At 38.1% G+C, this 115301-nt stretch overlaps 1 protein-coding gene and 1 pseudogene across 7 annotated transcripts; one reads left to right on the forward strand and one right to left on the reverse strand.

The window, feature by feature from the left end:
• Positions 1-5765: 5765 nt before the first annotated feature.
• On the reverse strand, positions 5766-93048 carry MIA2 (MIA SH3 domain ER export factor 2). Of its 7 annotated transcripts, XM_046653216.1 has the most exons (30): positions 92742-93047; positions 90674-90807; positions 88658-88744; positions 84584-85808; positions 78749-78967; positions 78542-78642; positions 64434-64565; positions 62160-62181; positions 61975-62063; positions 54686-54757; positions 53089-53115; positions 52413-52523; positions 51703-51774; positions 51428-51532; positions 47442-47564; positions 45865-45973; positions 44620-44666; positions 43770-43860; positions 41224-41362; positions 36717-36818; positions 35721-35781; positions 35101-35136; positions 31192-31259; positions 29880-29962; positions 27880-28008; positions 24208-24366; positions 12410-12532; positions 8012-8070; positions 7126-7360; positions 5766-6094 (listed from the first exon to the last, which is right to left on the reverse strand). In XM_046653216.1, the coding sequence occupies exons 1-30, from the start codon at positions 92881-92883 to the stop codon at positions 5928-5930; spliced, it is 4269 nt and encodes a 1422-aa protein (XP_046509172.1). In that variant the 5' UTR covers positions 92884-93047; the 3' UTR covers positions 5766-5927. The 7 variants fall into 7 exon arrangements, with proteins under 7 accessions (XP_046509172.1, XP_046509175.1, XP_046509174.1 ...); XM_046653219.1 differs by lacking the exon at positions 27880-28008 and having other exon boundaries at positions 92742-93048; XM_046653218.1 differs by lacking the exon at positions 53089-53115.
• Positions 93049-105501: 12453 nt separating this feature from the next.
• Positions 105502-109553, forward strand: LOC124232177 (transcription factor BTF3-like; annotated as a pseudogene).
• The last annotated feature ends 5748 nt before the right edge of the window (positions 109554-115301 follow it).

Raw genomic sequence — 115301 nt, forward strand, 5'->3', positions numbered from 1 at the left:
AGTTCTAAAAAAAATAAAGGGAAAACATCTTAAGTGTTCAGCAAGAAGAAAATAGTCAAGTAAACTATATTCACCAAAGGGGAAAGTTATACAACCATAAAAATGAAGTTTACAAAGACTACATAAAAATTACTTATATTAGAGGACTAAGTTTAAGAAAAGAATATAAAATTATAGACACCCATAATTACAACACGAAAGAAACTTGGAGGGTAAAAGGCCTGAAGGAAGCACAACACAACTGCAAAGAGTACTTGTTTTGGTGATGACCCTGGATGACTGTTTTGTCCTCTGCTTTGACCATTCTTTAACATTTTTTATAGGACTATGTATTACTTTTCTATTTAAAAAATTGTAAGATCAAACTAGAGGGAAAAGTTACTCAACCAGGACCAAGAAGTATTCTTCCTTGAAATGTTCAAGCCTACTGCATATCAGCCCAAAATAATGCTCAGTCCAACATCTTGAACTCTGACCTATCCCTTTAACCATCCCTTCCAATGGTGAAGACAACAGCAACAAGAGAAAACTTGAGCTTCGAGACAGCAGACTAAGTACTTGCATTTCCACCTGCCTCCTGAGGCTCCAGTGAAATAAACACAAAGAACAACCAAGAGAAATAAACCCCGTAACACTGAAAAGAACAAAAGAGGTTAACACCAAATGAGAGGTTTCAAAATTCTGGAGGACAGAAGGAACAGACGGGATTAGGTCGGAGGATAAATTAGGTAGAGAAAGCCACAGCTTAGACCCTGTCACCAGGGGCTGGGAGACGTCTGCCTGACAGCGCCTGAAGCTGGGCTCAGAGCCAGGTGGGAGGCCGTGCACCTGACTGAGGAATGAACGTGAAAATAGGGAGAGTGGGTGAAGATCTGTGCACAGAATAACTTAGAGTTGGTACCACCATTCCCCTGCCACAACCCCAAGCACAAGGCAGTGAGCCAGGATTCGCCTCCAGCTAAAATACTGTACAGATATTCCCTAAAGAAATTAAACTGTTTCCAACCAGCAGAAGCTCCTAGTGTGAAGTGAGGTGACCTAGAGGAACCCCCTCTCGTCCTGGTACCTGGAAGGCCCACCCAGTCAGCCAGCTCCCCATCTGCTCAGCCTAAGCCACAGCCTATTAGTCACTGATTCCCTGTCTCCACCCCACACCCCGCCGCAAAGAGCTCCCAGCCCGATTCCCCACTCAACAAAGAGATCTAACAGGCAATTCAGGCCTTCTTATCTAGAAAAAGGATACATCAGAATCAGCTAACTAGTTCATCTTCATTAAACAGGGACGACTTAAGGCTTACCGGGCACACGAGGAGAGGAAGCTCGAGATGAACAAACAGAGGAAACAGAGAGAATTCAAAAGAACACTTTCAGAAACCTCTGATTTAATATGGAGAAATTCAAGATACTAGATCTTTACAAAAAGGACAGGATCTATGAAAAAGGAACAAAGTATAATAAAGAATGATCTTAAAGATTAAACATATGCTTGCTGAGAATATAAAATTTAAGGATCGAAATATAAGGTTGAGAAAATTTTCCAGAAAATAAAGAGAGAAATAAAAAAATAAAAGAGAAAAAGTAGGAAAGGAATTTACCAAAGATAAAATACAATTTCCCAGAGTTGGAGGACACGAGTCTTCAGAGTTCAAGTGCCTAACAAACTAACAGCGAGGAGCGCCCTCTGGTCCTGCCTCCCTGAGAGAGAGACAGAGAGAGACAGAGATAAGAGAGACAGACAGAGAGACAGAGACTGCTGCAGGAGGAGGGTTGGCGGACAGCCTCTCGTTGCGGCACCTCCAGCATGCGCACCATGACCAGGTTGTCCCCGGGGGCTCCCAGCCAAGGACAGAACACGCAGGGGCCTAGAGCAGAGCCATTCCCACCCAAGGAGGGCCACCTCTCACAGGCCATCTCTGCCGGGGCGCTGCCATCGCCTCGGCTCAGGTTTTCTCAGAGCCGCACTATAATCTGAGGCTCTTCCCACCCCATCTTCCCTCCTTCCCTCTCTCCTTTCACAGATGCCAGCCCTGCACCACACTCGGCACTCTCTCCCCTAAATTCTTCCCAGGTGTTCTCCCTCAATAAATCAATGGCTAATTCCAGCTTGGAATCTGCTTCTCAGAGGACCTGAACTAACACAAAAATAAATGAAAAAAGTCTCACATGTAGACACATCAAAGTGATTTCTAGAACACCAAAGATAATGAAAAATCCTAAACGAACGAAAGATAACAAAAAAATCCTAAAAGTTTCTATAGGAAAAAATCAAGTTACCAAGAAGAGAACAGAATCAAATTCCCTTCAGACTTCTCACCAGCAACAACAGATATTAAAAGGCAATATACTGATATTAATTATGTTAAAAGAACAATATATCCAAAATTCTGACCAATAATTCGATATCCAGATAAACTAACACCAAAAAAGGGGGTAGAGGAATAAAATTTTCAGACATGCCAGGATCCACAAACTTTACATTCCCTGCATCCTCTCTTAGGAAATTACTGGAGAGTGAACTCCAGCAAAACAAAAGACTTAAATTAAATAAAACAAAAAACAGCAAGATAGAGGAGAAACAATGGAGCAATCCCAAGAAATCAGTCAAAACGCAGGCTCTGTTCACGGCCTCGAGCATCGAGCAGCCAGTCTGGTCTGCGGCGGGAAGTCACAGGCCTCCAAGATGGTCCTTAACAAACAAACACACATCCAACAGAAAAGACACGAAAGAGAATTTTTTTAAAAATCAGGACATGACAATGTCAAATAAAATGAGAGGAAAACAAAGCAAGCACGTGAGAAAAGTGGGAGGCGGGTTGTATACTCTGCCCAAGTGTAAAACTAACCAAAACATACCATTATTTTAGGCTACTATTGGTAAATGAATAGAGAGTGGAGCAAGAAAAAATTATTCATTTCACTCTGATGTTTAAGAACATTCTCTTCAGAGTGACCCAGAAACTATGGGTCTAGGATTCGTAGAAGAGGAAATATAAATTTAGTATATGATTTGGCTTGATTGTGAACAATACTGAAATGACAATAATGACATAAATGCTACTTATTGATTTTTGTATTTTAGATCAACTATGGACCAAGTATAAAAGCTGGGTTATGCTTGTAGGCATGATATAATTATTAGCAACCTTGAAAATATAAAGGTTTAGCTAAGAGAAAATAGGATTTGGGCCAGCATGGGGAAAGAGAGGAAGTGGAATAATGAGGAGTCCTAACAGAGCTTTAAATATATTAAAATTACAAAAGAAACAACAGAAAATTTTAATCTGGATAAATATCAGACATGAAGAGGAAAAAATGGGGATGGGAGTAGTGTGTGTTAAGTCCTGACTTTTCATCTCAAGGAATCAATACGCAAAGTGATAAACTTACTAAATCGAGTTAATAAATCAGAGATTAGAAATATAGTCACTCCAGTCAGAATGGCTGTAATTAACAAGACAGGAAACAAGCGTTGGAGAGGATGTGGAGAGAAGGGAACCCTTGTACACTGCTGGTAGGAGTGCAAATTAATGCAGCCACTACGGAAAGCAGTATGGAGATTCCTCAGAAAACTAAGGATAGATCTACCATATGATCCAGCTATCCCACTGCTGGGTATTTATCCAAAGAACTTGAAAACACAAATGCTCAGAGATACACGCACCCCTGTGTTCACCACAGCATTATACACAATAGCCAAGACTTGGAAGCAACCAAGGTGCCCATCAAGGGACGAACGGATAAAGAAGATGTGGTATATATATATACAATGGAATACTACTCAGCCATACGAAATGACGAAATCTGGCCATTTGTGACAACATGGATGGACCTTGAGGCTATTATGCTAAATGAAATGAGTCAGAGGGAGAAAGTCAAATATCGTATGATCTCACTCATAAGTAGAAGATAAAAACAATGACAAACAAACACATAGCAATGGAGATTGGATTGGTGGTTACCGGAGGGGAAGGGGGGAGGGCGAAAGGGATGATCAGGCGCATGTGTGGTGATGGATTGTAATCAGTCTTCGGGTGGTGAATATGATGTACTCTAACAGAATTCAGAATTATATTACGATATACACCTGAAAGTTATATAACATTATAATCCAATGTTACTGCAATAAAAAAATGTTAAAAAGTCAGGTTAAAATAAATAAGAGATTAGAGGTATAAACATTTCTTCTAAAACTCTAAAATCACCAGAATTAAATAGAGAAAAAGAGTTAAAAGAGAAACTAACTAGGAAGTATAACTGGGGATAAGGAGTAAATGGGGAAAAACTTGCTTTTCATCCTAAAATACTATTATTTGACTTATTCTCATTTGGTTATATTACTTTAATAAAAATGTATTTTAAAGCTAAACATGTTCACTTATTCTGGAACCCCACAGGACTTTAGACCACTCAGCCCACGTGAAGCCTCCCGTCCTCCACGTGCTCCTGTTGAGCGCTCTCCTTGCCCCCTCGACGATGTCTCCTCAGTCTGTGACCTCTCTGTTTACCCTGTCTGATGCGTCTGCTCCTCTGTCCTCTCCTCTGTACTAAGCCAGGACAGGTCTCCCCTGTCTGAAGGCAAACGACAAAATTTCACTTGACTGGAACGTTCTGCATCACACCTGTCCGACTGCTCTCTTTATTTTCACTTTCCAACTTAAAAAAGTCATCTTTATTTCCTCCTGAAATCTGGCTTTTAAACACCAAATGCAATGATGCTTTTACAGTCTTCCTTCTCTGTAATATTTTATCCAAGCATTTCACACAGAGCCTTTCTTCGCAGCCTTGTTTTCTCAGGCTGGTGAGAACGGAGAAGGAATGGCAATACCTCACCAGCACAGCGCTCCAAGGCCAGTCGGGCAAGGCTGGCAGGAAGAGTTCCAGTTACGAATGCATCATGGCTTTGTTCAGGAATATCTACTCTTCTCTCTTTTGGCACCGAAGAAAAACTCCAAGTAAACAACTAGAAACAACCATCTTGTCAACATAAGTACTGTAATATTTATTAGCTATACTTAGTCGGCTTTCCTTTCGTATTCATACTAACGTGCAAGAAGACTAATAAGAGAACACAAACCTAAGTTAGGGAAACATTCTGAGGATACTGAGCCCAAAGCTCAAAATGATGACACTGCCTCAGTACAGTTATCCTATAGTAAATCTCTACATTCCCCACTAAAAACAGTAAACATCTTACAAAGGAAGAGAAAAACAAGAAAGAAAGAAAATTGTACAGGAAACTAGTGAATGAAGAAAATTCCAATTCTGAAATTTACCATTAGACAATATCCTGGCTTTCTTTAAAATATAATCAATTTTCACTTTTAAAAGTGGATTAATTTGTTGCTTTTGGTCATTCCTGTCTATTTGCAAGAAAGAGGGCACATTTTTGGTAAGATAATCAAATGAGAAAGATCCATATAAAGCATTAATTTTGAGCCTCAAAACTACTGAGAGAAGTAAAAAGACTAACTAATAGAGCCATATTTATGAAAAAACTAGCTGATTTTATTATCAATGCCGAATAAGTCTTTAAATCAATTAAAATTTATTTACTTAGGCATAAAGTTACTTTCACATTTGTCTACAACCACAGTAAATACAGTTCTTGGCATAGACACAGCCTTTGGAGTTTAAAACATTCCCCACTGCAAGATTACATATATAAAACTCCCACTATTGTTTATGTGATAGTGGATTCATTAACCAAATTAAAATAATTATACTATCTAGAACAAAATAAAACGAAAATAATTTACTCGTAAGAGTCATATTTAAATCATCTTTATTTACAAAATACTATCCTGAGAATTATAATTCCAATAAGCTTCAATTTGAGCAAAAGTATAATCTCTTAAGTAACAGCAGTTACTTAAACTGAAAAGGAGAGAAAAGTCACAATCACTTTTGAAGAGAGACCAGAAACATTGTCAAGTTTCCTGCGCTGGTTCTGGATGTTCAGTAGTCGGCTCATTTGAAGGTGGAGTCAACCCTGATGGGAGTTCACTTCTACTTTCAGGCTGTGGGGGTGGGGGGAAAAATCCAGGTCTTGGGGCCAAGTACTGAGGAAAACCTCTGGGTGCATAGACATTTCTCACTGTTCAAAGAGATTGGGAAAAGACATTTTTTAACTTTAAGCACCCGTATTGCGGTAACTTCCACTACCTATCTTTACATTCAAAAACTGACATCGGCATAATTATTTGATTTAACAAATGAATTATTACAACATTAATACTCCCTTTACACACAAGGAAAGGGAATATTATTGATTTTAGACAATCTTTGTCCTACGGAAATCTAACATCTTGACACCTTTAAAAAAGGAGAATTACTTCAAAATATACAAAAAGTTTCATGTAATACAATTTCCACCAGACTTAGAATGTAGTTCAGTAATTCTCAATTCTAATTTGATATTATCCTAAAATATTTCCAGTTAATCAAAGGCCATCTTGAAATTCCCCAAACAAAATCATTTTAATTCACCTTAAGCTTTAAAAATAGAGGAGCAAAGAAGGAAGGAATGACTGCATCAGGTAAATAATAGACTTGTATCTAATGTTTGATAACCATGTATTTATTCTGTAGAAACCTACAGCTCTAAATGGCAATGATAGGTATAAAAGCAATAAATTACTCCTTTTTTCTTATGTGAGGCTACGAAAGAATTTCAAGAAACTCAACAATTAGTCTAAACATGATAAACATTTTAGTTTTTAAATAAGAGGGACTGCATGGGAACCACCTAAGAAAAAAATTTAAAGAAATACTTTAGTCAGTAATTTTAGCGTTAAAATAGAAAATAATTATTTTTACCAATTGACACAGTAACCAGTTTCTATCAAATAAGATACAAATAACATCAGTCTTAACTAATCCTGCAGAAAGCCAATGATGTTCTTGATCCGGAAATACAAAAACAATTGCACATTAAGACGAATCAAGGTAAAGTCCCACTACAGTCTGCTGATGGCTGGCCACCTGCCCAACTGGGAAATTAATGGTACACCCACAGCACGTGAGAAAAATGGTCTTCCACTGTTTCACTACGTGAACAGAAAGTAGAATAAATATCTCTGATTTACTCTATAAACACATATTAATTTAAAAAAACAAACAACATACTTGAGAAGGGCGGCGGCGGCGGGCCCGGGAAATCCCTGGGTGGAAAGCAGTCTCGGGGAGCCGCGTACACGTGTCCCGGGGGCGGTGGAGGAAGGGGCGGGCCGCGTCTCACCATCGGGCCCCGCGCATCCACTGCAAACAACGGGGCTCTGACCGGCGGGACTGGCGGCGGGACAAAGCCGGGACCCGCTGCTCCACTTTCGGCGGGGAGAGATGAATCAGGCACATTTAAATTCTGTAACAAATTGACACCCGGCAGTCACTAAAACAGCAAAACTTCCAGTCGTTTTCCTGAACATCCTGGGCTTAGAAGCAAGCACCTGGGCACCCAGGCAAAAGCAGGCCATGCTCGTCTCAAAGGGCGCCAGAGAAAGACTGTTTTCTACCTCAGATGGATTTTGGCTATCACAAATATTTTCATTCCACAGAAAAAAGTTTTACCCAACAAAGTAAGGTTCTAGCTAAAGAAATAAACCCAAGAATCATCCAAGAGTACCAAAAGAAACATTCTTTTATCAAGCATAGACTGAAAAAAAAGGAAAGATGCTTATGTTTATATTTTCAGGGTGACTAAACCCAGGATTGTAAACGTACTAAACAAAAACATACTTTCAAACATTCAAATAAAAATCTAAGGGGGAAAATCCAAATTCTTGCTTAACTATAGTAAACTCTCTAAAGCCTTTAGTCTAGAAGTTGTACTTTATCACCACAGAGCACAATCCAGAAAAGAAACAGCTATAATGCTGGGTAGGAAGTACATTTGTCAAAATAAGAGAAGCAGCTTTATATCAAAACTAGATTGCCGGTTAAATTTCTATTCTAGTAAATGTACAGACTAGAAGGCTCATGAACACATGGATAAAACTCCATCTTCAATACTTACACCAAGATCGTCTTTGCTATCATTTGTACTGGATTCCATTTCTGAAGACACCAGCCCATCTAAACATAAAAGTTAAACCATGAAAATGTATGATTTACCACTCCGTTCCTGGAATATCTCCAGATCACAAAGGACATCGATATCTTCCCACCCACCCTTGTTAGTGCCTAAACTAGCTTGATACCAGCATCCCAAGCTGGGGCCACAAGAACAGCTTGAGATCCTGGAGATGTCGGCAGACTCTGCAAGGGCACACGGCAGTGATGTCCTAGCTTGCTCCAGGCAGGCGGGCAGCAGCATCAGATTTCCAGGAGGCAGGAGCCCACCCCCTCCTTTCTTCCCTCCTTCCTTCCTTCCTTCTTGCACTTTTCTCCCATCTTTTTTCCATCCTTTCTTTTCTCCCTCCCTCCCTCCCTCCTTCCCTCTCTTCTTTCCTCCCTCTCATCCTTGCTTATTCCTCCATCAGGTAACATGGACTAGCATTTCAATTTAGCCACTGTTTCTAAATAAATGTTCCCAGACGTTGTTATCAAGAACTGCTCTCTCTGAGACCATAAATTCAAACCAGCCCTCTCTGACCACAAGCACCTATCCTGTCCCAGCTTTCACAATGACCACTCTCTCTATACCTGGACTTGCCAGTCACTGAAGCTTCCAGCGCTCTGATCTAACAGCCTCCTCCTCTCTCCATTTCCCTCCCTAAGTCACCAGACTTGAGCGTCCACCGCTTCGGCCAGTCATCACCGTCCTCGCTCTCCTGGCCATTTTTCACACGTGTGTGACACCATTCCAGCCCTAGATTAATCCAGCTCTCTGCTTCCACTTGGTCTCCACCTGAGCCACTAAGCACTTCTGGTGCTAAACAGCAAAATAAACCACAGAGCCATGTAGACCGGCAGCACTCCAGGCTAAGGGCTCTGCAGCCACCCCTCCAGCTGCCTGCTGCCCAGCCTGCCTTCCGTGTCTTCTAGGCCAGTTTTCTCCTCAGCAGTTTCAAACCTCCATTCTCCTCAAACCGACTATACCAGTCACTTAGAAAGCCGCTGAACTTTTTGTACTCAAACATATAAATGGATCAGCAACTATACTCCATGATCTTTCCTCCTATTATCATGGAAAAGGATCCTCCTAGACATCTATAACCCTGATTCTGAGCTCAGAATCCCTCGCCTCCAGCTTCCTCACGTATCATCTTGTTTCCCCCTCCTCGCTTTCTGCTGGATCATTCTATCAGCAAGTCTCTCCCAACTGCTATTTAAACAAGAGAGAGAGGGAAAGAGAATACCCCTAGGCTACCTCTCTCCTTCACAATCAAGGATTCTTCTACATAAAGAGTTCGGAATTCCTCCCATTTTGTTCTCATTTTACTGCAATCTATTTGCAATAACCACTGCTCTACTGAAATTACTTGCACCAAGATCAAAAATAGTCTCTTTTTTGCTAAATTAAAATTGACACTTTTAGTCCATAGTTATGTGGTTTCTCACCATTGTTGACTGCTCCACCCCCTCTTGAAAGCTGGGCTCCCAGCCTTCAGCTTCTGTGATGGTCCCTTCCTCCCTCTCTCCTTTCTAGCCGCTCCTTCTCAGTCTCTTTAGTGGGCTGCACTACGGCTGACCATCCTTAAATGGGGGTCCCCTCAGAGTTCCACCCTCAGCCCTATTCTCTTCTCATCTTCTCCTTGAGAAATCCCATCCACTCCCACAGCTTTAACTTGATGTCTAACACTAAGGACTTCCAGATGCGTCACTCAGCTCCAGATATTTCCCCCAGGACTTCAAAGCTTGAGCGGCCTGCTTGAATATTCATGCAGGTGGATCACAGGTGCTGCTAATTTTGTAAGTTGAAAATGTAACATAATCTTTCCTGCGAAACTTTCTGCTGCTCCTTGTTCCTAGTTTCAGACCAATGAATGGCCCCAGGTGCCACAGCCAGGAACCTGGACATCAGCCAAGACTCCTCCTCCCTCACTCCCACATGCCTTGAACCCTAAATTCTCCCAATTCTATTTTCTGTCTGTCCACATCTATCTATCCCCTCTGCTAAATCACCCACATCGCTCATGTAGATTTCTGGCACAGTCGCCTAAAAGGTTCCCCTCCTTCCAATCTTGACTGCTCCCTCCAATCTATTCACCATAATGCAACGAGAGTAATTTCGCTGAAATGCAGATCTGATTGTATTATTTCTCTGTTTAAAATCCTTTTTTAATGTGTTCGCATTATCCTGTGAATTGGGTCCAAATTTCTGAACAGGTTTGCAAGGCCTTGAAAACTGTATGCACTGCTTACCTCTTCACTGCTTGTTTCAGTACTCCCTGGCTCACGCTCCATGTAACCGCCATAATTTCCTAGGCACTCAACTCTAAAGCTTTAAAGATGCTATTCTCTCCTCCTGGAACATTATCACCATCATTTTCATCCAGCTAATTCTTCCTTTAATTACCAGCTTGTATGTCACTTCCTCCAAGAAGACTTTCTTGACCATCCCACACTCAAAACACCAACACCTCCTCCTGGGGAGTGCCCTAAAGCTCCCATAATCTTCTGTACTCATTACTTTTGTCACCACGTAGTGCTGTCGCCTCAGGCCTTTACTAGACCTCAAAGGATAAGGAATGCTCATCCTATTTGCCACTGAAACAGAGCCACTGCCATCAATGCCTGTCATTCAGTAAGCATTCTATAGACATTCAGTGCATCAGTGGCTGGTCCTCTCACTTCCATAAAGTACAGGGATCAAGACCATGGCTCTGGTGTCAGACAGACATGGCTTCAAATCCTGCCTCTGATACTTCCTACCTGAAATCTTGAGCACCTTTCTGAGCCTTGGTTTCTTCATCTATAAAACGAGGATAACAGTATCTACTTCATCGGTTCATTGTGAAGATCAAATGAGATAATTCACTTTTATTCCATAAATGTTTACTGAGCACTAAGTGCCAGTTGATGTGTTTCAACCATCTCTCTCACCATTCTCCTTCATGTAAATACCATATATGGACAAACCAGTACTAATCTATTACACATGTATAGAACTTTTCTGTTTACAAAACACTTTCAACACACATTAATTCATTTAGCCCTAAGATCTTATTAAGTGATTAATAACTCAGCTTTACAGCCATTATCCATCAATGACTCATGTTGTCTCTTTTCTTTGTTTTGCTTATGTTGCTCATTATTACTGGCACAGACCTCCACCTCTCAACTAATTTTTCAAATTCCCTCAAAAGCAGCTCAAATGCCACCTCCTTCATGGAGTTTTCCCTGATCCTTCAACTAGACGGGAGCTCTCGCTTTCCATGAACACAGTATATTCTTTCATGGGACTTACAGTATTAGTTAAATATTTAGGTTTTTGTCTTTTTCCCCTATTTAATTATTAGCTTCTTGCAGCCAAGCACTGTATCTCATTATAATTATATTATCTGCCATGTCAAGCAGGGTACCTTCTAAACAGAAGGCACTTAAAAATTACTTGCTAAATTGGATATTGTTCAATGCTTTAAAAAAAAAAAAGGACATGTAAAAAATTTTAAATGGCATTAGTTGAGAAACAGATGTTCAATCCACATATACTTTCATTCCATTAAGCTTGAATTAATAAGGGAAAACAACTTCAAAAGCCAAACAGTTAAAAAGAATTAACTTGATTATAACTAATAACAGAAATTCAGGCCACAGGTGTGCTTCTTTGCTTATTACTCAAAAAAGATTGATTTTCTAAAATAATAAGGATTATAACTGGTAATGCCCTCCCCCAATATATATCTTTTCCTGAGGAATTTTTTATCAATAAATTTATCTTAATTTTCTACTTATTTTTAATCTTTTTATGTTCTTAATGTTATGCACTCCTGACTGATACACTGGATGTATGCTTTTCCCAACGTCAGTGGGTTGGTGAGGTGGTTTAAGTAAAAGAGTGTCTGACAAATAGTAGGCTGCTCAGTAACTGTTAGTTAAATCTTAGTGTAAAATGTTTAAACAAGGTTAACTGACTAAACCATCAACAGAGCATGCACTCAAATTATTTTTCTGGTGGACGCTCACATCCATTCACACTAGCCTAACTTCCCTGATTACTAAACAGGATATATGTAAGTTGACTGGAAAAACTAGAATATAAATCATGGAACAGAGTAAAATTTACCATCAAAGGTACACACAGTCAACCCATTACCAGGTGCCCTAACCAGCCAACGAGGAACGGTGTAGATGCCATGGACGTGTACAATATAACAAGAAACACAAAACCAGGAAGTTTTCAGGAAAGAGATTTTGGCCTTAAGAGCTACCAGAGACGGCAATTATATTAGTCCTTTGTTCAGCTTCCTGCTCTTTAGAATGCCACCATTATCAAGAAACACATACGCACACACCAAGCATTTCTTACCTGCTTTACCCACAGATGGCATAGGGACACTCCTGAGTTCCGCTGGTCCAGACAGTCTACCAGAATTGGGATAAAATCTGTCATGCCTTGGCGGAGGGAGCGCTGGATCAGGATATGGCCGACCTAGAAAACGAGTTTTAAAAATATCTTCATTACTATAAAAGTAACTCGAGTTTCTTTAAGTTTAATATATTGAACACAGACATTTCTCCTGCTTCCTAAAACAAATCTTGGACTGCAAAAGTTTCCTGAGTAACTATTTAAGGATTTGTTCTATCACACAACAGTAACACCAGCATGGTTAAGAAGAGAATTACTAAGATGGATAAAGGATTCAAATGTTTTCAAGTTGAATACCGGTAACTAATCAAGTAAAAGCAGCATCGGCACTTAGAACACGAAGAAATAGTTTAATCTAATGATTGAGAAATTTAAATGGAATGGAAAGAAAAATTCCCAGAAAGTAGCTGATAAAAGCACTGATCTGTTCACATCATAGGTTACGACTCTGGGATAAAGATACCAATGGTATAGAAAGAATGTCTAAGAAACAGACCTAGGCAAACATGGACATCTGATTTAACATAAAAGTAATATTTCAAACTGATGAACGAATATATAGTATTAAAATAACGGCCTATCCAATGGGGAAAAAACTCCTCACACTAAACAGTAAAACAAAAATAAAATCCAGATTAAAGGCTTAAAAATCAAAACAAAATTTTAAATTTTTAGAAGAAAACAACATATATTTTTGATCTAGGGATAGGTCTTAAACAAAACACAAACTCCATAAAAGTAGGGATGGGTTAAATTCACCCATAACATAATTTGAAATTTATGCATAACAATAGCATACAAATAACAGAGAAAATATTTGCAAAAAGACAAAAGATTAGCATTCAAAATATGCTAAGAATTCCTATTGAGCAAGAGATAAAATGGATCAGGCAATTTACAGGAGGAAAAACAAATGACCAACAAATGTGAAAAGATGCTCAAGCTCACCAATAATCAAAGAACCACCAAGAGAAATGATTAGATAAAAATTTTAACTCACATGGCTGGAAATATTCAAAACAGTCTTACATTAAGTAATAGCTACTCTCAAATACTTCACACATAACCACACTTGAGGACACTATCTATTAAAACCAAAAACACGCATAACCTTTGACCCAGCAATTTCATTCCCCAGGCTCATCTCTAAAGATAAGGCGCAGAAAGGCAGTTCACAGCAGCATCATTAGTAAGGTGGGACACTGCAGACAGCCTAAATGCTCATCAAAGGAGACTGAGAAACATCTTGTGGTATATTTATACACTGAAATACTATACAGCAATTAGAGTAATAAACTCTATACATAGTAAAACGGAAAGAATTCAAGAACATAATGCTGACAAAGAAACTTGATAAAACAGAAATATACCTTTTTTTAATCATATATGGACTGTAAGTTTACACCCACTACTCATGAGTAGCTATGTCTGGGAAAGAAGGAAGGCCATGGCCCCGGGAAAGGGCACAGAATAGACCTCATTCATTTATACAGTGTACTATTTCTGTTTATGTTTTAGTTACGCATACGTGCATGCACACACACACATATAAATCTGAAGCAAATACTAATATGTAAATTCTGGGAGGTGACATACAGGATTTTGCTACATATCTGTGTTTCTGTTTCTTCATCTGCAAAATGGGACAAACACTCTTAAGAGTATTAGAATGATTCATAAAAAGCACTTAATACCTGGCAAAAAGTAAACACCCCAAAGCAATTGTAATGATCAATTAAATTTTTATAAACTATGTTAAAATATAGTATCGACTAGTCTCCAATTTATGACCATAAATTTCAAATGGATACTCAACACTGCCCTGTAACATACCACACTTCATCGAAGTTTGAGCTCCTTCACTCTCAACGACTCCTGTATGACTTTTTTCTCCCTCTTCAACTCTCTGGCCATCCCCTCCGCGCCCACCCCAAGTTAATGAGCTTGCCAAATCAACAAAACATGCAACTAGATCCCCTCACCGACCCTCACCCAGTCTCTACATCTGCACCCCTTGCTCCACCTCCCTCTTTTTACAATAGATAAAGTGATTCAGCTCCTATCTAACTTCTCAGTTACACTCTGGATCCCAGCCTTTCTGTTTCCTACTCAAGGGCTTACTTTTATAATTATACCCTCTCCCATACATCATCAACTTCTCCTCCTATCCTGGATTATTCTCAACAGCAAATAAACATGTTGTAATATTTTCAATCTTTACAAATCTCATCTCTCACTTTTACTGAAAGCAAATTTTTTCAAAACGTCGTCTGCATTTGGTCCCACATCCTAACCTCCCTTCAATCTACTCTCTTTAGGAAAAGTGAAAATTAAAGTTTATGTGTATAAAACATACACAGCAGTACTTTATCAACCAAATACTAATCATTAGAACTTATACAGGATCATTATACAAGAAGATATAAGTGATACGAGCGATATATACACTCCCAAAAAACTGGTAGCCCCAAAATTCGGAAAGAGTTTTAAAGTAAATATCATCCTCTAAGAAGATAAAACCATTGCTGAAGATGTTAGGACCCCTTAAGTTTATGAGGACTCCAAAACCTCACCAATGAGATTAAAAAGAGCCTAAGTTAAGACAAACTGTAATTCCATCAAACAAATCTCGTCTAAAAATATGTTCGCAATCCAGGACAATGGCCTGCAGGAATGTCTACGAACCAGAGCGAGTAAAGTAAAATCTACGCCTGTGCTTCTAAAGCCAGCAAACCGTTCTGATCTGCTCAGCCTGCTTGTCTTTCTCAAAGAAAAATTTAAGACCATCCTCATCAACCTGGCTATATATGTCTATTTGTCCAGCTCTTCAAGAAAAAGAGACGAAAGTAAGTTTTTATACATGCAAGGCTGAAGACCAGACTTAACTCATGGCAATACCACCAAGGTAACAGCCGCTCAGCCTCTTTGCTACCCCTTACATAAAATATATTATCCAAACCAGAAAAAGATAAGCTCTGACAAAATAACAGAAGCCAGGAACACACTCCCTGCTCTTTCAATAACTAAGACTAAGAATATTAAAGCTCAAAAAAGGACAAGGTGGAGAAGCGACATAATTCCCCTTTAATTCACACCTCTCTACCCCACGTCGTATGAGATTTGCTGAGAATTCAGATTCTTTATTCTTCTCTATTCCTTCTCCCTGTTGGAAAAGGAGGCTGTACGACTAGACAGAGGACTAGAAGGATACTGAAGGCGAGCTCTGATCAGGAGGAGCACTGAGGATCAAGAACGCCAAAGAGTAAAGAAATGATAAAAACCGAAACTTTGTTTCATTAAAGTATCTGTGGTTTTCTTACTCTATTTTTTAAGTTAAAATCCTACCAAAATAAAATATTTACATGAACTTAGGCACAATTACGATCTTTCTTGTTAGATTCATGAATATAATTATTTACATATGATGAATTGTTACTCGGGTTAACACCAGCACTATAAATTATTTATAACTTCCCTGTAGACATAATTCTCAAGAATCAGTTAAAAGGCTAAAAGCCAAGAATTCTGCAGGTTCATTCTCTCACAGTCAAAAAGCTATCATTTAAATTCTAGCATTACTTTTCTCATTTAAATTATTTGTTACTAATATTGTTGAAACATGTTACTAATTATATAGTTTATATAAGGCAGAAGAATATTTTAATATCCATGCTTCTTAAAATGTATTAGTAACTACTAAATATGGGAGTTAAGAGATCAATTGTTAAAGATTTCCTAAAGACTTGCTGAGACTATTACACTTCAAGATTGCTTAATACGCACAGCTTTCTAAACAAGAACTGCAAAGGCAAGACAGTTACTTAGAGGCCATTTATCAGAAAAGGCTAACCAAGAAAATGAAATATTCCTTTCTTCCAAAGACTAATTTAAAACCCAAGAAATTGTAGAACACAAATATACTTTTTTTAACACAGTTATATAATAAGTTAAAATACATTATATAAATATATTCCCTCTGGTAAATTGCATTCATGACCTCAATTCTTTACCCTTCCTTGCATCCTTGTCCTCAAGAGGTGGGATATATGTCCCGCCGAATGAGTCTAAATTCTGTCATGTGACTTGCTTTGGTCAATCACATGTTAGCTGTTGTGACTCAAAGAGAGGCTTAAAAAAACACTTGCATGTTTTTTGTGAGTTTTTTTTTTGGTGAGGAAGATTGGCCCAGAGCTAACATCTGTTGCCAATCTACCTCTTTTTGCTTGAGGAAGATTGTGGCTGAGCTAACACCTGTGCCAGCCTTCCTCTATTTTATGAGGGACACTGCCACAGTAGGCTTGACAAGCAGTACTAGGTCCATGCCTGGGCTCCGAACCTGTGAACGCCAGGCCACTGAAAGTGGAGCACAAAAACTTAACCACTATGCCACCGAGCCAGCCTCAAGCACTTGCATGTTTCTGTTTTTCTCCTCCTCTACTTCAGCAGAAGGATGAGAGATTCACAGAATGAAGTTCCCTTTGTTATGGAATGAAGCACTGAGCAAGGTAAGTGATAGTGGTTAAATTTTTGTTGCAGCTCGGTACCTAAGAATTTATAATTGACTGGTTATCTCCAGAACATTTCCTGCTAAAACTCTAATTCTGATTACTATAAAACATGTGAATATTAACAACTTATTTATATTATTCATCAAGAACATTTTTTCTGCTTAAATTATAAAAATTTCTAACTAAATTCATAAGATGAATAAAACAAACTGAAAATGTCTGTTCATCTCAATGCTGGTCACAGAGCTGTGCTCAAATCTGAAAAAATCATCAAGTTAATGCGTAAGAATACTTGCACTTTCCTATTTGTGTATAAGGCTTTTTTTTTTACTTTTGATTTTAAAATAAAGATTCACAGAAAGCTGCAAAAATAACACAGAGAGGTTCTGCATACATTTTACCCAGTTTCCCCCAGCGTTTACATCTTTTTTAACTACAATGCAACAAAATAACCAGGAAACTAACACTGGCACAATGCACGTGAATAGCTCCTGCCATTCTGTCACATGTGCAGATGTGTGTAACCACCACCAGACTCAAGATACAGAACTACTCCAACGCCAAAAACATCTTCCTCGGGTTCTCCTCCACAGTCACGTCCACTCTCCCCACCCAACTATCCCTAACCCATGGCAACCACTAATCTGTTCTCCATTTCTAGAATTTTGTCATTTCAAGAATGTTATATACACGGAATCACACAGTATCTGAGCTTTGGAGAATTTTTTTTTCATTAACATAATGAGATCTATCCAACATTTGAGATCAACATCAACATCTGAGATCTCTCCAAACTGCTGCATGTACCAAGACTTCACTATTTCCAGTTGATTTCCACTGTGGGTGAGAACACACTGCATGATTTCCATTCTTTTCAATGGGCTGAGGTTGTCTCACCACCCAGGATACGATCTATCTCGGGAAATGTTCCATCCAGTCCTGAACGGGATGTGTATTCTGCTGCTGTTGGGTGACGTGTTCTATAAACACAGACGAGGTCCCGCTGGTCAGTGGTGTGGGTCAGTTCTTCTGTATCCTCGCTGGATGGTCTGTCCAGTTGTTGTATCAACTGGTGAGAGTGGAGCTGAAATCTCCAACTGTAATTGTGCGTTTGTCTGTTTCTCCTTTCAGTTCTATCACTTTTTGCTTCACAGGACTTTGCAGCTCTGTTGTCTGGTGTGTACACATTTAGGATTTGCTGTGTCTTCTCGGTCCATTTTATCATTATGTAATGTCTTTCTCTGTCCCTGGTAATTTTCTTTGCTCTGAAGTCCACTTTATCTGATACTAATAACAGCCCCTCCTGCTTTCTTTTGACGACTGTTTGCATAGCATATCTTTCCCATCCTTTTACTTTCAATCTACCTACCTACACTGTTACACTAGAATGAGTTTTGATGAGACACAATAGCTGAATGGTGGTTTGCTGGCTTGTTTTTTAATCCATTCTGCCAACCTGTCTTCCAATTGCTGATGTTAGGACAGTTTACATTTAATGCAATTATTGATATGTTAGGGCTTAAGTCTGCCACTTGCTTTTGTTTTCTGTTTCCTCTGTTTATTTTTCTTTTCTTTTTCCTGCCTTCCTATGGGTTACTTGGACATTTTTAGAATTCCATTTTGCTTTATCTGACCTAGAGTGTTTTTCAGTACGTCTTTAAAAACATTTTCCAGTGGTTGCTCTAGTTATTACACAACTTACCACAGCTTACCGGTGTCAACATTTACCAGTTCAAGCAAACTGTGGCTTAACCTGGAGCAGGAAGTCTCCCGGTAAGTTTTTAAAAAATGAAGAAGGGGTGTTCACCGACGAGTTTAGACAGGAGTGCTGGAAGCAGTCTTTGGTTTTACTAACACTGTATATTATATGTTACTTGGTCTAACCACCTAGACTGAAAATTATCTAGCAAATCTCAATATTAACCATTAATACCTGGCTAAATTTTATATTACGCAGCTAAACAGACTACACAGATGACGCAGTTCCTCTCTGTCATGGTGTAAAAGACTCAAGTCCGAACAGGTAAAGCAAGTTTCAAAAACCACACAAAAAGATAAAAAGCGAACACTGGAAACCAGACTTCTTCAATTCCAGTCCGAATGCTTTCTCACCTAAACCATTCTTGCTCTACAACATGCAATCTGAGTCACAAACATAGAATAGAATCTCAGATGAGCAGATACAGCGCACCGCACACTCTTCAAATCGATTTTGTGTACAAACTGTGCCAAAGTCGAATCAGCCTTATCCCAATACAGTGACCAAATCTGTGCGTTAACCTTCACTAATCATTTATACTCCACACAGAGTTTGGGAAGAAAAGATGACTAAAACTTATACTCGTCTATAAGAAGACTGAATCTCCAGCTAAAAATAATGAGACGAAAATGTTGAGTACTTGAAGAAACTAGGTCCCTACTTGCTAACAAAACCTCTAAGCAATAAAAATGTCTGGGCTAGAATACATAGGAAAAAGACAAGTTATAGTGTATCTTTTCTATATATCTCACTATATAAGGTGAGAAAGATTTTCACCCTCTTCAAAGTAGTTAACAGTGCAAAAACAAAAGATTCCTTGGAACAATGGAATCATTTAAAATTATTTCTGCTTACTCATCTCAAGTCAATGAAAATATTAAAAATTTCTGCCAAGTACTAATATGTTAAGGGAATATATGAATTTTATGAGGTATGCTTAATAGGACTAAATTACAGAAAATCGCCAACAACTATAGAATACATACTCTTTAGAAATTTAGTTATTGTAGCTGTCCTATTATTTTTTAACACAAATGTCTTACACTAAAATATTTTCAAATTTAAGAAAAATTTTAAAGGCACAATTACTAATTTTCCGGAAAGCAGGACTCTGCACGAGTCCTGACAATTCAACATAATATAAAATGTAGGAGGATTACTTTAGATTATCGCCCCCTCTGTCTTATGGAAGTCCATACTTCAGAGCTGAGAAAACAGTGACAGGTAAAATGAAATGCTCAAGATTACACAAAAATTCACAGCAAAGATAAGGTAAAGCCAAATCTCCTCATTCTTTGTTCTCTAATTTACCAATTAGCTAACTGTAAAACAAAACACAAGAAACACCCCGGAAACCTGTCAGTGACTCTTTAGACGGGATGGCAATGTACCAAGGGCAAACGCTGAATCCTTTTGTAATTTTACTCTAGGTGGGAACACGGCTAATAGCTAAATGCATTTATCAGCTTTCCTCCAACTCAAGCCAGAGTCTCAGGACTCACTGAACCCCGCTCGTCCATAAAGTTTAGTCTCTAAAACTCCCTGCTGTGTCTGCAGAATTATCCCATTTCATTAAAATTAGAGATGGCACAGGTGATCGCTGTGTTCAGTCAAACGGATCAGGTACAGTATTTGGAGACACTCTCTATAGAATGGATGCATATCTCTTCTATGAAGACATCAATTCAGAAGCTCACAATTTTGAATTTTTAGTTAGACTTTGAAAATAATGAATACCAGGTTCCATTTCTAGCATGGCGGAGTAAGCTCACAACAGATTGGCCCTCTCACATAGAATAACTCTGGACAATCTACAAAAGAAACTACCTGTAGTGCAGCTACCACAGAAAGCAGAATGGAGGCTCCTCAAAAAAATCAAAAATAGAACCACCATATATAATTCAGCAATTCTACTTCTGGATATTTATCCAAAGTAAATGAAAACACTAACTCAAAAAGGTATCTGCACCCCCATGTTCATTGCAGCATTATTTACAATAGCCAAGACACAGAAACAACCAAGTGTCCACTGATGAATGAATGGATAAAGAAAATGTGATATATATATACACGATGGAATATTATTCACCTGTAAAAAAGAAGGAAATCCTGCCATTTGCAACAACATGGATGGAGCCTGAGGGCATTATCCTAAGTGAAATAGGTGTGACAGAGAAAGAGGAATACTGTGTGATCTCATTTATATGTGGAATCTAAAAAAAAAAAACAAAAAACAAACTCACAGAAAAAGAGATCAGATTTGTGGTCACCAAATATGGGGGGATGAGGCACGGAAACTGGATAAAGATGGTCAAAAGGTACAGACCTCCAGTTACAAGATAAACAAGGACTAGGGAAGCAATGTACAACATGGTGACTATAGTTATCGCTGCTGTGTGACATACAGGAAAGCTGTCAATAGAGTAAATCCTCAAAGTTCTCATCAGAACAACAAATTCTTTTTTCTCTCTCTTTTATTTTCCATCTATATGAGATGATGGATGTTACGTAAACTTATTGTGGTAATTATTTCATGATTCATTTTACTTATGATGTAAGTCAAATCACTGTGCTGTACAACTTAGACTTACACAGTGCTGTATATCAATTACATCTCAATAAAACTGGGAAAAACTAAAAGATAATAAAATAAAATAACTAGGCTTTGAAGCATGAACAAAAGTAGGCAGATTTGAGAAAGGAGTGGGAACTTGGGGGAAGGGACTGGCATGGGGGAAGTTTTCCACTTTTCATGGTTTAGCCTGAAGGCAGACCATAGTCCACCAGCAGCACAGAGCAGTCAAAACTCATAGAACTTTCTGGCTTGAAAACTCAAAGGACAGAGCCCAAGAGAACCAGAGAAGCAGAGCCTAAAATTCTGAGTTTTCTGCCCCAGTCTATGGCTGACCCCTGAACCACACACATCTGTGAGAAAAACTAAGCAGTTTCCAGCTGAGGCTAAAAACTGAACTGATATTTGAGCTGCTGCCCACCAAGGAGAGAAAGTCTACAGTCTGACCAACTCAACTGTCTTGTAAAACGAAACCAACAATACTCTTCAGAGACAAATCACAAACTCCAGAATTTCCATAACATCTAGGATACAATTCAATACTACTCCACACGCCAAGAGACAGGAAAATGTGACCCATTCATAAGGGAAAAGACAATCGGTAGAGGCCATCCTCAAGACGACCCTGACGTGACAGTGGTCACACAGGACTCAAGCAGCCTTTAGAAAACTGCTCAATGAGTTTTAAAAAAATACTTCTAATGAATAAAAAGACAAGAGATTTCAGCAGATAAATCAAAACACAAAAGAAAAAAAACAAATGAAAATTCTAGAACTGGAAAATACAACATCTAAAATAAAACTTTTACTGGATGGGCTTAATAGGAGAATGGAGATGACAGAGGGAAGAGTCCATAAACTTGAAGATGGAGCAATAGAGATTATTCAACCAAAAGACAAAAGGAAAAAAATTGGAAACAAAATGAAAAGAGACTCAGGGATCTGTGAGACAGTATCAAAAGGTCTGAAAAATTATAGGTTTCAGGCAATTTTTTTTCTCTCTTTTTTTTTCTTGAGGAAGATTAGCCCTGAGCTAACTACTGCCAATCCTCCTCTTTTTTCTGAGGAAGACTGGTCCTGAGCTGACATCCGTGCCCATCTTCCTCCACTTTATACATGGGACGCCTACCACAGCATGGCTTTTGCCAAGAGGTGCCATGTCCGCACCCGGGATCCAAACCAGTGAACCCAGGGCCGCCGAGAAGCAGAACGTGCAAACTTAACCACTGCACCAGTGGGCCGGCGCCCTCAGTCAATTTTTAAAGGACATATGAAATACTTTCTAATTTTATGAATGAACAATAACAACAAAGTCATTGCTGTCTGAGTTCTAGGCTCAGCTGTTTGCCCAGCTAACTCGACTGTCAGCTAACCTCTCAGGGAGCTCAGTGCCCGTCTCCATAAAGTAAGGGCAACGGATAGATCAGTGGTTTAAATTTAGCTTTCCTCAGAACCTACTAGGGAGTCTTCTAGAAATACAGGCCTTGCCGCCAGAGTTCGTGTTCAGGTCTGATCTGAGGTGAACCCAGGTAGCTGCATTTTCCTGAGGTTCCCTAGGTTCTTTCCGGTGATAAGCCAAGTCTGAGAGCCACTACACTAAATAACACTTGGTGAGATGGGCAGAGCGTGTGACGAGGACTCTTGGCACTGACAGCTTGTAAATGCTCTAAAGGAAAGTCCTCTCACAGATGCAGAGATAGGATATCCACCAAAATCTTGCCATCAAGCCCCTTAAGAAAGGGGCTGTAGTTTACTCACCTTTATTTTTGTCACACCTAAACTTTTTAATGACTGCTAAAGTCAAGAAAGAATCTTTGAAAGATGACGTCCTATGCCACCCCCAACAGATGCTTAGTTTGTAAGTCACAGCATATATATTTCTAAATAAGAAAACAATAAGAAAAAATACTCAGCTTTCTCAGAATTCTTCAGGTATTTATTCATTGAATAAATATTTACTGAGCCAATACTACAGGCCTAGCGTTGTTCTGGGTGCCGGGGACACAGCAGTGAACAAAGTGACACAAATCTCCATCTTTACGAAGCTGACAGTTCAGTGACATCAAACAGAGGAGAGCCAGCGTATCAGAAGCTACGAGTCCACAGAACAGACACACAACCACAGCAAAGGCTGACTCCTGCAATTAAAGTTTTCCCACCACAATATTCTTCCCTCTCCAATTTCTCAGGAACGAATCTGAAGTAGCATATATTTTTTAACGTAATTAATTTATACATAGCAGGCACAGCTCACTTCACATAACTGCCCCTGAAACACTGTGCATAAATAAAAGTTTAGCAAACTAAATAACTTTAAATACATTCCTTGGGAAAGTAGGGGCTATTCAGAGAAGAGCAGGGACGGCCTGACAGGACGTTCTGCTGGGACTCTTCTGGTAAGTCTATTTATTTTGGCAGTTAATCTAAGATACAGTGTTCAATGAGAAAAGACAATTACAAGAAGGTGAACAGTATAATGGCAGAGAAACAATGAAGGGATTTGTACACCTATGTTTATGAACGTATACCCAAAAAAATCCCCAAAGATAGAAAACTAAATTCTGGGAGGCGCATGCTAAAACGACGAGGGGGATTTTTTTACTTTCCTAATTACGCCTTTTCTCCCTTGTCTGGATTTTCTAAAATAAACATGTACTACTTCCATGAGCAACAAAAACAATAAAGACATTCCATTTGGGGGGGGGGTAAAACCGCTTTCTGTAATGTGAACAATTACCCCTAATTATTCTATTTGGAAATCTGTTATTGTTGTTCTCTAATGTATATCCTGGTTTTTCTTAAGACACGGCACACGCATCCTCCTCTTTTCTCCCATTCCTGTATGTGGCACTTACTGGTTGCCTTTCAAACATAAATCACAGTGATACTCTCTCCATACCTGCTGGAGGGATCATCATCCTGCGGTCCTGGTCCCAGGGAGGTGACAGGGACCCCGTGTCGGAAGGCGCTCTATGAGGGTCAGTCAGCCTATCACAGCTTGACTCTCCTCTTTCATTGCTAATCTGCTGGTCCAGAGGATTCCCTGGGCCTCTCAAGCCTAATTAAAGAAAAAAAATACAACTCTGTTTTATCTAAAAAGGGAGTATAATATCTATCATCAAATAAGATCCAGACACTTTTTAAAAAGTGAAAACAATCAGATTCCAACAAAGTTTCCCCAAGACACATGAGACTAAACTCTATCCTGCCAAAGCCATTTCTAGGACAATGAGGACAAATAACTTTGCCACGTGCATAAACAAACATTTGCCTATAACATTCACTTTTAAATGTTATCACCATCATCATTTACATATATAAACCAGTGGTTAAACTGTAAATTATAAATACTAAGTCTGAAAATAAGAGTAGAAAGTGGATTGTAAAGATTTCTATACCAGATGAATAAGATAACTCTAAAATGAGGGTTTTGTTGCTTAAACTAACTTGCTAATAGTCAAAGAGAGCGTGACTCCTTTAAAACAGTAATAATTCTGCAACAACTCAAAGTATTTTTTAGAACAACTCTCTTAGAAATGTACTCAGATTAACCTAAGAGCCACTCAAGAAATTGCATCTCAATGTTGCAATGTCTCTCTCTACTTCTGCCCCAAAATAATTTTAACCAGTCTGATTACAAACTTTATACCCACCAGATAAATTTGGCTTTAAATGGTTTTTAGCAATTTATAAATATCAAATTCACCTTCAAAAAGAGGTCACAACTCTGAAGGCAAATCTAAAATAAGAGTTTCAAAAACAACATCACCATTAGAATAAACACTTTGAACATGATAACACTCATCTGGATAAGAAAATCTTTACATTTATAAAGGAGGCAAATCATTTTAAAGTTCCCTTCTTATGACCATAGAAAGGATGGTACCTCAGTTAATAACTCATATTCAATTAAAATGGAAAAGACAAATGTAAAAAAAACTTTGAACCATTAAATAACAAAATATATTAATACCTCATTTATCTGTCATTTAAGGGGGAATGAGGTCTTCTCTAAATTATATTACCCAGAAAACAAAAGCTTATTCCCTTCATGGAACAGCTTTAACAAAAACAAAAATTGAATAGAAATCTTTCTAAAATGCTTCCCACATTCAGTACCTCCTTTAAGAAAAGAGACAAATTAATTTGACCTTTTTTTAGTACCTTGTGCAAATCAGTATAAGCATTTTTTTTTAATATATAGTAATCTTTTTTAAAGTTTTCTATCTACTCTTTTTTGTAAAGCCAGGAGGTCAACTGACTTTTATGTCAGAAGGACAACTATCTCTTTTCTCTATAGTTGTACATTCTTATAAATTCCCCGAATCTTCCCTTCTAGCTTGCTCATGCTTCTAATCAGCTCATTAGAAGAAAAAGGCTGGGAAAGCAGAAAGTTAAATTGGTAAGAAATTTGCAAGAGTCAACGAGGCTGAGTTCTTCTAGAGGGAAGCATAGATCTCTAAGGAGACATTCAAAGGCTTCTCCTGACCGCTCACTTCCAGAGGACCACCGTACAGGCCGATGGACCACCATACAGGCCAATGGACCACCATACAGGCCGATGGACCACCACACAGGCCGATGGACCACCATACAGGCCAATGGACCACCAGGTGAAAACCTGCAAACTGGAAAATGCTAAAGGGTACAACATTTCATTCAGACCAAATGTTACACACAATTTACCCTAAGAAGAAATTATTTTCCTTATACTCAATCTTGTTTAAACACATATCTCATCCAAACTCTCAAATTTAAAGAGAGAATAAAAGGAAGGACGAGGAAGGGCACTGCCCACCCTTCTTCAGTGGGTCATAGAAACTTTCAGTCCAAAGCAACTCTTTTAAGACCTGCTGGTAACTTACCTAAAACTTCTGTAGCTTTTCTAACAAATAGTAAAACACCCTTGCAAATTATCTAAACGCATCGTATCTTGAAAGTAACTAAAAAGGAGAGGGAAGTAATTTAAATAGGAGAGGAGAAATGAAAGGTAATTTTCACTCTAATTCCAAGTATTTCGTTGGCTACAAGCAGTCCTTGACTTATGCCATTCAATTCCCAGTGATTCACATTTGCAGTTTAGCCAATTACACCCTTATTTCTAGGGCACTGTTTTTCAGGCTGGTAGCTGCAACCTGTTGTGGTATACGAAATCAACTTAGTCTTAATCCACATTTTTTTTAATGAAATGGAACAGAACTGAACAGACAATATCAGAAAGCATCAAAACTAGTAAGGGTAGGACTAGTGCATGTAACAGGTTTCAACTGCATTTATGTTGGTGTGTAATATGACATGAGATAAAATATATTTTTCACTGTAGGACAAGGTAAAAACTTGGGGGAAAAACAGATTTGGGGCACTTACAGCACACATGTGAATTTCTAAACTAGTCCCCTTCCTGGAGTGCTCAGAACGAAGCTCTCCTGGAATCCAGTGTCAGACTGCAAGTCAGCCTCTTTCCCTCGCAGCTTTCAGTTCAAAGCCCACAGAAGCAGAGGCTCTCTCTGAAGCGTCCCCAGGCTGAGGACCATCTGCAGCGGGACTGAGTCCACAGACTCCCTGAGAGGCTATTTTGATGAGCAGTACCCTTTTGAATATACGCACGTTGGCAGGTTGGGTTTAGCTTTGGTGTTTTATTTAGCCTCATTACCTTCTGTTCCTACCACAGATTCAATCTGCTAGAATCACTGATAAAAAGCGGGGGAGGGGGACACGACATGGGAGGAAGGCCACCAGCTCTTACTAGACACAGACTTGGGCTAAAAACCTAAGACTTCTGATCCTGGAATAAACAGGGCTTTCTATCGTTGAATTTTGCCACAATTCAAGGGGAAATTTTAAAGCAACTTGACAAAGTGAACACAGTATGGTGAGCGATCAAAGGAAGAAATCCAGGTGCACAGGGAACACCAGGTGAGCGCTGACGCGGCAGATGCAGACAGCCCAGCAGCGAGCGCGAGCTGGAAGCAGCTCCTGAGATCCCCAAAAACACAGGAGGCGGCAACAAAGCGGACAATCTCGGGCCAGTCCCACAAGCACTAGCAAATGAGTTAGGTCTCCTTTAAGGTTCCCATGAAAACCCTGCCTACAAGAGAACACCTCTAAATTCCTGGACTCTAAAAAGAGGTGCCTTCCTTTCTGATTTTCTATAGACAAAGATCATGATAATGAAGTAAAAAAAGATTTTAAAAATTCTACATTCTAGTAATGCTTCATTAAATACAGTTTTATGCTAGGTTATATTATTATTGTATGTTCTGTATTCTTTATAAAACTTTATATTGCATAGTATGATATGTCGTTTTTAAGAAGTCAAATATGATTTTAAAATATATGCATCAAGCGCTTGATCAAAATGTAATCTATTATAACACCGTTTCTAAGAGAAAAATATTTTAAAATTAGATGTCATAGAGCTCCTTTTCCAGACAAAAGTCACCCACAATAAGTGCAAGGAATGCCTGTATTTTCCAAAGGTTTATTTTAAAGATCATTTGAAAGATAAGTGGAGATGAAAATATACAGGAAGGAAGAAATCTAGAGCAGTAAAGATGTTTAAACAATATACCTCTTCCTCGTCCCCCTGGAAGCAAAGGTGAGAGTCTGAGTGGGCCCTCCAACAAAGTGGGAGGGGAGAGAAAAGCTCTCGTTTCAGGTGAAGGTCGACCCAGTGGTGAGGGACCATATGGGGAATGCTCTGGAATAATTAAAACAGCATATTTAAAGTCATAGCTTCAATTAGCTACACTACAGATTAGAATTCCATGTCAACAATTACCATCAGGTCATCCCACTGCAATTTACGGTTAATCCATGTCCTGAAAATTAATTATGCCTTGGGCTTTGCTAATATGAAATAGAATTAAATATGGAACCCTGTGTTTTTGAGGTCTGTCTAGCAAATGGACGCTATAGTCAATAAAAACATTATCCTCTTGGTAAGTAATACGCTTAAATAACCATACAATATTAAGCAAGGGATACTGGTGATATTTTGGAGTTATAAGAGGATTTGGGGGCGCATAAAGTTTGGTTTGGTTTTGTTTTTAACGGTATTAAGCTTCCAGATATTTCAGCTGGCGAGGGTTGTAATATGGAAGGGCTCAGTTTAAAGTAGAGCCAGATAGGCTGTATTGGGCCACGAATTATTTGAGTAAAGTTCAGATTTTGAAAAGTAGGAAAAACACACAAAATACTCTGAACTATCAGAAATTACTTTTGATTCATTACCAGTGAAAATTCAATTTGCATATACTAATTCATCAAATAAATCACTTTATCTACAAACTATATAACCAAGAGCCCTATCATTTACAAACTTCACCCCTCCCAAATTACAGTTATGCTTCTAAAAATCAACAGCAACATCAAAAAACTGAAATACCACCAAAATAACACTCTTTAAACATGTTAAATTTATTGCGTAGCTTATATAATATTCAAATATAGTTACAACAAAAGATCAAGGCATTATTTACCCTGAGACTTCTGCATTAGGTTCAAACAAAAATTTTTTCTGCATAATTCCCCCCACTCCAAACTTTGTTACTATTTGAAATTCATAATAACCTGCTATTTTTAAAATGTAGGGGGCTGGCCCAGTGGCACAGTGGTTAAGTTTGGCGTGCTCTGCTTCAGCGGCCAGGATTCAGTTCCTGGGTACAGACCTACAGCACACCCTGGCAGACATGCTGTGGCAGCATCCCACATACAAAATAAAGGAGGCATGGCACAGATGGTAGCTCAGGGACAATCTTCCCCAAGCAAAAAGAGGAAGATTGGAAACAGATGTTACCTTAGGGCCAATCTTCCTCACCAAAAAAAAAAGTAGAACTAGACTTTCACGTTAACGAAAACTGGACTCTCAAAAGTGATTTTTAAAACTTTTCAACGGCTATTAAAATGGGATTCCACCTATACAAAGATAGGTTTCTTTTCACTGCCTCAGGAGCTTAATTTCAACTCAACTGAAATTACTTTGAAAAATCTAAAGTATTTGGGATAGTATTAATGCTAACTCATTAACAAATGGACTGAAATCTTAAATACATCTTCCAAAAAACTTGTTCTCTCTTGGGGATAATTAAAGCAATCAAAGCTCAGATTATTAAGGTTTTCCCACTTTTTTAATTAATACTTTTCAATAATTAAAACCCAACTGTTTTAATTCTTACTTTTATAATGCAAGCAAAGTCCAAAGAATAGTTAATATGTAAACAGTCACAATGTTATTCCATTTAAGCATTCCTTATTCATTCTCCCCAAAATTAATTAATGAGTAGCTTACTTCATGCCAAGCACTTTGCTTTTCAAGGAGCTCAGGGTACTAAACATGTAGCATCTTATAAAACTGCACTGAGAAAGGGAGGCAGCAATTATTTCCATTATTGCTAGGGAAACAAAACTCAGAAACTTGGGAGACTACGAGAGAACTAAGATTACAACCCTGGGTCCAAAATCTAAAATATTTATAAATAATAGTGTTAGTTTACACTAATACAAACTCTATGTGCAATATATACATATATATGTATTTTAAATGAGGGGTTAAAAAAAAAAAAATGCTACCTCTGCCAAATGCTGCATTTGGAACATCAAGTGCATAAGGATCTTTTTCTAAAAGTTCAAATTTAAACTCTGTTTCTGTTAATCTGCAAATAAAGAACAAACATCTCTAAGTTACTCGTCCAAGAGAAGCACCCACATTTCAAGAAAAATGCCACTATCAAGTATGAGCTACACTTCACTATCTCAATATCTGCACAGAAGAAACAGATCTTTTCAAGTTATTCTGACCAAAGCACCTTTCTACATCCCCCACTAGTTATTTTGGGGTAAGAGGTTTCTTTTTGCCTGGTGGCAGTGATGTTTCATTGAGGTTTGGAATTGTTTTGTTTTTTCTTCAAAAACAGACTACCATCAGTACTACTGCACAGAATCCACATTTTACAAACAGCAGGGTCCTCCAAGGTCAACCAGTTCATGTCTCTCATTTTACAACTACGGAAACTGAGGCAGGAATTTAAATGATTTACTCAAAATAAAAGTGCCTGGAATAAAACACAGGGCTCCCGCTCCGACTCATGTGTGCTTTCCACTGTAATGCTAGCCATATAATTCCAATCATAACATAAAATACAAATCCGATTAACTCTTCCTACTATTTTACTCCTAAACCGTTTGTCTTGAAATTTTTTAAAGAATCTTATTTCTAGTTCTTGGTCATCAGATCTGAAATAAAACATTTAATCTTTTAGTTTTAATTTCTGAGTAGAAAAGCCAAGCAAGAAAACTAAAACTAACATTGGATAATGTTAATAGTACATTCTAGCAAGAAATGATAACACTCTGGGAAGACTGTCACAATCCTGACAGAAAAGCATCTACTGTTCCCTTCAATCCTACCTTGTAAATTTTTATTCTCCCTTTCATTTTATTACTGTAAAGCAAGGCCACCCAATACGATAAAACCAGGGGATGAGGAGAAATAATAAACATTTATTCTGTCCACTTATAAACTGAAAGATGTCGATACTCTGAGAATTACTACGTCAAAGAGATTCATTCTTTCTCTTTCCATCCCTTGTAACCTCCTTCTACCTATTCCAGTTTTTAAAAAAAATTTTTTAAGTTACCCGTTTTACAGAAGAATATGTGAACAGTTTCCTTCTTCCGTTAGAGTGATCTCTCTAAGACAAGAGTTTCAAACAAAAAAATCTAGTAACTTATAGTAAAACTAATAAATATTTCACCACTAAATATGCTGGATTCACTGCAAGTTTTCTTGTTTATCCTTATAAAAGTACTAACTAATTAATAAAATAACTAAGAATAAAAGTAATAACGAAAGTTTTTAAAGTGTTCCCACTAAAATACTTACTTTTGTCTGTTGTGAGCATTTTCTTTCCTTAAATCATTGAGGTTTCTTTCAGCATTCCGTGCTGCCAACTTAAAGAAAATAATACATTTTTAAAATACATTTATACAAACTTAAAATGAAAGATACACATACATAAATATCACACTGAGAACATACAAAATCACAATCAGTTAAGTAAGGATCTATTTCAGGAAACTCAATGTAAAGACTTTTAATTTCAGAATTTTTTTAAAGGGAACGAGTTTCATGTAACCAGAAGATATGAGCCTAAGGTTGGAGCTTCATCATGTACGTGCCAATGAATGCTGTTATCTAGATGCAAAGTCAAGGATTAGCATTATTTGACACTGTAATATCCAAATAACATGACAAGAGCCGTGAAGTAAGAGGACCCAAGCTCAGGTGATGGGAATGGGGCCTCAGGGCCATTATCCATGGGAGCACCCACCATGAAAGCAGGTAACTGTCTCTGGAGAGAAATCACCGCGACTCTGTGAAACCATAAAGGTCTAAAACAGTTCATAGGATGTGACAGGGGCCATTTTTTTAAATGGCTGAATATAAGTAAAGCATGCTGCTTTAAGTACACAGCACTGTAAAAATTCTATTCCTATAGGCTTTCATATTTGTTTAGTGACACTTTAATAAAATAAAAGGTTAGAAAAATCAGAGCATATATGTTATAGAAAACAAAGCTTACACTTATAATAAATACCAAGAACATGCACTATTTCCAAATAGCGGTGGGCACAGGTGAGACTTGCATGGAACAGTGCATGTTCCCCAGTCATTCCGTGGACTCTGCAGATCAGAGGCAGCAGAGCACGGAACGTCAGACCTGCCAAACTAACCAACCCACTGGGGCAAGCGCATCCATCCCACAGAGGTAGGTAAACTGACTCAGTCTATAACCACAACTCTTTACAAGCAAAAAGAACTCTGCTATCAAATACAGTCACTTAAAATTGTGAACTACACGTGAGAATTGACTTTAACTGGCCAAAGAATAAATTATGTAAATATTCACACACACGAAAAAGCTTAACCATATTTTAGCACTTGCTATCAAAAAGATTCCACATGTAAATCATTTCCCAGTATATAATCATATAATCAATTTTGTACTAACAAAAAAGAATGACACCATAACAATTTTAGTTAATAAAATATCAACTCATTTAACTTACAACAAGGCAGAACCAAAATTACTTCTAAATGTTTTCTACATAGGATAGTATGACATATCTACTCTTAAGTATAAGGCACAAAACAATGCATAGTTAATAAGTCAAAAGTAAATTCTACTGTGATTATAGCGCTAATAATATTAAAGATATACTTACAAAAAACATATAAAAATAAATGATGGCAAATAATTACAGGCTCTTGAAAAGCTTACAGTTAAAAGTTAGGTAAAACTGTAATTTCAATGAATGACCATGCTGTACTGTAAAACACCGTATTCAGAAAGTAAATACTTACAATTTGCAAAAAAGCATTTTATCAGGTACAGATGTTAAGGGAAAAGAAACAGTCGCTATCTTAAGAAGCTTAAATCTGTGGTAGGCACAAATATAAATGACTACGGTACTCGCCATAGGACACATAAAAACAAAGTACCATGTGAGTTCAAAGGAAGAAAAGATTATAGCTAACAGGATGCAGCAAAGAAATGCTCAATGGAAAAAGTAACATCTGAAATTATGAAATTATTTATAACAGTAAAAAAGTAGAAACAAACTAAAGGTTTATCAAATAGAAAAGGTTTATATAAATTATGAAACATTCATAGAAAAATACCTATGATATACTAAGTAAAGAAAGCAGGTTATAAAACAGTAATATATAATATGATTCCATTTTTTTAAACATATATGTGCTTTTATGTCTAAATGTATTCAAAAAAGTATGGAATAATTGAAAGTGATATTCTTGGTTACTTCTTTGTACCTTTCTATATGGGCTGAACTTTTTTTGTTTTGTTTGTTTGTTTTTTTATTTTTTTCGGATGTACATCATATTTCGAATTCTGTATACATTACATCATGTTCACCACCCGAACACTAATTATAGTGCATCCCCTCACATGTGAGCCTACTCACCCCTTTTGCTCCCCTCCTCCCCCCTTCCCCAATGGTAACCACCAGTCCAATCTCCAATGCTACGGTTTTTTTTTTTTGTCGTTTTTATCTTCTACTTATGAGTGAGATCATATGAACTTTTATTTAATGAGTATTTATTATTTTTATAAAGCCTGAAAAATATCTTTTCATTTTAAGACATAAGGGCATTTCTGCAAGTTTAAAAAAAAAGTTAATGTCATTTACTAAACAAGAAATTCAATATACAGTAACAGAAAAAGCACAAGACTTAGAATCTAAAAGGTCAAAATTTCAATCTCTATTCTTTACCCTCTGAATGTGTGACCTCGGGCTGTTCTGTCATCTGCAAGACCTGAATTATAATGCCTATTTTATGGTTATTGTGTGGACTGATTGAGTAATATATATAAAATGCCTTTAAGTACAGTCCCAAGAACACAAGATATTAATAAACTCAATTCCTCTCCATCTTTAAAAAATAATCTGCATCTGAGTGCTTAGAAAGTGGTGAGGAAGGGTCGGCCCCATGGCCTAGTGGTTAAAAGTTTGGTGCGCTCTGCTTCGGCAGCCTGGATTTGCAGGTTTGGATCCCCGGCATGAACCTACACCACTTGCCAGCCATGCGGTGGTGGCAGCCCATATATAAAGTGGAGGAAGACTAGCACGGATGTTAGTTCAGGGAAATCTTCCTCAGCAAAAAAAAAAAAAAAAAAAAGGAAAGTGGTGAGGAGTGGTGAAGAAGACTAAAATCATCATTTCCAAGCTCAGCTTAATTTGTTAACGAATCTTCACTGTATTGAGCGAGCCCTCAAGACAGAAGCATACAAAATCTTAGAATTGGAAAGGAACTTGACATTCAATGTATCTAATTTCTCACCCTATGCTGGAATCTCCACTCCAAGAAATATCTATGCCTAAGATGCCTAAGAAATATCTTCCAAGCTTCAGTATAACATAGTGATAATGACAGCTAACACTGAGTGCTCTACGTGTCAGGCACCTGGCTGACAGCCTGACATGAGTTGTCTTATTTAATCATCACAATAACTCCGGGAAATAGGAACTACTGACACTTCTAACTTACAGGTGAGGAAACTGGTGGCAGGTGATGGAACCAGGATATGAACAAGACAGGCCGACTCCAGACCCCATGTCTGCACCCACTATGCAAAGTGCCTCCCCTTGTAGACTCTTAGGGCCAAGTCCCCCAAAGGTCAGCTATTGCAACAGCTCCACATGGTAGAAGGGTCATTCTTATCATGAGTCAAAACCTGCATCCCGGTCCTTTCCTCATACAGGTCTCCCCTGGGGCACTGACATGCCATTTCTCACAGTGGCCTTTTCCTTAAAGTCTATCAAGTATTCAACAGTGAGAAGCAGATACCTGAGCTGTCTGACTTTTAGAACTAGAAGGGATGTTAGATATCACTGAGTCCAATCCACTGTTTACAGAGGAGTAAGCAGCCCCAGAGAATTTTAAGTAACTTGCCCCTAATAATCAGTGGCAATCCAGCGCCCTGAAAGAATGAATCCATGAACATTACATCACTGTCCCCAGAGAGAGGATAACTCCTTGCAAAGAAACAATGCTGAAAGCAGAGACGGAAACATCAGATTCTTTGAATAACTATGTTGTAACAAGGTATTCAGTTCATAAGGAACACAATTTCACGACTGGTGAATTAAAAGAAACTGATTTTTTAAAACTACCATTACTTTTGGTGTAAAAGTGTACCTATCACACCGCTCATTTAAATTAGGAAAAAGAACAATTTGACAAAAGAGCTTAAGAGTAATTAATACTTACCCAATTATCATGTGCTTTTTTCTCATGGGAAATAATCTGAAAAAGAGAGTCATTAAAATACTACTGATAACTTAAAAACATTCACATCTACCACTATGATTTAGGACACAACTCATAAACTCAAAAAATAACAAGTATCTCTGAAAAGTCAGTCAGTAACATTTTAAAGCACATGTCATATACACACGCTCTACTCTATTACACTTTTAAAACAGACACTGAATGTAAAGACAACTAAAATTTTTGTCCAGTAAACTTCTATTTTATGCAATAATCAACTACAACAGGAGCTGCCAATTAAGAGATAACCGGCCCAAATGAATGTGAGACCAGATGCTGACACGTTTGTTTGTTTACGCAATCCCCAATCCCAGCACAGCGGGAGACACTGGCAACTTTAAACAGGGTCTCTCAACCAGAACCCCGGGCTCCCTGGAAATGTTCCACAGCCACAGGCAAACCTCAGGAGAGGCACACAACTAGTCAGGTAACTATACTCCTGCATCACGACAGAGATACCAGTTCAAACACATCAGAACTGTTTGAAGTTACACACACACACACACGCACACAACACACACACACACACGCACACAACACACACACACGCACACACATACCTGCCCTTGATAAGAACGAATAGTTCTCTCCAATTCTTCTTCAAGATCTTTGGCTCTCTTTCTATAAAGAATAAATAATCATTCTACTATTAACATATACTAAGAAATGATAGAACAGAGTATCTCTACTGAAAATAATAATTAGGGACATCTAGAGTGCTTTGTTTCATGTAAAAAATAAGTGCAGAACTCTACACAATAATCACCTTTGAGAGGTTCTAAAGTATATTTTTTCCTGATGTAATTTCAACATTAATTAAGCTTTACTTAGGATGACCTAAACCAAAGGTCATGCAAAGATTTATATGCTATATTGGTTCATTTTTTTTTAAGAGGCATGATCTTGAAAGATTTATTCAGATGACTATAATCTTAGAATTCTTGGAAATCAACAATCTGTGTGAAGTAAAATGCTACTTATTAGCTTTACAAGACTAACAAGATAATTCCTTCTTTTGGATAAAACTCAAGCTTACTCTTCCCAACGTAAAATGAAGTCTCATGACTTTTGGAGACACTGCTGAATCTTGCCCCTTATTTTCTCTGGGTTTTCTATTATTTTCATGGAACTAATGAGGAGCAAACCAAGGCAAAAACTAGACTCATAGTCTTATAAACAGAACTTTAGTTGTGGCTCACTCTTCTTTTTATGGCATACTTCCTCAGCTCATTAATATTGTATACACTCCTCTCCATTTGAACCAAAGAGGAAAGACCTTGAAATTAATAGCGATTCATAAATTTCTTGACATTAACATAAAATAGGATTGCTCACATTCAAATACAACTAATGCACAAGATTTAAAATCACACATGCTAAAAGAAAAACATTTTTTCTTTTTCCTATTTTCTGTAAAATTGAAGAATAGCAAGACATCAAATGAAACAAAAATACGTTGTTTTATTTTTTTTTAGTTGCTTTATCATTTTTCCTAATATTAGGTTTTTGGATATTCTCCCAACCTCAAAAAGAAAAGGGTAAAATATATTTAATACCTATAGGTCTCCAGCTCTTCGGCCGCATGGCTGATCTTTTCATCTGCTTTGGAAAGTTTCTCCTCTTTCTCCAGCCGGTAATTTTCCTCTACTGTTAATTTCCTTAAAACAAAAAGCATTTTATTTCTTTTACTACATGTCATAAAATAATCAATTATATCTTTTTAATTATAGCACAAGTGGTGCTTCCCAAAGCAATTTGCATAATACCACTAAAAACATCATATGCAATTAAAAAAAGTATCTGTGTAAATACTCCTGGTGCGGAATTGAATATTGTAAAGCTTCTTATCTAATACAGCATTACTAATATAGAAGCTTCAAGAGTTATCTCTAAGAACTTGTCACAGAAATAAGATTGTCAAAGGTAAATATTAATAAAAACTATGATGACTACATATTATTTATCATGCCTTTTTGTAACGAAACATTGCATGTATTAGACAAGAAGTCACCAACTAACAAACTGGGTTTCAATAATCTTTAAATTGGTTGTTCAGTTGTTAAAGTAGTGATCAGGCTTCCAGGTCAGTTCATCCAAAAAAACCCTCATAATGAACCCAGAGTAAATAAAGTGAGTAGTAGCACTAGTCCTACTGACTACTTCTAGAGTTCTTACAATGATAAGAGCTAACTTATTGAGCCATTAGTATACGTCACAAACAGTCCTCAGACTTTTATATGTATTATCATCTTCAGTTACCACAACAGCTCTACAAGAAGGGTACTATTTTACAAAAAGGAAAATGAAGCACAGAGAAACCAAATAACGGGGCCAAGGCCTAGAGCTAGCAAATCGTGACCCCACTAAACCCACGCTGCTTCACAGGGGATCAGGAACAACACTGCCCTGGAGAATATTTCTTGAACACCACAGGAAAACACATCGGGACTCCCAACTATGGATGTCTCCCTTTCTTCATGATCTCTGGGCAGGAACATGACAAAACCACTGAAGGACTTCTGCAGGGCAGCAGTAAAAGTTTTCTGTTCTACACGCTACCTCACCTATGGCTTAGAAAGCGCTCCTCAGGTCAATCGTTTCACAGGTGATCTCCCTAGGAAGAGCCTGAAAGTGTGACGGGCTTAGAGACGCAAGAGAGCTGTGTTCTTACAGACTGCGAAGATTGAAAAGGGCCAGAAATTCTCTGACACCCCTCCCACTGCGAGGTAAAGTCTATGACCCTTCCCCTTGAATTCGGGCAGGCTCATTAATGACAGAAATCACGGTGTGAAAGAAAACCTAGTGATACGACTAAAAGACAGTCACATCTTACTGCACATACTTCAAGCAACACATCGAGCTTCTGTGTCCCCCTATTTCCTTCTCTCCAATATGAAATTTGGAAAAGTGCTAGTAATGTAATGTATCAGTCATGAAAAACATCAATATAGCATCTAAAAAATGACTGAATCAGTCTGATTCAGGCAAGAGTTTTGATTTAACATTTTTCTAGGACTATCAACTCTCTATAATCTACTCTGAAGAACAATCAGAAGCATAATTCACTGAATTTGAGTTAACATTTTAATTTAAATATAAGAATGGAATATACAATATTTTGGGAATTCAAAGCATTTCAGGGTAATAAATGAAATCACGATATGAACAACACAGACACAGCTAGGATTCTACTCAGCTTCCCATCCCTGCTTTCAATACCTACAGAAAACATCTTTTCTTCTTTGAAATTTTAAACATTACTCATTAAAATTCCATAAGCAACCATTTATTTTTTTCTTCAAAAGATACCCTCAAAAGTATTTCTTTCATCCCAAATAATCCCTTTTATGTACAAAATTTACTCACGGTATCTTTCATCCTAACCTAAAAAGAAGGGCCCATTCCTAGGTTTGCTGACGGAAACCATAAGGCTCCTCCGCAGGTCTTGCATTTGGTCGAGTTTCTTTCTCTTTCATACCCTGAGCAGTCCCACGTGGCCCAGAATTCCATAAACAGCAAGGTTTTAAATTCTGAATTGAATCCAAAGCACGAGGGAAGTATGCAACTTGGCAGTGAAGGAGCCTAAGCAACCACCCAGCATCCTGACCTCAATGGAGTGTTAATGTCCTCTGCCAGTTTCCAAATACACACAGCAGAATCTCATTATTCCTGCTGGTCGCATTCTATCAAGTAACCACAAACCCTCAATCAGCAAACACTGAACCCCTGCTCCTAGGGGAGTCACAGGGTTCGGTTCCTGGGAGCTCTGGTCACAACATTTTCATCCATCAATACACAACCCTGTTTTCCGTGTTTCTGTTAAAGACATTTGATTCAATATATTTTCTTGATTCATTAACAACAAACTCACAGCCAACAGGATTAAAACTTATGCCCCAGAAAAGCTTATCTGACACATGTATTTCTCTACAAGGCACACCACAGCCTTCCTGCACTTAGGAATACTAGACAGCACTTCAGTACTACACGTGGGGGCCATTTTAAACAGCTAAATCACCAACAAAAAGCATAAAAAATGTGGGGGCTGGCCCAGTGGTGTAGTGGTTAAGTCATGCACTCCGTTTCAGCGGCCCAGGGTTCACTGGTTCAGATCCCAGGCGCAGACCTACACACTGTTTATAAAGCCATGCTGTGGCAGGTGTCCCACATATAAAATAGAGGAAGATGGGCAGGGATGTTAGCTCAGGGCTAATCTTCTTCAGCAAGAAGAAGAGGATTGGTGGCAGATGTTAGCTCAGGGCTAATCTTCCTCAAAAAAAAAAAAAAGCATAAAAAATGTGGTAATAAATACACTGAGTAAAGAACACTCATGCACAGAATAAGAGCTAAAATAAGAATGTGGAGTATCGCCTTGTTTGACCTCAACTGGAATCATGCACAGTGGGCAATTCAAATTTTTCACCACTCTGTGCATGTCTCTGAATGACCACTAAAGCTCCATGAGTATTGATTCTGGGTTACAAATAAACTTTCTCAAGTAGGTGAATTCACAAATATAGTCTACAAATAACAAGGATAAACTCTATAACTTTTATTAAGTATTCAAAAGGGCCTGAAAGATTGTTATATTTTATTTCCTTTTCTGATGAAAAAAATGTGCTATATTGGTATTTGAAAATCTGGAGTCTCCAAATAGGTATCTCTAGGGTCTTCTGTGTACCTATGCATTCAGGCACAAGCACACTCATGCACACACTCTTTCACACCAATATACAAAGGCACTAAACATATTTATCCATATACTCAACAAATACATAATGAATAGCTACCACGTGCCAGGCATAGTTTTAGGCACTGGGAATATGGAAGAGAAAAAAATAAAGCAATTCTCTCTTGGAGTTTACATCTAAGGTGGGGAAAACTAAATAAATAAAGACAATCCATGAATCATCAGAGGATACTAAAGCCTACAGAGAAAAACAAAGCCAGATAAGGGGAGAGGGAGTAGCAGGTATTATTCCAGTTAGGGCAGGCAGACAAGGGTTCTTTGAGGCAACACTTGAATCTAGATCCAAGAGAAATGACGGACTGAACCTTCTATGGAGGAACAGCGAGGAACAGCGTTTCAGGCAGAAGCAGCAAGAGTCAAAGAGCCTGAGGTAAAGACGCGCTGGCATGCCAAAGAGCATCAACCAGGCCAGTGGCTGGAGGGGAGCCAGGGAAAAAGAAAATGAATAAGCTGAAATTAAAGAGGTATCCAGCGGCCAGATCTTGTAGGGTCTTCTAGGCCACGATTAAAGCTTTCGATTAAATTCTAATCGTGATATGAAGGCACATGGAAGTTCCAAGCAAGATAGTGACAATACCCATAATTTAGGTTTTAGAAGGATCATGCTGCTGAAAACACAGTGCAGGGAGTTAAGAGCGAACAGAGAAAGACCACTCCTGAGGCTAGTGCAATAGAGCAGTACTCTACCACATTATTCTGTACTACACCGCGCAATGAGGCGGTCCTAAGTGATGATGGCTGCGATCGGGGGAGGACGGGAGGAGGTGAACAGTGGTTAGATTCAGGATAGAGGAAAGCTAACAGAATTTGACAATAGAATGAATATGGGATATAAAAGAAAGAGAGGAGTCAAGGACGTTTGAGCGGCTACCCTGAGCAACTCAACTCAGCAAATGACACCCCCATCTACTGAGACGAGGAACATTTGGGCAGGAGCGATTTACCCAGGGGAGAGGAATCAGTTTTACAGATACCAGAGATGGAATTAATGGCTACTTCCATTACTAGGATGTCCCACCCAGATTCCCGGACCTAGCTTTGTAGTGTTAGAAAGCTTCAGGCCATAATTTGCTGACTATTTACTAGAAATTAAAAAGGATTTTATAAACTAGCTTGAAAATTCCAACATCATTTACAACATTTTCTTCCTTGAATAAAAAGTGTTTCAAGATCAAATAATTTTCTTAAAAAAGAATTGATAAACTATAATCCGATCATAAATTAAGAACTTTGAATAATCACACAAGCTGAATATGCAGTATTTCTACGCTATTCTACTTGCCTTGCAGTGGAGTTATCAACATTACTATTACCTGTGCAGTGTCATTTCATTTTCTTGATACAGTTCAGTCATGACTTTAAGTTTCTGCTGAAGCTTTTGATTCTCATTTTCAAACTCTTTGTTTTCTGACTGTAAAGATGCTTGTTCGCTCTGGAGATTTTTAATACACTCTATGGAAAAATTTTAAAAGTCACAATTAAAAGAGTAAATATTTTAAGTTGCACATTAACATTTCATAAAGATAAAAATTACTAAAAATATTAAATTATGAATAAACCAAATTCTTTCCAACAACAGAAAATCTATAAGGTATTTTTTTCACCTAAATGCTTTTCAGTATTTTAATTAAAGAGTTATATAAATTATTATAAATTTCTTTTATTATTTAAAAATTTCCTAAAACCTTCAATATTCTAATTCTAGCATCTAATTTTCAGTCTGGGAGTCAAAAGCCACTAAAATTCTCAGGAAAGTTTTGGAGATGAGAGTTTTGAAGACAAATATTTTTAGTTCAAGATTCCCTGTGAAACTACTTCACAAGATGAACAATGACTGTTTTTATCTAGTAAAAAGTTTACCTGTTAATACTTAAACTTCTACTCAGCCCTCCTTTTAAGCTTAAATTTTGATATGTTATGAGTCAAGGCAGAAATCTGGATCTTCTAATAACAAACACTCCTGCTAGCTTAAACCAAATCAAGACCAGAGAGAAAAACACCAACTTCAGCTTTGTTTCGACTCCTAAACCACCTAAAAGAATCACCTATAAAAATGCAAATTAACAACTCTAAAATAATTCTGAATGCGTTATAATTAGTGCATTGATTGTTTTTAAAACCTCATTTCTTTTCCAACATAATAATGTCAACTCTGAACTCCTTGTCTCCCAAAACGTGTATGAATCACCATCACAAATCTTAATACAAAACTCACTCTGCCTAAGGAGAGCAGCTTCAAAATCATACTAACACGCATTAAAATTCTAGCAATTACACATAATAAAATGTAATTATTCTATAACATCAACTAAATGTACACACCAAAAACATACTTTAATATGTTAACATTAAATGACTAAATGTCCAAGAAATTGCGCGCATCTTTCTCTCCATAGAAATTTTTAAATCTATATCAGAAAAACACCTGTTGACCTTGGCTTTAAGCCATTGCCAGGAACAGTCACTTAACAGACATTACTGTTGGATATCATCTCTAGTAAAATTGGATCAACCCTATTGAAGAAAAAACTATAAACCAACACTTAAATCTTCATTATATTTTTGTACTTCTGCTGTAGCAATTTTGTCTCAAACCCTCTGTATCTCAGAAGAGCTCTGCAAATGATTACCAAAAAGGCAGGAGCAGAGGGGAAACAGTTTAGAAGAAAACTTTCCTATTATGAATAGAAGATCAATTATAAAAAGTTATATTTCACGGCCCATTAAAAAAAGAAAGCTAGATTTGGAAGAAGGGTACAGGCATAGGGTCTCCAAATACTAGCTTTAGAAAATAATAAAGATTCACCAAGAACTTGTATTAAGGGATGGAGTCACTGTGAGCAAATTCCTTGCTATTCTGGCACTTACTCCACACAGTTCCTCACTAGCCTGTTAACAGTCTAAAATACAGCTTCCTTGAAAGCAGGCTCCATATCTCTTCCTTCTGTAAATCTCTCACGGCTTTTAGTACTATGTTTTACATGTTGCAAACTTTATTTTTAAGTTAATATTAATGTTCTTCAAAATCCAAAAAATATCCAACTACCAACATCATGTGAATAGGGCTACAATTTTTTTAATAATGTGTATCTTTGGTGTTCAATGTTTTCAAAAAGTGCTCTATCATAAATAGAGTTTACTCACTGTAGAAATTTTTCAAAATACAGACAAGTAAAAAGAAAACAGAAAACCATCCATAATCCCAACTTTGAAGATAATCATTGTTGACATATAAGTATGTCCTTCCATTCTTTTTTTATGCAAATAGTCACGGTAAATTTTTTTTTTTTTTACAAAATGGGATGCTACTTTATCAACTTCAAAAAAAAAATTCAAACATATCTGACAGAATTTGGTTACTTTTAAAAAAAGAACTATCAACAAAATAAAAATGTTTTCAAAGAAAAAAAAACACTTCAGGTCTACAGGCCTAACATCACTCCTTCTCCAGGTGCTGATCCACATGCATGTACATTACAGGAGAAAACAACACTACAAAAACATCTGATCAATTTTGCAATTAACAAAGATTTTTAAAAATTAAGTTTTAATTCGCTACTTTTCAACATCTAAAACCATACCACACATATAACACTGAAATTCAAAGGTAAGTATGGTTTTACATGTTTTTTAAAACACTTCCATTATTTTAATTTCATATCAACATGGAGGAAACTGACATGCCTTTACCAATAACAACAAAAAACTCAGGACTAAGTTTGCGCAAATAGCCAACAAAAGTAATAGTAAAAAATACAATCAACCTGGGTCTTCCCATAACTGATTCAATGAATGGTGCCATTCTCTATAAGGAGATGTATTTATTTAGAAAAACTTTAAAAGTATACAGATTACCTACCTGTAAGCTCTTCCTTTGTTTTATCTACTTCAGATAATTGAGTGTAAATTCGGTTTCTTTCTCCTTCCAGGGTTTTTAAAGATGCACTTAACTTCAAAGAACGGGAGAAGGAAAAAAGAAACATTAATCAGTTATACCAAAAAAAACCAAAAAATCTCAATATACCATCCCAAACTTTTGAAGGTCTTTTACCACTTTGATGAAATTATTGCCTAGAACGCACAAACCAACAATGAGGATTCCACCTTGGAAAGTGAGCAAAGTCATCAATAGTTGTAAATCTCAGAACAGGGATAGAGATCAGCGAGGGATGCTTAAACTGTGGCTATTCTCACTCTGTTCACTTGCAAAACATAAGCTTTGATTGAAGCAATCTTCAAACTACAATACCAAGACTTACCATGGATCAGTAAAGATCAGGATACCACTACTAGGTTGGAAAAGAGAAGGGATAAAACAGGAGAAAGTGAATCTAGTATTTACTTCTCAAAACAGGATATGGGGCAATAGGAACAAGAAAATACTGAGACCAGAGGAAGAAGAATGCTCAGAAGAAAGTAGGAGAGAAAATATAATAAACATTGTTAATATATTCCTTACCCAAAGAAATGAGTGCACACCTTGAAAATTTTTATTATGACAAATTGTAAGAATTAACAGTATCAATTTCTAAAGTTATAAAAAAGAAAAAAGCAACTGATGAAGAAAATTCTCATCACTTCCAAAAATTCTGATCTATTAATGTGGTAAGTATAAAATGGACTTTTAAAATAGTTACTAAGGTCATATGGGTTTAATGAATGCTCCATTTCTTTCCCTAAATTCTTTATACTTATGTAGCAATGCAAACCTTAGCAGCATGTATCAGTTTCTTCAAACCGCCTTTCGGTGGATTATCTATAGTAAAAAACAAAAACATAACAATAAATTGGGAAAACAGTACAATGCCACAACAGATATCCAAACGGTTTTACTAGTTCACTCAACTAGAGCCTCACACCCCCTCTCCTTGCTTTGATATAAGGCAGACTTGTTCCTAGGAAGATAAACAGTGAAAGCCCTGAAGCATCATGCTATCCTTTAACAAGGGTCTTCACTGCTAACTCCAAAAAGAGAGCGTCAACAAGGATGTGGTATTCACCTAAATGCAGTCCACCGTCTCAACTATTCCTGGAATCCTTCAGCATATCAAATATGTAAAATTATACTCCAAATTAAAATAACATTAAACGAGCATGAGTTTTCTCATTAGAAAAACGGTTATTTCTTACAAGATAAAGCAGAAGTGAAAAAGTACAAACAGATCTGCGTGTATTTGAGAATGTAATTTTCTTCCAACACATTAATGCCATCATCAAGGAAAATTTGTTAAAAATCATACTCCTTCTCCTCCGTAATAAAGTTGTTAATTACGCAGGAGGTGGAGGCAGAGAAAAGAGAAAGGACATAAAAGTCTCAGAACTACTACTTGGGGAAACTAGGTGAAAGACACACAAGACCTCTCTGCATTCCTTTTGCAACTTCCTGTGAGTCTATAATTGTGTCAAAATAAAAATTTTGTCAAAGGAACTGGTTTGAGAATACAGTGAACCTAACGTTTGCCTGAGTTTCCAGACTGGAACCAGCAGTGGCAACAATTTGGGATGGCCAAGATTAAAACACTGTGACCATTGGAACGATCTACCCACAGCAAAGAAAAGAAGTATCCTAAGGTATCCATTTACATTATACTCATGTTTCAAACTACCCACCCATCCATTGATTAGGTTACAGTACAGGAAAAAGCAGGCATGGAAATGATTATGATGCGATGTGAGAATTGCTCTAACAAAGATATGTACAACATACAAAAGAACAGAGAAGGAGCTGTAAGTCGGAGCAGCTGGAGAAAGATTTCCTGAAAAGGCGATATTCCAGCGGAAGCTTAACTGTGAGGGGCAGTGAGAGAGGGACAGAGCGTTAGAGACAGACAGACAAGCTGTGGAAGCACAGGTGCGAAAAGAACATGGCGCACATGGGCACTAAACGGAAATACAAGAGCCAGTCACCATTTTTAGCAAAAGCAGGAGTCATGACTTAACAGCTGAGTACAAACCGTTTTCTGAATCGCTCGTCATGTCCAGTTCCAAGTTATCATCATCCGTCATGTCTTCTCCAAGCACAGCAGCCCAGTCTTTCATCTTTAGCAAGCGTTCAGTCAGAGACTTGACATTTAGTGAAGGGGAAAAAAAGAGAGGGGGCAATGCCTTATGCTAACGGTCTGACAACTTCTGAACGTACAGTTGTAGTTCAAAATTCAATCCACACAGATTACAGTACATGAGCTCTCATTCTCCATCTGGTTCTAAGATACATAAATACTGTGAAAAAGTACCATTTACTGACTGTTAAACTCTGAAAGTTAAAAATAAAAACCAGATATTCCTAAATCAAATACAATACCCGATAATGATCCATTTTTGCTAAATGGATCACATGACCATAAAGTAACAAAACATTTTCTTATACGACATTCCTCACATGTCACAAATAAGAGTGGCCATTAACGTGACAGCAAATTTTGTGTGAAGTCAGATCCACAAGTGAGATACACGATATATAAAAAGATCACAAATCCGATTTATTCAAGTAAACAACTAGCTGAAAAGTTCAACTGACATAAAGAAAAAAATGATAAAACGATAATAAAATGACTGTGCCATGTATTTCTGAGGAAGGACCCACCCAAAAACCCATTCTGCTCTATAATTTCCACCCTTCGATCTCCTCCCTCTTGAGAGTTCCAGGCACAGACAATGTGGCCTACAGCTTTGAGGAAAGCCTGAGATCAGCATCTCATTCTTGTTCTGTTTAGGAAGCATCCCAAGTCCTTTAGTAGAGTAAGTTCAGGGGAAAAAAAGTAAAACAGTATGCCAAATTATGAATACAACTCCTGAAACTGAAATCTTGAAAGCATCCTTAGCAGCAACATAAACAGCATAAATGCATAGCTTTCAAGATGACAACGTCCATCTCACTGTGTAGATTACAGAATGTTAGTTTTACATCTTATTACTTGATACTCACACCTGAGCATCTTGAAAGTGTAAGATTTTAAAGATTAGGCAGGAAAAAAGGGGTAGGAGGGGGAGAGAGGGAGTAGAAAAAGTCAACCAATCCTAACAGTAACAGCAATTATTCCACTCCTATTAGAGTCAAGCTTCAATTAGGTTTATTTTTTAAAAGTATTCATCTCTGTGAAAGTACAGACGCCAGCTAATCTATGAGTTAAAGATATTCACCCAATACATATAACTTCATCTGTCCAATTTCTAAAATTTTTTCCAACCTCTTCTTATCAACAGAAACAGATGGAAATCTAAAGACAACAGGTAAAATCCATTCTTATTTTTCTTTCTCCATTAAATTCATAGGCTAAACACAGAGGGGAGGGGAAAAAAGGACACATGGATTGTTGATACATATTCTACAAATCTACAAGTCTTCAAGGAGCATTTGGCAGCAAGGATGACAATACTGGTACAAACTGGAATGTACGCCAAAAAAGCAAACATCCTCAAATTCGCCAAATAAATTATCAAAATAAAAGCTGCTAAAAACAAAACACTTCAAATTTCAGAATGAGTATAAAATTCCAGCTGATGCAGTCACTAAACCAGCAGGGCCATTTACCTTGATCTGATTTTCCTTATCATGTAGAACTTGTTCTGTATTCACTTTGGAGTCTTCAAATGCTCTTTTCTGTTTATTAAGTTCACTCACTTGTTCTTTCCATTCCTCAGCTTCTTGTAAAAGCTAAAATTCAAATCCCACAAAAAGAGAAAAGGAACTCATATTATCTTATCACACTTACACGTAGACGCACTTAATATATTTAGGTGTATCGTTAATAGATATCATACAACATAAAGTGTTGCCAAGAAGGGAGAGAGGAAGGGATGGAAAGAGACAAGGAGGGAGGGAAGGGCCAGTTCCTGTTTCAAAGAACTTTCAAAAGAGGGGTAATGTGAAATAACAGACAAACATTCTTCACTTGATTTACATAATAAATTTATATCAAATAAAAGGTTTTTTGAGACATAGATATCTGTTAGATTTGACCATTTCTTTCCATTCCTGATATCCCATATAACATGCCATACCTTACTTGTATTAAAATTTGTTTTTTCAATCATGTGCTATTTTCTGGTTAAGATAACTAACCTTCAGAAATACTATTAATCTGGAACAGACTGAATTCTGCATAAACAATCTTTTACTGTATATACTTCTGCAGGAGAGGAAAGACTCTGAACATGACATAAAAGGTAAAGATCACTATAAAAAATAGACCTGACTACATAACACTTAAAAGCTTCACAAATCAAAAAATAACACAAAATTTAAAAAGAAACAAATAACTAGAAAAGAATTCTTAAAACATATGTAGCAAAGGGTTAATAACCTTAACATGCAAAGAGCTCTTAAAGATCAATAGGCAAAAAAAAAAAAAAAAGAGCAATTCACAAAAGAAACAACACATATATACATATACACATATATACATATGTATATGTATATATATATAGGAAGCCCAAATTTATTTAAAGTCTTTAAGCTCTATTCTATCAAACAGTAATTACTGGATTTCTCTGCAAAACTAAGCTTCATTAGTATATTCCCTAGCACAAGAAAAACTAATCCTTTTCTATGAACGTATAACAGAATAAGAAGACACTGACAGATAAAAACGAATGAGGATTAAAGAAAAACACTCAGGAGGCTGGCCCTGTGGCCGAGTGGTTAAATTTGCGTGCTCTGCTCCGGCGGCCCAGGGTCTCGCCAGTTTGGATCCTGGGCGCGGATGTGGGATCGCTCATCAAGCCATGCTTAGGCAGCATACCACATGCCACAACTAGAAGGACCCACAACTAAAAATACACAACTATGTACCGGGGGGCTTTGGGGAGAAAAAGGAAAAATAAAATCTTTGAAACAAGAAAAAAAGAAAGAAAAACACTTGGATTTGGTGATTAGGTGGTTTGTTTAGCGAGTTACAAAAAAGACTGCACACACAGTTTGCAGTCTTAGACAGTAAAGGAAGAAATGTATTAGGATACGGAACCAGTGAATACAGAACAGTTTATTTTAAGAACTTCGGTGATTAAAAAGGAGTTAGACGAAAGCAGGTGTAAAGGGCAAGACAGTCTAAGTGCAATTTTTTTTTCAAGATAGAAAAGGCCACTTTTGATTACAACATAGTAAATTTAACACAGGGTTTATTACTACTTTCTCCTGAAGTCTACTAAGATGACACTAGAGATATTTAGAAAAAAAAATCATAAACTCACAAGGGAAAAAGAGGATAGGCAATGGCGAAAAAGACAATTCTAGAAGTGGAAAGTGGAAAGACACGGAAGCATGGTAAAAGACTTAGCAGACCAGACAGAGCTGAAGTCTAAGGCAGACGATGGGAAAGTCCAAGGCAGGTTGATTTGGAACAACCCAGAAGGGCTCCTGATTTGGAGGCACACGTACTGGGGTATGAGTGGGACTGAGAAGAGGAGGACTGCCCAAAAGTCTGCATAAAAAGCAGTGAGAAAGTGCCCGCTGTTCTCCCTGCACACACACATACACACATTCTTGCTCTCAGTCCACCCCGCCCTCCACCCCAGCCCCCGTCGTCTCACACGCATGCACGCACACACACACACACACCTACTTACACACGTACACACACATCTGGCAAAAGCTAAGAGGGTTATTCTCTGGAGAGGTGGAACCTGAAACTCTGGGACACCTGGCCCAGGTGAAGGTGAGAGTGACACTGAAAACATAAATGCCGTAAGTGAAAGCTGACTTCCTAAACAGTGAGATACCAGTGTCCCTGACCCCACTGAGCTCTCACCTCACTGCTGGCAAACAGGCTCAACCTCTGAAATGGGAACTGGGGAGGAGTTGTCCCTGTGGAAATGGTCTTCAGATACCACCAACTGGGGATTCTCCAAGAAAACACCCTCACCAGATCACCCTACAGAAGAGCCCGCCACTAACAGACGCAGAGCTGCCAATTAGCTGTGGAGAGCGTCACTACTAAAGGAGTAGACAGCCAGGAATCACCAAATATCCGAAAAAAGAAACTCTTAGATAAAACAGAGAAACAGGAACTCAAAGAAACACGGGAACTGAAAAACACTTCAAAAAAGAAAAAAAGCATAACATCTTCAGCAAGACAAGACACCGCATCCATCAAACAAGAAGCCATAAGCAAAACAACAAAGAACTCTGACAAGTGAAAAATATCAGAGTAAGTAAACAAAAGTTCCACAGAGACAAACGAAAGAAGACACTTTCAAATAATTATCATATCTCATATAAAATACACCCAAAAAAGTATAAAATAATTCAAGCAAATTTCCCAGAACTGAAGAGCCAGAGCAAGAGTTTCCAGATGGAGAGTGTCCAACAAACGCTTGAAAAAAGACCCACACTAAGGCACAGCACCAAGAAATTTCAGAGAACTGGAAACAATGAAGGATATTAAAAGCTTCCAGAGAGGGAAAGAGCACATCACAAAAAAGGTTCGGCAACCCAAACAGCATACGCCTTCTCAAGAGCAACTGGAAAGTGAAGACAGGGGAGCAATAATGTCAACGTTTCAAGAAAAAAAACTTCTAACCCAGAAGATATCCAACCAAAATGTCAGTAAGCGTGAGAGAGGAAGACATTCTCAGGCATGCGAGTTTTTTAAAAGTTACCTCCTACACCTCTTTCTCAGGAAGCCAATCAAGAGAATTAACCATAAAAGGGCAAGTCTCAGATACAGGAAGTAGAAGATCCAACACAGGAGAAAGAGCAGGGGAAGGATGGGGGGGAGGGAAACCTCAGGACAACAGAAGCATGACAGAGCTGGAGGACAAGCTCCTACCAGACCAGGAGGATGGAGGACCCCCGGCAGAATCGCTTCAAGAAAAAAACGAAATCAGTAGATCAACCAACGCGTTTGAATGCATAAATAAGATATTTACACCTCCAGAACTAGAGAGCATACAGATGAATTACAGATAAGCTTATAGGAAACAAGACAATTATTAGCTTGAGGACAAAGAAAATGTTAGCTAAAACAGAATATGTAATCAGAGCACATCACATGGCTCAGCTGCGAGTAACATTTAGAAAATCACAAATAATGTAATCACTCAACAGTTTTCCTACTGAAACAGTATAACTGTATTGGGAGAACAGTGGGAGAGGACATGTACCTGGGTGTGTGGGAGTGTCTGTGTGTGAAGGAGAGGAGGCGGGTAACAGCTCAGTCCTCATTAGGTGTGCTCACCAGAGCTGCTTCTGTCCTTAGGCCCTAGACACACAGCTTCAATAACTCTCATGGGTATACATTCTCTGCCCTCCCTCAGTCTGGCTTTGAGGAGCTGGGGCTAAATGCTACTGGCTGTGATTACCAAATGCTGAATGCCCGCGGCTTACCTTCACTCCGCAGGGAAGAGGGTGCTGGGAGTATATACTTTTGATTCCTATACAAGAGAGACACCAAAGGACACACAGGAGATTGCCCTGCTCTCGTGCTCTCCAGGAAACGCCCACGCTTGCCCCTAGCGTGTATGCCCAGAACATTCACAACCACATACGCACAAGCTGAGGAGTCCCTATACAGCACAAACCTGTTTCTGGCTTTCCTGAAGTTGGGAATTTTCACTCAAAGCATCTTTTATAGCTATCTTAAGTCGTTCTTCACTCATCTGAAATATTTTGAAGGTTGTTTTGGCCTAAGAAAAACACAGCATATCGAGTTTATAAGAATTAATTGAAGACAATAACTCTTTTTACCCCCATATCTCAAATTCTAATATTATATCTTATTCCTTAATGATAAAAAGAATAGTAAAAATAAAATGATTTTCAAAAACAACAGACCTATTAGACCCATTAAACTTACTTCAGCTACTTGTGATTTGAGGGCTTTTGATTCATCTTCTAGGGACTGTATCCTTTTTGAAATATCCACCATCTGGAAAGACAGTATCAATCAAGAAACAAGTATTTACTAAACTCCTAGTTTCCAAGATGCCATACATATTAGATATCTTATTACCCTAACACTTTTGCTCGAAAAGCGACAGCTCAAATTATGAAAACTTCTCAGCCATATGCCTTAAGGGATTTTATGTGAAAGTTAAATAACAATAGTATTTCATCTCATCTTTAATATGTCATAACCTTTACGTTATATAGATAAGTCCACAAATATCGTATCTTACTAAATAATCTCACACACATCAAGATCTTCCTTAAGACAGATTTAAAATGGAATGACAAATAAAGGAAAATTAAAATGGTAACATACCTTTTGAGTAATAAGAAAATATAGATTATGCATGTGATTACTCAATTTAAGTTATTTATGTGAGCTACTTCCACAGTGCATAGAGAAAATTTCTATAAGAATATGCAAGAAACTTACCACGGTAATGGTAACCTCTAGCAAACGAAAGAGCTAGTGGATCTGGAAAATGTCACTTTCCACTTCACAGCCTTCTGTGTTCTTCTAGTTATTTACCGTGCATGTAATATTTTAACCAATATACTAATTTTTAAAACTCAGTAACTTTCTTTTTCCTACAGTCTCCCCAAACACAAAAGCCTTACCAATTCATCTTGTTCAGAATGTTTAGATTTCTCTTCTTTTAACTCTTTTTCTAGAAAGAGTATCTCATCCTCAAGTTCAGATTTGGATCTGTCCAGCTTTTCACAGATTTCCTAAAAGAGGAAGCCAACTTTATAAGACAGACTGGAATTTTTGGCCAGGGTAAGTCAGACGAGTATAATCAAACACATATGCTATAAGTTAGAGTAAGTTTAGTTTATATATTTGTTCATTTTTACAACACTGAAACAACAGCAATTCTGGCAGGCATCAGTAAACTTTTCCAGTAAAGAGCCAGAGAGTAAGTATCCTAGGCTTACAGGCCATGCAGAGTCTGTGCCAAGTACCCAAGTATGCCCACGTAGTAAGAAAGCAAAGACAATACATAAATAAATGAGCATGGCTGTGCTCAGTAAAATTTTCTTTACAAAAACAGGTGGAGAGCCCAGAATTTAGCATGCCCAACCTCTGCTCTAAAGCATTATAAAGGGAAAAATGAGAAATAAATCCAATTTAATATAATTAACGACATAGTAAAATAAAAAATAAACCAAAAAATCAAGATTGCTTCATAATAATATGCTACATTGAATTAAAGACATATTTTCTGTGACTTTTCTAATTTAAAATGATTAGTTATTGGATTATTCTGGATTTTAAATACTATAATAAACATACCTCTGATATTTGTGATCCTTCAACAAACTTGGTAAAAAAAAAAAAAATAAACCACAAATTCAAAGAATTTAATGCAGGCCAAAATAAAAGCAGAACAAATACATATTATACTATAGTGGTTAAAAAACGTATTTATATATATTTCCCCAAATTTGACTATCTGGTTATGTGAATTCTCTGACTTGAATCAAAATTACTCTACTGTTTTGATTTTATCTACAGTTTCAACCATCAAATTTTTTTAAGTTGTAAATAACAGTTTATATTCAATGATGTTTGCCAATCTTGAAAATAAACTGTATGTTTTTAAAAATTACTAAAATTAGAGGAAAACTTCCAAAATGTTCACTTTAAGGTAAAAATTCGGCTAATTTTACTGCTAGCTTATGTAAATTCAATACCTCAAGAATAAATTGGTGTGTTTTATTTTATCCACAATACCACAAAGCTTGAGGCAATGTCTTTGTCCTCTGGTTTTTGCTCTTTTGTTAGCATGCTAAATGTCTTCTAAAATTCTGTTTTTTAATCAATCTACTAAATTACTACTGGAACAGTAGTAGTTAAAATTGAAGGTCAACAAATTTAAAAAAACAATTTTAACAAGTTCTTAAGGATATTAATAGGTAACACATGAAGAAAGAAAAGATTAAGAAATTTATTTCATTTGGAATTCAATTTATAACTTCCTTCAGACTCTACTAAGAAATGCTAAATCATGCTACATAGTTTCTGATGATGACAGAGACCTCAGTGATTAAGAACTGCCAGGCTGGACTGACTGAACACGTGGACCAAAGGTACAGAGTCCATTATTTTCTGCTTTAATAATGGTATGCTTTCTACAACACTTCCATCTTTAAACTGCAGTAAGACACTCCTATTACTTACTCTAATCTGTCGCATCTTTCCTAAATGACAAATTGTCATACTTTCCTTCCTTACTATTAGCCAAATCATACCCGGCTCAGAAGAGCCGACTATGCACATCTCTTCCCAATGCCACATTCAGTGACATCATGTTGGTGCCTTGAAATTCGTCATTGGGAGTATTTATACAACAGAACTCAGCAAATGCTACAAAAAAAGGCTCCTGCTTTTCAAGGAGCCAGTTGTTAAACATTTACCAGCACACTACTGCTTATAATAGAAATCTTTGATCTAATTCTAGTCAGCTCCTAATAAACTGGGATGAAGTAAAGGCAAGTATTGCCACACAAAATTTATTGTTGCCAACTACTCCTAAATTTACGAAGATGAATCCTATTTTTCCTCTCTGGAGCAAACTGAGTCAAAAACGGAGTGAGCAACTTAATACATTTCTCAGAAATGAAGAATAAACAGCGTCTTATACAGCCTTGGAATCCAGTGAACTGAATATGCTTCACTCAAAACAAGATAGCAACAAAAGCTCAAATTCTTAAAATAGTTTATGCTACCTAATAACATTCTATTTCCTATATTTACCTTCTTTAAGTTTTAACATCCAGAGATGCTCTTTCATGTTTCCTTTTAAATAGTTTTGAGATTATTTTTAAAGTTTGCATTATTTAGTAAGAATCCTTCCTCCAGCTGTTATAATTATACTATTTGTTTTTACCTCCAAACTTTGTGCTTCTGTTGACTCCTTCTCAAAGCTGGCATCCTTTAAAGATGACTCTAAGCCTTCATACTGAAAGAAAGCAACCCTGTAAGCAAAAACTCTACAAATTTTATTCCAAATTTTATCTAAATAGGTGTCTAGCTAGCAGACAGAATCCACTCCCACATGTATGTTAAATCTACTTGGATTTACTGAGCTTTAAGCTCTTCAAATGTGACCACTATAACAAACAAAGCCAGGGTACCTAACACACCAGAACCCACTAGCTTGGGCAACAAGTAGCAGAACTTCACCTTTAAGAATAAGAGAGCTGTCCAGAGTCTGCCTACTCACTGAAGAGAAATCTATACTAAATGGCCATCAGAAATTTCCACTTCTAATTCATATCACACAACAAATAAAGCAAGTAGGGAATATAAAATGTTTAAAAGATAAAGAGAACAACCAAGGACAAAGTAAAATAAAGACAATGAAACATACAATGCTATAAGGTTTAACAAAATGTGCTTATTTCAATGCTTCCAAAAAAAATGATTAAATGGAAGACTAGGTTGTTTGGAGTCAACCTTCTCACTAAAAACAAGAAGAGCTAGACAAAAACACCAAAAAACAGAATATGTCAAAGACCTCAGAGAGCTATCACAATAGTGACAATCTGTGACAAAAGAGGGAATCCTCAGAAAGACAAATCCAACATTTGACATTTACTTCCTGGCCTCCCCCTCTCCTCCCCCACAAAAAGGAGAAGATGCTAGGCTGAGAAACTGAGCAGAGATTTTAGTAGAAGTGGGAGCTGAGAAGACAAAACTTAGAGTCCAGGACCTGCTGAGTAGGATGAGCCATAAAGGTCAGGTTTTAGGATGGTACCCTATGGTAGGCTGAATAATGACCTCCCCAAATTCCATTCTAATTCCAGAATTTCCAGACGTGATTAAGTTAAGGCTCTTGAGATGGGGAGAATATACAAGATTATCCTGGTAGGCCCAAAAAAATCCCAAGGGTCCTTATAAGAGGGAGGCAGAAAGATGGAAGTCAGAAGACGATGTGAAGATGGAAGCAGAGGCTGGAGTGACATGGCTGTGAGCCAAGGAGAGTGGGTAGCTTCTTGAAGGTGGAAGAGGCAAGGAATGGATTCTCTCCCGGAGCCTCCAAAAGGAAACAGACCTGCTAATATCTTAATTTTAGCCCTACAAGATTGGTTTTAGACTTCCGACCTCCAGAACTGTAAGAGAATAAATTTGTGTTGCTTTATGCCACTAAGTTTGTGGTAATTTGTCATAGCAGCCATAGGAAACTAATACCAACCCACACCGTCTACCTTACAAGAAAGTCGAAACCAGAAACACATCAATCCTTTGAACTGAGGCCAAGTTTCCAAACATCTCAATCTGTAATTAAAGTAATCTAAGATTTCTGAAGTCCCTAGCCTAGCTGTCTATGAGAAGTAACAGTGAATCCTCACTGGAGAAGGGTAATACCACCCACAGCTTCAAAATTACCTCTACAATTTTTGTTACACTATCACTGACACTCAACATAAAATAATCTGGCATTCAAGAAGACAAGATCCGACTGAGAACCAAGAGAAAAAATGAGCAAGGGAAAAGGACTCTTGGAGGAGGCAGATAAGGGAGTTCTCAGCCAGACATGAAGATAAGTAAGCTTAACATGTAAAAGGAACTAAAAGACAATAGCGAACCAGAGAAAAAGAATTACAAAGAGAGCCACATTGAAACTGGAGAACTGAAAAAGGCAATAAATGAAATTCAGATGTCAAAAGATGATTTAAGAGATGATTTGACATAGACAAAGACAATTAGTAAAACGGAAGCTACAGCAGAACAAAATATCCAGACTAAAGTGTGAGCAAAAAGATGGAAAAATCCAGAGAACACAAGAAATATATGGAATATAGTAAAAAGCTAAAATACAAGGACTTAGAGTTCCAGGAAGAGAGAACAAAAAAAGAAGGCAAAAAAAATATTTGAAAAGATAACGACTGAGTGTTCCAAAACTAAAGAAAGACATTATACCACAGATACTAGAAGCAACACCGCTGAAAATCAAAGACAAAGAGAAAATCATAAAAGTAGCCAGACAGTTTCTTATAAAGTTAAACCATACCTGCCCTATGACCCACCAATTCCAGTACTAGGTACTTACTAAAGAGGAGCAAAAAGACCTGCCCACCAAAAACAACAAAAAAAACTGGTAGAATCATCATAGCAACTTTATTCATAATAGTTAAAAGCTGGAAAGAATCATATGAACAGGGAAATGGATAAAAAATTGTGGTATACTGATACAATAAATTTACTTAGAAGTAAAAAAAAAACAAAAACCTACTAATATAAGCAATAACATAGTGAATCTCAAAAATATAATGCTAACTGATAAAAGCCAGACAAAAAACAGAGTATGATTTCATTTATATGAACTCTCTAACAGACAAAAACTAATTTATGGCGACAGAAATAAAAACAGTAGTTGTTGGCAGGGGTAGGGGACTAACAAATGAGCATGAGGGAAATTTACAGGTGATAGAAATGTTCCATATCATCTGGAGGTGGTAGACACATGGGTGAATATACTTGTCAAAATTCATAGAACTGTGTATTTAAGAATGTCCATCTACTATATGAAAATTATACCTCAATTTAAAAAATTGAAAGAGAAAAAAAGATACAGAAAAGAACATAATACCATCAAAATTCAGTAAAACTTATAGCTGACTTTGACCAACAAACAACATGGCAGGAAAAAAAAGCAGGAATAGGGGCCAGCCCTGTGGCCAAGTGGTTAGGTTCACACACTCTGCTTTGGCAGCCCAGTGTTTCATCTGTTCTGATCCTGGGCGTGGACATGGCACCACTCATCAAGCCATGCTGAGGCGGCATCCCACATGCCACAACTAGAAGGATCCACAACTAAGAATATACAGCTATGTACCGGAGGGCTTTGGGGAGAAAAAGGAAAAAACTAAAATCTTTAAAAAAAAAAAGAAGCAGGAATAATCGATGTTCAATGTGATTAAAGAAAATAACTGCCAACTCAGAATTCTATAAACAGCACTATATAAAATGAAGAAATAAAGATATCCCAAACAAAAATGGGGAGAATTTATCAACAGTATACTCCACAAAAGGAAAAACCAGGGTATTCTTTAGGAGGAAGGAAAATTATCCTAGATGGGAGCAGGAACGAAGAGCATGGAAAGAATAAATGTGCGGACAAATCCAAATGAACATTGACTGTTTCAAATAATAATAAAATAATTTTGGAGTTAGGATAAATATAAAATCAAAATATAGTACAATAGCTCTTGAATAAAAGGGGAAAATGGAATTAAAGCCTTCTAAGATCCTTGCCCAATAAGGAGTAACAGCACTAATTTATACTAGACTTTAATAAATTAAGGATACATGTAGCAATCTGTAAGGTAATCATTAAAAGAATATAAAATAATCCATAATTAACAAACTCACTGACACCCAGCCCTCACAGCCTAGCGGTTAAAGTTCAGCACGCTCTGCTTTGGTGGCCTGGGTTCGGTTCCTGGGCGCAGAACCACACCACTCATCTGTTAGTAGCCGTGCCACGGCGGCAGCTCACACAGAGGAACCAAAAGAACTTGCTACTATACACAACTACGTAGTGGGGTTTTGGTAGGGGAAAAGGAAGGAAGAAAAATGAGGAAGATTGGCAACAAATGTTAGCTTAGGGTGAATCTTCTCCTGTAACAAAAGAAAAAAAACCATTGCTACAGAAAATATTTAATTAATAGAAAACTACTTCAATCCAAAAGGAAACAAAAAGGAAGAGAAAAAAGAATACCAAACAGGTAGGCCAAAGAGAAAATAAATAGTTAAGATGGTAGATTTGAGCCCTAATAAACTTGAAATTACATTAAATGCAAATGAACTAAACAGTCTAACCAAATACAAAGATTTTTTTAGCCTGACTGAAAAAAGCTAAACCCAGGGCTGGCCCGGTGGTGTAGTAGTTGTTTGCACACTCTGCTTCAGCAGCCTGGAGTTTGCAGGTTCAGATCCCGGGCACGGACCTACACACCGCTCACCAAGCCATGCTGTGGTGCTGTCCAACATACAAAATAGAGGAAGACAGGCACGGATGTTAGCTCAGGAACAATCTTCCTCAAGCAAAAAGAGGAAGATTAGGAACAGATGTTAGCTCAAAGTCAATCTTCCTCCCCCCAAAAAAACCCGAAACTCAATTATATATTGTTTCCAAAAGAGACAACTTAAATCTAAGTGTATAAAAAGGGTGAAAGTAGCATAATGGGGAGAGATCTACTATGTGAATACTCAGCAAATGAAAGCTGGGCTAGCTAAGCTAATATGAGACAGGCAAGAATTACCAGAGATAAACAGGGGCATTTCATAACGACAAAAGGGTCGATCTAACGAGGAAGACAAAACAACTCTCAATCTGTATGCACCTAACATAGCCTGAATATACATAAAATTGACAAAACAAAAAGAGAAAAAAAAATCCACAATCATAATGGGAAATTTTAACATACTTCTCTCAATAACCAATAGACAACATGAATAAAAAATTAACAAGTGACTTAATTTTTTAATTTAAATATCAACAAACTATAGTAAATAAAACAGTCTGGTACTGGCACAAGGATAATGATATGTATATATCTATATTGTAGAAAACATTTACCAAAATCCATTTTATACCAAGCCATAAATTAAGTCTCAAAAAACAACAAAGGACTGAAATCATACAAAGCATATTCTCTGAATTAAATAGAATTAAGCTAAAAGTTAATAATAAATTATTGGGAAATCCCAATATGTCAGGAAATTAATAAATACCCTACCAAAAAAACAATGTTTCAAAGAAGATATCATAACAAATATTTTAAAATATTTTACACTAAATGATCAGGAAACCATGACATGTCAAAACTGGCAGAGTGCTTTAACAAAAGACAAACTTCCAGAGTAAATTACAACTTTAATGCAGAAATTCTAACAGAAGGCTAAAACCTCAATGATTTAAGTACCCATCCCAAGAAGTGATAAAAAAAGAGGAGCAAATAAACCAAGGAAAAGTGGGAAAAGGAAGTGTTAGAGAAAACAATGAAAGAGAAAACAAATAAAGTAAAAAGGATCAACTAAGCCAAAGATTGTTCTTTGAAAACACTAAAAAAATTGATAAACTACTGTCAAGGCTGAAAAGGGGATTAAAAAAAGAGGGAGAGAAGGACAAACAACTAATATCAGAAATAAAAGAGTGGACATCACTAAAGGGACCATGAACGTTTAGAAAATAACAAGACAATAAACACTATACCAGCAATGAGCAAATCAAATGTGAAATTAAAAAAAAAATTCCATTTGAATAGCATCAAAAAGAATAAAATACTTAGGAATAAATTTAACAAAAGAAGTGCAAATCTTGTACTCTGAAAACTACAAAACAGTAATAAAATAAAGACCTAAATAGGGCCAGCCCAGTGGCGTGGTGGTGAAGTTCCCACACTCTGCTTCAGCAGCCCGGGGTTCACACATTTGGATCCTGGGTGCAGACCTATGCACTGCTCATCAAGCCACGCTGTGGTGGTGTCCCACATACAAAATAGAGGATTGCCACAGATGTTAGCTCAGCGACAATCTTCCTCAAGAAAAAAGAGAAAGATTGGCAACTGATGTTATCTCAGGGCCAATCTTCCTTACCAAAAAAAAAAGGCAAAGGAACTGAGTAGACATTTCTCCAAAGAAGATATACAAAAGGCCAGTAAGCACATAAAAAGATGCTCAACATCATTAGTCATAACAGAAATGCAAATTAAAACCACAGTAAAACACCACTTCTCACCCACTAGGATGGCTATAATCAAAAAGACAGATAGTAACAAGTGTTGGGAAGGATGTGGAGAAATCGCAACACTCACAAACTGCTGGTTGGAATATAAACTAGTGCAGTCACTGTGGAAAACAATTTGGCAGTTCTTCAAAAGCTAAATATATATCCAGCAATGCCACTCCTAGGTATATACCCAAAAGAATTTAAAACATATATCCACACAAAAACCTGTATATGAAAGTCCAGAGCAGCAGCATCTATAACAGCCAAGAAAGTAAAATAACCCAAATGCCCATCAACTGACAAATGCATATATAAATTGTGACAGGGAATACTATTTGGCAAAAAAAAGAAATTAAGTACTGATACATGCTACAAAACGGATGAACCTTAAAAATATTAGGCTGAGAGAAAAATGCCCATCACAAAGAATCACATGTATGATTCCATTTATGCAAAATGGAATCCCGAATAGGCAAGTTTATAGAAACAAAAAGTAGATAAGTTGTCTAGGGCTTGGAAGCGGGGAGATGGGGTGAAGGGTGATAGCAAAGGGTGTGCAGGGTTTCTTTTTAGGGTAATAAAAATGTTCAAAAATTGATTGCGGTAATGGATGTACAAGTCTGTGAATATACTAAAAACCATTCATTTGTACACTCTAAATGTAACTGCAAATTATATAGTATGTAATTATATCCCAACAAAGGTGTTAAAGAAAAAACTACACAATTTATAATAGTTCCAAATGCCATCAGATACCAGGGAATAAATCTAAAAAAAGACATGCAAGACCTCAACACAAAAATGTATAAAACTATACTGGATAAGAGCTCAACACTGTCAAAATGTCCATTCTCTCCAAATCAGTCTATATATTTAAAGCAATCCCCATCAGATCCCCAGCAGGCTACGTGCAAGCATGCAGGCTGGCGTCAATTACTGAACTCATTTAAAATTTACATGAAAAGCCAGAGGGCCACGGCAAGCCTGAAGAAGAACCAACCTGGAGGTTTAAACTGTCAGATATTAAGATTTATTATAAAAATAAAGTACATAAAAAAAGCATGGTACTGGTCCAAGAAAAAAAAAATAGACCAATAGAACAGAAAAAAGGAAAAAGATAGATAACCATACCTTTAAAAACGAGAAACGAGACCTGAACAGGCAATTTCACAAAAAGGATATCCAAATGGCCAATAAATATAAGAAAATGTGCTTAACCTCATCGGTAAGGGAAACACAAATGGAAACCATAATGAGACACCAGTATGCACATACCACAATGGTCCAAGTCAGTGAGACTGGAATAGGAGAAGCAACTGAACTCTCAGACTTTGCAAACAAAGCATTAACAACTTAAGCACACACGGAAGCACCTGTGTTAAGAAGTATAAGGTCCTCGGAGTCTAGCGTGAACGTCAACATTTTCAAAAATGTCTTACCTGTTTTTGAACAAGGCTAAATTTTTCAAGGAGTTTACATTTTTCTTCCAATAGTGTAGAAAGTTTTACAGCAAGCTTTTTCTCTCTTCCTAAAAAACAAAGTTAATATTATCATGTGTGAATTGTTTCAAGTTTTGAAATTATGAACAACAATGATGAGATCTGAAATAGAAAAAAGAGCTTACCCACATAAAGCCGGCTTCGAACCTGAAACAAATTTTTAACAAAAATTACATTAAAACAAATATACATCCAGGTAAATCTAATTTATTTGATTTCTACTGCCAACCTAAAAATAACAGGTTTCTTAGCGCCTTAGTACAAATATAAGTTAGCCAAAATGTGTTCTATTTCCACTGAGAAAAATGCTACATGTTATGGTCTCCCTACTGAAGATTCACATTGTGTATCAGCACATGAAAGGCTCTGAAAGAAGTCCACCTTGAAGACACCTGTTTCATCTCATTTCAGTTCACTGTTCCTCAAACATATGTGACCCTAAAACACACTGTTTCAGGAAGCCCCTATTACCATCTCCTTTCGAGCTAATTTTCAAAATAACACAGTTTGAGAAATGTTACCATAGGGCCAGGGATCTGAACTGACTATAACGAAACAGTACACAAACCCCTTTTCTTCTTGAACCTCTGTCTCTCTCTCAAATAAGGAGGAAAAAATTCCACGTGTAAGGAGGCCAGGCTTAGGGCTGAGGTATATAAGTTAAGCGGAAAAAACAATGGGGACTTAAATCATCTACAGACGATGTATGGGGATAAAATAAAAAGAAAGAAAATGTCAAAGTCAAGGGTACAGTAGATGAGGAATAAATCAGTGCACTAAACATCTGATTGAGGAACGATCTCAAAAGGTACCAGGAAATCACAAAAAAATTGAAAAAAAAAGTTGAGATATAGAAGTCAGAAGTAGAATGGTGAACATCTAAAGAACAGTAGTCCCAAAAAGGGGGCGAAAATATACAAAATGGAGAAGAAATTTCCCAGAATTAAAAAATATAAAAGATCTCATATTAAAAGGTTCTAGAAAATTCTAAAAAAGAAATAATAAGAAAAAGCTCAAACCTAGACACATTATATTGAAGTAAGAATATCAAATTGAAGGTTCTAAAAGCCTCCACAGAGAACAAATCACTTACAAATGAATAAGAATCACATTGACATTAGACTTTTCAATAAGTAACATTAGATGTAAAAAGACAAGAAAGTAGGGGTTTTAGAGTATTAAAAGGATAGAACTTTGGACCTAGAAAGCTTATACAGAACAAATCACCACTCATTCCAGTGGAGGGACTTAATTCAAATATCCTCAAGCATTCAAAATCAAGTGTCAGAAGGTTTGCCACACAAAGACCCACACTAAAAACAATCTTGAGAAAACTTTTCAAATATGAAAAGAATTAAATCCAGGAAACCTTGCAAGAGATATGTAAATTAAGGGTGATAAAATATCTTGGTAATATTTGCTGTTGTCTTGAGGGATGGGGAAGGGGTGCAGGAGAAAGGAAAGAACCAAGAAAAAGACAAATACAGCTAGAACTAAAATTCTAGATTATACGAACATGATGTGGGTTGGAAAGTGAAGGAGACCAAGGGATGTGAGAGTATGCTAAGGTTCTCGTCTTCTTAGAACACAGAAGGTGGAACAAATTAATAAACTAAGCTGGAAGAAACTAGTCCAAATACATCAATTATCAATATGTTCTCCCAAGAGAAATTTACAAACATACAACAGGAGACGAATACAAGAGTATACACAGCGGCACTATTTGTAATTAAGAACATCTGGGAACAACTCAAATGCCAAAACCATAAAGTACACAAATAAACTGTAGTATATTCTTACAAAGTAATATTCTAGAACAATCAAAATGGAAAAATATTTGCCTCATTCAAAAATGGGTGAATCTTAGTAACACAGGATGGAATAAAAAAAGTTTCAAAACATGATACTTGGCATGATACCAAATAAAATTACATACTATCCTCTTGAAAGATATACGTAGACATGACCAAAAAAAATTATTTTAAGGCGTGGAAATAATCCCCACAGGATCCAGAACAGGGTTACCTCCAGCACAGGGAGGCAGGGGAACGAAATGAGGGAGCATCACCTAAGGACAAGTGACAGTCAATGGTTCTGATTCAGGCTGGGCGGTACATTCACAGATGTTAGTACACCGTTAACAGGAAACGCAGACCAAAAAATAAATACAGCGTTTCAGGATTAGTGTAGAATACTTCTACAAAGAAATTCTTTAAAATTTTCACACTTAAAAAAATTCCTCTAAGTCCATGTTCAGTTTCTAATAGCCACACAGTAACATGAGTAACCCACATAACTACAAACTTGCTTCCTTAAAATAAAAGATAAGTTTCTCATATTACTTGTCCAACCTGAAGACAGAATGAACACTCTCTTAGTATACAGCATTGGTTACTTACCGATCGAAAACTTCTCCACAAAAACAAGAGAACAGCAAAAAATCCAACAATAGCTGCACATATCACCAATTCCCAGGGAAAACCATAGAAATTAGAACCTGGTCTCATATCTTCAGGCAATGCTGCCACAACCTTCAAGACAAAGAAAATTAACTTCTTAAAAATGCACTTTTGATAAACAGTGTTGATTACAAACTGCTATACACTACATGTTTGGGTCCCTCCAAAATTTCTATGTTGAAACCTAATCCCCAGTCAACGGTATCTGGAAGTAGGGCCTCTGGGGAGCGATTAGGTCATGAGTGAGGAGGCCTCATGAAGGGGATTAGTGCCCTTAGAAATGAGGCCCCCAGAAAGCTCCCTGACACTTTTGCCACGTGAGGTTACAGTGAGAAGACCATGAACCAGGAAGCGTGCCCTCACCAGACACCAGATCTGCGGCCTTCCCAGTTTCCAGAACTGGGAGAAAAATGTTTGTTGTTTAAGCCCCCAGGCTAAGAGACTCTCGTTATAGCAGCCCGAATGGACTCAGACACAAACATGAGTACAACTGTAAACACTATTAACACCCTTTTCACGAAACACGCTGGCAGACTGCCACCAAAGAGGTTATTTTTCTGGCAACTTTCAACCACTATCACCAAATGAGGAAGGACGGTATGCGGAAATGCAATGATTTTCAAACTGGAGTTTACAGAGATGCCTCAGAGCTTCTGAGCAGGAGAGTAAGAGGAGAGAAGGCCACAGAAAAAAGGCCAAAGAAAGAAGCTGAGTTCAGGTGCTCTCATTCTGACTTCATCCAATTTAGGTTTTATCTGTAGAGTATATTGGGTACCATCTAAGATTTCCCTAGAAGAGAAAAAAACGGATCTGCAGTTTTTTAAAAAAAAAGTTCGACAACCACTGATGGAGCTCTGGGTTTGGAATCTGAATTCCTGGACCCTACCTGTGTGGCTCTCCCCTCTTATCTATAACGGGAATGATGCTGTTTGAACCTGCAAGGCAGGGACTCCATAAAGGTAACGATTTCTATCACTCCTCCGCCAAAGACCATGAGCCTGCAGCCACGGCTTTTCCACGTTACTTCTCTCCCTAGCAGGTCTTCAGCGCAGAACAGCTTAAGGCTTTTGCAGTTGCTTCTGTATTTCATCTTTTTCTGGGTCAGCTCATTATTCATCCTCATCCAATGGGTTATTCTTTTCTTTCTTACCAGGCCCCAGATATTACTCAATCACATAAAAAGGAAAAAGGTAGAGGAGGAAAGAAAAATGCCTTTGTACGAAGAACCTCAAGTCAGATCACGTTGGATTCTTTCCAAGGTTCAACACAAAACCTCTATAGCAAATCTTCCATTTTTAGGCCCTTTCTACCTAGAAAAACACCCTTTAATATCGCCCCTCAAAAGTCTCCTCTCCAAAGTCTTTTTTATAACTCTGATCCATATACACACTCCTTCCAAAATGCTATCTATAGTTCATTAATCTACATGAAATAAACCTGATTATACCTCTAAAAAATACCGCTTTACCCTGATCTCTGCCTCTCCCTACTTTACCCCAGTTACCAGTTCACAGAAATGTGACATCACTAGAACCAACCAATGATTAAAAAAAAAAATACTTACTCTGTCTCTGAGAAAAAGAGACATTCAACACACAATACTGAGGAGAAAAGAAGTTTTCCTTACAGTTTCTATATTCTCCAACCATCTTACTTTCAGCTAACTATTTCAAAACATAAAATACACACTACTTCAAGAAATCTAATCATCAATATGATTTCTTTACAACATTACAACACTTTAACAGACAATTCTAAAAGCATCTCTCAGATGAAACATGTAATCATCTTCAGTATAGTGATATTTCTTAAGTTCAACACCATTTTATCAGCCCTTCTATTCTAAAAGGAGATGGTAAATTCTAGGTTAAAGCCTTGAGCTGGTTGGATCTGGTGGACTGAGGAATAGCAAAAAATCTGAGCTTCAAGAATGCATCTCAAATCCATTGCTTTAGTCTTAATTATTCTGGATTCTCAAGGAGATTTTTCACTTTTTTTTTTAAGATTTTATTTTTCCTTTTTCTCCCCAAAGCCCCCCCCCAGTACATAGTCGTGTATTTTTAGTTCTGGGTCCTTCTAGTTGTGGCATGTGGGATGCCACGTCAGCATGGCTCAATGAGCAGTGCCATGTCCGCGTCCAGGATCTGAACCAGCGACACCCTGGGCCGCCGAAGCAGAGCACATGAACTTAACCACTCCACCACGGGCCAGCCCCAATTAAATTTTAACTACAATATTGTACGTTATCTCACAAAAGTATAGAAAGAATAAACAAACTTATCAAACATCAATAAATATAATGCAATACACAATTACACGATTTGGTAAGTGGCTCCTAACTTTTAGAAGTGATGGGCAACCCTCCATAAACTATGGTAGCGATAATTACAGAACACTTAAAACCTATTCCACTCCCAAACATGAGGACTAAAGGAGTTCTAGGTCAAGCATCTCAAAAGAATCAACTAATCAAGTTGACAAAATACAGTACGGCTAAATTGCAATTGCTTTACAATACTGGTTTATTGAGCAAATCTACTTGGATGTCCTGGAGGGGGTCACCACACAGAAGGACCATGTGCTACAGTCTGTGTTCTACTGAAACGGGGAAACTGCCAGCGAATCTCAATGGTATCACCCTTGATGTGGGGAGGGAGGAGGTCACTCCCAAAGCCAATCATCCAGGTAAAAGGAGAGGACCTCTAAAAGGAAACCGGTATTTGATCTTAAGCTGGTAAAATCCCTGTTTCTCCTTCAGTCATTCTCTCTGGGGACCTAGAGTTTGAAGAAGGCAGAGATGGGTGCTAAAATGGCGCCTAGCACATAAAAATATGCTAGGGCCTAAAAGGGGAGAGAGTCTAGGAGCCTGGAGAGGAAGGCATATCATGTAGGCTAACTGTCTGTGTCTTATTCTCTGTGGCTTCTTCTTTTTTAATACACAAACATTAAGCAAGGAAAAAAAGAGAGAAGATTCAAATCACTAAAATCACTATTAAAGAATATTCCAATCCTACAGAAATAAAAAACGATTATAAGAGAGTATTATGAACAATAGCATGCCAACAAATTAGAAAACCTAGAAGAAATGGACAAATTCCTAAAAATACCAAAACTAACTCAAGAAATAGAAAATCTGATTAGACCTATCACAAGTAAATGGATTGAGGTAGTATCAAAAAAAAACTTCTAACAAAGAAAAGCCCAGGACCAGATGGATTCACTAGTGAATTCTACCAAAAGTCTACAGAAGAATTAACACCAATCATTCTCAAACGCTTCCAAAAAACACAACAGGGAACTCTTCCTAACTCATTCCATGAAGCCAGTATTACCTTGATACAACAGCCAGAGATACATCACAAGAAAAGAAAACCACACATCAATATATGTAATAAATACAGATGCGAAAATCTTCAACAAAATACTACGAAACCAGGGGCCAGCCTGGTGGCGTAGTGGTTAAGTCTGCCCACTCTGCTTTGGTGGCCCAGGTGCATGGGTTCAGATCAGAGGCACGGACCTACACACCACTCATCAAGACATGCTGTGGTGGCAGCCCACATACAAAAAACAGAGCAAGATTGGCACAGATGTTAGCTCAGGGCCAATCTTCTTCACACACATACACACACCAAAATACTAGGAAACCTGGGGCCAGCCCCACGGCCAAGTGGTTAAGTTCACATGCTCCACTTCAGCAGCCACGGTTTCACAGGTTTGGATCCTGGGTGCAGACATGGCGCCACTCACCGAGCCATGCTGAGGTGGGATCCCACATGATACAACTGGAAGGACTCACAACTAAAAATATACAACTGTGTACCAGGGGTGCTTTGGGTAGAAAAATGAAAAATACAATCTTTGAAAAAAAAAAATACTAGGAAACCAAATCCAGCAACACATAAAAAGGATTATACACCATGACCAAATGGAATTTATCCCAGGAACACAAGGTTGATGCACCATACAAAAATAAATCAATGTTATACACCATATTAATAGAATGAAGAAGGAAAAAAAAACACAATCATCTCAATAGACACAAAAAAGAGACTTAGAATCCAACACCCTTTGATGATCAAAACACTCAACAAACTGGGACTGAAGGTAACTTCCTCAACTTGATAAGGGGTATCTGTGAAAAACCTACAGCTAACATCATACTTAATGGCGAAAGATTGAAAGCTTTCACCTTAAGATCAGGAACAAGACAAGGATGTCCATTCTCTCCACATTTATTCAACATTGTACTAGAGGTTCTAGCCAGGTCAATCAAGCAAGAAAAAGAAATAAAAGGCATCCAGATTAGAAAGAAAAAAGTAAAACTATCTCCATTTGAAGATGAATCTTTTACAGAAAATCCTAAATAATTCACAGAAAAAAAAAACTATTAGAGCAAATAAACAAGTTCAGCAAAGTTGCAGGCTACAAAATCAATACAGAAAAATTAGTCATATTTCTATACAATAGCAATAAGCAACCTGAAAGTTAAGAAAAGATTTCCATTTACAATAACATCAAAAAGAGTAAAATACTAAGGAATAAATTTAACAAAATAAGTGCAAACTTTCTACTCTGAAAACTATAAAACGCTGTTGAAAGAAATTAAAGAAGATCTAAATAAATGGAAAGACATCCCATGTTCATAGATAGGAAGACTCAATATTGTTAAGATGGCCATACTCTCCAAAATGATCTACAGAGTCAACACAATCCTCCTCAAACTTCCAACTGCCTCTTTTGCAAAAATGGACAAGCTAATCCTAAAATTCATATGGAAATGCAAAAGATAGCATTTTCTTATATACAGATACACAGACATAGATAGATAGATACACAGCCCTACAGACAGACCTATCCATCTATCAATCCATATACTAACCAAAACAATAGTGAAAAAGAAGAACAGTGTTGGAGTACTCATACTTCCCTATTTCAAAACTTACTACAAAGCTCCAGTAATCAAGACAGTTTGGTAATGGCCTAAGGATAGACATATAGACCAATGGAATAGAAATGATTATCCAGAAATAAACTTTTAAATTTATGGTCAATTGATTTTCAACAGTGGTACCAAAACAAATCAATGGGGAAAGAATCGTCTTTTCAACAAATGGTACTAGGGCAAGTGGATATTCACATGCAAAGGAATGAATCCTGACACATACTTTATACCATATATAAAAATTAACTCAGAGCCAGCCCTGATGGCCTAGCGGTTAAAGTTTGTCATGCTCCACTTCAGCGATCCAGGTTTGGTTCCCAGGCGCAGAACCACACCACTCGTTTGTCAGTAGCCATGCTGTGGCGGTGGCTCACACAGAACTAGAAGGACTTACAACTACAATATACAACTATGTGCTGGGGCTTTGTGGAGGGGAAAAAAAAACACATACGTAAAAAAATTAATTCAAAATGGATGACAGACCTTAATGTAAGAGCTAAAACTCTTAGAAGGAAGCATAGATATAAATCTTTGTGACCTTATTTTAAGCAACGGTTTCTTAAATATGACATCAAAAGCACAAACAATCAAAGAAAAAAAATAAATTGGATTTCATCAAAATTAAAAGCCTTGGTGCTTCAAAGGACACCATCAAGAAAGCGAAAAAGACAACCCATAGAATGGGAGAAAATATTTGCAAATCATATATTTGATAAGGGTCTGGTAGTCTGAATATATAAAGAACTCATAACTTCAAGAATAAAAAGACAAATAATCTAATTTTTAAAATGAGCAAAAGAACTGAATACTTCTCCAAAAAACATACACAAATGGCCAATAAGCACATGTAAAGAAGCTCTACATCATTAGTCAGTAGGGGAATGCAAGTCCAAACCACAATGAGATGCCACTTTGCACTCATCACCAGGGTGGCTATCAAGAAAAGACAAGAGTTGGAGAGGATGTGGGAAATGAGAACCCTCATAAACTGCTAGTGGGGATGAAAAACGGTGTAGCCTCTGTGGAAAACAATTTGGCAGTTCCTCAAAAGTTAAACATAGGGTAAGTATGACCCAGTAATTCCACTCCTAGGTATATACCCAAGAGAATTGAAAACATTCATTAAAAAGACTTGTGCATGAATGTCCACAGCAGCATTATTCTTAATAGCCAAAGAGTAGAAACCACCCAAATGTCCATTAACTACGAATGGATATTCAAAATGTGATATATCTATACAATGGAGTATTTTTCAGCCATAAAAAGGAATGAAGTACCGTTACATGCTACAACATGGATGAATCTTGAAAGCACACTAAGTAAAAAAAGCCATACACAAAAGGCCACATATTGTATGAATCCATCTACAGGAAATGTCCAGAATAGACAAATTCATAGAGACCCAAAAATTAGAGGTTGTCGAGGGATGGTAGAGGGGAGAACAGAGACTGAGTGCTAATAAGTACAGGGTTTCTTTTTGGGGTGATGAAAACGTTCTGGAATTGCAGTGATGGCTGCACAACATAGTTAATATATAGAACAGTCACTGAATTCAACTCTATAAAAAGGAATTTTACATTAAGAGATTATATCTCAATAAAAAATAATTTTTTAATTAAAAAAATTATAAAATAGAGCAGTGTTATGCCATCCCAGCCCCCAAGCCAATGTAGTGAGTGCAGTGACATTTAGCAAAAAAATCATACAGGTGAAGATATTGTTCACAGGACTAGAAAAACTCCTACAAAATCTAGCTGCCCCTCTCCATGTCTCTCTCCATTGGCAACCCTATAAAAACCAAGTTTTGATTATCGTTTTTATTGAAGAAAGGGAAATACGTGCAATCTGAAATTACCTGTTCTCCCACAATATGCTTCTCTTCCTATAAACTCTATCTCCGTGCATGAATAAGCTGCCAGAGCCAGAACCCTGGGAGTCATTCTAGATTCCTTCTCTCTCTCATCCTTCACATCCAATCAATAAAGTCCTACCCATTTTAGCTATTAGCTACTAAATATGAGCCCATTCAGTACCCTCTTCCCTTTCCCCACCCGACAGCTCTGTCACCTCTCCCTTACGCCCTATTTCTAAGGCTGTTTTCCTTACATCTAACCTACATGTTATACTGAAATTCTTCCACAGCCCTCCCGCACCTACCTCACTTGCAGCCTACTTAGGACTCCAGCAGGCTTCACTGCACAACCCTCCCTGAGCCCACTTTACACTCCAGTAACACAGCTCCCAGGGCGCTGCTCGCACCGCGCTGTCCCACGTCTCCTCTGCTTAAGCTATCGGCTCAGACTGGAGAGGCTATCCTCAAACACTTAAGAAAAGGTAATCACCCCTCAATTTCCCCAGCACTTTGTGTGCATGCTTCAGTAAGCACTGCATCAGTTCCTACTTTGTACTGTTTTTGTCTTCCCTCCCTTAACAGACAGCATGATACCAGTGGCCCAAAGCACGTTAGTCCATTTAGAATTTCCATAGAACTGTCGTTCCAGACACACTACGGTTGAATGAATGAACACCACGGCAACAGCACCAAAACAGAACCCAAAAATCTTCACTGCCCCAATATTTTAAAGGGCTTTTTAAATTTTTTATGCAAATAGGCTTTTACAACGTGGCGACATAAATGTCCCTAAACATGTCAACAGACACCTATAAACACTTAGAAAAATCCCTGCAACCTCATTATAAACTGAACCTTTAAAAACCCAGAAATTTCCAACACTTAATATCTCCAGATTTTACATTAACATGACCTTTTACATTAACAAGACACAGAAAGAAGCGAAGAACAATCTAACTTCTGGTAAAGCATCTCCAAGAAGCATTCTTTATTAAAAGACAACGCAGAATAAGAATCCCAACTCTTAGGCGTCCTTTCAAGACAACGGGAAGTTCCATCACTAAAGGAACTCATTTCAGAGGATCAGTCCTCAAGTTTCTCACAGTCGGGGGGAACCACGTGTCACTGACCCCAGTTCAAAATAAATAACGTGACGGAAAGGCTAATTCGTTTCAGGAACCGGGAAACAGTTACCCCATCTTTGCAAACTCCCGCTAAGCCAATGCTCCGTTCACCTTCCTCATCTCCAGTTCCCCTTGCACCACAGAGAAAGACAGCCCAGCATCCGACGAACCCGGCTCCTGCCTCGGCCACAGCTGGAGCCTGGCGGCAGGTGAGAAGCGGCTTTGGGACCCGCGACCACTGCCGCTCAGAACCCAAAAGCAAAGTCTGCGGCTTCCTCCCCCGCGCGGCTCCCGCGAGCCCTGGGCCAAGTCACCGGGACCGCGCCCGCACTCACCCTGCGCAGCTTCTCCAGGACCAGCCCCAAGGACGGCGCAGGGGCCGGCCCGGGCCCCTCCATGGCGCCAAGGTCGCCCCGGCTGGAGCGGCCGCAGCCAGGCCTGGCAGAGCCACGACAGGCGGCAGAGAAGGCGAAGCGTTCCGTCCGGAACCCAGACCCGCACCGGGCAACCGGAGCGGACCACTGCGGAGCCGGCTGCGGGGGGCAGCCGACGGAACGGCGCCGCCAGGCCTCACGGGTCCACGCGGCCCCCCGGGAGCTTCGGACCCCACGTTCCGCTTTCCGTTCCGGCGATCCCAGGGTCCCAGTCCGCCCCGCACACGCCCGCGACCTGCCCTCCCCCGGCAGCTCGACCCCCCGGTTTGGTTTGGGCTCGGCCGCGGCGGGGGGGCGGGGCCCCGGGGCCGCGGTAAATTTCCCCTCCGGATTCGCGCGAGCTTCGTAGACGTGTCCTGGTCGTTCGCTCTTAAAGGGGCCGGCGCTCCACCGCGCGAAGCCACTCCCCCGCCCCCCTCGGAAGTCGAGAGGCCCCGGGCTGAGAGAGCGGGCTGCGGCCCGCCCCGCCCCGAGGACCAGGATTACGGCCTGAGCGGCCTCATCGGGTTGCCGCGGTGGCGGCGAGGCTTCTCCGGGAGGCTCGTCGGCGCAGCCCCGGGGGTGAGCGACCCCCTTACTCCTGCGTCGCCGCCAGCCCCGGCGCCTCCTCCCGCCGCCCCGCCAGAGCCTGCGGGCGGCGCCCCGCGCGAGCCCAGCCGGTTCAGACCCCGGGGCCCCTGCCGCCGCCCGCGCTCCGGCCCGAAAATGGCCTGCAGGGCCCGCGCCCGTGCGGCCTGCCAGCCGCGTCTGGACTCCGGACTCTGGACTTTGGAAGGCGTCTCGGGGCAGCCGCGGTCGGGCGGGGTTTGACCTCTCCGGCGCAGGAGGGCATCGGCCCGGCCGGGGCCTCCGTCGCCTCCGGCTGACTCACCCGGGCCCAGCTCTGCACGACTGTCTTCACCTGCTGGCGCCCCGAGTTACCCAAAGGCTAATGCAACCTGGGGCCACCTGGCCGGGCGCCTGCTGCTCCCCCTGAGAAGGGAGCTAAAAGAGCACCTCGCCCTCTAAATTTAGGACCCTATTTTTAGGTCCGTAAAGGCCCGAGGGCTGGATTTGCTGGTGGGAGGCGTCCATAGCTGACAAGAGGTGTAAAGGATAACCCCCGCGGAGCCTCCTTTGCCAGCAGACTAACACGCTCCCCGAGTCCGGCCTTCCAACTCCAGCCCCCAGTGGAGCAGCTCAGCGAGAAACTCCCGCTTCCTGAACGAGTCAGCCAGGAGCGCCCAACAGTTGAACAAAATCTTAAACCCTTAGGAAATTTCCCTAATGTAAGCTCTGGCAGCGACAGGACTGTTGTGCCAAAAAGAATCAAAAAATGGCCCAAGTTCACAGCAAGTGATTTTCAGGACCCAAATGCGGCCTGGTACTCGGGAACGCAAAGTGCTATCTCTCGTTTGCCACATCAGCCAAGGGAGTTTCAGGAACCGTCCGTATCAGTAGCAGAAATTGCTTAATGATTCTCCGTTTTTAAGGTATTACGCAGCCTTCATATGTGTTGGACGGTGTGTATTGAAATTAAATTATGTGACTAGCTTATTAAAGTCAAAAGAGAAGCATAGCCAAAATTTTATCTTTAGAATATCTGAGAATCTTAGAACAATGTATGCTTCTATTAGAACATTGTACTACTCGTAAAAATTGTTCAATAAGTCTAAACATTTTCAGGGAACTCCAGAATCATTTTCAGCTCCCGGGGCTTATTTATAACCTAAAACATAAAAAGAAAAAAAAAATCCCTTTGCCCTCCCTAAGGCTGTCTGTGCCCTTTTCCAATTTTTCAATAATTACCATTCCAAATATTGAAAACATAGATTAGGGACAAAAGAATAAAGGAAATTTTTTTAAAAAAGAAAAATCTAAAAGTGCCCCCCTTAGCAAAAACACAGTCAAACTTAAACTCAGTGCCAGATTCAAACCTGATTTCTTTCCTGTACACTTAATAGTCATGTAGAACTTACCTCTTCTCTGGATCTTCAATTCCAATTTTTTAAAAAATTCATGTTAAAATATCCTAACATGTAAATAGAGTTCTACCAAGCGCCTCATATCCTGGAGAAAGATTTCGGATTCTAACATATCCTGCACTCCTGTTTCCACACTGACTCTGATCCTGTTTTGACACTTCTGTGGTAAAGGGGTGCTACAGGTGGAGTTGTGACTACCAACCCAATGTCCAATTTCATGGACGTCACTCCTGATTACATAGATTATTTTTTTCTCAACTATCATATATGTTACCACCCTCTTAAAATCTACAATCGAAAAGAGAAATCCTGAAATTAGTAACTGATAAAAATTAAATTAAATGTTTTATGCTATGGTCTATTCATATAGAGTACATGATTTTTACCATGTAAAAGATAGTCAAAGATTGTTCTCCTTAAGGAGACATGGAATTTTGCTGTCTTAGATAGCCCTGCTTTAAAGGAAATGGAGACCAAATGCTGTTAGTGTTTGTGACAGCTATTAGAAAGCGTCCGAGAAGGCTGGAAGCATGCTAACCAGCAAACCTTGTCCACAACCTAGAAATTGATTTCCCTTATGAAGGGCCCCATTGCAAAACTGTAAGTACTAGTTACTTCCATTTAATTAAACAGGCAATGTCACAGCCTATAAGATTTAGTCCTTTGGAAGAAAATCAAATGTGCGGAGCCGCATTTTCATTCTCTGCTGGTGAGGTAAGACTTGTTCTCAGAACATAATGAATCAGGAGCTACCTGTTGAACAAGAGCTGGGTAATTTCCCTTGCTTATTCTGCATATAAAGCATTCTAATTAAGAATATATAAATGTAAGAACTCATAGAACCTCCTCAATTATAAAGTTGATAAAAAGTAGTATTGATTCCTATTGCTTGAACTATTCCAAGAAGGTATGTTGTGTACAACACCTAACTGAAATTACCAGCAAACCAAAACAATTACCTGAAACGATTAGGTAGGAAGAAAAGGAAACCCTTTCACCTAAATTTAACTGGAAAATTGCTCAAATTTTCCATTTACTGCAGCTATTCAAAACAACATCATAGGTGCTCAATAGGTACACTAAGAGTGTTAGAATCCTAGATCTGGTAGGAATTCTTCAGAACGGTTAGTCCAAACATTATGAACTTAAAACCCTATGGAAGCCAAACAGTTGAAAGAAATGTAGGGAAGTGAAGAATGCCTGGCTATTCAATGGAAGCCTGGGCTTCCCGTTGCCGTATGAGAACGGGTGGCTATGTGTTACAGCCTTCTGCTTTTTCAAGAGAAGCCAGAAATCCAGACTTGTTATGTGAACTCACCTTTTAAATGTTGGCCACTGGTTCATAATTTTTTAAGCAATGCACAAGCCAGTTTTGCCAGCAGCCTGTCATCCAGGCTCAGATTCTGCTATTAGAGCTTTAAACCTGAGACTCCCCCAGACAATAAGTGACTTTCCAAGGTCATAAGATAATTAACATTAAATTCAATATTTTCATGTCTAAAGAATTTCAACCAAAATGGTTCAAGTAATGTATTTGACTATGTTTACTGAGTCCACTAAAATAAGCATACTTAGCTTAGCCTTTATTAAATAAGCACTTTATATGAGAGGTGAATATGGTGTACTGAGTAATAAATTATTTTTTAGTTTAGTAACTTCACTGGTATAATTTGGGGGGAGTGAGATGACAGGTGCCGGATATGTCAGTAGGACACACCAATAAGTAGAATTAATTCCATGGGGAGTTGAAAGTTTTATTATGACTATTTTTATAATCATTATTATTACTATTAGTTTTTCTTTTCTCCTATGCTAGAGCAGAACTCTAAGTAAAGTTTTTAATCAACATCTTCAACACCAAATCATATAGAGTAAATTAATCACTTCCTGGGCTTATTTGCCAGGTAATTTCAACTCCCTGGAACCTAGCAAAGAAATTAAATGAGGAGGAAGTCTCTGAAAGCACAATGATATCATACCATTAAGCCCAGTTTTCACAAAGACTTGTCACAGTGACACCACCATCTACCTGGTCACCCTAGATAGAGACCTAGTAAGTTAGCCTCACTTTTCCATTTTCTTCCCCTTGCTACATTCAATCAATCATTACATCCAGTGAACACTATCTACAAAAAAAAATCTGTCTAGTTTGTCCTTCCAGTCATTTTAACAACCATCATCAGATATTAGGCCAAAAGTTTAAAAATGTGGCTAGTGGGCCAAACCCAACCCACAGAATGTTTTGTCTGACCTGCATAGTACTTTTTTTTAATCTGAATATTTGCCAGCATTAAAAATTTGGATATGTCTATGTCACACAAAAATTCTGGATTCCCAACTTTTCTTGAAATATCAGAAGATCTGGCAAAAGCGGACTGAAGGTCAGCAGCAGCTACATCCTTCGGAGGAGGCTTACCCTCTGCAGCTTGTTCCGGTTCTCACCTTCACCTGCGCTTCTCTCATTTCCTTTGAGTTTGTAAACCCTGATTTAGATCTCCATTATTTATTTCCCGAACTAATGCAATAACTTCTTGACTGGGCTCCCTGCCTCTGGTCTTTACCCATTCAATCCTTATTTGATAGTGTTGACAGATAGACTTTATAAATGACGCTTTTTCATTTTACTCCCTGCTTAAAATTCTTTAATAGTGCTGCATCATCTACAAGATAGAGTTTGACTTCCTATCATAACATGCAAAGCTGTTCTTGATTTAATCCCTGTATACATCTTCAGTCTCACCCTATATTCGATAGACTGAATTGCTCATAGTTCTCCAAAAATGCCGTGACCTCTCCCACTTCTGTACTTTAAAAAACATTCTCTCTTCAACCTAGAATGGTCATCCTTTCTTTTTCTGGCTAATTCCTACTCTTTGTTCGAGATCAGCTCAAGCACGATCTCCTCTGGGACACTTTTCCAGGCTCCTCCTCCCCACCTTCTCTATCTACCACTTCCAGTCGATCTACTAGGCAGCTCCTCCTGTATATCAGTAGCATCCTATGGCTATTACAGCACCATATTATAATTATTACTTTTCCTACCTATGTCCTCCAACTAGAGTGAGCTCCTTGAGGGCAACCACTGTTCAATTTCATCTTAAAATATAAATGAGAAGATAAAAGTGCTTCCTCAATTATTTCTATGGTAGCAATAGATGAGAAAAGGAACTAACATTGGTAAAAGGCCTCCTCCGTGCCAAGTACTACAGCTAAGTCCTTCAGCAATATCTCATTTACAATAAGTGAGATAGGATTTAATAGGATTTACAATAAATGAAAAAGTGGACAGATGGTGGAATTTTAGTTACGGCTTGGTTAAATTTTGAGGTATTAATTGCTTTTGTAAGATTCTCACATTACATCATTTTGAGGTCACAGCTGTCATTCAGATACTAATAATTTGCTTAAGGCTCATTTTTCAGTTCGTATTATTTGAGTTAACTCATTTGGTATAATTTTCTCTGATTTGAAAAAAGGGGAAGAAAAAAACCCAATGCTCAAGATCAATGAAGCTTAAGAAAAAGTTTTCAAAAATTCTGACAACACCCATGCAACAACCCATGCAACAAAACCTTCACTAAGGAGAAATCTTACATGTAAGATTTTATGGAAAGAGAAACATTATGTGGCATTTACATAAGTAGGATTCACTCAGACATAATTTGCAGCTGCTCCTATACTTAGTAAACTAGGTAAAATTATCGCAAAAGATTTAAAAGGTCAACTTACCCTTTCTGTAAGACTTACAACTGGTGAAAATGCAGACTTCGTGAAATCATAAATATCAATTTGAAATAAATATTCCAGACTCTGACACTCAGAAGCAGCTTCTGTTGGTTTATAAATAAAAATATGTTAACACTTGATGTGATGTAACTTTTGAATCTAATTTCTTTCTTAATTGCTGCATTAGAGAACAAATAACTTGTTTCTTACCTTTTTGAGCAATGGAATCTTGAGAAGACGGAGAGTAATCAGTTGAAAATGTTTGACTGCTTGGCAGAGTATTTTCCTCAGATCTGTCTGTTTCCACCTGAGTAGGCCCTTCCGTATCTGGTGATGTTTTTGATTTTTCATCATTATTTTCAGAAGATGGAGTTTTGAAGTGTACTTCTTCATGAATTCTCATAGGTAACTCTGTTTCAGAGAGCACATCTGCAAATAAATAAAGACAAATGTTTTGGTGGCTTTTTTTAATACTTGCTTTGTTGTGGACTTCCCTTTTGTTTTCTAGGCAGGTCATTCTTTGAACCTTTGTGGTCATTGTGACACTTCATTATGGAAAGAGGTCACTACAACATAAATTGTAGCCTGTATTAGTTCCTATGGCTGATGTAATAAATTACCACATGCTTCGTGACTTAAACAATACAAATACACTCTCTTAGAGTTCTAGAGATCAGAAGTCCTAAAACCAAGGTGGTGGCAGGGCTGTGTTCCTTCCGGAGGCTCTAGAGGAGAATCCATCTCCTTGCATTTTCTACCTTTTGGAGAGCATCTACATCCCTTGGCTCATGGCCCCATCTTTCATGTTCAAATGCAGAAGTGAGGCATTTTCTAATCCCTCTCTCTTACTCTGACCTTCCTCCCTTCCTCCTATAAGAAACTTTGCAATTCTATTGGGCCCACTAGAATAATCTCTCCACCTCAGGATGCTTAATTTAGTCACATCTGCAAGGTCCTTTTAGCTATGTAAAGTATCATATTCACAGGGTCTGGGGATTAAGAGATGGACATCTTTGGAGGGCCACTATTCAGCCTACCACATAGCGTTTCTCTTATTCCTTGACCTGGCAAGAATTTAAAAACTGTATACAATTCAATTCTCTATATTGTCTTTTTGTTCTAAAAAGTATTAAAAAAAAAAAACTAACATAACTGTCAACAACAATTGTGTTCTACTATAGAAGCTTATGTCTAACAATAAGATAGCAAATAAATCCCCATAGGATATCATTCCTCTTAGATACATTTATTATCCAAGAAGGTGTAATATTTAAATAATATTGCAAATATATATATATATATATGTATATCTCCTTGCCACTCAAGAAAATTGGTGAAATAGATTTTTCTTACTTTGCTATAGGACCAGAAAGAGTCAAAATAACCAAAATTATTTACAGTATCTACAGCCTACTTGATATTGATAGTTAATTCTGTTTAATAAATATAACAAACTGAGCTAGAAGAAAGGCACCATTAGAGTTTACAGCAATTAATTTCCAAGTTCTGAAATCTAGTCCACTGGATCATGTATATCCACAATACATATTTGCTAATATGTACTCTTAAATATAAAAGCAATTATCACTCAAACTTTTAATGAAGTTGCTCGAAAGGTGGAAGAACCACCCACCACTAAAGAAACTATATTATTCATTTGCATAGAAAGGTAGCCATATTCTTAGGATGTTTAAAACAAATTCAAAAATGATAAGGTACCAATCAAATGTCGGGTATTGTACTTTTTCTACACTCTTGGAGCTACGTTAATTTCAAAGTTAAACCTTTGTTTTCCCCTCCTCCTATGTTCAGTATATTGTTATATATCATAACATATCATCCAGTGAGTATATTAAAAGAAACAGTGAATGAATAGAAGCTTTTTAAATCCTCAAATCAAATACATTCTTTATTTCAAGTGAAAATTTTAGAGGAAAATATGATCAAGAGCAATCCTTATTGGTTAGCACTTATAAGATGTTGTCTATTTTAAAGCACATTATATTATTTACTACTTTACTAGAGTGTGCGTGTAAAACAAATGCAGATGTGAGTCCAAAATATATTCTTGACATCATTATTTATTTTAGGAATTACCCATTTACTTTAGAAATTATCAAGAAAAGGTCGACAGCACTAAAATAACATTTTGTGTGTTTGTGTTGGCTCAGTAAAGGGAAAATACTGATATTATAAATAGAATATAAAAGTAATAAGTATGAGATATTCTCATTCAGCTGTTAGTAAAATACACGCTGCCATGAGTATACACAGGTATATGCTTGTTCTCTATAACAGACCCAAGAACAGCATAAGGCTGTGCTGAGAAATCAAGTTAAAATCAACAGTAAATTGTATTTTGAATTTCATTTCTACGCTATGAATGTGTCTGGAACAGGCAAAGCTTCTCCTGAGATTGATGTTTCCTTAATTTGGTGATCTCTTGAAATTCACATATTGCTTCAGTAAGATGAGAGTGCAATAATTTCTGAAAGGAAACTCAAGAAATTCTAAATCTTATCACTGCTTTTTTACAGAAGTCAAATAAATCTATGCTGTCAGATAAAAACGCATATTATCCAACTAATGATATGATCATTACTTTAGGGAAAATATGTTTTGTTTTGCATTTCAATGAAACAAGGCTGATAGAAGTTTAAATAAAATATTCCTGGCTTTTCTGCTTTTATGCTGTATATTAAAAATTTAAATGATTTATACCTTTAAATGATAATATACCTGAATTCAAATTTAGAGTGAAAAGATGTATGCACATCTCTCGAGAACCTTCATTTAAAAAGGATTACTCTTCCCCAAAATTAATTTAAAAATTTTTAATGTGAAACACGTATGTCAAAATTTGCCACATTTGTGATGTTGCATCATACATTTATGTGCATGCCATGTCAAATAGCTATCAATTTATTTTAAGACAATTAATTCAGTTTTCAAACATAGTTTAAACTGATCACTTGATCAAATTAACTTATCAAACAGGGTTTAAAAAAAATGTTGAGACTAGTCTTAGCCTGAAGTATAGTATTCAAGTAAACTTCAGGATTGACGTCTCAGTTACCCTTTAAGACAAGGATAGAAAGGTGCCACTGCAGTCCCGACAATCAGTATTAAAGGGCAGCAAGCGAATTACTCAGTGTGTACGTTCGCTCCTTGAGCTAGGAATTTAGCACAGCACTTTGACGCTGTCACTTATTTAGAGTTGTTTAAAAGATGAAGGTCCCAAGTGAGCAAACCCATATCAGTAATTTAGTAACGCCGTCTGTGGACACTAAAGGTAAAAATGAGCAGTCAACTCAGGAGTCTGAATACAATGGGACTGTTGTACAGACAGGACTCAAATAGTGATCCACAATGATGTTGAATGCATTAGGGGGAAAAAAGCCTTATTCAACAATTAATTACATTCAAAATGTGGCTAAATTGATTCTTTTAAAACATTATCTTAAACTGCATTTGAAATAAGTATATATGTTAAGAAAAATGACTATTTCCTGTAGTATTTTCATATTTAATTACAGTTTGAAGGTATTATTTTCACATGACTTGAATCTAAGCTTTACGATTTACATTAGGGCCTCCCCACGGCCAAGTGGTTAAGTTTCCACACTCCGCTTTGGCGGCCCAGGGTTTCACCAGTTCGGATCCTGGGCGTGGCCCTAGCGCTGTTCATCAAGCCATGCTGAGGTGTCCCACATGCCACAACTAGAAGGACCCACAACTAAAAACATACAACTGTGTACCAGGGGGCTTTGGGGAGAAGAAGGAAAAATAAAATCTTTAGGAAAAAAAAGATTTACATTAGATACAGATATACCTTTCTTACAATTGTTTATAAACAGAATTTTAAGTCAGATAAAATAACGAATAATTTTTCATATTTAACTGTACTTGGGAAACTCATTATTTAAATAAGCTCAACTGGAGTCCTTTTGTAAAATAGTTATTAATATTGTAATATAAATAGCTGCCCCCTAATTTGTCTGTTTTGCAAATTCCTGTATCAGTGTATTAGTTTTTCTGTAAATGTGGTTATCTGGAGTCTCACCTTTCATAAATATTGATTCAAGATCAGTGATTCGTTTTTCTTTTGCACTCTTTTTAATTAAGGCAAGTTTTCATTTGTTATCCCCTAATGGAGTTGTTGCAACTACCTGAAAACATTGGCTGTTTTGGCTATTTCTCCAATATCCAGAAAATAGGGCCGGTGGCTTTACCTGAATCCCTCTTTGAGTATTCCTTTTTTAAAGCAAATTTTGCATAACCCTAGGTGGTTTTTAGTTTAAGTAATATTGTAATATTTTGGAATAATTCACTTTGTTTATGTAGTATGACATCTCTTTTTTCTGAAACTTAAAGGAACTTCTGAATGTTTCCGTAGAAGTCCCTCAAAGCTATTCTAACTGCTTCAATGCCCTATTCTCATTAGACCATTTACCAAGTTCTTCATATTCAGAAATTCTCCCAGCATCACTATGTGAAATGATAAATAAATTCTACTAAAATGATATTCAGGATGCCCTGGAGTTTCTAATAATATGCTCTAAGATATTTTTATATATCTAGATTTTGAATCTACATATCTATAGATTTGAATATATAGACGTATATCTATCTCTGGACCTGATGTTGTCTTGCTTTGTTTTAGTCTCTCTTCTTCTTCCCAATTGCTCTCAACTGCTTTTTCACAAATATTCCCTTAGGATCTAATAAGTTTAGAACCAAATAATTTCCTCTTTAGTCTTTGACAATCTAGGTCTCCAATGTTTTTAGTCTTGGAAAGCATCACACCTACACCTTTCTCATTCAGACAAGGTTTAGAATCTAAAGTCTATATTCTGGTTGAGGATGTTGATCCAGTAAAGAGCTCACATTTTGGAGAATATTAAGAAATGACATACAGTTTTTCTGGAAATTCAAGAAAATCAACTAGTTCTAAAGGAAATGTGTTTCCTTCGGAGTTTGATCCTGTCTCAGGAAAGGTTTTCTGTCATTCTACGATTTAACTGTTTTGGTATTATTGGCCAATATTTGCTGACTTTCTAATCTGTCCATCAGAGAGACATCAGAATGGAGGTGTGGGAAAGTCATATTATGTATTGCTTTACTTAAAATACAATCTGCGTGTTTTTAATCACAGGAGTTACTAGATACTTGGACATCTAGATCTAGAAGGATCCTCTGATACTCTGCTCTCTTCTCTTCCCCTCTGTTGAGCTCCCGGAATTGAGACTCAAGGGAGAAAGTGGGAAACTTTTACCTTAGTTTTGCTTGAGTTTCCTTATTATCTTGTACACTTAAAGAAAACCCTTATTAACATAGTTCTTCTTGGGGCGGGGAGGAGACTACAGACCTAGAATAAAATATTATTTAGGAATCAAGACTATTTTGAATTATTAAAGTTACCCTTGGCTTAGGTTTCTAAAAAACCATTCAAATATAGTTGAAATGGGAAGGTGTAAATGAGGTAAAAAGTGAGTGTAAACAAGAAAAAATCCTCATCTACCAGAAAGAAAGTACATGAACATTGTCCAAAATAGATTAATCAAAGCAGAACAATACAAAGATTTTATTTAGAAAATAGAGATAAATACTAAAAGACATTTTACTTTCAAAAAAACATTATTGTCCCTGGGACAGAGGTGGGAGTAGAGATGGACAGAGGGAACAGAACATGCTTTTTTTAAGAAAAGAAAAAGAAAAACAAAATACCTTAGCACTGTTTATATTTTTAAACCTGTTTATATATAATACTTTGATAAAATAAAATTTATTGTAAAATACCTTAAGATCTTCTTGGAATGTCCATATATCTCCAATCATTCTTTTCCCTTGGGATTTTATTTTATAAAATTAAGATCTAAGTCCCAAAGTAAACCAGAAATAGGTAAAATGGTAGTTGATAAGGTTGTTGTTGATTATTGGGTATTTTGAGAAACATGGATTCCTGGACTTTTTCATCTGATTTGTATTTATAAAAGTAAATTATGTTTAAAAAGTATAGTATATTATAGACATTTTAATACTAACCTGACTGACTGTATCCGCTTTTCAACATCATATTATCTGTGGGATAATTTCCAACTGAAAATTCTTCTGTTTCATCATTTTCAACTGCATTATTTTCATCCAGTATCTGTTTGGCAGATGGCAATTCTGTTTCCTTTGGAATGTTCTGGAAATTCCAAGGGTTGTCAAACTTATACAAGAACTTTTTAAAATACAGTAGGGTATCAGAATCATCTCTCTTCTCTAAGACTCTTTCCTTTCCTATTTGGTCTTCAGTTTCCATAATTTTTATTGTTTTTACTTCTTGTTCTTTATCAGGGTCAAATTCGTTTGTTGGAGGATGTTCATGTTTATCTCCTCCACCTCCTTCTTCATTTTTTTCATCATCTGCTATAATTTTATCTTCATTGGCATATGCAAAGCCTAGCATACCAAAACCAAAATCAAACCAACTTGGCTTGAGAATTGAGCTATCATTAGAGATTGTGTCTTCTTTTTCTGTTAATATTTCTGTATGTGGAACTGTGGGTTCTTCCTCAGGTGAAATGGAATTAGGAACATCTTGTAGTGGTGGATTGTTTTCTTCGGACAATACTTCAAGCCCTGTATCCTCACCTCCAAAACCTAAATAACTTATAAATCTACCACCAAACCAACCCGTGGCTTGAGGATTGAGAATGTGCTCTGACTCGGACGTTGGTTCAGACTGTTTCTTTGGCACTGAATCGAATTCTGATTCAGATTCTTGCTTATGTTCTGTTTGGGGCTCACCATTACTTAATTCCTCTGGGTCATTCTCATCTTCTACTGCTATTTTTCTACTTCGAAATGAGCTTTCTTGTGGAGGCTCAATAACTGACTCAGAAGTCTTCCCCTCAGCTTGTTCACTTCCAAACCCAAACCATCCTTTTGTTTCAGGCACAGCTGAGGATGGTGTGCCATGATCCGCTTCTGGAATAGGGTCCTGTTCCACACTTCTGGCTTCTGCTCCTTCCCAGTCTTTTGATTCACTAGTACTTCTGCTATCTTCAGGAACCTTTGATGCTGGAAATTGGTCTTCAAACAAAGGACTTTCAGAAGTTAAATAAAATCCAGGTTCTATCTGAAAATCACTTTCATATACACTAGATTTTTGGTCTTCATTCTCTTCATATGGAAATATATTTTCACCATTATCACCGTTTAATTCATTATCTTCATTTTCAAATGTGTAGCTTACTCCAAGAAGACACAGAAAATCAGATTCCTAAAAGGAAAAAATTATGATTGACATACAAAACTCCATGCTTCTCCCTAAATCATTTAACAGATGACTATGATTTCCCAAGGCCACACACCTAGCTCAACAGCAGAGCAAAAACTAAAACTAAATCTCCTAAACTCAACCACTTGTATCACAGCTGAATTCTCAGGGTTAATGATATAAACATAAATAAAAACCCTTTTACATTAGGATTTATTTGTTATCAAATGGTTGAAGAATTTGAGAAGCAGAGACAATCAAGGCCTTGGATATGTTCTGCAAATAAACTGATGAATAGGCATACATGTCTGCAGAGTCTTACTCCTCCTGAGGGTGCACTGAATGGACACACGCAGCTGAGCAGTGACTGGAGGGAGAGGAGTCTCACAGCACAGGGTCACAGCTCAGACAGACCAGAGACTCGAAAACTTGAAGGCCTGGTTAAAAGCTGCACTGAGACATTTAGACTTCTTTTATTGAGATAAAACATATGGCCGATGGAGGTGGGGAGTCCCTCGCTCATCTCACAGCACAGCCAAATCATCAAGAAGAAAAATGGTGAAGCTATTTTTTCTTAAATCTTAAACCATGAAACAGTGATATGTGTGCATTGCTCTTTGCATGTCACCATTGTGAAATGAGAATAAAGCTCAGAATTTTTGAAAATAAGCTTCAGAATTACAATTTTACTGTATATTTTTGCCACTGCAATATAGTAGGTGATTAATAACAGGCTCTGGAGCCAAATTCTCTGGGTTCAAATCCTGGTCCTGCCATTAACTAGTTTTGTAACCTTGGGTGAATTACATGACCTTTCTAAACCTCAGTCTTCTCATCTGTAAAATGAGAATAATGATAGCACCTACCTTTAGGGGTGTTGTGGGGATTAAATTAATCAAGTGTTTAGAATAGTAACCGTCTCTAGAAAACACTAACCTAACCTAGCCCAAGGTTACACTACCCCAGAGGAGCCAGTAATACAAAGATAAAAAAGCTCAACCCCTTGCGTCTATTCAGGACAACTCTGAAAGGCCATCCTGGCTTCAGAGTTCCTTATGGAATCAATTAAGACCTTTTTTGCAACTGCATCACATTTCACTTTCTCTGTCTGCCCAATCCCACTTTTTCTTTTGTTCCCTCACAGGTGCTATTCCCGAGAGTACTCTCTAATAAACTTCCTTCAATGCAAAGGTCCAGCTCAGAGTCTATTCCCCAGGGAAACTGACCTAAGAACTTGGGGCTTTTGTATGCCTACTATGTGCTCTGCACTGTGCTGGTGCTGGAATTCTATGGTAAACAATAGGAAAAAAGTAATTATAAATTGTGATAAGTGCGATGCAGGAAATAAACAGGAATCTGTGATTAAGAGCAGTAATTCTGGGCCAGCCCAGTGGCATAGTGGTTCGTTTCACACACTCTGCTTTGGTGGCCTGGGTTCACGGGTTCAGATCCCAGGTGAGGACCTACACTACTCGTCAAGCCATGCTGTGGTGGTAACCCACATGCAAAAATGGAGGGAGATTGGAACAGATGTTAGCTCAGGGACAATCTTCCTCAAGCAAAAAGAGGAGGATCGGCTACAGATGTTAGCTCAGGGCCAATCTTCCTCCTTCCCCCCATACCACACACCCTGCTGAAAGAGCAGTAATTCTGTTAGAATCATCCTAGAAGGCCTCTCTGAGGTACTAATAATGTTTCAGCTGTGACCTAAAGGATAAGAAGGAACTAGTCAAGTGAAAAACTTAGGAAAAGCATGCCAACCAGAGGGAACAGGCTGCTTGGAGGGCTGGGCTGGGAAACAGCTTGGCATATTCTAAGAACAGTCAACAGGCCAGTGTGGCCAGGAGCACAGCACATGAGGGGAGAGTAGCATGAGACAGGGTCAGCAGGGGAGGCAGGAGCGGATCACCTAGAGCCAGGGTAAGGAATCCGGGCTTGATTCCAGGTTCAATGAACCTGGGGACCAGTTAGCAGGCTGTTGTAGCATCCTACTCAAGAGATGATGATGCCTTGGATTAGATGTATGGGGAGAAGACAACATACTCCAGATTTTTTTGGAGCTAGAACTGACAGGAACAGTAATTATACAGTAAATGGACAGTTAGTCCCAGAATTTGTGCTGAGAAAGAGCCAGATAATAGACAGTCTGCTTCACTAGGCAGACTCACTTCACACTGACCGCCTTTAAGGTAAATTGGCTTAATCTGGAATCTGAATTTAGTGGACTAATCAGATTCACATACTGAAAAGTCACCTTCTGATTCCCTTTCTCATCATCAAGTCGAACATTATCACACCCAACATTATCAAGCTTATTTAAAACTCCAACGGCAAAAGAGGTTGTACAGATATGAGACCTAGAGAGTGTGAGGGGAAATAAATTTTGTCCCAGTAGGACAATAACATTAGTAATAATATCTAACACTTACACAGCACTTACTAAGTGCTGTTCTGTTACATATGCTCATTTTTTCCTCAAGAAATTTATGAGGTAGCACGATATAATCATCATCTTCATTTTACAGATGAGAAAATCAAAACACACAAGCCCACGTAGCTACTAAATGGCTGAGTCAAGCTTTGAACTCAGCCCACCTCCAGAATCCAGGTCTAACCACTACACTCTACTGCTTGTCTGTTGATTTTTCAGAAAGCAAAATCTTTGCCTGTCATCAACTTTGTCTTACCTAATTTTATTCACATACGCAAACTATTCCTAGAGTGAGTTCTCAGACCAACTCTTTTATGTATTCACTATACAAGATACATAACACATGGGCACTTATACTACAGAAAGCTGTTTTAGCCAAGAAATTTTAAATTCAGTTAATAACTGAAATGAGTTTACTCACTTTAGTTGATATTTGAATTTCCTCGGATATGAACACCTCTTCAATCTGGACCACATCGCTGGGAAAATATCCAAAGTCCTTTCCCTTCTATGAAAATGAAGAACAAAGATTAGCAGGGAAGAGTGATCAAAGCAATAATAAATATTGAGCCTCATTTGACCCCATGTCCTTGGCTTTCATCTATTTCAAATCACAAACATTAATTGGCTTTCATTTGCCATCTAAAAGAAAGTGAGTGAAATCATATTTCTGTTCTTATTCAAAAGAACAGCATTAATTTGAGGGAACAAAGAGCCAAGCTGTAAAATGCCACTCTTTCAAACTTCAGAGCAAAAATCGTCCCACATACTCATTATCTTCCTTTTTGTCTTCCTTGGTGACCTTTCTCGCCCAGGTGGACCACAGATTTCACTAGTAAACCTGGGGTATCAAAGGCAAGGGAATGGTGGCAGTAGCCAAGCTAGATGGAGCTGTGACAGGGTCAGCATTTTCAAGATGTCAAAGTCAGGTGAGAGGTTTAAACTCTGAAGGCAGAGACGGATTCATCAAGATAGTGAAGATCTATGAGTCCTCCAGAGAGGATTGGATTCCATTCAGGTTTCTGGGGCTACCCTGGTAACAGAGATCCTCTTAATCCAGTTTAAGTACATGCAAGATGTCCCCTGAGAGTGAAGCCTTCACACAACCACGCTCAGCCCGTTTCCTATCCCTGTCAAAGTTTAAAGGACAAATTTCTTTGGTCCTTTGACCCAGCACCGTTACCCGTCGATTGTGATTCTTCCAGCTCTGCAGTTGCTGCAACTATTTGGAAAGTGACAGTCTGAGGGTGAACTCTGCAGTGTGGTTCCTTCAACAGCTATATGCCAGACTAAACACCTAAGGCCCCAAACCAAGCGTGCTTGAACCTTCATCCTGGCTCCACACATCACACACTGCTTTTGTGCAGAATTATCATTTTTATGTATAGCAGACAAGAAAGAATGCTTGCTTTTCCTTTTATGATACCTACTGTGTCATTTTTCTTATAGCTGCATTGGATGCCTCCAACGCATTCAAGACATACACTGGCATGTTTAAGGGACCATAAGCAGCAAGGAATCTTGGGAGCTGCAGAGGCCAGACAAACGATTCTGGCCAGCGACAGTCAGAGGTTCCGTCTTAGATGGTAAAAACCAGGATAGATCCAAACAGCATCTGATCCTTCAAACAGTGATCAGAGAGGCTACACAAGAGAGGGATATGATGCATATTCAGTATGGAAATGATGTATGTATCAGGTTGGTCATGCTTGTTCAGCTTGGAAGTAAAATCGTTTATCATAGCGTCTTTTCATTATAAAGCATGGTACAATCAAAGATAGAAACTTATTTTCAGCTGAAAACATTAATCATTAATTTTCTTGTGTTTATATCAGAGAGATGACTCAAGCTTTTAGGAATTTCAGTGTAATAGGACTTTGGGCCATATGAAAGTCTCTCCCAGTTGCTCTTTTTTCCATGAAAAATTCATATACCTCGCTTCCCTAGGCTACTAATCTTTCTGAGGACCTCGTCAATAACTACTCAGTCCTTTATTTGCTCAGAAAGACATGTTTTTTAATTTGATTAACTAAAATTTCCCAATCTCTCTTAAACTTGGCCATTGGCAGCACTAAGGGATCCCTGGGGTTGCCTAGCCATCTCATGATTTCCATCAGCAACTCTACAGTATGTAAATTTACTCTCCAGGTAAATATAAAATCTAAGTTCAAAGACTATGTATGATATATAAAATAATTTCAAGGCATTCTTAGTCTTCCAACCCAACCGGACTGCCTTCCCAAAAAACTACTTTTATAGAAATTCTGGAACCAACACAGAACATGACCATTTTTTGTTTGTTTAAATATGTTAAGGGCATATATATATATATATCACTTTGAAATTCTTAGATAAAGTTTCTTTAGAGATGAAAAGCAAGCATCCTTGTGCAACTGGTCATTTATTCTGCATTCAATTTTTAAGACTAGATACTTACACTTCCTGCCCACAAATCTTCCCTTTCTCCTGCAAGTTTAATATAAACAGATATCTCTTCTCCCTTAGTGAAGTTCAGGTATCGGCAGTCAGGTCCTCTGTAATCTCTCAAGGCTAAGACTCTGCTTATTAAAGCTATGTAAGAAAAACACAAAATTTAAATTAAAATGTTATTTCTCCCCCTCCCATCTTGCCCTCCTCCAATCCATCCTATGTATTCCCAAATGGCAATTTCTTCATATCATTTATGACCTCAGAAACCTACAAAGACTTCCCACTGCGCACAGAATCAATTCTAAGGTCTTTGGCTTGGTACCCAATGCTGTCCATAACCTGCTCCTTCTTCCCTATTTAAAATGACCTCCTCTTATTCCTTTATAGTCAAGCTCATCTATCCTTTGTCTCTGGAATGTGTTGTTATCATTCTCATCAGCAGGGAAGGGAAGGAAAATATCATTAGTTTTCTTCCTGGCACCTACTATATTCCAGGCATTACAATAAGCTCTTTCATCTCTTTACTTTATTAAATCCTCAGAACAGACCTATGAGGTAAATAATCTCATCTTAGGATAACAAATGAGCCTTGAACCAAATCTCAGCATGTTGGTCACACACCTGATAAGTGGTGGAGCTGGATTTGCACTGAGACTCTTCTCACTGTAATATCCGCCTTCCATATTCTGAGCTTTTCTTTCTACTCTTTCCAAAGCCTAGAAACCCTTCAGCCTCTGTTCATGGTCAACTCCTATCCTCCTTCCTCTATGAGACATCCCTAATTGGTCCAGCCTACTCTGTCCCTTCTCGGAACTTCACTGTTACCAATTATCCTTACATTGTATCACCCTTTACTGTTTCATATTGACCAGTCTTGTCATCATTCACTAGAATGAAGATTCCTAGAGTACAAGAAAATGACATTTTATTTTATTCTCATTAGATCTACAACCCACCCTCCAGATCCAGCACAGGGTAGGCCCTCAATAACCATGAATGATCATAATCACACATGCTAGGTTTAGCCCTTCAACACATAACGTAAGATACATACCATATTAACTATTATAATTATACTAACATATGTAAAACATTTTAATTAAGTGATGCAGTTCAAGTTAAAATAACATTGTATATTATTATCAATTTGAATGTTCCCTTTCCCTGTTCTGTGTCTGGCCCTAAGGAAACTAAAATGAGGCTGTAAAGAGAGAAAGAAAGATTATTATTATTATAAAACATCATCTAGTAAACTTCTATATATTAAGTTACATGTCCAAATGATTAAGGAAAATGTTTACTCAAAAAATTTACTTATAAATTATTTATGTTTATACTAATAACATTTTGCGTTTTTAATTTACATGTTGTGAATTAGAAATAATTCTCACATACTGGAGAGAAAGAACATACTTAAAACAATTTAATACATTGGGAACCATAATACTGATAAAAGATAAATTAAGTTTTTAAGCAATAAAATGAAAATTAATTTCTCTTTATAGAATATAAAAGTTTAATATTCAAGGATATGAATAAAATTATATACTTCTAACATTAATTTCCGTAATTTTACTTAATAAGTGGACAAGAAATGATTAATGTTTGATAAAGTTTAGACAATAAATCACAATGGTTTGAAATAAAAACATTTTTAGAAAACTTGTGAGAATCAGAAAGTTCTGACTGTGAATTAGAAACTAAAAAATATAAGGGCTTCATAAATAAAGAACTATTAAATGGCTTGATATCTTTTTTAATGCAAATCAATTTATCTTAAAAAATAGTAAAATATCTGATTAGTTTGTTTTTGAGGTCTGGATTAATATTTTTATAATTTCTGATATATTTACATATAGGCTGATCTTCGCTCTTTTGTATATTTACATTAAAAACTATCACAAAATGCTTTGCTTTCAGCGTTTCCTTTTTATAGTGAACCATACTTTATGACTGCAAATATTTCTCAATGAATTAATGCTCATTTTTATCACACATATCCACAATAACATTTTATGTCATTTCAGAGCCTCAGTTGAAGAAGAAAAGAAGAGAAAAAAGAAAAGCAGACTTACTCTCACATTCCAAGTCACCACATTTTTTCCAGCCGGCCAGCAGTTTTGTGCTCTCCAGACAGTTTGTCAGAGAAATAACCAAAAGGAGGATTCTGTGGACTCCCAGCTCCGCCATGCTACAACAAGCAGGAATCCCAAACATGGCTCAGAGCGATTGCTTGGACTGCAGACACGCCAGCTCCAACAGGAGATTCCCCACTCTCTTCACTAAACACAACAGAAAAAGGTTTGGGTTTTTTTAAATCCCTTGATAACTACATTTTTCTATCAGTGTTTAGGCTTAACTTGGGACAAACACTCTCTGTTCTCAATCTGCAGTGTCAGGTGTCCAGATAATACCTAAGGGTTTAATAATTAACAGGGATTTTTAGTCGGACTCACGTCTTACAAAGGTGGCCCATGTAACACTGTCTCACTTAAAGGCACCTCGCTTTGGACAGGACAATTCCTACAACAGGCCTCCGCGAAAAGGTAGTCCATCTCTCTCTCTTAGGGTCTGCAGGGAGGTCAGTCAATACATACAAACTGAGTGTTGTCTGCACGCAGATACCAGTGTCAGTGGAGGAAGCATATAGTTACGCGTGGCGGCAGCAATCATTTATGTTAAAAGCATGGTTTTGAAATATCATGATGAAAGTTATTTGAAAAAATATCCCACGTTCATATTTAAAAAATCTTCAGTGTTACTATGAAGTTGAAACTTGTGTTTAGTTAAGAATAATAGTTAAAATGCAGTAAGTACTTGTTATGTCCTGGATACTGTCTTAAATACTTATTATATGATCTGATTTAACCCTCACACCAACTCTCTAAGGTAGGTAATATTATCATCTCCATTTTTGCTTATGAGGAAACTGAGGTACATAGGGGTGGGTTGAATCACTTGCCCAAGGTCACACAGTGAGTGGAGAAGAACTTAAACCTCGGCCCTGCGACGCCCCTCCCTCATAACCGCTATGCCTTACCACCAAGAATCAAGGCATCTGCCACAGAGATGTCTGCTCCGTCTGCAGCAATTCTATTCCAGGAACAGCAGGTACAATCTTGTGCGCTATATTTAAAATTGTATGCAGATTTCTGGAGGTGGAGAGAGAATGAGAGAGAAGTCTGAGAGAATCTTCATCCATATGGTGGGAGTATATAGTGTGATTTCAAGTTGTATTCACTTTCTTCTTTCTAACTTTCTATGTGGTTTCACTTTATTTTTTAAAACCAGCGAACGGGGTCCGGCCCTGTGCCGAGTGGTTAAGAGTTGGTGGTGAAGGCCGCGCTCTCCGATTTGGCGGCCTGGGTTTCGCCAGTTCGGATCCCAGGCGCGGACATAGCACCGCTCATCAGGCCGTGGTGAGGTGGCGTCCCACATGCCACAACTAGAGGGACCCACAGCTAAAAATATACACCTATGTACCTGGGGGGCTTTGAGGAGAAGAAGGAAAAATAAAATCTTTAAAAAAAAATAAACCTGTGAGCATACGTAGTTTTAAAATAACAATAAAGCTATGAAAATCAAGCTATTTGAATATTATTATCACTTAAAAGGGATCAGAGCCCTATATTGGGATTTTTTTGTGTAAAACACTAGATCTCAGTAGATTTGCAGAAACCATGGTTGTCCTGTGTCACTCTTGAGAAAATATTTTTCCAACCCCTTTTTTGCTGTACCTTCTCCCTGTATCTCGGGCACGCCAGCAGGTACAAGGTTGACAGAATGCAGCCCTTGTATGACACGCCACCCCCCTCTAGTACCTGACGTAAAGAAGACAAATATCCAGCACCTGAGCAAGCTAACGTGAAGGACTTCCGCTTTCAAAGTGCTGAAAAAGGAAGTGTGTTTTCTGTTTCCCTGTTTTCCAAAAACAATAATCAGTAGCGGGGGGCAGCCAATTGTGCGGCGGTTAAGTTCGAACCTTCCGTTTGGGCAGCCCAGGATTCGCTGGTTCGGATCCCGGATGGAGACATGGCACTGCTTGGCAAAAGCCATGCTTTGGTAGGCGTCCCACATATAAAGTAGAGGAAGATGGACACGGATGTTAGCTCAGGGCCAGTCTTCCTCAGCAAAAAGAGAAGGATTGGCAGCAGATGTTGGCTCAGGGCTAATCTTCCTCAAAAAAAATATTTTTTTTAATAAATAAGTAATCAGTAGGAAGCCTGCTTTCTTAGATCAAAGATTTGTGTCCTTAGAATCTGCTAGAGCATGAATTTGAGGATCACTTGGCTTGCAATCAGAGGATGGCATAGCTGTACACATCCACACTCAAAATGTATAGCTTAGTTTCTTGACTACTTTTGCAAATCTATAGACTATGACATCAAAGACATTTAAAGAAAGATTAGCCCTTCAGTTTCAAAATTTGGCACAGAATTGTTTGCAGAATGTATAAGATCAAATAGATAATATTTAATAATTAATATCCTTTATCCTTTATTGTATTCAATATTGAAGACATTTTGGCTAAATTCTGCACTAATTAATTTAATTATGTTGTAAGTTAAGACAGAAAAGAACCCAGATATATTTAAGTTTGTCTATTGATTGGCCTGAAGGAGATTTGAGTCAAGAAAAACAAGAGAAAAATTGTTGCCCAAGATACCAGCATGGAGAGATTTGCTTCTATAGAAATGCTCCCACTTTCTCACTACCTGATGCACTCAGATGATCTCATTTTATGTTCAGATCGCTATTTAAATATATCTTAACAAAATATCTGAAAATGCAGTAGCACAGTGTTAACTGTGTCTGATAGACCCAGATGAAGAGGTGGTACGTGAAAGGGATAAGAGCATTTAAAGAAACAGAAGCATCAGTTTTCACTATCAACATAGTCATATTAACTTAGCCAAATATTATCTAATTGCTGTTGCACTTTTCAGATCAAGTGTTGTGTCAATATTAAAATATAAAACTGCTGCTGAGGAAGGTTTTACAGTAACAGTTGGGAATACTGGTTTGGAAGGCCTATAGCTTTCTTCAGAAACCATACAGGAGAGAAGAGAACCTACTGCATAAAGCTAAAGAATGAATCATCAATGCCACACGTGTTCAGTATCTTAGCAATGAAATCGCTGAGCAACCCTTTCCAAGAGAACGTAAAGACAGAAGCACGCATGCTGCTTGGTGAGCTTATTTCTGATACTATGTAGTACTATCTTCTCTCTCAGGACCTTAGATTTCCTAAAGTGGGAACATATTTCCTTCAACCAGCAGCCTGTCAGTCTGGCGCTTTATAAGACAGAGAAATTTGATTAGAAGGTCCTTGGGGTAAGCTGAACTGATGAAGCTGGGGTGTTTTTCTTCCTAGGCAGGGGGCACTAGACCAGACCCTTTGGATACATTCCCATGTAGACAGCTGTGCAGTGAGAGAGAAGGTCCAGGAGAGACTGAGATTCGAACTGGTGTGGAAGATATGGAGATGGCCCCCCACGCTCCCTCTTCAAGGCAAGACTTTCTGCCCAGCTGCAGGGAGAGCAGTCAGCCGACAGCCCTCTTCTGGAAGCTACTTCAAGGTCAGCCTCAGCTGCAGAGAGCTGCCTTACCCAAGACCGCCCCTTCCCGGGTGGTCTAATGAATCCGGTGAAGAAATGACAAGAGAGTAAAAAGGCAGGGCTGCAACGGCAGCCTAACGTGGGTGCCCTCACTGCAGAGCTCCCTGCTGGGTTGACTGAAGCTTTGTAGAGCCTGCAGTGCAGTTTGGCTTCCTCCTCTGTCCAATCCCGCTTTCTTCCTCGTCCTTTCATAGGGGTTGATCCCTTGAACCCCAAACTCAGTCTCAGCATTTACTGCTGGGGACCCAAACTCAGAAGCTAGTGATCCACAGATGCAAAAAGAGGAGATGGCGGAACACACACATTTTGGCCCATCATTCATGCTAGTCACTCCGTGGCTCTTCTTACCTTTCTTTCTTTTGTGCTGCTGAAGGCTGTGTTTTAATTCTGCCCACTTTTTCTCCTTCTGCGTTATCAGTCAGAGTTCTACCAGGAAACAGATGGGTATTCCATTTTGAGGGATGGCACTCCTCAATGATTGAGGCGATTTTAATGAAGGACTATTTACAAAGGTGTGGGCAGAGTTAAGGGAAACCAACAAGGGATGTAACATCCCTAAGCATGAAGGAACGGTGACCACTGCCTGGAGAGAACTCTAGGAGAGGGCTGCCCAACAGGAGCTTGAAGGCTTCAGTAAAGGAACTCAGTCAAGAAAACCTCACTCTTCTACTTGCTGATCTCCTGATGGCACCTCCTGTTAACCAAACCAAGCCAGATGCCAGAGAATGAGGGAACCCTTTGAAGCAATCCTAAAGGTCTATGTTCCAGGGACACAGAGCAGAGTGGCAAAGAGTGGAGAGTGGATTGGGAGGAGCAAAAAGAGAATACCCCGTACACTATCATTGTTCCTTTACTAAGTGTTTTTGAATAATAGCATGCAACATCCTCCACATCCAAGATGGTATGCGTACGGTCCTTGCTGATCAGGGGACTGAATTGATTGGTCTCATCGATGGGTAAGAAAAGAATTTATTGTTTGTTGAACACCAGCTTCGTACCAGTGAGCTTAATATTTCATAAACAAATCTCATCGTCTAGGATAGGCATTATTTACTGAATGCACATGATGTGTCAGTCACTCTTCTAGGGCCTAGAGGTTCAGGAGTGAACAGGACAAAGTCCTTGCTGCCATGGACCTTGAATACTAACAAAGGGAGACAGACAAGAGCAGGCAAACAAATAAATGAACGAGGCAACTGCAGGTAGTGATAAGTTATTACGCAGAGAAGTGTCTGCTTAGATAAAATTGTCAGGGATGGCACCTCTAAAGAGTGACATTTTACTTAAGATGGAGGAATAGGAAGGCAGAACATTCTAGGCAGAGGGAAGATTTAATGAGGAGGTCATACTTAACTGTCTGAAGCTTGATTACCAAAGATTTGAAGAAAAAAAGAAGGAAGCATACTGGATGCATTCCAGTATGTCAGAAACAAGGGTTTAAGGTGGAAACTAACTGGGCGTGCATAACCGAGAAACACGAAGGCAGGTGGAGAGTGGTAGGAGATGTGGACAGAGGCCCAGTCATGCGGGACTTTGGGCTGTGGGGTGAGTGCCGGTTTTATTCTAAGTGCAATGGGAAGCCAGAGGAAGCTTTAAGGAAGGGAATGGCATTACTTGTGGCTTTATCATATAACTTCACTTTTTCGATTAGCTAACTCCTACTTATTCTTCAAGTCTCTTAGGTTAAATCACTTAATAAATACATCACTCAATAACTTTTCTGAATGAAAGAATACATTTGTGAATGAATAAATGAATTGATTTCTTTTTATGAGCAAGATTCTTCATGCCTCATGACTAAATGAAATTCTGTTTTCAGCTGTGTAGCTCAACAGCTCTCTCATTTCAAAAAGAAAGTCGAGTAATCCTTTTGATTAATTTTCTCTTCTGTAAAAAATTTTGGCAAAAAGAATTGGATCCCATATGTATCTTTGTCTTTGGGTTGATATTACTAGCATCAGTAAAAGTCTAAATACCCAGCAAGCAAAGCTATGAAAAGCCTTTTGATTCCCAGATTACTGTAAAGGATGCTTGACAAGTTGCTATATATGAGTAGGTTAATGAGCAGGAGTATAGAAATATTTAGTATTCCTACTAATTTCCAATCATCAATATCCCGAATATCTTTAAGAACCCATATGGGTCAATTTTATATACTGTTACACCATCCCCTCCAAAATCATCCTCCTGCACTCCCTACTGCCATCCTCTCCCCATTTATGTACCTTTTCCTTCTTGCCTCTTTTTGTACCCACATCCCTAAGTACTTCATGCCCTCAAGCTTAAGGAAAAAATTAACTTACCCCCAAATCAGGAACTCAATGTTTATGCCTCCCCCAAATAATTAGATTTTTTAAAGAGTTCATAGAACAAAATTTTTGCATGGAAATGAATAAATTTTTTAATAAGCATTATTTATTATTTATTTTATCCACTTGTTTCAAAGACGTGTAGAATAAAGGATCTGATGCCATTCTTTCCCTTATTTTTTTCTCTCCCTCTTCTTCCAGATTCTCTAGGCCATCAAAATAAATGCCCCTTCTGTCAATGGACGCATGCTAGAACTCAGCAACCTGCTTAACCTCTTGGAGCCTCAAGGTCTTTGTTCACAGAATGAGAGATTTGCACTAAACGAGCTTCACAAGTCCTTCCAGCTCATTCTGTGGTTCTCTGAAATCTCACTGACTTCTGTAGTCAGAACATCAAATTGGACTTTGTGAAACTTCTCTTAACAAGAAGGCCACACTTGATTTCTAAAACTCAATTACCACAGATTAAAAATAAATAAATAAAAGACTTATATGGCTGCATCCCACTATGTTAGATACAGGGGGGTTGGGATGAAAATACCAATAAACAGTAACATACAATAAAACATGCATTCATTCTCTTATTCAGCAACTAACTTTTGAGTGCTTGCTGTGCACCAGGCGCTGTGCTAGGCGTATGGAGCACATGGGGAATCAAGCAGACAATGCCCTTGCCCTACAGAGATCGTCATCTATGAGGGAAGACAAATAAGACAAGTAATTCAAGAATATAAAGGAGATATTTAGGATTGGTGACTAGGAATTTGTAATTAATTCATTGTGAAGCGAGGGAGAAGGAAAAGTCAAGAATGACTCTGGGGGCCGGCATGGTGGCGCAGCGGTTAAGCGTGCACTTTCCGTTTGGGTGGCCCAGGGTTCGCCGGTTCAGATCCTGGGTGTGGACGTGGCACCGCTTGGCAAGCCATGCTGTGGTAGGCATCCCACATATAAAGTAGAGGAAGATGGGCACAGATGTTAGCTCAGGGCCAGTCTTCCTCAGCAAAAAGAGGAGGATTGGTAGCAGATGTTAGGTCAGGGCTAATCTTCCTCAAAAAAAAAAAATATGACTCTGTTTCCTAGGTGGACACGGAGAGCAAGCATGGTAGTGCCATTTACTGAGACAGGAGCATAGAGAGGAGCGGGTTTGGAGAGAGGCAGAGGAGGGTCATCAGTTTGGTTTAGGACGTGCTGAGTGAGTGAAAGCAAAGCAATGCAAATTATTTGCAGAAAAAAAATCAAAATTTGATGGTTTTGGGAAATTATTTGTAAGCCTGTTTTCAGAAGGCTTACTTTTATTTTGAAATCATTTTAGATCTTCAGAAAAGTTACAAATGTAGGGTTCCTGTATCCCCTTCACCCAGCTTCCCCTAATGTTAACTTCTTATATAACCATAACACAATGATCAAAAATTAAAAGTTAACATTAGGATGCTACATGAACTAAACTGCAGACTTTACTGTAATTTGCCTAGTTTTCCAGCTAATGTCCTTCTTCTGTTCAAAGATCAAATCCAGGATACCACACTGCATTTAGTTGTCACATCTCCTTAGTCTTCTATGACAATCTTCTGTGACAGTCTCTTATTCTTTCCTTGCCTTTCATGACCTTGACACTTTTGAATGTCCCTCACTTTGGGTTTGTCTGATGCCTTCTCGTGACCAGACCGAGGTTGTACATATTTGGGAAAGGATATCACGGAGCAGTGCGTCCTTCTCATCATAGCCCGTCAGTGGGTACACATGATACCAGTATGTCTCATTCCTGGCATTGTTCGTCTTGATTACGTGGTTAAGATGTTGTCTGTCGGGTGTCTCCAGTGTAAAGTAACTGTCTTTCTCTTCATACTCGATTCATTTGAAGGATGTCAGTAAGTCCAGCCCTCTTTCAAGAGAGCGGCATTTAGCTTCAGCTCCTGGAGGAAGGCGTATCGAAGAACTCAACAGTTTTTAAGTTCTTCAACCTGGCTCATTATCTACAGTGTATTTACATATTTGTTCAACTCTAGTATACATGCAAAGTAATTTCAAAATTGATAACCCATACTGTGTGATAAATAAATTTACCAGAGTTAGATGTTTGTGTACAACTCTTTTTGTCTATAGCCTTACAGCATCTAATCAAAACACTTTGTTACAAAGTTATTTAGGCTAGCTCCTTTCTTCCCCATCCCTTTCAGTGTGGTTATGTCATACATTTGTAATACACTTAGATTTATTTGTCATAGCCTCCATTCCCTCTTGGGTTCCTCAGCCATCCAAGCTGATTTTTTAAGATTTGCGTACAGTAAAATTAACTCTAGGTGGCACACAGTTCAACGGGTTTTGACAAATACATTGCCATATACCCACTACCACTGTACCATGTAGAACAGGTCAAAGTCGTTTTAAAGTCAACATTTAAGCCAAAAACTTATTTTATCTGAATTACATGGAGAATTCTTAACTTTGCCAATTCTCTTCATGAGGCTTATTAATACTTTAGCAGAATAGAAAGATACTTAATATGTACGATCATTGAAAGCAAAATAAATATATTTTTTGATCTTTGCAAGATAAAACTCCAGTAAAGGTTACCTTTGAGCCTGTCTACCAGTTCAAAGTTGAGGATGCTTAAACAAATAGCTAACTTTTGTGACTTTTTTTTCGTTAGTCAAAAATTGGATCAATTCCACCAATCTGACATTCAGTATACAAAAAGAAATGCAAAATAAAAATCAATTATCAGATTCATGAAATTTAATTAAAATACATTTGGAAACATAATAACTGATTTTTAAAATGTTATTTCGCACAGAAATAATTTCCATGACCCATTCTGGTCTCAATACACTGCCAGGCAATTTCGTCTGCTTTTACATAACTATCCTCCAGCTTGGCTTGGCTCTTGATAAAGTGGTGGCAAAAGGTGGCAGTGGGGAGGGAAGAGAGAAGCAACAGGAAGGTTAGAAAGGGAGAAAAAGCAGAAGCCTCCTTCTCTGCAACCTCAGATGAGGGCTGAGTGAGGCAAGGTGGGTGCAATCCGATTCTAGGCTTTGAATACTGGCCTCACCTCCCTGGGTTAGCCTCACAAAGCAGAAGGTACTAGAGATGGAATGCATCCAGCAGGCAGCGCCCCAATTCAAGCACACGTATTTATTCTTTTCCTAAGCCTGTTATCTACAAGATAACAATCAATGACTCATCACACACAAGCCTACTGTCTAGTTTAAAAAACAACAACAAAAATACACCATCTGACTAAGCTCAAGAAGCAGCATATGGTAGCATTTTAATTCAGCAAGCTCTATTAACAATGTGCTGCTGCTGATGAAGACAACAAGAAATCATTTGAGAAGGTGCTTTCCAAGGCTTTCCCACCAAGCAGAATTAATCCACTAAATCCACTACAATTATATTACTAAATACACCCATCCTCTCAGCCTCGAGAGTAACCGTGATTGAGCTCGCCATAGCTTCATAGAAGAGAGTCGCGTAACAAATGCCTCAAGCATTTTGTGTTACTATCGCCATAGGCATTTAGTTCACATTTCCTCAAGACAAAATATTTTCCAACACTATTTACCATTCATGATATATATGAGTCTACATTTTTCATTACAACAAGATTTGATGTTAACAACCTCCTTAAGTGTATGTTTTCTCTAACAAGTGATATTTTACTTTACATCAAATTGAAAGGATCCAGGGCAATTTTTACTGACTTATAAAGCCTTTGTGGGGCAAATTTGCTAGTTAAGATTCCAGAAACATGTGGCATGATGTCATCCTGACTAGTCAGTCAGAGAAGCTCACAACTTGTGATTTTTTTCCTGGGTCACGTGGGATTACGTTTTGTTTATTTCTTTATCTCCTACAATGTGATGAAAGAGATATTGGGAATTCATCTTCACGAACCACACTATTTTGGAAGTTTCTGAAATTATCTGAATGTTGTCATTACTGTGGTTGGTTTAGGAATGACAAATTCCCTTTCTAGTTATAAATTTTTTAAGCATGATAATTATGTCCTTGTTCACGTCAACATTGCAGATCTCGATACCTCTGAAGGAGACTCCAAAGTATCAACTTTCCTGTTCTTAATAATGTTTTCATTCTACACAAGTCACCCCCCTGGACTAAGCAGTCTTCTCTAACTGGAGGAACATCTAATACTGACTCTCAGTTAACCTCATTAATAATGAGAATAATTGAATAATTGACATTTGGATTTGGAACATATTATGAGATCCTGGGAATAATTGCTGTTACTTTTCTAGTAACATTTTTCTTAAACTTACATGAAAATGATTCTATATTTGATAGACCCTGAGGGTATGATGTTAAGCAAAATAAGCCAGACAGAGAAAGACGAACACATATGATTTCACTCATATGTGGAAGATAAACAAACACATGGACAAAGAGAACAGATTAGTGTTTACCAGGGGAAGGGGACTGGGGGGTGGGCATAAGGGGTAAAGGGGCACATACGTATGGTGACTGACAAATAATGTACAACTGAAATTTCACTATCTGTAAACTTTTATGACCTCAATAAAATTTAAAAAAACTTTTTAATGATTTTATATTTCTCCGCACTTATATGAACTGATGGGAAAAAAAAAAACCCAACTTGAAGGTAATCTTGGGGGCAAAAAAAATTGGCTGGAATTTTAAATTTCCTGCAAATAACCATAAAAGTAAAAATTCACATTACAACCATTAGGTACTACAACTAAGCTTGACTGTGTTACAACTTCCAATATGTTTTCAAGATCTCGTGCCTGTGCCATCTTAAATATCTGATCCCCTAGGGCCTCAGGGCAGCCATTTTGCACCTGTCAGCATTAAAGGCCCTTGTGATTATTCTTCCTGAACTTTTAAGCATGTGCATTATTAGAAACAACACCTGGGGAGACCATGACATTGTACTAGTATAGCAATGAGGCGTGTGATTCTGTGACTCAGCTGGACAAGACAAGGTACAGAGATAGCCCTCTTGGAGGAGTAGTGAATCACTCTACAGATGTCTTCTGTTTGATTATCCTTCTTCATGGACTTTATTCATCCTCTTACCTTCAGCCCACTTCCCCCTTCAAAAAGTACAACTTTGGCTTTGTGAAGTGCTGGTAGCCTTGACATGAATCTAGGATTCTGGACCAAATGTCACTTCTCACTATAGCTGGGGATAAAAATATAGAAAAGATTTTTTTTTTTTTTTTGAGGAAGATTAGCCCTGAGCCAACATCAGCTGCCAATCCTCCTCTTCTTATTTTTTTGCTGAGGAAGACTGGCCCTGAGCTAACATCCGTGCCCATCTTCCTCTACTTTATATGTGGGACGCCTGCCACAGCATGGCTTGCCAAGTGGTGCATAGGTCCACACCCGGGATCTGAACTGGCGAATCCAGGGCTGCCGAAGCGGAGCATGGAAACTTAACTGCCGCGCTGCTGGGCCGGCCCAGGGAAGGTTTTCATTTGTGTGTTTATGAAGGATTTTTAAAAGAATAGCTACACCAACTTGTTATAAGTACAAATGCTATATAGACTTTAAAAGCTTCAGTAATAAAATTAGCTTTGATCTATAATTAAAATTTCTGTTGATGACAAAATAAATATAAAACAATGACAACATTAAATAAAAAGCTCAGAGAAGCTTTCCCTTTATTCTTTAAGCTTCCAAAATATCTAGAAATCTAGTTTAATTTAACAATGTGGCTACCCAGAAGAATCTGGGAGCACAGTTTGAGATAGTAAAAATTTAGTTGAAGAAGTGCTTTCTATTTGGGAAAATACTAAGATCCTGAAATTATGAAAAGAAACAAGAGAAGTACCACCTGTCCTATTTTCGTTTGTTTGGGATTTGTAAGTATGCATCTTCCAGTAGATCACTAAACTATAACCTCACAGAAGTATAATAAAATTGGCCATGCCCATCTGATAGGAATTTATGAATCATCACATCAGGCGGCAAGGACACATGGAATATTTCCACATTTTTGCCTTAGATATATTTCAAGAGCTCTTCACCCACTGGATGATGGGCATGTGTACTTGACGAACTATGTGTAGTTGGAAATACACTTACTCATGTGCGTTCCAGAATTAAACAAATCCTTAAAAAGTCCTTATTCAATAGATCTATATTAGTCGGGGTAAGCTAAGATATGCCATGGTAACAAATGACCCACAAATGACTAGAAGAGCAGTGGCTTCATTCTCACTCACAAAGTCAGTCATGCAACTTTCCTCGGTGGTTTTCTTCGAGGTGGTGACTTGGAGATCCAGAATCCTTCTATTTTGTGGTTTTTGCCATGGTAAACATGTGGCCTCTGAGGTTATCATAGCAGGGAAAGAGAACGTGTGGATGATAATGTTTGGGCTTTCATGGCCAGGCCTGGAAGCACATCCCCTCTGCCCATTACCCCTGGACAGAACATGGCTACAAGCTAACTGCAAGGAAGGCTAAGAAACCTGTGTCTAGGAAGAAGAAATACTTGGTGTCAATCTAGGTAGTTTCTACCAGAAAAACAAAGAGCTATTGTTAGTCCTGAACTAGGCCTACAGAAAGATGTGTACATTTCTCTTTGCTCTGGAATTTCAGCAACAACCTTGTCTTCTTTAAATGAGCATTAAATTGTGGTTTTGTTCAAGTTGGTAAGTACTGAACAACTGTGAGTGTGAGGTCACGTTCCCTGACAAGATGTGGAATGTCACCGTTCTATATTGCCTATGAATGTGAGTCACATGCCTTAGCTCAGCAGAGTGGAGGCAAGACTGCTAGTGTCTTCTGAAAGCTGAGGAGTTCAACAGGCCAAATGACTAACTAGAAAGTCCCAACCCTACCCTAAAAGTAAGCCAAAGGAGGGCTTGGGGACAGTCCAAGAGTCTTCTAAAAAAGGTAATACTGCATTTGCTCCAACATGTAGAATGATCGAGCCACAAGATTTTAAATCAGCATTGTCCAATAGGAATAGCAAGCCACATATGTCGTGTTCCAGCAGCCACATTAAAACAGATAAAAAGAACCAGGTAAAATTAACTTCAAGTATAGTTTATTTAAGCTAATATATGCAAAGTGTCTTTGTTTAATTAGATAATTGTACTAATTTCCTATTCACTGCTGTAACAATGGCCTAAAATGAACAAGTTTACTCATTTATTCAGTCATTCATTCGTTCATTCATTTTTCTGTAGATCGGAAGTCCAGAGTAGGTCTCACCGGACAAAACATCAAGGTGTCAGCAGGGCTCGTTCAGTTCCGGAGGCTAGAGGGGAGATCCGTCCTCGTCTTCTCCAGCTTCTCAGAGGCCCTTCTTCCATCTTCAAAGCCAATAACGTCGCATCTCTCTGTGTCTCTTTTTTTTTTGCAGTCACATCTTCCTTTCCAATTTCAAGGACTCTTGTCCTCTTGGATTGTCAATTTACCTGTTAATTTGGGTATTCTTTTGATCACACCATGCATTAGCAAAATAAGCATAATCTTACTATTCCATGCTGTTTATGTAATCGTAAAATATCAAAGAGCGGAAAATTGTATCTGCAGTGATGACCGGGAGAAGTTGATACTTTTGTATTATCAGGGAACCCAGTGGTGCTAGTGCTGCATTCACATAAAAATGAGGCAACTGCAGTCCTCTGGAGGGCACGGATGATGCTCATTTTTAATGCAGATCTGCTGTATTGATGAGCTGGAAGGCTCCACAGTTGTCTACACGGTGAGATTTCTGAAAAGGGAGTTTGCCATCTTATGAACCAGGGTTTCTTTGCTTTTTGTTTCCCCCAGACTGTCCCTGAGCTAACATCTGCGCCAATCTTCCTCTATTCTGTATGTGGGATCCCAACACAGTGTGGCTTGATGAGCGGTGTGTAGGTCCGAACCCAGGGTCTGAAGCTGCGAACCCTGGGCCACCAAAGTGGACTGCACGAATTTAACCACTATGCCACTGGGCCAGCCCTCTTGCCATTCTTATTTCACCTGTATCCCCCATTCACACTGTTTTTTGGGGGGAGGACCAGATGTTAAAGTAAATCCCAAATGTCCTGTAATCTCACCTATAAATATTTAGACTGTAACTCTAACAGATGTTTTAAAAACATAACTACAATAACATTACCACATTTAACAAATTTAACAATTCCTTAACACTTTCTAATACCTGGACTCTGTTTAAATTTTCCCAGTTGTCTCCCAAAGTACTTTTACAGTAAGTTGGTTTGTTTCAACAAGATTCAAACAAGATCCACATTTGGTTGATATTTATCTATCTCTTAAGTCTCTTTGAGTCTATAATAGTTCCTTCTCTCCCTTCCCCTTTTTTCAACTGTCCTTTATTTGTTGAAGAAATCAATACATTTATCCTGTAGAATTTCCCACATTTGGGATTCAACTGGCTGCATCCTTGTGTTGTCATTTAACCTGTTCCTCTATCTTCCACCCTGCACCAGATCTAGAATCCGCCACTTCTTCAAGAGGCCCTGCTTCCTGTTGTCGGAGGATGGTAGTTAGAGACTGCAATTGGCCCTGGGGATGCTGACTGCTATCGGACCATCATTATTTCTATGCCCTCTCAGCAGACAAAGCTAGGAAACATGTGAATTATAGAAAGAAAAATAAGTCATGAATTCATATGGTTATTTCCAACTCAGATGAAATATTGTAGTGTTTTTCATTAAATTCTTTGATTTTTTTATATTTGTATCTCTTTTCTTTTTTACGCTGAAAATCCATGGTTCTAATGACATTAACATAATTACTTCTTTGTTTATGCATATATATAATATATACACGGATCATATATATTGTGTGTAAAATAGTTTCAAAGCAACAATACTAATATTACCACTAACAGTAGAGCTACCTTTTGCAACTGAATATTTCAGCGTGGTTCTTTTTGCTCCTTAGGCTGTAACCCACCAGGGAGGTACATCAACGATGGAGCTTTAAAGTCATTTGCAATAATTTTTTTCTGTGTGGTTATACCATCAATTTGATATACCCCAAGGTTTATTTGTATCCATTTGTTTCAGATTTTTAGGGATTTTTTTTTCCGTTTTGATTCAACTTTTCCAATCATGTGAAACATTCACGTGGTTCCAAAGTCAAAACTATAAAACAAGGTGCAGTCAGAGAAGTCTTTCCAACCCTCTTCGTCCCTCTGTTTCACAATATAGGCTTTTATTAAGGTTATAGAATTGGACTGAGTGGCCAGCCCTGTGGGCAAATGGTTAAGTCTTTGGTTAAGGCTTTGGTGGCCTGGGGTTTCATGGGTTCGGATCCTGGGGGTGGACCAACACCGCTCATCAAGCCATGCTGAGGCAGTGCCCCACATAGCACAATCAGAAGGACCTACAACTAGAATACACAACTATGTATTGGGGGGTTTTGGGGAGAAGAAGAAGAAAAAAAACCTTGTTTAAGATAGGCAACAGATGTTAGCTCAGGTGCCAATCTTAAAGGAAAAAAGAATTGGACTGAATTGTTAAGAGAGCCTGATAACAGAGGGATATTGAACAGAGGTAACAGTTATGGGGGGAAATTACACATTAATAAGTTAAGATTTATTATTCAAATCAGTTAAATATGTTATAGGTCCAACCATAAAAGAAATTCTCTTATCTTCCTAGTGAAGTGCCTTACTTGGTCTCTTTAACTATGATTCAATCAACCACTGGATAGGGAAAAACACACAGAAGTCTCCACTGTAAACAAGAGGAAAACGAAGGGGCTTTCTGCAAACTGGAGAAACATCCCCAAATCACCTCGATACAGAGAACAACTAAGCAGAAAGTTGTTGAAAGGAGAAAGGAGCTACTCAAAATAGCACACAATACACGCACACAAACCCTAGGGCTACCCTTCATAAAAACGTGCAGGGCCTGTATGAAGAAAACTGAAATTTTACTAGGATAGGTGGCAGAATAAATGGAGAGGCACACTAGTTTCTGTTTAGACAGATTCCATATTCCAAAGATGTTGATTATTCCTAAATTATAAAGTCAATGCAATCATAATTAAAATTACGACCTTTTCGGGAACTTGAAAAGTGATTCTAAAGTTTTCATTAAAAGTAATGTAAGTTTAGGTGCCAGCACGGTGGCGTCGTGGTTAAGTGCATGCGCTCCGCTTCAGCAGCCCTGGGTTCACAGGCCCGGATCTCAGGTGCAGACCTATACACGGCTCACAGAGCCATGGTGAGGTGGTGTCCTGCATACAAAGTGGAGGAAGATCGGCATAGATGTTAGCTCAGGGACAATCTTCCTCAAGCAAAAAGAGGGAGATTGGCAACTGATGTTAGCTCAGGGCCAGTCTTCCTCACACACAAAAATAGTAATAATATAAATACGTTTTGGGAAATTTGGGAAAGAAGCATAATTGGGGTCATCCCCACATGTGCGACACTAATCCCACTGGTCTGCCTGAGACTCCCCGGGCGCCAACCCTAGTCTCCAGCACGGCCCCATTTCTGCCTCAACAAGGTGAAAGAAGCTATCATGAACCGGGGACACTTGTCAAACTGCAGACACAAGTGCACACTGGTGGGAAAGGAGCTGCCCGCAGAAAGAAGGGGTTCATAGAAGCCACAGCAGATCAGGAAAAAAACTTTAACTCTCCTTAAAGAACTTAGAGAGAGTTCAGGTAAACAAGCTCTCTGGGAATGAAGAGGTGACTATGTTTACAAACCAAGGGACAGTGGCGCTCTTTAACAGGAATCTCTGGCAGCCAACATCTTCACCATTACAGGCCATGCTGGGACAAAGCTGCCGATAGAAATGCCAGCAGCATCTGAAACCAGCTTGGTGTAGACAGTGACTGGTTTAAGGAGACTGGCTGAAGCTCTGCCCAAATAAGCTGTGGATGGGAAACCCTGCTTGCCACTGGAGAGGAGGATGAAGTTTCAGATCTTGCGGAGAATGGTGCTGAGGCTTCCAGGAAGGAAGCAAATGGAATTGAGTCAACTTCTGAAGAAGACACAACTTGAAGAAGTTACGGGGAGCTGCTATTTTATGTTACGGCTGCTTTTTAAAACTTTGTTCATGGATCTGATAAAATCTAGCTCTTTAATATTTTTAAGCCCCAGCCCGTTGGACACCTCAGTTCTTTTCAGTTTTGCTTATACACAAGTCATTCTTTGCAACTAATCAAGTTGAAGCAGCCCAGGAATAAAGTTTGAAACAAAAATTAGTAAAGTACTTTGCCGAGTTAAAAAAAAAACCAACATAATTGGGAGAGGATTTAGCACACTAGATATTAAAACCTACTATAAAATGACTAAGCAACACAATACAGCACTCCATTGAAGACAGTCGAGTCCATAAATAGACCCCAGAACATACAGTAATTTGCCATATGATTGCATTTCAATATAGGGAGGAAGACAAAGATTATTCAATAAAACATATTCGGAAAACTAATAGCAACTTAAAAAAAAGAAGTTGATTTCTACCTCTTTTTTTTTTTAACAACTAAATTCATTTCCGGTAAATTAAAAATTAAATGTAAAAGAAAATCCAAATTTATAAACATGCTAGAAAATCTGTTTGACTCTTTATTAAAGAAATACAAATCAATACAAGATTTTTACTTCTGAGATTGCCAACAAAAGAGAATATAGTTGACAAAACTCAGCACTGGTACGGATGTGGGGAGAAGGCAATCTCCTCTATCGTTGGTAGGAGTGTAAATTTGTATAATTTCCCAGTATGCTTCAATGTCTCACGGACCCATCAGTGTTGTGTATACAATTTACTAAAGGCCAGTTTCAAAACTGCCTGAGAATAAAGGGGAAGCTCACATAATAGTGGAGAAAATTGGGTTAAGTATTAAGATGAATTAATTGTGGGTCACAAAATGACAGGCAATTTGGGAGAAACACCTTATTAAAAGACATTATAAAGTGATGTATCTTAATATGCTCAAAAGACATGAGAAAACTTAAAAACTTAAAAGTTAAAACGTGACTCTGGGTGGTGGGGGAAGGGGAATGAAGAACAGGTAGGGGCTTTCATATTTGTTACATTTCCTAAGCTGGATGCTAATTTCACAGGCGTTTGCTCTGATTTTGGCTATTCTTTTCTGTCCGCAACATTATTACATAGTAAAAAGTATTTTCACTGCATGAGAGACAGAGATTAAGTAAATTCTTCTGTTTGAATCAATTTATACACTGTACTGACAAATTCAATTCTTTATTCCTTGTTTGCCATATTTAAATTAATGATATCTGAGAACACGTTTATTTTCACAGTGAAGAAATTTTTAATAAAATACATGAAATTTTTTATGAACTTGAGTCAACCAGAAGTTGTAGCCAAACCTACTACAAGTACAAGCAAAACTTCTAGAGTAGTGGCTGGCAGTGAGGCTGCTGCGTGCTTGTTACACAAGCATATCCAGCCTGGGTAACATTCTCCAGGAATCTCTCTTATCATGAGTAAGAATACACACTTGGGCATCATTTAAGTATTTTTAATTGGATTTTTAAAGGACAGATTATATGTGTGTGTGCATGAGTGTGCACACATATATATATATATGTACACATATAAACAAAATAAAATAACAGTGGCTTGAATACTTGTCTTTATAAACGAATTTGTTTCCTTGAGGGGGTAAAATGTGTGATTCCACGACATGAATTAATGAACTAGATTTATCTGAAGAAATTATCTAGAATTCAGGACGGAGAGACAGAGATGAGAAACATAGGTTCAAAGATACTGAGGAAAGACTGAGGCCTAACACATATTTAAGCTGAAAACAAGGAGAAAAGAGAGAATGGAACAGAAGGAATATTTGAAGAGATATTGGTTAGGTATGCAAGCCCAACGAGGCAGAGATTTTGTCTGTTTTTCCAGTGCTATATCACTAAACCTAGATGACAGCCTGATATACAGTAAGTGCTTAATAAATACATGTTGAATTATATTGAATTCTATTTCTAGTAATACGAGAAGCTAGACATCTAGGCCAACCATCCCACTGAAAACATCCAAAATGCCTGGGTAAAACATAAAAAGAAAATCTTCTTAAAGGTATTTATGAGAACCCAAGGAACATTTTTGTTAAAGTAGAGGCCAAAGATGAGATGAGTTTTTGTAACAACAAATATCAAACAACTCACATGCTAATTTGAGAACAGAACCAAAGGAAAAGAAATGAGATCCAGAAGAATATCTCTTAGGAGAAATAAGCATTATATGCGTGATAGAGTTGATGGTGTGAATTGTTGGACCAGAAGAGGAAAAAGCCATAGGCACAGCATTTTTCATTTTAGCTTAAAAATCAGGTGGCTTATAAACACCACAAGAAACGTGTACATATGCACATCAAAAGACATGAACAAGTATGTTGGCAGCAGCACTGTTCATATTGCCCTCAAACTACGTGGAAACCACACAAATGCCTATCAACAATAGAATGGATAGATAAACTGTAGAATATTTACACAATGGAGTAATACACAGCAGTAAAAAAACCTACAGTTCCAAGCAGCAAAATTAATGAATCTCACAAACTTAATGTTGAACAAATATAAAAGAATCCATTCATATAAAACATAAAATAGGCAATAAACTTACCCTGATTTCTAACAATATGCCATGTTCATGGATTGGAAGACTCAATATTCTATAGGGGTCAATTCTCAAATTGATCTATAGATTCAAAGCAATTCAAATCAAAATCCTAACAGTTTTTTCACAGATATTCAAAAGCTAACTCTAAAATTTATGTGAAAATGAAGACGGGCAAGAATAGCCAGGAAAGTCAAGTAAAGCAAAGTGGGAGAATCTGCTCTACCTATTATTAAGACTTAATATGAAGCTACAGCATTAAGACAGTGGTATTGGCTCAAGGATATAATTATAGGCCAATGGGACAGAATAGAGAGCCGAGAAAGAGCACAATGAATATATGGATAGCTGGTATAGGAGAAAGGTGGCACTGCAGAGTGGTGGGGAAGGCACAGACTTTTCGATAATCGAAGTTGGGCAATTTGACATTCATATGGGAAAAAGAAATGAGACTTCACCCCTGACTCACACCATACACAAAAACCAATTCCAGGAAAATGATAGAGCTACACGTGCAAAGTGAGATAATAAAGCTTCTAGAAGATGAAATAGGAGACTATCTTCTTGACCTTGAAATAGGGAGAGACATTTTAAACAGGACACATAATGTATTAACTATAAAAAAATTGATAAACTGAACTACATTATAATCAAGAAATTCTCTTGATCAAAAAATACCACTTAAAAAGTGAAAAGCCAAGCTACAAAGTGGGAGACGATATTTGCAATGCATATATTCAACAAAGGACTCATTTCCAGAATATATACAGAACTCTTTAAAATCAAAAAGAGAAAGACAGTCCGCAAAGACGATAACCAAAGGGTTAAAAAAAAATAGGAAAACATACTCAACTGCATTAATCATCTAGAAAATGCAAATTAAAACCACAATGAGATATTATATCCCAACCACAATGGCTGAAATTAGAAAGACTGACAATACCAAGTGTTAGCAGGTATACAGAGCAATGGGAACTTCTATACACTGCTAGGGAAACTTAAAATGGACAATGACTTTGAAGAACTGTTAGGTGCCATCTGCTAAAGTGCTCTCTCTCTCTCTCTAATTTTGACCTAGGAATTTCACTCTTAAGTATACTGTATATCCATGCACATGTTTAGCAAAGGAGAAGAATGTCCTATAGCAGAATTTTTTGTAAAACCCCCAAATTTAAAACAATCTCAATATCCATATACTGCTGACAGACATCTACAGTGACATACAAAAATATGAGTGAGTCCCAGAAACATAATGTTGGACAAAAGAAGTCAAATACCAAAAAATATACACAATAGGATTGCATTTATATAAAGATTAAAAAATAGGAGAAAAAGTAAGCCACAGTGTTGAAGACGCATGCATCACTTTTAAAACTGTGAAGGAAATCAAGAAAGTGATTACAATAAAGTCAGGATAGTGGTTTTAAAAGATAAATTGAGGTAAATTAAAATTTGAAGAATTTATTTATCCAGAAACATTGATTCAAATAAGGCAGTGTCAAACAGAATGGTTAGGAATGCTGCACTTAGGAACTAGGAGAAAGTCTTTTATAGAGCAGACGGGAAGCAAAGCAAGGAATTACTTGATTGGCTAGAGCTTAAGCAATTGCCTTATTTGGGAAAGCCCAGTTGGCTGTTCGTGATTGGTTGTTCTTAGGTTTCGATTTCTCAACCTTAAGGCCTCTACAGGAATTTACTCTGGCTTACGGGGTTCTTTTTGTGGAAGATTAGCCCTGAGCTAACATCTGTTGCCAATCCTCCTCTTTTTGCTTAGGAAGACTGGCCCTGAGCTAACATCCATGCCCATCTTCCTCTACTTTACATGTGGGACACCTGCCACAGCATGGCATGATAAGGGATCCGAAGCAGGGAACCCTGGGCCAGCGAAGCGGAACATGGGAATTTAACCACTACGCCACTGGGCCAGCCCCTCAGGCTTAGGTTTTCATCTGCTTAGCGGGCAGCCAAGCATTAGAGACACTCATTCTAATGGCTTCTTTGCTTGATTACTTTAATAGTGGTTACCTCTGAGGACAGGAGAAATCGTTGGAAGGGGATATGAGAGGGGCTTCTTGGGTCCTGGCAATGCTCTGGTTCTTGACTTGGGTGATTACACAGGTGTTAGCACTGTGCTAATTCATTGAGTTGTATATGGTCTGCTTTATATACTTGTCTGTGTGTTCTTCACAATAAAAAAGTAATCTAGGGGCCAGCCCCGAGGCATAGTGGTTAAGTTCAGCATGCTCCACTTAGGCAGCCCCGGTTTGGGGTTTGGATGCCAGACACCAACCTAACCACTCATCAGCCATGCTGTGCCAGCAACCCACATACAAAATAGAGGAAGATTGGCACAGATATTAGCTCAGGGCTAATCTTCCTGAAGTAAAAAAAAAAAAAAAAAAGAGGAAGACTGGCAACAAATGTTAGCTCAGAGTGAATCTTCCTCACCAAAATAAATAAATAAATAAATAAATAAATAAATAAATAAACAAAAGAGTAATCTAATTGTTTATCCATGTATGAGTCAGGTATCTAGGAATAAATCTAACAAAAGATGCATAAAACCTTTACGGGAAAGGCTTTCAAGGAAACCTGAATAAATGGAGATATGCCGTGTTGATGGTTTGGAATACTCCATACTGTAAAGTGTCGATGCTCCCCAGACTGATCTCGAGCAGCAGTGTCCCAGAGAAACACAATGTGAACCACAAATGTAAGTTAGTTTTGTTAATTAGCCACATTAACAAAAAGAAACAGGTAAAATTAGCTTTAGTAATGCATTTTATTTATCCAGTATAGCCAAAATATTATCATTTCAAGATGTAATCAATATAAAAAGTTATTAAGGAAATATTTTATTCTTTTTGTCATACAAAGTCTTTGGAATTTACAGCACATCTCAGTTCAGACCAGGCACCACTTCAAGTGCCCAGCACTCACATGGACAGCACAGGTCTGTAGATCTGTCTAGGCAATGCAATCTGAATCAAAGTCTCAAGTTATCTTGTGGAATTGAACAAGCTGAGTTTAAAATTTACATAGCAGTGCAAAGGCCCAGAGTAGCAAAGAACCTACTTTAAAGGAATAAGAAGCAGAGGCTTTCCCTACCAGACAGCACTTATTATTAGGATTAAGTAATGAAATCAGTGAAGTAT

Source organism: Equus quagga, chromosome 2 (assembly GCF_021613505.1).
Source record: "Equus quagga isolate Etosha38 chromosome 2, UCLA_HA_Equagga_1.0, whole genome shotgun sequence".
Lineage (NCBI taxonomy): Eukaryota > Metazoa > Chordata > Mammalia > Perissodactyla > Equidae > Equus > Equus quagga.

What these genes read in the sequence shown, in the direction of transcription:
- MIA2 (XM_046653216.1), bottom strand. Translation starts at nt 92,883, where the DNA reads ATGTTTGGGATTCCTGCTTGTTGTAGCATGGCGGAGCTGGGAGTCCAC. An exon ending in AAGGATCACAAATATCAGAG is followed by an intron (nt 52,524 to 53,088) that starts GTATGTTTATTA and finishes TTCCTCTTTTAG; the next exon opens with GAAATCTGTGAAAAGCTGGA. An exon ending in AACTGATACATGCTGCTAAG is followed by an intron (nt 43,861 to 44,619) that starts GTTTGCATTGCT and finishes CGTTCTTTGAAG; the next exon opens with TTAAGTGCATCTTTAAAAAC.